This window comes from Falco peregrinus, unplaced genomic scaffold (assembly GCF_023634155.1).
Source record: "Falco peregrinus isolate bFalPer1 unplaced genomic scaffold, bFalPer1.pri scaffold_40, whole genome shotgun sequence".
NCBI classification, from domain to species: Eukaryota; Metazoa; Chordata; class Aves; order Falconiformes; family Falconidae; genus Falco; species Falco peregrinus.
This window is the reverse complement of record NW_026599607.1, coordinates 460741-603628: the sequence shown is the minus strand read 5'-3', so window position 1 is coordinate 603628 and position 142888 is coordinate 460741. Positions and strand designations below refer to the sequence as shown.

The 142888-nt window shown below is 49.3% G+C and overlaps 3 protein-coding genes, 1 long non-coding RNA gene and 2 pseudogenes across 4 annotated transcripts; 4 read left to right on the top strand and 2 right to left on the bottom strand.

The window, feature by feature from the left end:
- Nucleotides 1-42342: 42342 nt before the first annotated feature.
- Nucleotides 42343-58842, top strand: LOC129783387 (olfactory receptor 14J1-like; annotated as a pseudogene).
- Nucleotides 58843-66367: 7525 nt separating this feature from the next.
- LOC129783421 (uncharacterized) lies at nucleotides 66368-67760 on the bottom strand. The gene is made up of 3 exons (XR_008745288.1): nucleotides 67620-67760; nucleotides 66596-67584; nucleotides 66368-66558 (listed from the first exon to the last, which is right to left on the bottom strand). It is a non-coding gene; the product is annotated as an uncharacterized LOC129783421 (long non-coding RNA).
- Nucleotides 67761-74539: 6779 nt separating this feature from the next.
- Nucleotides 74540-75221, bottom strand: LOC129783386 (olfactory receptor 14J1-like; annotated as a pseudogene).
- Nucleotides 75222-79430: 4209 nt separating this feature from the next.
- LOC129783385 (olfactory receptor 14C36-like) lies at nucleotides 79431-80366 on the top strand. The gene has a single exon (XM_055793363.1). It carries the CDS (start codon nucleotides 79431-79433, stop codon nucleotides 80364-80366), a length of 936 nt encoding a protein of 311 aa, XP_055649338.1.
- Nucleotides 80367-108840: 28474 nt separating this feature from the next.
- LOC129783413 (protein NYNRIN-like) lies at nucleotides 108841-110323 on the top strand. Its single transcript, XM_055793392.1, has 2 exons — nucleotides 108841-109758; nucleotides 109795-110323. Exons 1-2 carry the CDS (start codon nucleotides 108973-108975, stop codon nucleotides 109909-109911), a joined length of 903 nt encoding a protein of 300 aa, XP_055649367.1. The 5' UTR covers nucleotides 108841-108972; the 3' UTR covers nucleotides 109912-110323.
- Nucleotides 110324-127833: 17510 nt separating this feature from the next.
- LOC129783384 (olfactory receptor 14C36-like) lies at nucleotides 127834-130335 on the top strand. Its single transcript, XM_055793362.1, has 3 exons — nucleotides 127834-128744; nucleotides 128816-128950; nucleotides 130329-130335. The coding sequence occupies exons 1-3, from the start codon at nucleotides 127837-127839 to the stop codon at nucleotides 130333-130335; spliced, it is 1050 nt and encodes a 349-aa protein (XP_055649337.1). The 5' UTR covers nucleotides 127834-127836.
- Nucleotides 130336-142888: the final 12553 nt, after the last annotated feature.

Here is a 142888-nt window from a genome sequence, read left to right as displayed (position 1 = left end):
TGACACGGACAGCACCAGCCATCTCCCTGCCGCGCACACCCTGGACACTATACGTGCCTACAGGACCTTGTGATGGTCCGTGCCCGACATGCACTCCAGGCTCACCTGGTGCCAAGACTCTGCAGACAAGGGAGAATCCATGTAACCTCTTTTATCTTCCCCTGCTCGGTCAAGGTGGGGTATGGCAGCATCATCCAGAGAGATCTGAGGCAGCAATGAAGCCAGATCTTCCTCGTGCGCTGCTGGGGAGAAAATGGCTGTGCTGGCCTCTCCTTGATGGTCTCCAGACATGGCAGAAGCCATGTGTTCCCCATCCTCACATTCCTCTTGCACGAGAGAGGCTGTGCTGGCCTCTCCTGGAGGCTTTCCAGGCAAGGAAGACTCGCTGTCCTGAGTTGCTGAAGGTGGTCTTGGTGCCATCACCACATGCACGTTTTGTGCTGGGTCCCGCTGTTCTGCCAGCTGCTGACCGAGTCCCTGGATCGCAGCCACAGCCTCGTTCAGGACCCCACTCATTTTACACTGGTCTGTGTCCTGCAGAGCCATGTTGTAGGCTGCGGGGCTGTGTGGGGCAGCCGCCTGGCTCTCTGCCTGTGCTGCTGTGGGCTGCTCACTGAGGAGAGCAGAATCGGGTGCATTCATTGACTCTTGTGCTATGGGAGCTAGATGTGCGCAGTGCCCCTCTTCCTCAGAAGGTGTGGCCAGGGCAGCAGCTGCTGGCTCAACTTCCACGGGTTCCCCTTGCATAGCTGAAATGCTCTGTAGGTTGCCAGCTGCGTCTGCTGCTGCCCCTCTGCCTACACTGCTCAGCCAGCAGGGCCCATCCTGGGGACCAGCGTGGGGGTCCTGGAAGAACTCCAGGAATGAGGGGTTGACCCAGATGCTGTGAATGGTGATGCCCTCTTCTTGGGGCAGCTCATTGTCTTCTCCCCAGTCTTTTTCCTTTGGCAGGGACCCCGGGCTGTTCCGTGGCCTTGCTGCCCTTGCCCAGTTCTTCTTGGGGACACGAGCCGCTGCGCTTGCATGACTGCCTGTCCTGCTGGGCTGGGCTTTCTGATCCTCCGTCTTCACTGACGGCATGGCCACATGCTCCTGAAGAGCCTTGTGGTGCTCCCGCAGCGATTTGCCTTTGCACTTGTTTTTGGTGAGCGTCACCTGTGTTTTGAGATCGCGCTCTTCCGCTTGTCCCTGCTGCCCTGAAGCCACATCCCTCCTGCCCAGGGAAGCTGGCACAGAAACCCTGCCAGCAGCACCAGTGCTTTTACGTGCATGAGGATCAGGCACGTGCTGACCTGCAGGGGCCTTGCCACTGTGGGCCACCCGGACCTCCTCTGATCTTGCCATCTTCGCCGCACCCAGCCTGTGTTCCCGATGCCACTGTGCCGCTGTCTGCTGGCTGGGTCGGTGGCTCCCAGTGCAAACCTTGTCCGGGTCCGTACTCAAAAGGTACCTCTTTGTCTCCTTCCCAGCTGTGGCATTGGCTGCAGGGCTGTGTGGGGCATGCCTCCTGCTCTGCACCCTGGTGGCTTTCCCCTGCTCACCAGGGATGCCCCGAGTAGATGGGACAAGCTGTCGGTGTCTGCTGGTTGCAGTGCTGCTGGCCTTTCCCCTGCCCTGGGCAGAAGCTGCAGAGGCTGCTGCTGGCAGAGGCGGGAGCTTGCAGCAAGTGCTGGCAGCTCCTGGTGCCCGAGCTGCGTGCACCTTCTGTGGTGCTGCTGCCTGCCTTGCTGGCAGACGGGCTGTCTCCTCCCGCCTCACCCTGATGGAGGGCATTGCCACCCTGCACGCCGGGCTGTCCGTCTGCAAGAGAAGGCGAGGAGAGAGGCTGCGTGACTGTGGCCCTTCGCCCGTGCCCCCGTGTCCCAGCTGGAAGAGCCCCTGTGCCGGCTCCCCTGCCAGCCCCCAGGGCAGCACTCGGCCCCACAGGGAGTTGCCGCTCGGCTCCCAGAGCTGGCTGGGGAGCGCACTGCTCCGGCCATGGCCCACAGTGACTCCTGGGAGCATCCCCAGCATGCCCGGGCAGCCTGCAGGCACGGCTTGGGGGGCTCAGCTTGCTAGGTGACCGGGCCCTCCCGTCCCCTCCTGCAGCTCCCGCGTGCCTGTCGGCAGCGCCTGGACTCGGGAAGACGTTTGTCCCGGGCTCCCTCGGGCTCCCTACCTGTGCGCGTCGGCTCCCAGCGGCCTGCGAGCTCTGTGGGCAGGGGAGCGGTGGCAGCCTGTTCCCATGGGGGGACGAAGCCTGTCCCTGGCTCTCCTGCGGCGCTGCCAGCGGCCGCCTGTGGCCCATCTGCGGGCAGGAGGAGGAGAAGTCAAGGACTGGAGGCGGCTGCCTTGGCACAGCGGCCCCCACAGTGGCGGCAAGCCCGGCCCTGGCACTAAGGCAGCTCCGCGTGGCCCTGTCCCACCACCGGCCTCCCCCTCCTGCCCCGTCCCTCACCTGGCGCCGGTTCTGCAGGCCCGGCAGCCTGCTGTTGGGCTGGGGGGGCGCGTTTGCCTCCTCATGCGTGGGCATCTTCGGCGGCGCCTGCCGACGACCGGCCATGGTCACCCAGGGGAGATGCTGCCTCCTGAGGGAGTGGCTCTCCTGGGAGTGGGCACCCCAGGGCTCTGGCTCCTTAAATACCCGCGGGGTCACCGTGGGGACCCGCATCACAATGACCTCTGGGCACGCTGCGCCGCCTGCATCACAAAGCCCTGGTGATGCTGTGGAGCCTGGCGGGGACTGGCTGTGCGCGGCTGTGCCCGGCGTGGGGCAGCCCCTGCTTGCCCCTCACAGAGGCCCCAGCAGGCCCGAGCCCGCACCTCCCACATCCCCCCGGTGCCAGCAGCCTCTGCAGAGCTCAGTCCTGTGTGCGTGCAGCAGCTCTGGCTGCCACCACCCGGGGCCTTGTCCCCAGGCATGGCTCCCACACAGGGCGCCCAGGCCTGGGGACGCTCCGGTGCCCGCTACAGCAACGCAGGGGAGGCCCGCAGGCCCGTGCCCAGAGGCCACTGGCCACGCCGAGCTGCTCCCGGCAGTCGCCATGGGCCGCGGGGTGACCAGCCCTCTCCCCAGCCGGCTCTGGGAGGTCCCTCCCAGGCTGCTCTTCTTCAGTGCCTTTCCTCCAGAGGTGGAGCGTGCACGGGCTCACACCCACAGCCAGGACGAGGGAGCAGGGCTGCCTCCCTGGGGCTGATGCTCTGTGCTCCCTTTCCAGCTGGAATGAAAAGAAAAGCTGCCTTTGTTCCCAGTTACAACACAGAGAAACACCTGTGTCTCATGCACGTGCCTGCACCTTTTCTGACAGAAAATGGCTTTGGGGCACAATGGAAACTCCTGGGGAGAAAAAAAAAACCCAAACCATTAAAATAAACGCTGCTCAGCTGATGTTGGAGACCTTGGTATTAGACACCCAGACTTGTTCTCCTCCACGCAGTTGTCACTCCTGCACCAGGAATTGCTTGCTAGTGGGTGAATCTGACGGCAGCAGCTCCCAGGCAGAGCTGGGAGCAGCCCCTGGGGACATCTTTAGGCTTTACAGCAGTGTTTGCTGCCCCAGCACGGGTCCCCTGCCCCCTGCAGGGGCCAGGCAGGAGGCTGGAGGGAAGAGTCCCACCAACAGCTTTGGCCTCCAGGCTGGAGAACCCTGTCCCAGGCTCAGGCACCGCTGCCTCCGGGCTCCCCTACCCCACCCTGGGGCAATAAGGCAACTCTCTTCCTTCTACAGAACAACACGCAAAGCTTAAGGGGAGGAGGAGATGCCTATTTCCTCCCTAATGCAGGTTTCCCCCAGGCCTAGAGGTTGCCACAGGGCTCTACGGTCAGTGTTCAAAGGTGTCTCAAATGCCAAAAGGAAAGTGGCTTTTCGCAGGCAACAATGCAGTGAGATTTCTGAAGCTGTGTAAAATAACGTGTTCACCTTGCCCATCAAGTGCGTTATCGTGAGGACCTGGCAAGGGCCCTGCTTTTGTACAGCAGCAGAGATGCTGTTGTAGCCACAGGACTCCAAGTTCTGGGGGCGTGAAAGGAACAAACTCAAACATCTCAGAGCTCACCATGACATCAAAATAGCTGGCCGGGAAACCCTTCTTCGAAGCTGCTAGATGAAATGACAGGGCAGAAACGTAGAGGGAGCAAGTTTTCTCAGGAAAGGAAAGAGAAACCCCACTTTTTTTGAAACACAGATTTAGCCCCCTTAATATTTTTTCTTGTTAGATTGTGTCAGCAGTCAGACTGCGAGCACGTGATTGAACTGTTAAAACACCCAGATACTTGAGGATTATTTCCTGTATTAAATCCTCTTACAAGCAGGGCGGTCTGTTGCCCTGCGGGTAGGGTAGTACAGCGGTATGACTGGCATGACAGGCAATTTTCCTTTCCGAGTACAAGGATGCATTTATGAAGGCAACTCTGGGGTGTAAGCGGTGCCGCACAACAAAGCAGCCTGTGAAACCCAGACGTTAGCTGTTAGAAACAGGAAGAGGCAATGGGCCTTTGCTTCAGACTCGGCAAAAGATTTACCAAACCCGAGGCAGGTGACAAAAAGGGAAGAGTTTCCGTGGCGTAACTTTGGTGTGGCAGGTGAGGTTTCCATCCATGTTCCTCATGCCTCCGCCTCGTTTTGTTTGCAGATGCAGCGTTGGATCAAACTGCAAGACCAGTTTTCTTTACTGCACATGCTACTGTAGTGCAAATACCCTGTGGTTTCTCAGGACGCACGCCAATCCCACCCCTAGTGCCTGATGGCTGAGATCCCCACTGGCTCCAGTAGCTGCACTCGGACCCCCTCTCACTCCACTGGCTGCACTGGGACGCACACCAGTAGCTGGCACCACAAGCCAGAGCTGCCTACGGCCTCGCGTTGACTCCAGTAGCTGGCACTCAGTCCACCCGCGCCACGTCCCCCATAGCAGGCACAGAGTCCCTTCAGCTCACAGACAAACAGGACAGGGAGTGAGATTACACAGAGAGGTCATTAAAAGAGGTTTAATGAGAAGCTCTATGAGAAGACAGGACAGACGTCATCTATGCCCTGCCACCAATCACTTGTCTCTGGGGAGACTGTGGTGTCATCAGGTCGCCCGTCACCTGGAACTTCCTCAACGAGATTAGAGGGGATCAATCCCCTTGTGCCGTCGGTCAGCTCTCCCACGTACCAACCGTCTCCATCCACGTCTCCAAAGATGTAAACGTATTGCCCAGCAACTAGCGGAAGCTCCAGCTCAGGCCGCTCGTTGGGACCATCGAAAGGATCATAGCTGTAACGAGCGATGAATGCTCGAAGCTCTGCCGGTTGTTTTCTCATAGCCTCCGGCAGGACGAACTCCTTGTCTGCTCCCAGGTTAGCCTGCTGCGGCTCGGAAACGGTGCTGTTGGATCTTTCTCCTTCCAGCCGTCCCAATTTCTGAAACAGCTGCTGGCAGCATTTCTTTAGCTTCTCAAACCGATCACTCAGTTCCTTCAGCGGGGCTGGAAACGCTCGCAGGGGTTCTCTGTGCTCCCTGTGGGCCAGCTTTGTCTCCTCATGTTCCCTCTCCAGCTGTCGACTCCTTTCTGCCCTGTCCCTCATGGCTGTCAGCTCGCGCTTGGCTGCTTCAGTTGGGTAAAAAGACAGATGGTTGCTTGGATGGCAGAGTCTCGCTCCTCTGCCAGATGCGCTAGCTGCCCTTTCAGGTTGGCATTTTCAGCCTGAACCTGTTCTGTCAAAGCCATCTGCCCACGCAGGCGAGCGTTTTCTTCAGCCAGGTGGGTGTTTTCATTTGTCACCTTGGCGAGCTGCACCTGCAACTCCTCACAAGCTTGCCCGGGGGTGCTCACATCAGAGGATCCCTCTTCATCTGCAGCTGCTCGGGCCTCCAGCCCCTCAGCTGCCTTCTGTGCCAAGTCGTCCCGCTTGTCCCGTGCCAGCAGAGCTCTGCTGGGCTCTCCCATTTCTCCACGCCTCGGATGAGGAAGCAATGGCGGGCACAGTTGCTCAGCGGAGCGCTGGATGGGCAGTGGCCCGCGAGCATTGACCAGGCGATGGATGGTCACCTGCAGCTGCCTGGCTCGCTCTCCCAGCCGCAAGGTGAGGGCAGCTAGTTGAGCATTCTTCTGCTGCAGTCTCCCTGCCTCCTTGCACGCTCTTGGAGAACCGTCCTTTCCCAGGAGGCGGCTCTCCATCTCAAGGGCACTCTGTTGCCTCTCCAGGTCTTTCAGAAGACGCTGCAGGCGTCTGCTCTGCTCCAGGAGATGGCTGTATGCGCTGCCAGGCAGCATCAAGTCCTCCCGCTCCATCACCCGGAGCTGAGCACCTCTCACAGCCTGGCACGTGGCTTGTGGCCCAGCACTGTGGCTTTCTGTTGGTCTTTCCTGCAGGGCCGCCAAGGTGTGGGGCCTGTTTCTGCCAGAGGAACAGGAGCTCTGCGTCCCCTGATGGCCCTGGTGGCCAGGAGAGCCCTCGGGCTGGGCCGTGCAGGGGGAGGCAGGCAGCTCGCGCTTGAACCGCTGCAGGATGGGTTGGGTGGACAGTGCCATCTCCTGCTGCAGCTGGTTCTGGAGGCAGCGGGTGCGGGTGGGCTGGGAGACAGCTGTGGCATTGGCTGCAGGGCTGCGTGGGGCATGGCTCCTGCTCTGCACCCTGGTGGCTTTCCCCTGCTCACCAGGGATGCCCCGAGTAGATGGGACAAGCTGTCGGTGTCTGCTGGTTGCAGTGCTGCTGGCCTTTCCCCTGCCCTGGGCAGAAGCTGCAGAGGCTGCTGCTGGCAGAGGCGGGAGCTTGCAGCAAGTGCTGGCAGCTCCTGGTGCCCGAGCTGCGTGCACCTTCTGTGGTGCTGCTGCCTGCCTTGCTGGCAGACGGGCTGTCTCCTCCCGCCTCACCCTGATGGAGGGCATTGCCACCCTGCACGCCGGGCTGTCCGTCTGCAAGAGAAGGCGAGGAGAGAGGCTGCGTGACTGTGGCCCTTCGCCCGTGCCCCCGTGTCCCAGCTGGAAAAGCCCCTGTGCCGGCTCCCCTGCCAGCCCCCAGGGCAGCACTCGGCCCCACAGGGAGTTCCCGCTCGGCTCCCAGAGCTGGCTGGGGAGCGCACTGCTCCGGCCATGGACCATCCTGTGTTTTAACCATCATTATCTCAAAAACACCAGCCGCCTTCTCAGGGTCGTCTCGGTAATTTCCTGCAGTTGCTTTGCAATGCTTCAACTCTGTTATTGAAAACGGGACCGTCACCGTAATGGGTCCTTCATTTCCCACAGCCTGGCGCAGGGGAGCCTGTATCACTTCCCCTGGTTTGGCCCGCTCCCACCCTGCGGCTGGGCTAAAACCTTCTGCCCCACTAAATCGCTCTCCCTCATCACAGCCACTTCCCTGTGTGAAATGTGTGCATTTGATTCGTGTCGATATAGAACAATGCTAGGACCGCAGGATGAAATGTAACCTTCTGTCTGACAGACCCTTGTATAACCACACGCTTAAGAAAAACAGAGTGATCAATGTCTATAGTTCCTGTATCTTGCAAAGAACATCTGGCTACATACCTCGTTTCTGTATCTTAAAAAGGACATCTGGTTACACACCCTGATATGCAGGCTGAGCTGCTAACAGCAGAGTGTTAAGTAAGAGAAGTTTACAGGGCGCACGCGTAAAATCTAGGGTCATCCTAAGGGTGAGCCGAGGAAGACTGCTGACTTCATCCACCAACCGCCCCACAGGGGTTAAGAAGACCCTCGGAGATAGAAAGAGCATGCGCCACAAAGTACACGCCTGTTCCAAGGACCCATTGACATAAACCGACCCTTTCTTAGAAATAGCTAGGAATATGTCTTAGTTCAGGAAATATAAACCAAAAATAAACTTTGTACAGCGCGCGTCTTGGTGGAGCGGAGGCTCCCGGTGCACCCAGCGCTGTTTGCTTGCCTCTATTTGCAGCGCTGTGTGTTAGATTTCTGACCAAAACAGCGGTGATAACACACTAGATTTTTAGCTAGTGCTGAACAGTGTCAACAACTTCTCTTTCTCACTTGGCCACAACCCACACAGGTAAGTTCAGGGTGGGCAAGAAGTCAGGAGGGTACGCAGCTGCAAGAGAAAAGGTGGAGCGGGGAGCAGGGCAAAAAATCCTGAGATACCTGCAGTGAAAGAGGAATTTTGCTTTTCTGTAAGTCTCTCCTCGCCCTTTTTAAACACATGTAATACTTCTATGCCTGTGCACACACTCATGTAATTAATCAGAATTTGTGCACGTGGCCTCGTTGTTGACTTGGCCAGCATGCTCAAGGCACTCTAAACAAAAAAGAAGTGTTTGTCAACACAAAGCGCATCAGGTAGTGTGGTCACACGGAAGACTAAGAATCTTCATATGCATCAGATTTGCCAAAAAACCCAAAATACAACAAAAACCCCAAACTTGCCTCCAGCTCTCAGGTCAGTTTTTATCAGGAAGTTTTATTTTCAACATTCCTTATATGCATACCTTCCTTCATCCTGAGACGTTTCACTGGACGTGCTATCGTCCGGTACTTGACCATGATTGCCACTGGAAGAGCTCATCTGCTGATGAGCCTTCTGCTTTGAAGGCTGTCTTTTACTTTCCTTTGCACCTTTGGCATTCAGGGCAACTTTAGTGCATTACACGGAAAGAAAGAAAAAAATCACCGAGTGAGTAGGTTTGCAAAAAGTATTTCTGTGAAACAGACATACTTAAGATGATGTCCAGAAACAACTGAGACGACAAATATCTATGATAAAACCACAGACTTGACTGCAAAGATCATGGAAGATGCCCAAGTGCTTAAAAAACCTGCCCCTAGGAGTGAGGGGGACACATGGAATCTGCGCTAGATCCAGGTTAAGCTGGACTATATCCAAATAGCCACGGTACAGAAAGCATCTAGAGCAGAGATTCCTTGAAGGACAGACAGGAAAAAACTCCTGCTTAGGTTTACATAAAAAGATGTGTGCCTTCTTTAGACTTTTGAGACCGGTTCGGTAATATCATCTTCCCCTGACAAAGGGCATATTAACTTAATGAAAACACCAACTGCACGGAGATCACTAAAATCACCTAGAAAAGGGAGTAGTAGCAAACCCCAAGTTCCTACTTTTCTTTTCTAGGTGGCCATTTCCTAAAAAAGTAACGGCTTTTTCCAGTCTGCTTTTCTTTCTGGTTTTGAAGATGCATTTTGCCTCAGTATTAACATGTAAATCACAGGAATTTGGGTGGGTTTTGTTTTCTTTTTTTGTCCCCTTTTCTTTTTTTAGAGCAGGCAACAAAATTGAACCTCCATCGTGAGCTTCGTGTTTTCTAAAAAGAAATTTTCTTCGCTTTTTGAGAAGCAGTGGACTACTCACTAGGGCTTTCACCCCTGGGGAAACTACTTCAACTACTACAGTATTAGAAAACCTAAGACACTTACATAGCACTACAACTAAGAATTAGAGATTATTTCCTTAGCTTACCCTTTCATTGGCATTTTAATCAATTTTGAGCTCTCCCCAGATGAAAAACTCTTTTTGTTTTTTTCTTCTATAGTGTTTTCATTCTCCATTTTCAAACAGGCGTTCTTCCTTAGAGTAATCTTTTGCTTCATTTGCCAATTAGTCATGTTGCCTGGTGGCGTATTTAATTTATCCAGGCATTCCTGTTTTGCCACCGCCTGTGCTCTTGAACATCTTTCTTTGCTTTTTTCTTCTCAACCTATAAAAACAAAGTTAAGCTTCATGTATTTCTTAGTATTCCTAGAAGACAGAAACACCACACCCAAGATGGATTGATTCAGGGTTTACCTTTGAAATAATACAAAATGAAATCTTTTTTTTAATCCATAGAGAAGCATTTTCACAAAATTACACTACAGTGTGTATTATGTCATTGAGAGTTCTTCAAATTCACTCATCATGAGAGACATAACAAAAATACAGCCCTTAGAAAGGAAACAATAGTGTATCTTAAAACATGAACAACAAAAAAGTGAAAGCATTACAGATGGACAGTTAGAAGGACTGCAGCGTTAGTTGTAACACCACCAGAAAAAAATCAAGTGGAACTGTGCTGGGCTACTGCTCCCTGAACAAGGGGAGGAAAGAAAAAAAAGATCCCAAACCCACAAACACAAATGGTTTCACAGGAAAGAGGAACTTTCACAAAAGACAATGAAGACACACCATGCAGATAGCACAGCACATGAATTAATAGTCAAGACCCTGTTCAGAAGCTATTTTCATTCTTTGATTCAGACTCAGAACCGACATATTTATATGGATTTCTTTTTATGGCAATGAAGTGATAACTACTTGCACTGGAACCGAGTGCCACCTGCTGTTAAACTGGAACAATAATGCATTCCGTTTTCCAAAAATGGGGAAAAAGACAACTCTCCACTGCCCTCTTTATTCACCAGTCACCTATTTCCATTAGAACAAAACCCAATTTGTAGGAAGCATCTTCCCTTCGTGACAAATAGCTGAAGTGAACAGGACCATTGATCCGGAGCGAGATTAAAGAATAAAGGAGTAGCAGGTGAACTACCTCTTTTGGCAGCTGTACCTTCTCTTTCTCCAAAGCCAGGACTACTACTTGCAGCATTCCTACCTTACCCTTAAATCTTCCCGTATCTTGTTTTAGTTCTTCTTCAAGATTCCATTTCAGCATGGCACATGATTGCTGAGCATTTGCAAAAAGACTTTCCATTTCTGTTTCTCCTATTTTGTTGTCGATAAAGCAGTCCCTGGGAAAACCGTCACTAAATCCAGAGTCTTTTCCAGGTTCCCTCTCTGTTACAAAAAGTGCATTTTCATCACATGTAGAAACTGGTCTTATTTTAGGAATCATATTAGGAACGTCATCCAAAAGACTTGGGTTTTAAGCTGTATCTCAGGAAGTATTCACAACCTCCCACTGCATTTCTGCTGCTTCCATCTTCATTCTCTTCCATTTCCATAAGAGGCTTTTTTTTTTCTCTCTCTCCATTTGCTAGAGGCACCTTTGTATCATTGATATTATTTGTGCAATCTTCTTCATCCGTACTCCAGGTATCTTCCGTGTTTGCATTTCAGTTATCTTGATCAGAAAGGACACCAAGACTCGGATTACAGTTTCCATTTTGGGTACTTTCCCACCTAGCATAAGTTTAATATCTCCAAATTCACCTTTACTTTCTAAGCTGTTACTTGACTCTGTTGCATGAGATGAAACAACATGAGAACTCTTCAATTCATCGCTGAAGCCATCTTCTGACACTTCTTCCACAAGGGAAGTAGTTTTCCCAGCTTCATTAATTTCACCAAACAGCTGCTTTAGTTCTGCTGTAACGTTTTGAAAACTTGTTTTCAATTCCCTTTTCTCATTTTCAACCCACATTCTTGCATACCTTTCTTCCCAAGGTTTTGAACGTAACTGCTTGTCAGCACTGTGCAATTCCTCATTTTCCGATGTAAAATTTCTGCCTTAGCAGTGGGATTTTCACGTGCTGGTTTTTTCTATCAAGTTGGTAGTTTCTAAAATATATTTATCCTTAAGTAAACAGCTACAGACAGAAAGATTATCAAGAAAAAACAATACAGTTAATCGATGCAATTCCTGTTGCAAACTCATCCTATAATAGAAATAAGGCATTTTGAAAGCCATTTTTATAATAAAAATCAAGGGATACTAAATGAAAGGTTCACTGCGTCACCATCTTCTTAACAAGAGAAGGACTCGGAAACAACAGTTTCTTGGGTTAGATTTGCCTAGGCATTAGCGCTGCTTTTACCTTTTCGCCTGCTCGCTTTCTGTAACTGCCGGCATTTGTCACAGAGCATGTTTATTTTTCACGCTTTATTGCTTTAATACCATTTTTCATTAAAACTGCCAACATTTTTCTCACCCACCCTCCTCCCTCCATCGCGCTCTACTGTCTGGCATTGCACAGTCCCCGGCCGTCTAAGCTAACCCAAGGGGAATGAACATGACAAGCTTCTTACCGTTCACCACACAGAGAACTGGCTAAGGGAGGATTATTTCTTCAGCCAAGCTTCAGAAATAATAAATTCCACTCCAAGGTGCAAAGGAAAGGATTTATTAGGGAAACCTGCCTGCTCCTGCCCTCATCCCAGAAATCAGGAACCCAAGCTTGCAGGAAAACCGCACCACGCCTTAACCCTACCCAGCCCCCTCAAGCCCCTGTCCCCACGCTGTTTCTCAACAGCTCTGACTGCTTCTGCCCCGTGTCACAGTCCTGCCCACACGCTCCCTCCCCACACGCCTCCTCGGCTCGTGGTGCCTTCTGAACAGGGCCTGCAGCCCTGGTGTCCCAGCGGGCTGAGACCCTCACGCTCCTCGCGCTCCCCTCGTCAGCCAGGCCCTGTTCTCCCGCGGCAAAGACCCCTCCGCTCACAAGAGGGAAGGAGCACCTCAGCCAGCCACCACCTGTCTCACCCTCCCCCTTCCCAAGCTCACTGGCCAACTACTACCGCCTTGCAACAGGCTTAAGTCCTGCGCTTTGCCTGCTAGAATTAGGCACGTCCCTCTCTCGTGATGCCCGGCTGTGGGGTGGAAATCATTTGCTACGCTGTCCCTTCGGGTGTTCCAGAGGACGCCAGACCCCGCTGTGCAGCCCTGCCCCGCACGCCCAACACAAGCAGGACGCCTGCCTTATTCCCCTCTAGGATACCCTCTGAGAAACCCTTTTCAAACACTTCACGTGGCCAAACAAGAGCGTATTTTGCAGAGGCTGGGGAAGCCTCAGAAAGGTCACCACATCTCAAGGTGTTCTCTTTGACCTTTGGCTTACAAAGAGGAAGACCGGCATGTTTCATCAAACAGATCAGCCTATTACAGACAAATCTCCCTCTTCACTTGAACGTGCATTTTGCACAGGCAAAAAAACCCGCATTTGCCCGCACTGTTTCTCAGCAGTGCACAAGAGGAAAAACACCGCTCAAAATTTAAGCAAACCAACTGAAACCAAATCAGTGTAACAGCAAGCATCCGGCATAGTGACAAGGATTTTACCCCACCATAAGAAGACTGTATCCAACTTTACTTCAGACTGTAACGCAGCCTTCACCTACAGGACTCTCCCTTCAGCATTATTCACTGACTGGTAAGTTTTCTTAACCTTAGTGTATAGTACAACTTACTGAATCAGACTGCAATCCAAAATACTTGGGTTTACATACCCACACCCCATAATATTCAATGGCGTCCTTCACGTCTTCTTTCTCAGCTGATGATGACGTATGAAAGGTAGATCCTGAGTTCTCACGTGCAGTGAAAAACCACACATTTTTATAACCAGCACGACTTAATACTACTTATTTACACCTAGAGTGCATCTTGAATCATTCTACTTGTGACAAAAATCTTAACACAAAATAAAACATCCCCTCAAATTTGTGCACTCCTAGAGAGAAAATTATCATCATACAGATTGAAGATGCATCTGTGTGAAATCCTTTCTTCCAGGGCATTATACCTTTTAACGTATACGGGAAACTGGCTGAAAATCACTATATATGGTCACAAATAGGCCATTCCTGTTTCTTAAACATGCACAACCTCTCTCTCTCTCATACGTAGATATACACCTCTGTATCTCTGACACACTGTGTGCCACACAGGATTCCTCCAGCAATTTCCGTTTCCCTGTGTGTTGTGCACAGAAAATCACGAACAACAAAGTCACAGGCTTGAAATCTTCAAGACCCCAGCTTTATTCCTTGCCCGACACAAATGTGTCTCTAGACATGGATCTAGACAGAGTATTTCAGTCAAACTGCTGCCCTGACAATAGATGCCTGAGCAGAAGACCCACTGATGTTGCTGGAAAACTGAATTGTACTTCCAGACATTGCGATACGGATCCTGTAGAAGTGATCTTGTAGAAAAGAACAAAAAAAAAAAAATCACTACGAAAAGTTATATAAATGTATTACTGACATGGAACAAGACAAACAGAGCGCAAGTGCTATCGGCTGCTCTCCAGAAGAGTTGCACCCCGGGTTTCTTCTCCCTTCTCTGTCGGTATTTCAGCTGCTGCTCACAGACTGGAGTGACGCTGACACAACATGGCACATCCCAGGGTGACAGCGGGTGGGTTACATGAGAGCGGCTGCCATTGCTTCCCCGCTCCCCCAGCACCCAGCGGTTCTCACAGCGCGCAACAGACGAGCAAAACCCGTTTCAGGCCGGGCTGGGAAGGCGAGGGGCAGGGAGAGGTCACTCACGGACTGACACAAACGCCCACACAGCCCCAGCCCGAGCCCCAGCCCAGCCTTCCCGGCCCTGGCACTTTGCGTTCAGGGGGGCAACTCTCACGGGAACCGGGGGGCTGGTGTCAGTGGCCTCACACAGGGACCATCTGCTTCTGACACGACAAACGGGCTCTTCCCCGTCAGGCTCTCCTCTGCCTCCTGACCCTTGCCCACAGGTTCACAGACAAACCACAGCCGCCCCACTCGGGCTAAGGATCCTCTCACTAGGAAGCACACCCGGGAGGAGGCGGCACACGGGCTTGGGCTCCCAGGCTCCCGGGAGCACAGATAATGCAGATTGAAAACTTGACATCTGGTCGTCTTCAGCTCACCTAGGCTTTTGTGCATCTTCATAGCTCCTCCCAACTCACCTCACACGCCATTTGTCTGACAGCAGAGGAGCAGGTAATCCTGACACTTAATTTCCACCAGTTCAAAGGGAAACAGCTGGTGCTGAAACCCCTTTTATTCCAGGAGTCCTAGCGCTGCAGCTGAAAAGTGCTTATAGGTATAATTTCTAATGATGGGTGTCTTCAACATAGAATGATTGCTTGCCACGTTTTTCTAGCCTCGGTATCTCTGGCAAAATACATGTGCAAATCTTACTGCATAAAGTACCAAGTCCCTCAGCATTTCTAGAGGCCACATTCCTCCTCAGGGCGGGGAAGGGAGAATCACTTCCCTATTTCCCTGCCTGCTGGTTTCAGATGTGGTGCGACACTTCACAGCAGTGCTGGGGGTAAAGCTGGACGGCGTTATGCAAACCTAAATACTCTGCCTGGCTCCAGAAGGCTGCGGGTCTCCCCAGGCTCTTTTACACACGCTCCATCGCTGCTATTGCTTCAGCAGCAGCTTTACCTCCCAACAGAGACTTCCTTAAAAACATGTTCTGACTTTCCTGAACAGTGGATTGTATCTCACAGTTTCATTGATTTGCACAGCAGAATCCTGCAGTTTCCGTTGAAGCTAACAAAGACCGTGTGCTTCCAAACCCAAGCACATCCAGCGCCTCCACCATAACTCTGAATTAGAGCTATTGCCTAAACCACTACATGCTGCACACGCTGCCCGTGCCAGCCCTGGCTAGCCCAGCCCTGTTTTACCGATTCATCCAGGCACTTGCATCAGTGCCTCTGACTTGGTGCATTTACACATGAGAAACCAGGCCTTTCTGACCAACACCCATGCACCGGTTATTTTTTAATTAATGACACATTACTAATAGTCAAAATCACTTGCGCCGCAGATTTTCCCTGAATTTCTTCACAGCATCACCTATGATTGCTGTTGTCAAATACATGACTGCTGCTTTCTTTACCTGCAGGAAGCTTGGCACAACACGTACAATATTGTACAACATACAGCTCCAGCTGACAGTCAGACCAGAATGACCTTCCTGCAGTGCAGGCGGGCTGCATGTCTCCAGTAGCCCCCACAGCCCCAGCCTGCACTGCTTTAGAGACAGCAAAGATCCGCGCTGATGAGAAACGCTCTCACGCACATGGCATTTCACCTTGTCCACGGATTTGAAACATGGGTTGCTTCGCAAAATTTAATTTTATGGTTTCGTTCCAAGGCAAAACAGACTGTCCAACAACTTTTCACTTACACTAAAAACCATAAATATTCACCTTCCATATGAACGGATACATGCCAGGATATGTACTGCTGATGAATTTTTTCACATGTTGCTGGGGAGCAATACCTGCACGTGTTCATCTTTTTGTCCATCTCTTCTGGGATTCCTTCTAGCTGGGTACGTTGCATCTCAGGGTTGTATGGAGGGGATTACCTCCAAGCAGCGGGACAGATCACCCCTGTCGCTCCTAAACTGCCTCTGCTGAGCATCTCGGTGCCTCCCACAGTGGCGGCTTGCTCAGGAAGAGGTGGCCTGTGATGGCTCCTCTCCAGTGCACATGCCCACAGGACCACCGAGCAAAGGACTATCCCACACCATCCTCCCCCTCTCTGAGAAAGAAAGCACGTACCTATCTATGGCTAATCTCCCTTCTGAAGCAGTACAGCTCAGCTGAGACCTCAGACTGCTTTTCTGCAGCACCTGGGATTCTTACCAACACTGTCTCCATGGACTCTACCCGGACTCAGTTTTGTGCAGAGGAGGTGTTTACTGCCGCATGCGCAACAGCAACGGCAAGGGCAGGCAGCGCAGCGATCTCCTGTTACCGAACGTGCTGCTCTGGGACTCCCAAACAGGCGGTCAGTTATAGCCCTGGCAAAGCTCTCCAGCAAAGCCACCCCCGATTTGTACCCACCTCAGCTGTACAAACACGGTGTAAACAGAAGCAGAGCGGCTCTTCATCTCCAGCACTCTATGTCCCTTTCCTTCCCGTGTCACCACCACCTGCAAAAGCGCTCACGGAAATGAGCAAACCCCACCCGCCAGAAAGAGGCAGGGCTTTCAAAGGGAAGGAGGGTATTCAATGGAAGCTGCAGATGTGCCCTGCCTGGAGAAGGCACCACTGGCAACCCCTCCTCTGTGAGAGCTGGGGAGATGCAGAGGGGGAGGAAGGCAGGCGTCGGGGAGGAACTAGAAGCCCTGGTTTGCTACTGCTGCAGTAGCCCTGGCTGTGGGGACAATAGAGCTCGCCATGAAATGACGATCAACCAAAACATTTCAGAGGGGCACAGCAGGGAGCACAAGCTGCTGGGCGTCAGCAAAGGGCTGTGCTCAGCTTCTCTGCGGCAGGTTGCCATAGGCAAGGTGAACACGAAGCACAGTTCTACCTGCCTTGCAGGGGCTTGGCCTGAGCTCCCCCTTTGCAAACCAAGTCACCCTCCCACCACACGGCACAATCTCTGCTTCATGTATGTCCCAGCAACTGGGGTACCACATGCAGAGAAATCTGAGAGGTCCCCCCTGGTCACAGCTCTAGTCATCACTGGTTCCAACAACTTCTGATGCTCAGGGTGTCCCCTGCGCCAGGGGTCCTCCCTCCAGGCGCCCCTCCTCCTCTCCATTTGCCCTGGAGTAGACAACATCACACCCATCCTGGGGAGATTTAAGCCCCAAAGAGCTCAGAACTGCCTGAAGCCAGCACAAAAGCCTATCTTCTCTCTGAGAGTTGCAATGTCCTTACACCCTCCCTGTCCTTCCCGTCTCGATCAGAAACCAAACAGGGGAAGCGGTGCACGCAGATACACAGAGAATACTGAATGGGACACACTGGCTCCTCTTCCAACTCCTTTATTGTCTCAAAGGTGTTTTCATTCTGTTGGAGGAAAAAGAGAGAAATATGTAGAGTCCCCAGGTTTATCCCTGGTAAGCACTTTCACATGTTCATTTAGTAAAGCAGATTAGATTGATTCCTCAGAGCTTTTTTTTTTTTTTTTTTTTTGGGAGGGGGGGGAGGGGATTATAATGAACTCATTCAGTTTTTAAATCAGGCTTAGGAGCCGCGACTCACTGGCTATGAATACATGTACACACATGCGTGTACAGGACAGCACAGAATACTCTATTTACTCATGTTATAAACTGAGACCACAATGGATCATAATCCAATTAAATTTTTTATTAATTACAGCAAGTAGAATACGAGCAAAGACAGCGCTGGACGACAGGGGAGTCTGCGCTTCGCCAACTGCCGTCCTGAGCAGTTCAAACAGTCCCTTTTTATACTTTTTTTACTTTCGTGTTCATGAGGTAGTGGAGGTGTTGACCCTTCACTCATATGTCCTTATATGGCATTGTCTGTCCTGTTTCTGTCGGTTCCTGGACACCTGGCGGTTATCTTATCTTTCACAAGCGGCATCCTGGACACCTGGCGTTATCTTATCTTGCACAAGTGGCATCCTGGACACCTGGCGGTTACCTTATCTTTTGTTGCCTAATCTTTACATTGGGCTTAACATAAATCTTAATAAACAATACCCTAGTCCATAGTTTCTTACAATCCCCCTTTTTTCTTTTTATCCTATTATTGTTTATTAGACGCTGCTTTCATTCTCGGCACTGCGAACAAACCTTTTTCCACAATCCCAACATTTATCATAACACTCACAAGGTAATACCTCACAATTACAATAGGCATAGTTCTCACGTGGCATAACGCATTCGCAACAATCTTCATCCTCATTAATAGATACACTCTTATACTTTGCCCCAGACCTCGTAGTTACAATAAGCAATTTAGCTATGTCAAACCGTTCTTTAATAAAATGTAAAATATAGCGTAATATACAAGGCCCAAATATAAGTCCCAGAATCAACATAATAAGTGGTCCCGCTAAAGCAGACAACAAAGTGGTTAGCCAAGGTGAAATATTAAACCATTTTTCATACCATGACCTGCCCGCCTCACGATTTTTCTTACGTTGATCTAACCTTTTCCGGAGTTCAGACATGGTGTCCTGGACTACTCCCGTATGGTCAGCAAAAGAACAACATTCTTCATTGAGAGCTACACATAACCCTCCTTCCTTTAAGAACAATAGATCTAATCCTCTTCTATTTTGCAGCACTACTTCTGATGAAGACTTTACTGAAGTGGCTAAATTTTGGATAGATTGTTCTATTTTTGCTAAATCCTCATCTACAGCCATCTGCAAACTTTGTAATTCCTGACCTTTTACTAGGGAGGCTATGCCTGTACCTGCTCCAACTCCGCCCGCTATCAGCAGTGTAGCTAGGGTTACCACTGTAATTGGCTCTCGTTTTTGTCTATTCAGGTCTCCTTCAAAGTGGCGTAACACCTCCTCGGAGGTGTGATAGATCAGACGAGGAACAATAATCACCTGTACGCAAATCTGAGATTGATTAAACACGTTTAGGGATAGGCAAGGCGTTACTCCGATGTCTGAACAAACCCATTTAGCTCCTGGTGTCGGGATAGCCCATTTGTCATTTTGGTTCTTGTGTTTCTCTGTATTGGTGTTAGTGACTGTTCGGTTGCACAAAGGCTGATACTTTTCGGGCACTGTACCTATACATTTTCCTTGACCTGTTACTAATTGAATAGTAATTCCTTGCGTATGGTTCCTCTGGTCATTCCATGGGCATTCTCGTGGGTTTGAACCATTAGACCATCGAATCCTTCCTGGTTTTCCAATTGCCTCAAAATATGGTGGTCTAACATTATAACATAACCAGCATTCCTCAGTTAAATTTGGTTTGCTTTCATTGAGGGCACGATAAGAGGCTTGCATGAGATTCCATAAGGGGTCGTTGGATTCTGACAACTCTAGATCCCTGGATAAGGAGAATTCAGTCACAATGTCATTAGCTGTTTCCGAAAGGGAGTCTGGAGAAGGGGTTACGACAATTACGGGGGCAACCTTTTTTTCAAAGAAAGTAGGTGGATTCAGGACCAGGTTTGGTCCTACTGGTAAAGGATCGTGGGGCATCGGTCTCTTCATTATTTGAAAAATTCCTCCTCTGTCTGCACCTGTTTCCCAATATCTAATTCCCCAATATTTCCCTGCCAGCCAAAAGTCCTGAGCAGGATTTTTTATAGTTATATTGATGCCCACACAAGGAATCGGTTTACTTAAGCAATGACCCCACCGGTCTCCGTGTAATTTAGGTCTCTCGCATCCTTCCGGTGACCACTTTATTTCTAGATACTGGTCTCCAGGTGCGGACCACTCAGAGGCCCATGTTTCGCACCCCCAATATGCACAGTAATAATGACCTGGAGAATTACAGTATCCTTTACCAGGGTTTGATGCTGGACATATATAAATTGGTTTACATATATCCGCTTCATCTCTACGATCTTCTTCAGTAACTAGATCATGCAAACCCACATTGAAACTAACTGTGCCCGGTGTAGTTCGTGCTTGGATTGGATTACTTGGATATTTTATGTTTGTTATTGTCCAGTTCATAGGTTCATGAGGGTTTCCATTTGCTTGGGTTATTATCAATAACAAAACTAACGGTATACCAGGAAAAAGGGTGTCTGTCAATTTTGCTAATTTAAGTATATTTTTACCAGTCCTGGGGAAGTTCGGCCATTGTTGCTTTAGTGTCCCATTGTTCTGGTTCTGTTCTCCACAGTTTGTTCCTCCTCTGCCTTGCCCGTCGACTCGGTTGCTTCGAGCCACGGGGTGTACCATCTTCTCGGCAGCAAGGGAATTCTTCAGGAGAACGGCTGCTTCGGGCTTTCTGCCTGTTTACATAGGCTTCCCACTTTGCAGCTTTAACTAATGGGGCAAAGCAAGACACGGTTAGTACTTCCCTTCTGCACTTTATAGCCAAGATTTCAGCTACAAAGGGGACTGGTTCGGTGGAGTGGTAACAATAATATTGAGGGTTTATTCCTTTGGCAAAAATTTCCCACCACTCATGGGATTCTCGAATAATTTCTTGGTTAGACTCTAATTGTTTTAATTTCCACTCAGTAAGAGTTCTTTGGATTTTCCAACACTCTGTGCAAACTCCTATTGGAGGGTATCCACATTCACAGTGTGTCCACCATTTATTCTGGCATACCTTACACCTGAAACAAGCAAATGGATAACAATTGCAGTTCAAATTATTACACCTAATTCATATATCTAGAGTGCATATATTATTTACATCAGCATATCTTCTATACTTGATATTGTGTGGTTGCATAAGTTTAGCAATTTCCTTCGACACACTTTGTACGCTTCCATATATAATAGATAAAAAAAGAAATAATTATAGCAAATATAAACAACAATACACACTTTATACCAAAAGGTAATGCGGCAAAATAATCAAATAAAGTCTCTATCATTACGTTATCTTTTCAGGGTTATCTTGGTGTCACCTGGAGTACTGATTACTTTCCAGTGGGGTCTCGTCACTGGGCCTTTAATGCGACTGGCATGAGTCCATCCACGCTCAGCAGTCCGGACAGCCGTTTCCGTTGTAAGCAGAACAAGATAAGGTCCCTCCCAATTGGGTTTTAGGGTTTCTTCTTTCCACGTTTTAACCAATACCCAGTCCCCAGGTTTAAGATTATGAATTTTTAAGTCCAACGGTGGTCGTTGTACAATCAGTCCATGTTCCCAAAGCTTGTTACGATGTTCTGCTAATTGTGAAACATATTCATTAATCACACGGTCTCGAATTAAAACATTTGTTTGTGGACTTTCAATTCTATAGGACATTCCATACACCATTTCAAACGCTGATATTCCTACATCTGCTCGGGGTCTGGTTCTGAGAATTAATAGTGCCATGGGTAGGCACTTAATCCATGATAATTTGGTTTCTATCATTAATTTAGTCAAAATAGTTTTGATTTCTCCATTCATCCTTTCAACTTTTCCCGAACTTTGTGGATGCCATGGCGTATGGTATTCCCACTTAATACCCAAGCTTTCTGTTAGATCTCTAACAATTTTTGACACAAAGTGTGTTCCTCTGTCCGAGTCGATTACTTCAGGTACTCCATATCGAGGTATAATGTCTTCAAGTTACACTTTAGTAACTTGGTTAGCAGTTGCCTTGGAGGTAGGAAAAGCCTCAACATAATGTGTTAAATGATCCACCATTACTAATAAATATTTGTAACGCCCTGCCCTGGGTAGTTCAGTAAAATCCACTTGTATGTGTGAGAAAGGTCTGTATGCTGGGGAACGTCCTCCAAGAGGCTTTTGTCTCATGTTGTTTCGATTAACCTTTTTACAGGTCTCGCAGGCTGCCGTGACTGTCTTTGCTATGTTATATACGCCTATACAGGCAAACTGTTGATTGAAATGATCAACTAACGCCTGGGTTCCCCAGTGTGTTTTACTATGTATTTTTGAAAATATTTCAAGTGCTATGCCCTTCGGCAAAACTTCTCTCCCATCTGGCAATATGTACTTACCAGCCTGTTCCTTAGCTCCCATTTGTTCTAGTTTTTCCTTTTCTGCAGACTCAAAACTCAAATTTTTACTAACAGGTATTTGTTGTATAGTTAAAATCGTACTATAATTGCCTGCCACTCGTTTTGCTTCTGTATCAGCTGCATTATTTCCCCTAACTTGGTAACTTGTACCTCGCTGGTGTCCCTTTATATGTACAACTGCTATTTTATTTGGCATTTTTAATGCCTCCAGAACTCGCCGAATTAATCCCGGGTGTATCAGTTCTTTTCCCTGTGAGTTAACGAATCCTCTTTCTTCCCATATTTTCCCAAAAGTGTGCACTACTCCGAACGCATAGCGTGAGTCTGTATATATAGTTCCATCCTTTCCCTTCAGTGACACTAATGCTTTCCACAATGCATACAGCTCACAGGCTTGAGCCGACCAGCTGGCACTCAGGGGGCCTGATTCTATTGTCTTAAATTCTCCTTTTTCCAACTTAACGATGGCATATCCGGACAATCGTTTACCTTCCACTATTCGTGATGACCCATCTACAAATAATACTTCTCCACATTGTAGTTCTTCTTCTTCTAAGTCTGGCCTAATGGCGTGTCTGCTGTTCAATTGTTTGAAAACAATTGTGCAATAGTTCATTACCTTCTCCTGGGTACAAAAATTCAGCGGGGTTAACTGCTCCAATAGTTTTCAAAGATAGTTTAGGGGATTCTATAAGTATTCCCTCATACTTTAATAATCGGCTATCTGTAAGCCATTTTTCTGCTTTTTGTTGTAACACTCCCCTGATATTATGAGGCGCATATAAGACAACTTCTCCATTAAAGGTAATGCGATTTGTTTCCTCAAGTAGTAAGGCAGCAGCAACAATGATTTGTAAACAACTCGGCCAACCCCTGCTCACAGGGTCCAACAGCTTTGATAGGTATGCCACCGGTTTCTTTTGTCCGGCCCATTCCTGAGTTAATACTCCGAATGCCGTTCCTTCATATATGTTAACAAATAAATGGAATGGCCGCTTTAAATCTGGGAGGCTTAAAACCGGCGCTTGGCTTAGCTCCCTTTTGAGACTGGCAAACTGCTCTTGATCCTGAGGGGTCCACTTGGGCATTTTGTCTTTAGACAGTTGTTCATATAGGAATTTAACTTTAAAGCTGTAGTTCTCTATCCATTGCCTACAATACCCAAATAGCCCTAATGCCTGCCGAATTTGCCTCTTAGTGACAGGCATAGGTAATTCCTGAATTCCTTTAATGAGCTCTGGATCCAATATCTTCTCGCCGTTAAACAAATAATGCCCCAAGTATTTCACTTTTTCCTCCACAAATTGTAACTTTTCTTGTGATACCCGTAGTCCCTTTTGTGCAAGAAAGTTTAGGAGTCGAATGCTTTCTTTCCTTACATCCTCCTTATTATTCCCTGCTATGAGCAGATCATCTACATACTGTAACAGCACGTTTCCCGTTTGTACTTGGTATTCTTTTAAGAGCTCTTCCAGGGACTGTCCAAACAGATTAGGGGACTCAGTGAACCCTTGGGGGAGCACGGTCCATCTCAATTGCTGTCTACGGCCTGTCTACGGCTTAGCTCAAAAGGGAGCTAAGCCAAGCGCCGGTTTTAAGCCTCCCAGATTTAAAGCGGCCATTCCATTTATTTGTTAACATATATGAAGGAACGGCATTCGGAGTATTAACTCAGGAATGGGCCGGACAAAAGAAACCGGTGGCATACCTATCAAAGCTGTTGGACCCTGTGAGCAGGGGTTGGCCGAGTTGTTTACAAATCATTGTTGCTGCTGCCTTATTACTTGAGGAAACGAATCGCATTACCTTTAATGGAGAAGTTGTCTTATATGCGCCTCATAATATCAGGGGAGTGTTACAACAAAAAGCAGAAAAATGGCTTACAGATAGCCGATTATTAAAGTATGAGGGAATACTTATAGAATCCCCTAAACTATCTTTGAAAACTATTGCAGCAGAATGTCTTCCCATTCAAAGGCAAAATAATCACGGCATTCTTCTGCCAGTGGACAGGCCCAAAAGGCATCCTTTAAATCAGCCACACTATACCAGGAGTTATGGGGTCCTAGCTTGCTTAGCAGTGTGTATGGATTTGCTACTACAGGGAACCGGGTGATAGTTCTTTTGTTTATTTCCCTTAAATCATGTACGAGCCGATATTTCCCATTTGGTTTCTTTACAGGCAGATGGGGGTGTTAAAGGGTGACATACAAGGCTCTAAGATTCCTTGTGCTAACAATCGATCCATTTCTGGTTTTAATCCCCTCCGTCCTTCTAGGGATATGGGATATTGCCTTACCCTCACAGGTATGTGGGGTTCGGAAATTTGGATTTTAATCGGTGGGATTTCCAGTCTACTAATTGTGTCCGGAGAGTACCAGACATCGGGGTTAATTTGTTTTTGATCATCCACGGTCAAAGGATAAGCAGACACTGTTAGCTCTTGATTTTTTACTTTAATTTCTAATTGCAATTCAACAATTAAATCTCGTCCTAACAGATTAAATTCTGCTTCAGGGACGAGCAAGAGTTCACCCATTCCAAATTTATTTTCAGTTTCGAATACCACATTTTTGATTTTGCTTACTTTAAAGGGTTCTCCTTTTGCCCCAATTACTTGTACTTTTTCAGGGGAAACTTTACATCCCTCAGGTATATGCTTAATAGTTGATTTCTCAGCCCCAGTGTCCACTAAAAAGGTGAACTCTTGTTTATGGGGACCTATTTTTAATTTTATCAAGGGCTCATGATGACTCCGGTCCCCTAAGATATAGAGCCCCTGACTCTCCTATTCCGTTTTCAATATTTCCTCATCCCTGATCCTTTCTCTGCAATTCTGTTTTATATGTCCCCTTTTTCCACAGTAAAAACAACATCTCTGTTCCTTCTTTACTACTACGTTCCCTTGTTTCATTCCAGCAGATCTGTGTTCACCAGTTCGCTCTTTGCGATCCTCTCTGACCGCTGCTACCATCATTTTTACTTGTCGCTTGCTGCTCTCTTCTTCCCGCCTTACGTAGACTTTCTGAGCTTCCCTCAGTAATTCATCCAACCCTCTATTCTGCCAGTCTTCTAACTTTTCAATCTTCTTTCTGATATCTTCCCATGATTTTGCCACAAACTGAGTTTTGAGGAGCGCTTGCCCTAAAGGGTCGTCTGGATTTACCCCAGAGTACAGCTGAAGGGCTTTCCTCAGTCGTTCCAGCCACTCAGTAGGGCTTTCATCTTTCTTTTGCATTTCATTAAATGCTTTATTGATATTCTGGCCACGGGGTACTGCTTCCCTAATCCCCTGAATTACTATAGTTCTCAGGTCCTGCATATGAGTTCTATGCACTGGATCCTGATTATCCCAATTAGGTCTTTGGAGTGGCCATTTAATATCTGCTTGGGGTCCCTGGGCATGCTGAGCATCCCACAGTCTCATTCCTGCTCGTCTAATCATATCTCTTTCCTCGGTAGTAAATAATTGACCAAGGATAGATTGCATCTCATCCCAAGTATAAAGGTTTGGTCCCAAAAATTGATTTAATCTTTCTGCCACTCCGAGTGGGTCCTCAATTAAGTTTCCCATCTCGGTTCTTTTAAAATCTCGTAGGTCAGCCGAGTTTAGGGGTACGGAAATATATCCGATCACAGGTTGAGGTCCCCCCATGGGTATTTCCCTTAGGGGGTACATCTGAGCTGCCCCTTTCTGACTTCTAGTTACGTGTCTAGGAAGAGGGGGAGACCCTTGTTCCGACTCTGGTGGGGGAGTGGGCGCTCTGGGGACCTCTGCGGGAGCAGGAGGAGGTATGTAAGGAGGGGGGGTTAGAAGGGTTTCGTCCAACTCTTCCTGCTTTTTCTTTTGTTTAGTTTTCATTTCATTCAGTGGGTAAAGTCTAGCTCCCGGTCTTTCTAGCCACACTTGCGCATATCGACTCTCCTCCGGGTTAAGGGGTTTTTTATTATTAACCCAGAGGTTTAATTGCTGTCTTACCCAATCTTCTTCTGACCCATAGACTGGCCAAAAGACATTTTTAGAAATTTTCTTCCCTCCCCATATCTTAGTACAATATTCTATCATCTTCTGCTTATCTTTCCCTAGAGTTCCAGGGAAATATCTCCAATTGTCTAAGATATATGCCAGAGGGGTATTCTTAGGTACAGTGGGTACCCTTCCCATGGGAGTCGAAGGCTTGCTGCCCTTCGCCCCCATCTTCTGGAATATCCACAAACATACACTCACTCGCTCCCCTTGTTCCTGGCCCAGTCCCTCGCGGGAGATGGGAAACGCAGTACTTAAGAGTCCGCACTCGCTTGGTTCAGTATATCGAACCTCTCACTCGTTATATTCCAGGAAACCCAATCCCGCCCGAACGGCAAACCCGCGAACAAATTCGCAATATACTTACGCGTCCTGCGTCTTCGTCCGGACTCCCGTGCACAGAATTTCTATGGGATTTTACCGGTTTCTCCTTTGCTCATTATTCTAGAATTTAGGTTCGTCGGTAAGGTTGGAGTAAGCTGTTGGTCGCGGGGCCGCGAAATGTCGCGGGGCGCCTCCCCGGAGGACCAAAGCCCACCGTTCCTTATCCGAGTCACGGCACCAGAAATTGTTATAAATTGAGACCACAACGGATCATAATCCAATTAAAATTTTATTAATTATAGCAAGTAGAATATGAGCAAAAACAGCGCTGGACGGCAGGGGAGTCTGCGCTCCGCCAACTGCCGTCCTGAGCAGTTCAAACAGTCCCTTTTTATACATCTTTACTCCCGTGTTCATGAGGTAGTGGAGGTACCCTGCGCATGCTTCAGTTGTTGTTAGGGGGTCGTTTTCTGCCTCCTGGTGGTCGTTGAGGCCGAAGTAAGAAGTCTTCCTCCTTTGTCCCATAGTTGACCCCTCACTCATATGTCCTTATATGGGGTAGTTTGTCCTGTTTCTGTCGGTTCCTGGACATCTGGTGGTTATCTTATCTTGCACAAGCGGTATCTTGTGGCTATTTATATCTTTTGCTGTCTGACCTTTACATTGGGCTTAACATAAATCTTAATAAACAATACCCTAGTCCATAGTTTCTCACACTAGGGAAGATCAGAAACTTATTTCAGACTTAGAAGGGTCATATAATGAAGAGGGATGGGCTTATACCCCACAGGGAAAATTAATTGTTCCCTCATATTTACTGTGGCATTTAATACGGGAAGCACATAGGAAGAGACATTGGGGAATGGAGGCTCTGTATAAGCATCTGATAAAAGATATTGTGGCTAGAAATTTATATACCACAGTGAGACAAGTGACTCAACAGTGTGACCTTTGCCTCCAAACTAATCCAAAGAATACTCCCAAACTAGAAATGGGCCAGATTGGAAAGGGTAATGGGCCTGGACAACAATGGCAGGTTGATTTCACAGAACTTCCAAGAAAAGGGGGGTACCGATATTTGCTGGTATTAACTGATACCTTTTCAGGTTGGCCAGAAGCGTTCCCAACCAGAACTGCCAAGGCTCGGGAGGTAACTAAAATACTAATACAAGAAATAATACCTCGCTTTGGGGCTCCAGCAACCGTATCCTCTGACAGAGGACCACACTTTGTTTCAAAATTAGTGCAACAAACCAGCCACCATTTAGGTATAGATTGGCAACTTCACACCCCATATCGCCCTCAGTCGAGTGGCCAAGTGGAGAAAATGAACCACTTAATCAAACAGCAAATTGTAAAACTGGGACAAGAAGCAAACTTGCCATGGCCTCAGTCTCTCCCTTTAGCCCTTTTGCGTATACGGACAAGACCAAGGGTGAGAGAAGGACTGAGCCCTTTTGAAATTCTGTATGGACGCCCCTATGGAATACAAAAGGGGACATCAATGCAAATTGGGGACGAAATTATGACCTCCTATATGGTGGCATTGAGCAAACAGCTCAATAAAATTGGAAAACATGTAATTGGGACCCGAGGAAGGGGTCTGGATGGGCCTGTACATGATATTCAACCTGGAGATTATGTATATGTAAAGTCTCTTGCAGAAAAAACCTTGAAACCACAGTGGGAAGGACCATACCAAGTACTCCTCACCTCCTTCACAGCAATCAAAATTAAAGAACAGAATGCCTGGATTCATCATACCCGTGTGAAGAAGTCGCCACAAAAGCTTTGGACATGAGAAATTCAAGGGCCATTAAAGCTCAAGCTAAAAAGATAGGATGTGGGTTAAATTTAACATGATTCTGATAATTTTACAGGTGATAGACACAGCGGCCTGGCGAGAGAACTGGTATATACAGGCGATTCAAAACATCACCACGATTTTAAATAAAACAGATTGTTGGATCTGTACCCAAATACCAAGGCATGCTGGTTATGAGATACCGTTAATAGGCATCCCACTGCCAGTTTCCCTAATGAACCGCCAAGATGGCTCCTTTTGGGGAAATACAATCTGGAGCACAGACCCTCAGGTTAAGTGGGGACGGGGACTAAAAATAACTGTTGAAGAGACCAGCATATTAGGGGATAACTGCCTAGTAAGTTCGGGAAAAGGGCTGTTTATGGGAGAACACCTAAATTGTAACAGAAGTCGTACATTAAATATGACAGGTAGAGATTTGGGATTTTTGAAATTAAACTATACCGGTCTCCTGACCCCACAAGGGACAGGGTGGTATTGGTTGTGTGGCACAACGGCTCATAAAGTCTTGCCCATAGGACGGCGAGGAGCATGCACTCTGGGAGGTCTGGTCCCCAATATTACTATCATTGACGGGTTAACGCGACCCCCCATAAGAAAAAAACGAAACGTTGTAAATAACCCCCTCATAAACAGACCAACGAGTTTCCACAGTTTTGCGCGATGGTTCATTCCGTTTTTAGGGGTTAGTGAGTTGGAAAAGGCAATAATAAACATCTCAGCTGTAATAGAAACAGTGGAAAATAGGACAGTTGATGCCCTCCTGGCACTCCAGGAGGAAGTTACTGACTTACGAAAATAGTATCACAGAATCGTATGGCTTTAGATTTGCTATTAGCCTCCCAAGGGGGGGTATGCACTGTGATCAATATAGATTGTTGCATGTATGCCGATCAGAGCGGGCGAATCACCGAGGACCTCCAAGAAATTAGGAAACAAGTAAATATTCTACATAAAGTGACACAAGACAACACTTCTTGGAGTTTTTTTGAATTATGGGAGAAATTGACATCCTGGTTGCCCAATCTAACATGGTTAAAACAATTATTTGTAATGATCATTGTAATTGTCTTTCTATTTTTAATTATTAGTATAGCTGCCCGTTGTGGATTTTGGTGTTTTAAGGGAACTGGAAATTCCTATAGCGAATGGAAGAGAAATCAACTGTGACAAAAATTAGAATCTAATCAATACTTCGAGTCTGAGTACAAGAATTTACTAATTTCTTTGAAAAGGGGGGACTGAGAGAGAGGGGGGGGTAAGAGATAGGGTAGAGTTTAACGATTATGATAGTTTGCTTAGCTGTTTAGGGTAAAGTTGTAAAATTTAACGATTGTAATAGTCTGCTTAGCTGTTTAGGGTAAAAGTTGTAAAGTTTAATGATTATGATAGTCTGTTTAGCTGTTTAGGGTAAAGTTGTAAAGTTTAACGATTATGATAGTCTGCTTAGCTGTTTAGGGTAAAGTTGTAAAGTTTAATGACTATGATAGTCTGTTTAGCTGTTTGCCAAATCTTACACGGTTTGCTTGGGTGCTGTGACAAGGTGTACGGGAGTAAAGGGCTTCATGACCATGTAAGTCCAGCTTTATGACCATATAAGTCCAAAGAAAGATTACAGCCTTGCAAGAACAAGCCAAAGCCGGTTCTGCGGTTTGGACAAAGAGCAGGACGTTACTGAGCCTGCGCCAGGTGTGGGGGCAACTAGCGGTCACGAGGAAGACTCACCTGCCTTCATCCTCAGGACTCCTGACGACCACCACCAGGGGACACTGCGCAAACTCAGTTGAGAGAAAAATATGGAAATGACTCGCAGAGCTAATTTTAATACAAAGTGGGGATAGGTAATGCATATGTATAGGCGTATTACGACATAGTTATGAATATGTAATGAGTTGCCTTATAAAATCACGCAAGTTTTCGCGCCAGGCGCGCACAATTTTTGGCGGGACTACCCCCGTGCTGCCCAGCGCTGATTAAACATACCTACTTTACAATCTTACGGATTGTGGAGTCCGTTTTCCGCGCGTCATAAGGAACCAATCTGTTTAAAGCACGCGACCTCTGATAACATATATAAACTCGTGCTTCTGCACAATAAGTCGGCATTTGCTAGCATCAAACAGCGTCCCGTCTATCCATCGCAGCAAACTGGAGACCCCGATGTGATGGGTTTATGAACCGCCAGGCTGAGCGGCAGGCTGCAAGTCCCACAGAACGTTGAATGAGCTGCTGAAAGGTAGCAGGAACCGGCAAATGAAGTCCCTCTGGAACTGAGAGATGAGCTGTGGGAAACATGGGAATCAAGTGTCTTCCCCTGTGAGGGATGTATATGGACTCATAAAGGGTCTTCTAGTCAGATCCGGGAGCCCATGCCTCAGTCTCCCCAAATGGTGACCCCTATGGTGGTGCTCCCAAGCCTTGGAAGAATAAGGACGGAACTGGTCGATAAAAAAGCCAGCTCGTGGAAGAGGGCTGCGTTCCGGAGGAGACGGCTTGGCTGAACGATCGTCTTGCTGTCTGGACCAGGCGGACAACCTAAACCCCGAGGATAACACCTGTATGCATGGAGACAGGTGAGCAGCCAAGAAACTTTAGAGACTTTGAAAGAATGAAAGTGTTCAGCAGACAATTGTATGATGCTGCCGCAGAGGGGAACTCCGTGTCGGGAATGCATTTAACATCTTGGTGGCAAATTCTGACTACTCTTTGCCAAGTGTGGACTAATTCTACTAGCGGTGCTAAACCAGAGGAAGCTGTAAATTCCACCGACAGCGCGGCTCTTCTCAAGACACCGTCAGCGATGGCGATTCTGTCCACACCTCCTCTGCCCCCAAAGCTTCTGTCACTGACTGCAGCGACCCTCACAACACAGGACCAAGCACGGGAACAGGACAGCTCGGACAATGATTTTATTGACAATGATAAACCTTTTGATCCAGGTCCTATAGATCTGGAAAAGGAGCTAGACCTTTCCACCACCCCCTTGTCTCTCCCGATGCATTGATTGTATTTTGGGGGAGGGTGAAAGGGGGTCTGAGGGATTGGTGGCAGGAATGCAAGTGGGAAACACTTAAGTGATGGGTTTTGGGAGTCACTAGGGCATGTTCAGTATTTTGTCAGACAGATCAACCTGCAGAGTGGCAGCCTGTGCAATACGAGGCTGTTAAAGGGTTAAGCAAAGCAGTGGGGGAAGGGAGGATTCATAATACATTTGCTATGTCCCTTCTTGAAGTGATGGCAGAGCCTTATACACTCACACTGCATGATTGGAAGTTACTGCTTTGTATGGTACTAACTGATACAGTATATGATGTGGTTATCTGATTTTTGTGAGCTATGTGTAGTGGCCTTGACTGAAAACCTTAATCGGGGAATTGCTGTTAACTGTGAGCAGTTGGCTGGAGCAATTAACTGTGCCGATTCTGTGACTCAGGCAAGGTATCCCAGGGACGACTGTTTGCAAATGAAGGAATGGCTATTAAGGCAGTCAGGGTGCGGGAGTCTTGCCACAGTCTTGCAGGGTCCTAGAAAGTCACTAACTTTAATACTAACTTGATTGATTGGCTTCAGAATATTTTGCAGCAAGTCGAACATCAGGAAGCTCAAGGGTTGCTTTTAAAACAACGAGCTGTGATAATGTCAATGAAAACTGTAAACGGGCAACTTTCACAATCGCAACCCCAACATGTGTCAAATGATTGTAACGCAGAACTCACAGCAGACTGTAATTCTCAGGCTGAGTTCTGGAATGCAGCATAACACATTTTTGCTTCTCTAATCTCTTCTGTAAGAATAGTACACGCTCTTAACTTGCTTAGTAAATTAGGCTGCTAGCTTGCTAATCAAAGTAATACCACAAATACTATTTTTTTCCTGGCTTATTTACAGATGTTGATTCTGTCCATCATATGTTGCTACAGAACCGAGTTGCTATTGATTTTTATTATTAGCACAGGGACACAAGTGTGAAGACTTTGATAGGATGTGTTATGTGAATCTGAGTGACCACTCTGAATCAATCCACTAAAGCATACAATACTTAAAAGCCTTAAAACAAAGATCTGCAACAGAGCCAGGGGCGGGAGGCCTTTGGTCTCTTCTCACGGCTGGGAAACTTTGGGCCATGACTCAAAAGTATTACAGGATTTATTATAATTATCTTTAACCACCTTATTGATGTTTGCCTTATGTCTCCCATGCCTTTTTTCCTGTATTCAGTGTTTAGTTGATTGTAACATAAATCAGGTCATGGTCACCCAGCTACACACAACCTTTGCCTTGTCGCAATTAACAAGCAAAAAAGAGGAGGATAGAGAATGTCTGGAGAGAGATGTAGGAGAGGAAGCTGGAGAATATTTGACCTAACAAGAGATGAGAGAACAGCTGGGTATTGTGAAGGAGACTAGGAAAGATAAACATGGTTATCTAGTGTTTAATAGGTGTCTGCACACTTGTAGTGACATATAGCTATGTAACTGCATGAATGATTCCTGCCCTGAGCCTGGTGGCGCATACAGCTGCGGTTTGTGTCCGGGCTCAGATGTAAATAGGGGCTTCTCTGTTATGGTAAAAGTGTTTCTCTTTGCATAAAAAAGGGAGGGAATGAGGGGAATGACCCCAGAGGTATGTTCAGAGAAGGCATGCGATGTTTCGAACTTTTTGACTGAACCAGTTCTTGTTTGGTGTGCCCTTCCACCTATGTATAATGTTAATCCAAAAGAAGCTGATATTGTTTACACTTTGTCGATAATTGTCTTTCTGTAGATACTAATGTAGTAGGAGGCTATGATGGGAACGTGTGGCAGCGGTTCTTCTCTTATCCAGAGTAACAGCAGGGAAAGCATTAAAGAGTTAAATCACCTTGTTTGGTAGGCAGTTCAGAATCTGAGTCAAATTTGCCACTGCTTTTTGGTGTTGGTTCAAGGACATGGCTGTGAGGATTTTGATGGTATGTGCTGCGTGCATTTTAGGCGCCCCACTGCAGCAACATGTTAACAAAATCTGAGAAAATGTCAGCCTTCTTTTGGCATCCATTCACTCAGTTGGCAGTATTGTTTGTTTGCTATTGCCTTGGTTGCTGTCATGTTTGCAAGGGCCCTGCAGAACATGGCAAACCTGGTACTAGCTGTTCAAAAACAAAAAGGGGAAATTGTAAAACTGTACGGAACAAAGACAGTGGGTTATTTTGACATTGATAATATGTCTTAGTTGGTTTTTTATTTGTTCTATTACTTGTGCCTTGTTTTTGCTCGGTTTCAGGGGTTCTTTTGTGCAACAGGAAGGGGGAGATGCAGGAGCGGGCTGGAAACTAGGACCATGCGCGGCAATCAGTTAGCTGAGGGGAACGTGCTCGAGCTTGTCTAGACAACAATTAACATGATGAGGCATGTTTGCAGAGCACAGGGGAGCGGGAGACGGATGGCGCCAAGGAAAGGCAATACCTTGCGGTTAATTGCTGGTAGTTAACCACCAATCAGGGATTGCCTAGTATGCAAGGCTTAGCTTCAAGAACCAATTAGTTTAAAACGTGCAGCCAGCTCAAGACGGTTGTACAAGGCCTTGGCTCGGTAGGTTTGGAATATGTCAAGGGGTGGACGTTCCATAACCACTCTCGGCAACTACCTGCAGTGGTTGAACATCCTCAGTTCAAAAAGTGTTGCCTTGGCTCACATGGAATGCTGCATACATTAATAAGACTCTCAGAGGCTTTTCTTCTCCAGAGTGAACAGCTGTAGATCTCTCACCCTGTCTTCCTGGGAGACATGTTCCAGTCCCTTCAAGAAGCTTGGTGGCCTTTTGCAGGACTTTAGTAGGTCAACAACTCCCTTGCTCTGGGAAGCCCAGCCCTGGACACGGCCCTCCAGATGTGGCCTCAGCAGTGCTGAGAGGAGGGGAAGGGTCACCTCCCCCCATCGGCCAGCGATGCTTTTCCTAATGCAGCCCAGGGGGCCGTTGGCCTTTGCCATGAGGGTGCATCGATGGCTCCTGCTCAGCTGCTTGTCCTCTGGCACCCAAAGGTCCTTCTCTGCAGAGCTGCTCTCTGGCCGGCCTGCCACCAGCAGGATAGCCCCAGGAGGGCTGGATCACGGGCTGGCCTCCCCCAGGGGCTCGCTCAGCACCAGCAGCAGCATCTTGCCCATCCTGGAGATGAGCTTCAGCTCTGGCACAGGCCGCAGGGTGCTACAGAGTCACCTGGGAGAGCAAAGCCCTCTCCTGCCAGGGCTGCGCAGCCCACGCCTGTTGCCCTCTGGCCTCGGGGACTGCAGCCCTTGCTCTCGTGGTGGGAACGTCCTTCATCCTTCTGCTGCCCCCTGCCACCCGCTCCAGCATCCTCTGCTGGGCAGCAAACCCCTCCCACACAAGGGCTCCCATCCCTGGGTACCGGTGTCCGTGTGACAAGCCTGCCCTTGGCCCTGGTGCCACCCCTGAGGTGCTGCAGCCCACATGGGCCCCAGAGCCCACCGCCTGGGGCGCGGGCAGCAGGAGCCCCCTGTGCCACCACAGAGCTGTGACATCAGTGCCGTAAGCGCTGAGGAGGGGCAGGGCAGCTCCCACGCCTTTGGCGGTGGATGGAGACACAAGGTCTGTAGGGGAGACCTACAGGAAAGATGAGGGGAGGGGGACGCTCTGTGTGAGGTCAGGGCAGCTCAGATACATGGAGCTCTTGTATTGGACAGGCAATGAGGTTGGGTGAGAGCTTGAGTGTGGATCAAAGGGGAGAGCAGCCAGGGTGGCAGTGTGGGAGGAATTAGTTGTGGTTTGACACTGGCCAGCACCCAAATGCCCAGCATCTGTTGCTCACTGACCCCTTACATGCCCAGCGTGATGGGGGAGAGGATCAGAGGAAAACTAACAGGTCAGGAAAATAACAGTTCAATAGGAGAAGCAAAAGCTTTGTGTGCAAGGAGAGCAACAGGAGCAATTCGCTCACTCCTTGCCATGGGCAGCAGGGGTTCAGCCATCCCCAGAAAAGCTGCTCTTCAGGACATCTATCAGTGACACGGGAAGACAAATGCCATGATCACAAATGTCCTCTTTTCATCCTCCTTTCCCCGAGCTGTTATTGATGAGCACAACGTCCTGGGATATGCAATATCCCTGTGGTCACTGGGGGTCAGCTGCCCCAGCTCCTTGCATCCCCCCAGTCTCCTTGTAGCGCAGGCAGAGTGTGAGAAAGAGAAGCCTTGGTGATTACTCTGCAGCGGTGGCCAAAACACTGGTGTGTGGTCAGCGCTGCCTTAGGAAGAGATGCAAAGCACAGCACCAGAAGGGCTGCTGTGAAGAAAATGCACTCCATGCCAGCCCGAGCCAGGACAGAGTGACAGGTCATACAGTCAGGGTGAGGCATGAACAATGTCTGCTTGAAATGACCTGAGGAAACCTGTGGATCACAGAGCCTGTCTCTTCTGGGGGAATCTGTCTCCTTGGTGATCACTGCACAGGTAAGCAAGGATGCCAGGAGCCCAGGGGCTTGTGGGTGAGTTCCCCAGACCAACCAGGCCACCCACTCTGATGCTCATCTGCACCTGGGACTCACCAAAGACAACAATCTGCTCAGGGATTTGAAGACCAGTGCCACCTTGCTTCTAGTAGTGTGCAGTTGTGGTGTCCCTGATGGCCAGGCATGTGTGGAAGGAGAGCAGCAGAGCACAGCCCAGGACAGGAGGGAAGGAGAACCTGGCCTGCTGAGGGCACTGGCAGGTGGGATCCCATGGGGGCAGGGCCCTGAGAGCATCCCTAGGCCTTCCTGGCCCTGACCAGCCTCACCTGGGGCCTCCACCCAAAGCTTTGTCCATGGCTCCAGGAGCCCACTGAAGCCAGGCAGGAGATTCAGCCCCAGCCCAACCTGTGCTGTAGGTGTGCGGGTCTCCAGGCACAACCATAGGAACAGCCTGGCCTGTCTATGGACCTTGTTGGTTCGGAATGTCAGCATCACTTCCCAGCTTCATTCTGAATGGGGTTTGCCAATGATTTGAAACCGTGGCCCTCTAAGTCCTGGGGATATTCTGCTGCCTCCCTTCCTTCCTCAACTCCCTCCCACATACACACCTTCCTCGCTGTAATGGCTTGTCTCTGGCCAAAAGCCCAGCAGCCACCCAGCCGCTTCCTCCCCTCTTCCCTCCACAGTCAAGGCCAAAATATTAACACAGCGGTCTACATGTGGTGTTACGAGTGATGATAACGTGGAAAAAATAATTTCCCTCACTGCCTTGTCAAGGCACCTCTTCATACGCTCCAGGGCACGGCTGGCTGCCTCTGCTACCAGGTCATGGGGTGGGATTGTGTTTTGCCTTCTGTCCCCCAGCACCAGCAGGGCCTTTTCTGCACAGACACTGCCCAGCCAGGCAGGTCCCAGGCCCTGCAGCTGCAGGGTGTTAGTCCATGCGAGGGAGGTGCAGGCTCTGCCCTTGGTCCGTCCTGCATCTGTGCAGCTCCTGACAGGGCGGCCACCCCACCTGCCAGGGTTCCCCTCCATGGCATCCCTAGGGCACAGGGATGCTCCTCTCAGTTTGGTGCCACCGACAGACACTGTGAGAGTTGCCTCCACTGGGTCATGTGTACAGCTCTTAAACTGTAATCAGGAGAGTCCCCTGTGCTGCCCACACTGCCCCAGTATGTCCCAGTGGCCTCCAGGTGGGGTGTGAGCCCTTCCCCACTGCTCTCTCAGCCTGACCATCCAGCTGGTGTTTTACTCATCTCTTTCTGTTCGCACCCAGAGTGTCATGGCCTCGCTTGGGCAGAACAACACTGAGGGAGACCATGGCCAGAGTTTTGTAAAGCTGAGGGAAATGACATCCACTGTGGAGCTCCTCACGCACAACTGCAGGCTGTCAGGTTGGCGAGGTAGATGGCAAATCTCATAAGCAGTCATAAGCCATCACAGTGAGAAGAAAATACTCTGCTGAAATGAAAAAGAGAATCAGTAAGTGCTGGGCAGCAAATCCTCAGTAAGAGATGGCTCTGGTCGTACAGGAAACTGAGCGTGGCTTTGGGGAGAATGGTGGGGATGGAGCCCAGGTCGAGGAGGGAGAGGTTATGAGGATGAAGCACATGGGGGTGCGGAGGAGGTGATCGCACAGTACAGTGGTGACGATGAGGCTGTTGGCCATGAGGGCAGCCAGGGAGATGCCCAGGAGAGCCAGAAGTGCAAGACCTGCAGCTCCCGCGTGTCTGCCAATGCCAGGAGGAGGAACTGGGTTAAGGGGTAGCCACTTGGCATCTGGTGCCTCCTGGCACAGAGATTGTCTGAGAGGGAAAAGAGTTAGGCAAGACTTTGCTGAGCAAAACCTAACATATTTCTCAGAGGAACCCCAATGAAAAGGCCTCTCTGCTTTCCCGAAGACCTTTAGTAGATCTCTCATGAGTTGGTTTTTGCTGAGGGTGCTCCAGGGAGTAGGAGACTCTGCTGTGGGCTCTGCAGGAGTCAGTCCTTCCCTACAGCAGTAGCGAAATAGGAACGTGGCGTGATCTAGGATTAAATACACTCAGGGCATCAAAGGGCTTCACAGCATTGCCACCCCGTGTTCACCCAACTATGGAGCGGAGTTGAGGGGATTTTTCTCTGTGTATTTTGTTCCGGTTGCCCCACCACAGCTGAGGAGTGGTTTTGGCACTGCCATTCCTGCTGCACTGCAGGTGCCATCAGGTGGGCCCTGAGAGGCAAAGAGACAGTCCCTTTGTGCGGACTGAGGACAGCCAGTCTGTCCACCCGCCCTGGTTTCAGCTGCCCTGTGCTGGCAGCTCCTTGACCTGCAGGACTGTCACCCCCAGTGCTTCCCAGAGAAGGAACTGGACGCTGCTGAGAGCAGAGGCAGCCAGTTTCCAAGTACCGATCTGCAAACTCCTCATGCTGCCTCATCATACCTGAGAAGGATCTCCGCTCTGCCCCTGCAGCCAGGGACACAGAGGGCACATTGCAGCTGCCTGTGCACAGCTACCCAGCAGCACTCCTGGGGTGTCTTCTCCATGGGGCTCCCTGATCACACAGCGATGCCACCGGAGAGTTGTGCCCTTCTGGAGCGCAGCCTGCAGCCACCCAGCTCCTGAAGGTGGGCTGTCCTGAAGTGAGAGGTGTCTCTTTTGGACTTCTGGGAGCTTAGGTATCAGGAGGCGATTGGGAGACCTTACTGCCATAGGCTAACCTGTATGGCAAGAGCCCTCAGGCTGGTCTCTCAAAGGACAAAGCAGAAAGGGAGAGGAGTGAGAATGATGTGAGAGAACAGCCCTACAGACATCGAGGTGAGTGAAGAAGGAGGGGAGCAGCGAGACAGAGGCTGGGTGGGATCCTGCAAGCCAGTGGTCAAGTAACCGCCCGCTGACAGCCACAGGGCAGCGCAGTGACAATGCACGTTTAGGTGTCTGCAGGTTCTTTGCATCAGCGTTCTAGCACAGCTGCCAGATGGGCCAGCAGCTGTGATGCTCCCCTGGATCTGAAACCCTGCATCATTCGTGTCCACCTTGGTACTAGGAGCAAAGCAATGGTGGAGTCTCATCTCCCAGGGGCAGTGAGGCAGGAGAGCAGCAGAGTGCAGGCCCCAGGTCCCACACTGGCAGGCTGTGGCCTGTGCAGAAGGAGGGAACGCTCCTTCGGGTGCCCTGGAATTGCCTCACCGGTCTAAACCGCGTGGTGGATGCCTGGGCTGTTGGAGGCTGCTGTCCTTGCCGAGCAGCTGTGCTGAGCTCTGCCACCTGCCTTGGCACTTGGTTCCCTCAGGGTCACAGCTCTGTCTGCAACAGGACGGGCTGCAGCTGCCTCTGCGTGGGCCCCTGGCTGAGGGCACTGCTGCACATCTGGGCTGAAGCCCCCCAGCTGTGGCACCAGCCCAGCTCTGCCTGGCCATAAGGCAACCTGGTACCAAGTGTCCCCGAGCCCGGGGGTGCAAAGGCTTTGCTTCAGAGCAGAGACATGGCCTGGGCAAGGGAGAGCTGAGTCTTGAGCCCTCGGACTGTGCAATGAAGTGCTGAAATGGGCTCTGCAGGGCTTACTGAAGCTCTGGGGACATCCTCCCCGCCCTGCCTGCAGAACCACCAGACACACACATGCACACACACTCTTTTAGGAGTACTTGGGTCCTTTACTGCAGTCTTCCTGGTGTCCTCTCTAGTAATGCGTTAACAAAAGTTGATACTCCTGCACAAAACTTTTTCTAGTAAGAGAATTGCCACTGCTGGAAATAAGTGTGTCCCCCCAGGTGAGGCAAGGCCCGTGAGGGATTGCCTCATCCTGCTGCCCAGCAGGTTCCCCTGCAGCCCCAGGGACAGCTGGAGGGAGCCCAGAGGGGCAGAGGAGGGAGGCAGGGAGAGCTCAAAAGCAGCCCTTGGTGGGGGGCTGCTGAGAGCTCCCTGCTGGAGAAATCTGCAGAGCCCTGGAGCCGGTAAGTGTGTGGCTGCAGGGCACTGCCTCTGCAGTTCCTAGCCGGGTCTGCAGCAGCTGGGGCCCCCCCAGCCTGTGGGACCGTGTGGGAGCCTTGTGCTGTGGAGGAGGCCAGTGTGCTGCAGAGCAGGGCTTCCCTGCTGCAGCGTGGGAGGGCCAGGGCATGTGGGCTGCCTTGTGCCAGGGCCGGCTGCAGGGCTGTGAAGGTGGCTGTGCAGGCAGGGGTGCCCAGGGCTGTCCTTGCCAGCAGGGTCCCTGCAGCCCAGGGGGCTGTGTGCTGGGGCAGGGGCTCTGCCGCCTGCCAGGGGCAGCTCTCAGCCTGCCGGGGGGCTCCCGTGCAGCTCTGGGGGCGTATGGACTGAGCCCTGATAGGGAAGGATCTCTCTGCTGTTGAGAGTGTGCCGCAAGGGTGAGCGCTGCTTACAAGTATAGGTTACCCTCAGAATATGTCTGGATGAGACTTTTTGTATCGAAGGTCAGCGCAGGGATTGCTATGATAAATCCAGGGCTCTCCTCAATCTGTGTTTTCAGTTTTCTGTTGTTGGGGGCAGGAGAGGGAAGGCAGAAATGTTAATGGAGAGCTCGAGTTTGAAGATGTCCCTGAGACTGCCAGCTGTAACTCTGAGTGATGAGGAGGTCTGCCAGGAGCCTCCTGAAGTGCCCTCAGCCACTCCTCCGCCTATGAACAGCAGCAGCAGCACCTTTGCTGGAGCCATCAGGGTCGTTCTGAGCTGCCCTTTTCCCCCTGCGGACAGGACCCTGTGCCCAGCCAGTGCCCTTCAGAGAGGCACGTTTGTGCGGGGCCAGTGCTCAGAGGCAGAGATGTGGTCTGTGAGCACTGACAGGGAAAGACCTGGCACAGGGAGATACCTCCCACAAGGAAAGTCTCCTGACATCCAGGATATTGCAAGGACTGATAGGAAACTTCAGACAGAATTGTTGTTGAAGGGAGAATCAGAAAGCTCTCTCTGACCATGTGCAGTGCAGACCCCTTTCTCTGAGGCATCCCCCTGGCCTGCTCTCCCCCCAGCAAAGCCTCTGCCCTCAGGGCTGGGGGTCCCGAGGTGTGAGCCACCCCCTCTGCAGCCAGAGCTCCAGCAGAGCCGCGGTGCAGCTCTGCAGCCACGTGCCCCGGTCCCTCTGCAGAGCACAGGGGCTGAGAGCAGCTGCCCGGCAGTGTTGGTGTGTGGGAGGTGGCGAGCAGAGCTGGGCAAGGGCAACGCTGCCCTCAGTGCCTGGCTCGCTCGCCCTGGACACTCTTACCTAGACCATCAGTGCAATTTTACTTCTTTCTCTGCCGTTTTGGGTTAGTTTTATTCTCTAGCTCTTGCTGTCAGGCTCTCTGGGGATGGGTGTTTCAGCTGCAGAGTCACACTCTGACCTTGTGGGTCCTCTCCTGCAGGTGTGTCCATGGGAACAAGTGTCCCAGCTTTCCTCTCACCCGTGGGGCTGTGGGCAATGCCCTATGTGGGGCTGGGCAAGGGGCTGGTTCTCCCTGAACCTGATGCTCTTGTTAGGGCACTTGGCTACCTCCTTGAAGTTCCCTTCCAAGCAGTGCGTTGCCCTCCAGAATGGAAACCTGTCCCCTCGCACCCATTAGCGATCTGAAAGCCCCACGTAGATGCGTAGAGTTTCTGTGATGGACAAAACGCTGCTGGGGTGGGTGAAATGAGCTGTGTATCCTTTGCTGTGGGTGGGATGCTGAGTTCTGATGAAAGTCTACAACCTTTACTGGTCTGTGGTGGGTCAGACCGTTCTCAGCAGTGCCTTGTGGTATTTCAGGGTAACATGGGAGTGTGGCCACCATTCATCTCAGGAAGGTGCAAGCCCACAGAAACTGGGAACCAGAAGGACAGACCACCTCCCCCCCTCACTGTGCACTCACCCACAGGCAATCCTCTTGCCTCACAGACCTCACTCTGTTCCACCGGAGGGCAGCAAAAATGCTCTGCTTTTCTGACATCTGAAAATACTCAACAGGAGAGATGGGGGGGGAGCTGTGAAAAAAACTAAAGCTCTCTTACAGTGCCTTCACCCTTCCCGTTCCTTAGCACTGGCGCTGCAGAACGCTGACCAGCCCTTCTGCGTTGGCACTGGTTTCAGAGGACAAAGTTAAACACCAGGACTGGTCCCTGCCCCCACCCACTGCTGCAGAGTGGGGCTGGCTGGTCAAGAGCCCGTGGGCAGATGCCCTGCTCTTCATCACCCACACGGCCAGCACCAAGCAGGGCTGCAGCCACACAGCTGCAGGAAGGTCTCCGAGAAAAGAGAGGGATGTCTGTGTGTGACGGGGGGATGGTCTGTGGGAAATGGCTTTGATTGTGCTTGCAGAAGTCTCCCATAAATTATCGCTGTCTTTTTCTCCTGTGACAGGACCATATGCCCAGAGGCAGCAGATGTCCAACAGCAGCTCCATCACCCAGTTCCTCCTCCTGGCATTGGCAGACACGCGGGAGCTGCAGCTCTTGCACTTCTGGCTCTCCCTGGGCATCTACCTGGCCTCCCTCATGGCCAACGGACTCATCATCACTGCTGTAGTATGTGACCACCACCTGCACACCCCCATGTACTTCTTCCTCCTCAACCTCTCCCTCCTCGACCTGGGCTCCATCTCCACCACTCTCCCCAAAGCCATGGCCAACTCCCTCTGGGACACCAGGGACATCTCCTACTCAGGATGTGCTGCACAGCTCTTCCTGATTGTCTTTTTCCTTTCAGCAGAGTGTTCTCTCCTCACCGTCATGGCCTATGACCGCTCCGTGGCCATCTGCCAGCCCCTGCACTACGGGACCCTGCTGGGCAGCAGAGCTTGTGTCCACATGGCAGCAGCTGCCTGGGCCAGTGGGTTTCTCCATGCTGCGCTGCACACGGCCAATACACTGTCACTGCCGCTCTGCCACGGCAATGCCCTGGGACAGGTCTTCTGTGAAATCCCACAGATCCTCAAGCTCTCCTCCTCGCACACCTACCTCAGGGAAGTGGGGCTGCTTCTGTGTGGTGCTTGTGTAGCTTTTGTTTGTTTTGTTTTCATTGTTCTGTCCTACGTTCAGGTCTTCAGGGCTGTGCTGAGGATCCCCTCTGAGCAGGGACGGCACAAAGCCTTTTCCACGTGCCTCCCTCACCTGGCCGTGGTCTCCCTTTCTCAGCACTGGCATGTTTGCCCACCTGAAGCCCCCCTCCATCTCCTCCCCATCCCTGGACCTGGTGGCGTCAGTTCTGTACTCAGTGGTGCCTCCAGCACTGAACCCCCTCATCTACAGCATGAGGAACCAGGAGCTGAAGGACGCACTGAAGAAGCTGATGCAGTCAGGTGTCTCTCAGCAGCAATGAACTGCCCGAATCTCCTCACAAGGCATTTCCTGGTCATCTCTGGAACATCCTGTGCATTTAGCGCTTTTAATGTCACAACTGTGTTTCTCCTGGAATGTTTGCATGCACTCCACTTCCTCAAAGGAATGAACCCAGCCTGCCTGACCCAGAGGCTTTTGTATGTTTGCATCCAGGATGGTGCAGCTGGACTCCTGTGTCACACCTCTGTAATTTAAGGGGCTTGTGTAGTGGAGACATCTATCAACTTCTGAGGAGAGTAAAGCACCAGTGTAGAGCTCAGCTGTGTGAGTGTGCAAAGTTGGGGCAAATAACAGGGTGGAGGCACACGGCAGGGTGTCCTGGTGCAATTCCTTGGGTCACGGTGAAGGAAGCAAGGCAGTAATCGGGTGGGACACAGGGCTCTGCTCGGTGCCATGTTCCCTGGATACCCAGGGGAAGCTGCCCCAGGTGCCCCAAGATGTCCTAAGCATCAGTCGTTTCCTTTGCTTGTTGTACACCCCAGTCGCTACGAGGAACATTTGCTGCATGGTCAGCTCTGTCATCCTTAGTGGCTCAGTGATACCCAACTCCATTGCAACTCTAAATGTAAATGGAGCCACTTTCCTACTGTCACTGGTTACACACAAGTCCCATAGCTCTTGCCACAGTTGGCCACTCAGCCAAGGCTGTGGTCAGACACCTCCAGCCAGATCATGTCCTCACGGCTTTGCTTTGAGAAATAGTGAAGTAAACCACTGACTGAGTTCCCACCAACTGACCTGGGTCCAGCGCTCCAGTCTTTCACTCTAGATGTTATCTCAAATAAACCCCAGTTTCTCAGCCTCTCCTTGTCCATAACATGATCCAGGTCCCAACCATCCTTCTGGCTTCTGCAGGACTTGCTCCGGTCTGTCAGGGTCTTTGTTGTGCGGGGGAGCCCCACTGTGGGCTCAGCAGTCCTGATGTGGTCCTGTGGAGGGTTAAACACAGTCAGCACCCAGCCAGCCCCACAGCTGCTCATCCGCTCCCCTGACTCAACAGGAAAAAAGCAGAAATTATACCAGCAATGTTCATGGGTCATGGCCAAAATGTGTCGTATTAAAATTCAATTTAATTTATTGCCAATTAAAAAATACATGGACTGTGAGAAACCAGGACTGAAACATAAAGACCATTCCCCTGACAGTTTCTCCAAGGGCCAAATTACTCCATTGTTCCCAATTCATCTACACACCAACACCCTGAGAGGTGCAAGGGTGCTGCGATGGAGAGACAGGAAACTGCTTGATGCAAGCAAATGTTGATTTATTGTATACAAGCATGAGTTTATATATGTTACCAGAGGCCGCGTGCTTTAAACAGATTGGTTCCTTAAGCTAAGCATTACATACCAGGCAATCCCTGTTTGGTTAACTACAAACAAAGGACACTTTAAGTAAGTTTTTACACTCATCAATTAACAACAAAGTGTTACTTCCCCTTGGCTCCATCTGTTCCTCATCTCCTTACCTTTTCTCGGCCAGACTCATCCTGTTGGTTGTTATCTATTCACCCTCCTTATCCTCCCAGGGTTTGTGGCCTACAAGCTGGAGCACGTTCCTTTCAGCTAACTGATTGTTACTTATGGTCCTGATTTCCAGGCCCCCTCCTACATCTCCCCCTTCTTGTTTTTGAGCAATCCAAATCCCGTTTGTTTTAAACATGCATTCGATCAAGTTACTCATCACTCCTTGTAAGCGTTGAAACAAACAAGGAACACATAATACTAAAACCAACAATACTGTCAATACCATCAATGCTCCTTTGATTATGGTTTGTAACCAGCCCCCTAACCCAAGGCTTGAAAGCCAGTCAGAAAAAGGATCATGTCCTTCAGTAACATGCTTCATATTCTTGCGCAGTGCTGCTAATTTCTGAGCTATGCTTTTTGAGTGATCAGACAAATTCATACAACACATTCCTTAACGATGTTCACTACAGGCTACTCTCTACTGTTCGTGCTGATTCCTTATCTTCTACAGGTGACATCACATTCCTCCTTTGTTCTGTCTCATCCTAGTTTCTTCTCATACTCCCTCAAAGTTATTTAACTCTTTGCTGCAGGATTTCAGCTGCACATTGTCAAAGCAAGGCCAAAGCTGCACTTTATCTATGTCAAAACAACCCACTGTCTCTGTTCTGTACAATTCTACAATTCCCCCTTTTTGTTTTTGAACAGCTAGTACCAGGTTTGCCATGTTCTGCAGGGCCCTTGCAAACATGACAGCAACCAAGGCAATAGCAAACAAACAATACTGCCAACTGAGTGAATGGATGCCAAAAAGGCTGACATTTTCTCAGATTTTGATAACATGTTGCTGCAATGGGGCGCCTAAAATCCACGCAGCACATACCATCAAAATCCTCACAGCCATGTCCTTGAGCCAACAACAAAAAGCAGTGGCAATTTTGACTCACATTCTGAACTGCCTACCAAACAAGGTGATTTAACTCTTTAATGCTTTCCCTGCTGTTACTCTGGATAAGAGAAGAACCGCTGCGACACGTTCCCATCATAGCCTCCTACTACATTAGCATCTACAGAAAGACAATTATTGACATTCAAAGTGTAAACAATATCAGCTTCTTTTGGATTAACATTATACATAGGTGGAAGGGCACACCAAACAAGAACTGGTTCAGTCAAAAAGTTCGAAACATCGCATGCCTTCTCTGAACATACCTCTGGGGTCATTCCCCTCATTCCCTCTCTTTTTTATGCAAAGAGAAACACTTTCCCATAACAGAGAAGCCCCTATTTACATCTGAGCCCGGACACAAACCGCAGCTGGATGCGCCACCAGGCTCAGGGCAGGAATCATTCATGCAGTTACATAGCTATATATCACTACAAGCATGCAGACACCTATTAAACACTAGATAACCATGTTTATCTTTCCTAGTCTCCTTCACAATACCCAGCTGTTCTCTCATCTCTTGTTAGGTCAAATATTCTCCAGCTTCCTCTCCTATATCTCTCTCCAGACATTCTCTATCCTCCTCTTTTTTGCTTGTTAATTGCGACAAGGCAAAGGTTGTGTGTAGCTGGGTGACCATGACCTGATTTATGTTACAATCGACTAAACACTGAATACAGGAAAAAAAGGTATGGGAGACATAAGGCAAACATCAATATGGTGGTTAAAGATATTTATAATAAATCCTGTAATACTTTTGAGTCATGGCCCAAAGTTTCCCAGCCGTGAGAAGAGACCAAAGGCCTCCCGCCCCTGGCTCTGTTGCAGATCTTTGTTTTAAGGCTTTTGAGTTTTGTATACTTTTGTAAATTAATTCACAGTGGTCACTCAGATTCACGTAACACATCCTACCAAAGTCTTCACACTTGTGTCCCTGTGCTAATAATAAAAATCAATAGCAACTCGGTTCTGTAGCAACACATGATGGACAGAATCAACATCTGTTAATACGCCAGAAAAAAAAAATAGTATTTGTGGTATTACTTTTTTTAGCAAGCTAGCAGCCTAATTTACTAAGCAAGTTAAGAGCGTGTACTATTCTTACAGAAGAGATTAGAGAAGCAAAAATGTGTTATGCTGCATTCCAGAACTCAGCCTGAGAATTACAGTCTGCTGTGAGTTCTGCGTTACAATCATTTGACACATGTTGGGGTTGCGATTGTGAAAGTTGCCCGTTTACAGTTTTCATTGACATTATCACAGCTAGTTGTTTTAAAAGCAACCCTTGAGCTTCCTGATGTTCGACTTGCTGCAAAATATTCTGAAGCCAATCAATCAAGTTAGTATTAAAGTTAGTGACTCTCTAGGACCCTGCAAGACTGTGGCAAGACTCCCGCACCCTGACTGCCTTAATAGCCATTCCTTCATTTGCAAACAGCTGTCCCTGGGATACCTTGCCTGAGTCACAGAATCGGCACAGTTAATTGCTCCAGCCAACTGCTCACAGTTAACAGCAATTCCCCGATTAAGGTTTTCAGTCAAGGCCACTACACACAGCTCACAAAAATCAGATAACCACATCATATACTGTATCAGTTAGTACCATACAAAGCAGTAACTTCCAATCATGCAGTGTGAGTGTATAAGGCTCTGCCATCACTTCAAGAAGGGACATAGCAAATGTATTATGAATCCTCCCTTCCCTCACTGCTTTAACTCTTTAACAGCCTCGTATTGCACAGGCTGCCACTCTGCAGGTTGATCTGTCTGACAAAATACTGAACATGCCCTAGCGACTCCCAAAACCCATCACTTAAGTGTTTCCCACTTGCATTCCTGCCACCAATCCCTCAGACCCCCTTTCACCCTCCCCCAAAATACAATCAATGCATCGGGAGAGACAAGGGGGTGGTGGAAAGGTCTAGCTCCTTTTCCAGATCTATAGGACCTGGATCAAAAGGTTTATCAGTGTCAATAAAATCATTGTCCGAGCTGTCCTGTTCCCGTGCTTGGTCCTGTGTTGTGAGGGTCGCTGCAGTCAGTGACAGAAGCTTTGGGGGCAGAGGAGGTGTGGACAGAATCGCCATCGCTGACGGTGTCTTGAGAAGAGCCGCGCTGTCGGTGGAATTTACAGCTTCCTCTGGTTTAGCACCGCTAGTAGAATTAGTCCACACTTGGCAAAGAGTAGTCAGAATTTGCCACCAAGATGTTAAATGCATTCCCGACACGGAGCTCCCCTCCACGGCAGCATCATACAATTGGCTGCTGTCTGTACACACTTTCATTCTTTCAAAGTCTCTAAAGTTTCTTGGCTGCTCACCTGTCTCGATGCATACAGGTGTTATCCTCGGGGTTTAGGTTGTCCGCCTGGTCCAGACAGCAAGACGATCGTTCAGCCAAGCCGTCTCCTCCGGAACGCAGCCCTCTTCCTCGAGCTGGCTTTTTTCCGTCCTTATTCTTCCAAGGCTTGGGAACACCACCATAGGGGTCACCATTTGAGGAGACTGAGGCACGGACTCCCGGATCTGCCTAGAAGACCCTTTATGAGTCCATATACGTCTCCTCTGGGGACGAAACCTGATTCCCCGTTACGGATTTCCCACTGCTCACCTCTCAACTCCGGAGGGATTTCTGGCCGGCTCCTGCTTCCTTTCAGCAGATCGTTCAAAGTTCTGTGGGATTCACTGCATGTCGCTCAGATAGGCGATTCGAGAGCCCTTCACGTTAGATCCTTAAACGCATCACGTCGGGGTCACCAATTTGCAGCGAATGAAGAGACGGGACGCAGCCTGATGCAAGCAAATGTCAATTCATTGTACAGAAGCACGCGTTTTTATACACTTTCAGAAGCTGCGCGTTTTAAACTAATTGGTTCTTGAAGCTAAGCCTTGCATACTAGGCAATCCCTGATTGGTGGTTAACTACCAGCAATTAACCACAAGGTGTTACCTTTCCTTGGCGCCATCCGTCTCCCGCTCCCCCGTGCTCTGCAAACATGCCTCATCATGTTAATTGTTGTCTAGACAAGCTCGAGCACATTCCCCTCAGCTAACTGATTGCCACGCGTGGTCCTAGTTTCCAGCCCGCTCCTGCAACTCTGAAAGAGATGAAAGCAGAATGACAAACTACCACTTCTGCTTTTGCTGCCCTGTCGGCAGAAGTTGAAGGCGCTAGAGCAAAAGACTCTGCTACTGCTATGACATTCTCGGGATCCTCGCTCCCAAAAGCCAAAAGAAAGGACAGGGATGCATGGTGTGTAGCAGCAGTGCGGCTAAAGCGCCAAGAGCCAAAGGAAATGAATCTGCCACCGCTTGAATCTCCCGGTCCATGTTGGAGAGAGAAATACCCGGAACGCACGCATAACGTCTCGACAGAGGACAGCTTCTATCCACCTCTGCCTCTGTCCACGCCTCCATCACCCCAATCGGCATCTGCAGAACGTCACTGTGGTTTGGAGAATGTACAGCTGCAAGATCTCATGAAAAAATTGGAGCAACTTGAGACATGGATGCTAGAATTGGCACAGCCTGCTCCTATAGCATTGCCACTATCTCCCTTCTCTATTAATCCTTTTTCACAGGGTGGAGGAGGGGAGAGTGGCTCTGGGGAGACATTAGCAGCGGGACCGTTACCACCGCTGGTTCCAATGGGAGGCATGGGGGGTAATTGTAATCCAACACGTCGATGGTGGGGAGTCATTTGGGATGCAATTATAGAGGGGCAATTTGGGCCGATGGCATTTGCTGTGATAGTAACACCACAGGGTAACGAGTGGGAACCTTTAGACTGGAAAGTAATCAAAGAAGCGGAATTAGCAGTAACACAATATGGGTTTAAATCTCCATATACTAACTCAATAATTCAGCATATTTTCACAGCAAATTTATTAACTCCATATGATGTGCGTATGGTTGCACAAGCTTTGTTAACGGCTTCTCAGCAGATACAGTTTTTTCAACGCTGGCAGGCAGCGAGTCATGCTGCTGCGGCCACGCCACGTCAGCAGGGGGATCCGCTGTTTGGAGTGAATGCCCAAATGCTTTACAGGTGCCCGCCCCTTCGCTAACCCTGAGTGGCAAGTGGGATTCCAACCCAAGGTGTTACGATTAATGCAGGAACTAGCTCTGAAAACGATTTTTGCCCTCCATCATGACAAAATAGCACCAGCATTTACGGGGATAGAACAGGGACCTATAGAATCTTACCCAAAATTTATAGACAGACTGCATGCCGCTCTCATGATTAATCCTGATCTGAATGAGGATATGAAAGCAAAGTTTCTTGATATGCTTGCTTATGATAATGCTAATGAGAGAACTAAGAAAGCTTTAAGCCTCCTGCCACGTGGGTCATCAGCTGTCCAGCTGTTGGAGGTGGCAGAAAGAATGATTGATTGATCAGGAAAAAACTGCCTTTATGGCTGCCGCGGTAGGAGCTGCAGTGAAGCCGCTTGTGCAAGGTAAAAATAATAACGGGAGGCAAGCTAGGAGATGTTTTAATTGTGGCAGGATGGGACATATTAAATCACAACGTCATGTTCCAGGCTCACAGCAAAAGAAATGGTGTGTGCAGTGTTGGGAAGATAATCATAACACCAGTGATTGTCGGAAAAAGGGGAACGAGACACGGAGCACGTCTCGCCCTTGTGGTACGACACAAGTCCAGGGTGCTTGGACCGCTGCTCCACCGCCACCTCCGGAAGCACCAGAGTGGACCTGACAAGAGCAGTAGCTATTACTCTTACCGACACCACAGTTCAATTGGTTGATTCAAATCTTGTGGGACCTTTGGGACATGGTGTGAGTGCCTTATTAATCGGATGTTCTTCAGTATCTAGGAAAGGTATTTTTGTAGTCCCACGACCTATTGAAGGACGGATTAAAATAATGGTTTACACACTAACTCCCCCTATAACTATTAAGGAGGGATCAAAAATTGCTCAATTAATTCCTTTTGAAGCAGAAGTGCCTAACGCAGAACAAAAGACAAGGGCTGTAGAAGGTATCGGATCCACCGGTCAGCCTGGTGTTTTGCTAGCCATGCACATCAGTCGGGGAAAACCGGAGGAAGAAACATAACTGAGACACCCTAGTGGACAAGTGTGCAAAATGCAGATGATTATAGACAGTGGAGGTGATGTAACGATTGTACCTTTTCTTAAGTGGTCTAGGCGGTGGCCTCTAATGCCAGCGGGTACCGGCATTGTAGGGGGTGGTGGGACTCAAGCTACCTTTATCAGTAGAGACGTAACTGCATTTATGTTCTCTGATGGTAGGGTAGTAACTACATGTCCCTACATAATGCACCTGCCTGTGGCACTAATTGGAAGAGATCAGCTGAAAAACTGATGATCCAATTTGGATTGATCAGTGGCCGCTAAAGCAAGACCGGCTGCAGATTGTCAATAATTTGGTGCAGGAACAATTAGATGCTGGGCACATCGTGCCTTCAACTAGTCCATGGAACACCCCAGTTTTTACAATCCCAAAGAAGTCTGGGAAATGGCAGCTGTTACATGACTACGAGCAACCAGTGCCGTTATGTGTGATATGGGCGCCTTACAACGCGGGCTACCCTCTCCGGTTATGCTACCGGAGGATTGGGATTTGGTGATTATCGATTCAAAAGACTGTTTCTTTACAATTCCTTTACATCCACAGGATGCTGAAAGGTTTGCTTTTACAGTGCCATCGATAAATAAAGCAGAGCCAGCGAAAAGATATCACTGGGTGGTGTTGCCGCAGGGAATGAAAAACTCACCTACGACGTGCCAATTGTTTGTTGCCTGGGCTTTAGAACCCATTTGTAAGCAGTATCCTCATTTACTTATCTAGCCTTACATGGATGATATTTCGGTTGCAGGAAAACAGCTGGATTCTGAGCCGTTTTCTCAGCTGAATTTTGTGTCAGCTCACGCATAGTCTTGGAAAAAGGGGGTTGAAGATAGCCCCAGAGAAAATTCAGAAGAAAGGGAGGTGGTTGTACCTGGGCTGGATCATTACAAATGGAATGATTCGACCTCAGAAAGGGAAAATTAACACAGCAATAGAAACATTGTCTGATGTGCAAAAATGAACGGGAGATGTCCAGTGGGTTCGTAGTATCTGCGGAATTACGAACGATGATCTGAAACCATTGATGCCGCTCCTGGGAACATCTGCACAGGCTCAGGAGCGCCGCCAATTGAATGAGGATCAGCAACAGGCGTTGCAGGTGATCACTAATAAGATGGTAACAACTTATGCTCACAGTCGACCAGACAACCAAGCTCTTTCGTTGATGATAATTAACTCAGGAGGTGAGCGAGAACACCCATTAGGGATTATTATTATCCAGCTGGGAGAAGGGAAACTGCATTTACGAATTTTGAAATGGGTTTTTCTCCCTTTCCAGCCCAGGAAGACAGTGGTTACGCACCCTGAATTGTTTTCACAGCTTATTATCAAAGGGAGGCAGCGAATTGCAGATATCTCAGGCCTCGAGCCGACTATTACATATGTACCTGTGTCTCAACTTTATTTGGACTGGCCGTTGTCTGCTTCAACAGAATTTCAAATAGCAGCTGCTGATTTTTTGGGAACTCTCACTAACACTTACCCTTCGGACAAACTTTTGCCGTTGTGATCTCATCAGCGCATTGAACATTTGCCTTTGCGATCGGAGGTTCCTTTAAAAGGGATAACTGTTTTTACTGATGCTGGGTGAAAATCTCAGAAAGCTGCAGTCACCTGGAAAGTAGGAGAAACCTGGGAACATAAACTGCTCCCTGGGGTGACCGGAGACTCTTTACAGACTTTAGAACTCCGAGCTGTTACTTGGGCATTTCAGCACTGGTTTCGAGAACCCGTTAATGTAGTATCAGACTCATTATATGTTGTGGGCACGGTACAGCGTTTGGAACATAGTATGGTGAAACCTGTGTGAAATCCTGTATTGTTTACTCTGTTGTTACAATTGTTAACGCTTTTGAACCAGCATCGGGATGAATATTTTATTGTGCATATTCGCAGTCAGCAGAAATACGGAGGTCTCGCGTTAGGTAACGCTCGGGCTGAGCAGCTTGTCGCTCCAGCCTGGACAGGTCCTGTTGTTAAAACCTTTGAACAAGCTAGGTTATCACATGAGTTTTTTCACCAGTCAGCAAAAGTGTTGGCCAGGCAATTTCACATTCCTGTGGCTGATGCTAGGGAAATTGTACAGTCCTGTCCTGATTGTCAGAAGGCAGGAGCTGGCCTTGGTTTGGGGGTGAACCCTCGGGGACTCCGACCCCTACAATTTTGGCAGATGGATGTAACTCGTACCCCAGAGTTTGGCAGGCTTAAATATGGGCATGTTTCAATTGATACCTTTTCCCTAGCGCTCTGAGCAACGGCGCAAGCTGGTGAAACAGCACGGCATGTAATTAAACATGTGCATGCTGCCATTATGGCACTTGGAGTGCCTGCACAAATCAAACCTGATAATGGCCCGGCCTACACTTCTTGGAACTTTACTCTTTTTTGCCAGCTTTGGGGTATATGTCATATCGCAGGCATACCACACTTTCCCACGGGACAGGCCATTGTGGAATGAGTACATCAAACACTGAAAGCGCTTTTGCAAAAACAAAAAGGGGAGAGGTACTGGGTCCGGCAGAGCATCTTGTAAAAGCGATATACGTATTGAACTATTTATGGTTTACAGGTGACAGAAATGAACCGCCAGTAATAATGCATAGTTTGTGTTTGAGATCTGGGGTAAACCAGTGTGGAAATAGTGTTTTTGGCCAATACCGAGATGTCGCTACAGGAGAATGGAAAGGACCTGCGGAACTAAAAATGACGGGGCAAGGAAATGCTTGCGTTTTTACAGATACCAGTGTTAGATGGATTCCGAGACGCTGGGTGAGGCCCTGGCAAGGAGATCTTAAGAATAAAGAAGTACAGGATCCGGCTGAAGTAGAGGATCCGGCTGAAGTAGAGGATCAGGTTTGATTTCTTATGTTTTACAGGGCATGGGTCAATATCAATGGTAGCCTTATGTCCTGAGGCACTTCAACGACACCAGCATCGACTGAACTTGGTCTTGACCCCATGTGAACGCAGCTGCCCAGCTCAGAACAGGTCAAGAAAAACGACACAGCTTGTAGAGAGCGTGGTCTGAACTGTCAGCCTTGGGTTTTCATACATTGCACGTGGTGTGACAAGAAGACTTGGAGAGTTGCACGTGCATGTGATCGAGGTAGTGTGTTTAAATGTCACTCATGTAATGATCGGGTTGTGTTTTGTTCTGAAGCGAGCGAGTTGTCTGACTTTCTAGGTGTGTTAGCATATTGGTAATGTGCTGTTAATATGGAAAGACAAGCGTGAATACTTTGAGAATAACAGTAGTTTTCTTGAGGTTTTAAGCTACATTAAGGACCTTGGGTGAAGGGTTTTTAGCAGAAATTAGTTTCCGGCTATTAAGACGCTTAGCTTTGCAGTGTCTTAATCAGAATAATAAGATAGTTGACAGGATTTGTAGAATTAGAATAAACATTCCTCGAAGCTTGCAGGTGCATTGGAGCGGCTGGGAAAAGGAGGTAAAATGATGGCAACACCTCAGACGTAGAGCACAGCTATGTTGATTTGTTTTCCACCAGGTAGTGAGGGGATTTTTGACGTTTTACCCAGAACGAATATTTGGCTAACATGGGCAAATTCAGCTGGGGTAACAGATTTTTGTCTGAGCTTGCAACAAGCAGATAACCCTTTTTGAACCTGTGTGATTGGTATGCCTTTGCAGGAGAATGAAACCGACTTTGATGGGTATTGGAATCCACGGAGCGTAAACCTGGCTAACAGAGAAAGCGGTTCTTGTTTAAGCCCGAACAGCAGATATGTTTGGCCCTCTATGCGTGGCGCAGCTTGGCAGAAAGCGGTCATTGAAAATTTAAATCAATTACATCAGTTACCTTTACAGGAGTTAGACTTACTGGCTAGCATTGTGCCTGTCCAATATGATAATGTTACTGCAACCGCAATGCCAGGTTGTAAAAGCATGTCACCGCAGCTCCAACCAGTGAATGGTACAGGAGCGATCTGGTTTGTAAACCGCGGCATAGTTGGTTTACAAGGCAAGGGGAGCAGGGCCGGTATGTACGTTATCTAAATGTCACAGGGCATTCCCTTTGGAGTGACTTGAGAGCCGGAAGGTTACATGTAAGCACCACAGGGGGTTTTAAACTTCCTCCAGGAGTGTTTCTGGTTTGGGGAGACAGAGCATGGCCCCGTATTCCCATGCGACCTGTTGGTGTGCCTTGTTACCTTGGACGGTTAACGTTGTTTGCTCCTCACGTGAAAGATTTATTCAATGTCAGTAGGGATCATGGGAGACCTATTTGAACTTTTGATGATACATGTAACGACAATGTACAGCTGCCATCAGTAGCACTGCTATAGCCACATCTATTTTTCTTCCAGGAGGAATGGCAGCCATGAATGCAAAAAATATACGTAGATTAGCATGCTGGGGTCAGAAACAATTTAATTTGACTTCATGAATGGTAAGTGAGCTACTTACTGATGTAGAGGGTGTTAGACATACTACTTTGAAGAATCGAGCTGCCGTAGATTTTTTATTGTTAGCACACGGACATGGCTGTGAAGATTTTGAAAGGGATGTGTTGTTCCAATTTGTCTGATCACTCAAAAAGCATAACTCAGCAATTAGCAACACTGCACGAGAATATGAAGCATGTTACTGAAGGACATGATCCTTTTTCTGACCGGCTCAATAGCCTCGGGCTAAGGGGATGGTTGCAGATTGTAGTTAAAGGAGCATTGGTAGTGGTAATAGTGTTCTTGATTTTGATATTGTTACTTCCTTGTTTGTTTCAATGTTTGCAACGCATAATGAATGGGTTAATTAAACAGATGTCCAGAATGGGGTCTGGATTGCTCAAAAACAAAAAGGGGGATTTCTGGAGTGGCTGGAAGAAAACGGGCAAATTATGAGCAACCCAGACCGAATAACTTGGTTGTAATAACAGGCCGCAGCTCTAACAAGCTGCAGGTGTTGTGAAGGACATGTGCAAGGCCAAGGGAGACAAAGAAACTGTGTATACACAGAGAGATAAGAGAGTTGGACAGAAAGATGATAAAAACAGGATGCCTGCACAAGGGGGGAGCAGCGTGTTGGCACCGCCCTGGGACCAACAACTTGGGAGGTGGGAGCGTGTGAACGAGCAGTTTTAACCGATCACCTTTTACATAACAAAGCGTGCGTAGTGTGTGCATTTTTAGCTGTAGAGTATAAATTGGTGTGAGTCTATTAATAACGTGGCACTAACTTGATCACATTGGTCATATAAGTTGTGCCTGAGCCTACTGCGTCAACAACTACCATCTTCTCAATTCCCCAGGGAGTTTCTTGGTGCTTCCTTTTAACCAATTCACACATAATTTCCTCTGTAAATGTTAGTTGATGCGAAGGAGTCACCCGCCATCCATGATTTGGGGTTGCTTCAGTATATTAGCCAATTAATTGTTTTCTGGTGGATCCTGTGGGCTCTTAGGTCCTAATTTCTGCCGTTTCTCTGGCAGGACTAGCAATATTTGACTTTCAGCTGCTTCTTTCCTTGCTTGATCTGCCACTTGCTGTCCTATATGCACCGACCTGTCTCCAAGGTGCTGCACTTTACAATGCATAATTGCCAGCACCCTGGGTCAGCTGGTCACCTGAAATGATTGTTGGGTCTTTGCCTCATAATTTGACTGGGGATCCTTGAGAGGTTCAGAGTCCTCTTTCTTTCTTTCTTTCCAACAGCCCCATCGGCATGGTCTGTTCCAAAGGCAAATTTCAAATATGTCCATGCATTAAAAAAGCCTTGTCTGTTGGTAATAATCCCAGTGCCCTTAGTGAGGCTGTGAGTTCTGCCTCTTGGGCCCACGTGTCAGATGAGAGGGCTTTGGCTTCTCTTCTCTCTCTGATAGTTACCACCACATGTCCTGCTCTTTGGGTCCCATTTCGCACAAAACTACTACCACCTACAAATAAGTCCCAGTCTCCATTTTCTGTTGGCGTGCCCTTTAATTCCACTCGGCTAGAATATACCTCTGCCATTGTCTTTAAACAATCACGAGTTACTTCTTCTTTTCCACCGAGATCATGTCATTTTTGCCCAGGTGTCAGTTCCTGGGCCTCTTGCATCGGTAATACTGTAGCTGCCACCGTGCGCGGACAGGTTGGCCGTCCTTTACTGACACTGTCCAGCTGTTTGGAAAAGCTCCCCACGGCTCTGCTCCATGGTTCCAGGCTCTGGGCCAACACTCCTAAGGCAACGTGTCACCTTTCATGCACAAAGAGTTCCAATGGGTTTTCTAGATTTGGGAGGCCTTGAGCTGGAGCACTCATTCCAGTCCGTTTCCATTCCGTAAATGCATCTCTGCACTCCTGAGTCCAGACGAGGAGGTTTCCCTTTCCTCCAACACCTTCATATAGAAGTTTGGCAATGAGTCCCAAATTCATTATCCGTAAGTGACACCACCCGGCCATTCCCAGGGATGCTCTGAGCTCTTGTTTTCATTTGGGTTCTGGGATTTGACAAATGTCCCTTTTCCTCCAGCTCCAAGACTCTGCTGGCCGAGGCAAATTGTAAATCCCCAACTGGTTGCTTCTTCTGGGGTGGTCTCTGCCCCCTGAGCCTCTCAGTGACTTTTCACTGAACTCACTCCCAGTCATACACATCTTCCTTGCTGTAATGGGTTCTGTCTCGAGCCATTAAGAAACTTCTTCTCTCCTTCCCTCCCCAGTCAAGATCCAAAAATTAACACAGCAGTCTACATGTGGTGTTATGAGTGATGAGCATGGGAACACGATCACTTCCCTCACTCTCTTGGCAAGGCACTTCTCCGTACGCTCCAGGGCACGGCTGGCTGCCTCTGCTACCAGGTCACGGGCTGGGATTGTGTTTTGCCTTCTGTCCCCCAGCACCAGCAGGGCCTTTTCTGCACAGACACTGCCCAGCCAGGCAGGTCCCAGGCCCTGCAGCTGCAGGGTGTTAGTCCATGCGAGGGAGGTGCAGGCTCTGCCCTTGGTCCGTCCTGCATCTGTGCAGCTCCTGACAGGGCGGCCACCCCACCTGCCAGGGTTCCCCTCCATGGCATCCCTAGGGCACAGGGATGCTCCTCTCAGTTTGGTGCCACCGACAGACACTGTGAGAGTTGCCTCCACTGGGTCATGTGTACAGCTCTTAAACTGTAATCAGGAGAGTCCCCTGTGCTGCCCACACTGCCCCAGTATGTCCCAGTGGCCTCCAGGTGGGGTGTGAGCCCTTCCCCACTGCTCTCTCAGCCTGACCATCCAGCTGGTGTTTTACTCATCTCTTTCTGTTCGCACCCAGAGTGTCATGGACTTGCTTGGGCAGTAGAACGCTGATGAAGACCATGAGAAGAATTTTGTAAAGCTGAGGGAAATGACATCCACTGTGGAGCTCCTCACGCACAACTGCAGGCTGTCAGGTTGGCGAGGCAGGAGTTACCCTTGGGAAATCCACCTGGACAGTTACCCGCTCAGGTGCCAGAAATGTCACCCAAGGCGACTCTAACTGGTGGCACACCCCTCACCATGGGGGTTTGAGCAGCCTGTGGTTCCCCGAGCTGCACTTATGGACTCCTTCCAAGACAGATGCAACACTTAACTTGTCCTTTCTCACAAGTGATCTCTGCCAATTCAAGGAGCTTTCAAAAGCGATACCTCAAGGAAATATTGATTTTATACCTGAACTTCACCATTATTATTAGTTATACTACGCCCTTATTTTCTCTCAACTTTAACATATTTGCACCTGAGCCGGAGACAGTGACGACTTCTGAAGTCATCTTTTCAGCAGACTGTCTCAGCAAAGGCTCTTTCAGTTATTCACCAGTTTGGCAATAAGCTTGGCAATAAGTCCCAAATTCATTATCCCTAAGTGACACCACCCGGCCATTCCCAGGGGTGCTCTGAGCTCTTGTTTTCATTTGGGTTCTGGGATTTGACAAATGGCCCTTTTCCTCCAGCTCCAAGACTCTGCTGGCCCAGGCAAATTGTAAATCCCCAACTGGTTGCTTCTTCTGGGGTGGTCTCTGCCTTTTCCCAGGGTACTTTGTACCCTGCTAGCCCCCAAAGTTTAGGAGGTCCTTGTTATAGAATCTTCTTTACTACTGGTTGCTAGCAGTACGTCACCTACCTATTGCAGCAAGGCGACATTTTCCTACCTCTTTTGCCAGCTTTCCAACTCACTGGCTAATTGATTTCCAAAGACTGTAGGGCTATTTTTAACTCCTTGCAGTCATACAGCCCTGCACAGCTGGGTTTCTCGACCAGTTTCAGGGCTTTCCCATTTGAAACCAACCGATTGGTGACTGGCAGCAGCCAGCACAAGGCAGAAGAACGCATCTTCACATCTCATACAGTAAACCATTCCTCATTCTCCTTCAGGGTGGTCAGGAGGGCATACGGGTGTGCTACTGCCTCATGGACATCTTGCACAGTTGCATTTATAGCTCGTGAATCTTGCACCAGTTTATATTCTTCTGAATTTGGCTTCCTGGCTGGTAATACTGGAGTGTTATGTTCTGATTGGCATTCTCTTAGTAACCCAAAATCTGTGATCTGTTCAATTCATGACTCCAACCCTTTCCTGACTTGTAGTTTACCTGGCTACAGCTTTTGACTTGCTGCTCTGCCATTTGGCTTCCACTGGATGATTACTGGTTCCCCTGCTTGGGGTTGCCCTGGTGTTCCTGAAGCCCATACAAGAGGTATTGCAGCATTTGTAACTGCTTCTGGTATCTGCTGTAGCTCGGCTTCCTTCTGCAACATAAAAACGTGGGCATCCAAATCTTTATTGTCAGGAATATGGTTCCTTTGAGGAAGCTCAGGTGGCACCTCAGGTAGATTTGGTTTCTGTCAACCAGCAACTGAATGCCAGCCCTGCAGTGCGTCACGGTCTGACCCAAGTTCATCCAGCTGGTCCATGAACAGGAAGCCCATCACAGTGGGGGTTCCAATCACCTGGCTACTCCCACACTCCCCTGGTACTTATTCCAACAATCCTTTGCTCAGCCCCGTGAAGATACCATCAAAGAACCAGTGCATGGTTCTCACAGTGTTCCTGGATCACAGCATACCCAAACTGAAGCACATTTTCAGCAGCACCATGTCCTCCTGGAGGTCAGCCTCCCCTCCCCCACAGGCCTTCAGGGGCCTCAGCAGCACTGCAGCTAGCCAAGCCTTCCTCTGCCAGGGCTGCAGAGCCCAGCACTGCTTTTCTGGCCTTGCAGAGGGCAGGGCTTCCTCTGCTGGTGCGCTTAGATTGCCACGGCCACCCACTCCAGTGGGTCTCTGGTCTCCAGCACAGCACGGGCACACGCTGGGTCGGGGCCGCTTGGTACCAGCTTTGCCCGAGAGAAGCCTGAGCTTGGCCCCAGCGCTACGGCTGAGGTGCTGCAGCCCAAAAGCGCACCGATGGCTTGGGACTGGGGCTCAGGCAGGAGGAGCTGGACTTCCACATGCTGTCATCGTGCTGGATATGGATGGAGTAAATCATGATATTGATGAAATAAATCATGACGGGTGGTGGGACAGGCCACAGTGGTGCGGCAGGGGAAGGTGTGGGCTTTTCACGAGGGACAGGCCAGGAAGCTGAGGAGGGGATGCCCTCCGTGTGCAGGCACTTGTTGCACGTGCGGATCTCCTCTACGGGGTGTGCAGCAGGTTGGGTGAGCCCTTGCAGGAGAGTGTCAGCGAGAGGCCGGTTAGTGTGCCGTCCTGGTGGGAGACACAGCACCCGCACTCAGGGTACGGCAGTGGAGAAAGGCTTATCTAAGCAAGCCAAGGAAGTCTGCAGGTCCATGATCCCAGCTCTTATGGGGGACTTCATGACCCTGACGCTTTCTGGAAGGGGAGCACAGCAGGATACACCCTGTCCAGCTGGTGTCGGGGGTCTCTTGAGACAAATTCTTTGCACAGGTGTCAGGCCAGCAAAGGTGACGCTCACCTGAATCTGGTCCTTGCCAAACAGGCAGTGCTGCTGAGGGGTGTGAAAACCAGTGTCAGCCCTGGCTGTAGTGCTCATGAAATAGGGGGAGAAGACTTTAGCCTCTTCAGGGGACTTGTAGCGGTAGTCCCATGGGCAGCAGCACTCAAGGACAGCAGAGCTGTGTACGGCTGGTCATTCAGGAAAGCATTTTCCAAGCAGAACTGTCCATACCGAGGAGCAGGAAATCAAGCAGACATGCCAAGAGATTCTTGGCTAAAGAAGGAATTCCTCAAGAATCTCCAGAGAGAAAAGCAAGCATCCTGGAGGTGGATGCAAGGGCTCAAAGAGGAATTTAGAAATAGGGATGTCTTCAGGGAAGCCAAAGCCTGCTTAGTATGGGGTCTTGCAAGATGTTCAAGGGCATCAAGAGGATCTGTCTCTACTTGCAGAACAGTTTAAGAAATAAACTACGCCCCTGTGTGGCCACTGCTGAGCTTAGTAAGAGCAGGTCTAGATAAATCTGAACATCCTCCAGGTCCTCTTTGCCTTAGTCTTCCCCAGCATCGTGTCCCAAAGCTTTGTGCCTGAAGGCAGGACTCTGGAGGGAACCAGCCAAGTGTGGATGGGGATCATGTCACGAGTCATTTGACCAAATTCAATGCTTCCCACTCCAGGGAGGTGGAGGGGCGGCATCCCAGGGAGCTGTGTGAGCAGGCCGATGTCCCAGTGAGGCCATTCTCCATCCCCACTGGAAGGTCCTAGAGACTGGAGGAACTTCCTCTTGACTGGAAGCACCCATGAATCTCGTGATACCCAAGAAGGACAAATTGAAAGTCCTGCCCCTAAAGTGGACCGAGGCCCTGCGATGACACAGGGCAGGGACTGCCTGGCTGGGCCCTTGGTTTGCATTAGGCAAACTAGGAGCCACCAGGAAAGGTGACCAACAGCCTCCTGGGCTGTATGACCAGGAGCACAGCCACGGCAAGTCATTCCCCCCCTCTGCTTCCCACTTGTTTCACCACATCTAGAGTACTTGTCTAGCACTGGTGCTCCGCAATAGCAGAGAGACACTGGCACGCTGGAGCCATTTCAGTAAAGAATCACAGAGATGGTCAAGGCTGGAGCACGGGCCCTGGTAGATCAGGCTGAGGGAGCTGGGCTGGTCCACCCTGGAGAATGGAGGGCTTTTGTGGGAGGATGTAAGAGCCTTGCGTTGCCTATGGCAAGGTTTCCAAGTACTCACTGTGGTACAAGGCAGGAGCACAGGAAGCAATGAACTGAAGCAAGAGCGCTGTCCTCCTTCTTCACCTTCAGCCTTCAGAGGTAGTGAGAAGAAAAGAAAAAACACCACAAAATGCAACTTAGAAGGTTCAGATTGGGTATGAGGAAAAAGCTGTGTCTGTCTGAGGGTTGCCCTCTGATGCCAGAGGTCACCCAGAGGGAGCCTGGGTCAGCCCATGGCTTTGTGCTTCAAGGAACAAGCAGGGATGAGGGGAGAGACATCAGTGATGGCACAGAAATGCGGGTGTGAGGGCTGGGTGGGAAAGCAAGGAAGAGTCCAACCCCCAGAGTGGAAAGAGGTGCCAGCATGGACAGAACCTTTTTCTTCTCCTATTGTACTGTCTTTGTCCTGCCCTGTGAGTTTTCCTCTGATCCTATGGCCAGAGAGCAGCTCTGCAGAGAAGGACCTTTGGGTGCCAGAGGACAAGCAGCTGAGCAGGAGCCATCGATGCACCCTCATGGCAAAGGCCAACGGCCCCCTGGGCTGCATTAGGAAAAGCATCGCTGGCCGATGGGGCAGGTGACCCTTCCCCTCCTCTCAGCACTGCTGAGGCCACATCTGGAGTGCCGTGTCCAGGGCTGGGCTTCCCAGAGCAAGGGAGTTGTTGACCTACTAAAGCAAGTTCTACAAAGGGCCACCAAGCTGGTGAAGTGACTGGGGCATCTGTCAAAGGAAGAAAGCGTGAGAGACATAGACAGTTCCATTTGCAGAAGAAAAGCCTTGTGAGGGTCACATTAATGTAGATAAAACTCCATCTGAACCCAAGGAACTGATTTTGGACTCTGAGGGTGATCAATCACTGGAAATGATTGCCAGGAGCAGCTGTGGAATGTCCATCCCCGGAGATATTCCAAACGCACCTAGACAAGGTCTTGAACAACCTGCTCAAGCTGAGCTTGCCTCATCTGAGGATTGCACTGGATGATCTCCAGAGGTCTCTTCCAAACTCGATTCTCTGTCGTTCTGGTATCATCAAAGAGTAAAGTAAAGACAGAAAGAAATGTAACACATATACCTTTGACCACAAAGATGGTGGGGTCCATAGAGAGAAAGCAAGCTGGAGCAGAGGAAATGTTTGAGGAGCAAGGAGCAACAGAGATGTTCTGTGCCATCACCCCCTCTTCACTATCGCCCCTATGTAGGAGGGGGCCTGGAAATCAGGACCATAAGTAACAACCAGTTAGCTGAAAGGAACGTGCTCCAGCTTGTAGGCCACAAACCCTGGGAGGATAAGGAGGGTGAATAGATAACAACCAACAGGATGAGTCTGGCCGAGAAAAGGTAAGGAGATGAGGAACAGATGGTGCCAAGGAGAAGTAACACTTTGTTGTTAATTGATGAGTGTAAAAACTTACTTAAAGTGTCCTTTGTTTGTAGTTAACCAAACAGGGATTGCCTGGTATGTAATGCTTAGCTTAAGGAACCAATCTGTTTAAAACGCGCAGCCTCTGATAACATATATAAACTCGTGCTTCTGCACAATAAGTCGGCATTTGCTAGCATCAAACAGCGTCCCGTCTATCCATTGCAGCAAACTGGTGACCCCGACGTGATGGGTTTATGAACCGCCAGGCTGAGCGGCAGGCTGCAAGTCCCACAGAACGTTGAATGAGCTGCTGAAAGGTAGCAGGAACCGGCAAATGAAGTCCCTCTGGAACTGAGAGATGAGCTGTGGAAACATGGGAATCAAGTGTCTTCCCCTGTGAGGGATGTATATGGACTCATAAAGGGTCTTCTAGTCAGATCCGGGAGCCCATGCCTCAGTCTCCCCAAATGGTGACCCCTATGGTGGTGTTCCCAAGCCTTGGAAGAATAAGGACGGAACTGGTCGATAAAAAAGCCAGCTCGTGGAAGAGGGCTGCGTTCCGGAGGAGACGGCTTGGCTGAACGATCGTCTTGCTGGCTGGACCAGGCGGACAACCTAAACCCCGAGGATAACACCTGTATGCATCGAGACAGGTGAGCAGCCAAGAAACTTTAGAGACTTTAAAAGAAATGAAAGTGTTCAGCAGACAATTGTATGATGCTGCCGTGGAGGGGAGCTCCGTGTCGGGAATGCATTTAGCACCTTGGTGGCAAATTCTGACTACTCTTTGCCAAGTGTAGACTAATTCTACTAGCGGTGCCAAACCAGAGGAAGCTGTAAATTCCACCGACAGCGAGACTCTTCTCAACACACCGTCAACGATGACGATTCTGTCCACACCTTCTCTGCCCCAAAAGCTTCCTCCTGTCACTGACTGCAGCGACCCTCACAACACAGGACCAAGCACGGGAACAGGACAACTCGAACAATGATGCCATTGACACTGATAAAGCTTTTGATCCAGGTCCTATAGATCTGGAAAAGGAATTAGACCTTCCCCCCCCACCCCCAACCGCCTCTCCCGATTTATTGACTGTACTTTCGGGGAGGGTGAAAGGGGGTCTGAGGGATTGGTGGCAGGAATGCAAGTGGGAGGTGCTTAAGCGAGGGGTTTTGGAAGTCACTAGGGCATGTTCAGTATTTTGTCAGACAAATCAACCTGCAGAGTGGCAGCCTGTGCAATACGAGGCTGTTAAAGGGTTAAGCAAAGCAGTGGGGGAAGGGAGGATTCATAATACATTTGCTATGTCCCTTCTTGAAGTGATGGCAGAGCCTTATACGCTCACACTGCATGATTGGAAGTTACTGCTTTGTATGGTACTAACTGATACAGTATATGATGTGGTTATCTGATTTTTGTGAGCTGTGAGTAGTGGCCTTGACTGAAAACCTTAATCAGGAATTGCTGTTAACTATGAGCAGTTAGCTGGAGCAATTAACTGTGCCGATTCTGTGACTCAGGCAATGTATCCCAGGGACAACTGTTTGCAAATGAAGGAATGGCTATTAAGGCAGTCAGGGTGCGGGAGTCTGGGCGAGCCTCTAGCGAGTCATTCGCCACAGTCTTGCAGGGTCCTAAAGAGTCATGTACTAACTTGATTGATCGGCTTCAGAATTTTTTGCAGCAAGTGGAACATCAGGAAGCTCAAGGGTTGCTTTTTTAAACAACCAGCTATGATAATGCCAATGAAAATTGTAAATGGCAGCTTTCACGATCACAACGCCAACATGTGTCAGAATGATTATAACGCAGAACTCACAGCTGACTGTAACTCTCAGGTTGTGCTCTGGAATGCAGCATAACACATTTTTTTGCTTCTCTAATCTCTTCTGTAGAATAGTACACACTCTTAACTTGCTTAGTAAATTAGGCTGCCAGCTTGCTAATCAAAGTAATACCACAAATACTATTTTTTTTTTCTTTTTTTTTTTTTTTTGGCTTCTTAACAGATGTTGATTCTCTCCGTCATATCTTGTTACAGAACCGAGTTGCTATTAACTTTTATTATTAAAACAGGGACACGAGTGTGAAGACTTTGATAGGATGTGCTATGTGAATCTGAGTGACCACTCTGAATCAATCCACTAAAGCATACAATACTTAAAAGCCTTAAACAAAAATCTGCAGCAGAGCCAGGGGCGGGATGCCGTTGGTCTCTTCTCGTGGCTGGGAAACTTTGGGCCATGACTCAAAAGTATTACAGGATTTATTATCATTATCTTTAACCACCTTAGTGATGTTTGCCTTATGTCTCCCATGCGTTTTTTCCTGTATTCAGTGTTTAGTTGATTGTAACATAAATCAGGTCATGGTCACCCAGCTACACACAACCTTTGCCTTGTCGCAATTAACAAGCAAAAAAGAGGAGGATAGAGAATGTCTGAAGAGAGATGTAGGAGAGGAAGCTGGAGAATATTTGACCTAACAAGAGATGAGAGAACAGCTGGGTATTGTGAAGGAGACTAGGAAAGATAAACATGGTTATCTAGTGATAAATAGGTGTCTGCATGCATGTAGTGATATACAGCTATGTAACTGCTGAATGATTTCTGCCCTGAGCCTGGTGGTGCATGCAGCTGCGGTTTGTGTCCAGGCTCAGAGATGTAAATAAGGGCTTCTCTGTTATGGGAAAGTGTCTCTGGTTACATAAAAAAAAGAGGGAATGAAGGGAATGACCCCAGAGGCACGTTCAGAGAAAGCATGCTATGTTTTGAACTTTTTGACTGAACCAGTCCTTCTTTGGTGTGCCCTTCCTTGAAACTGACTTGCGGACATTGTTGCAAAAAAGTGAATGTATGTGGGGAATGAAGAATCTTACTGAAAGCCTTGATATTTGGGACAATTGATTACCTTTGTGTAATGTTAATCCAAAAGAAGTTGATATTGTTTGCACTTGGAATGTCGATAGTTGTCTTTCTGTAGATGCTAATGTAGTAGGAGGCTATGATGGGAATGTATTGCAGCGGTTCTTCTCTTATCCAGAGTAACAGCAGGGAAAGCATTAAAGAGTTAAATCACCTTGTTTGGTAGGCAGTTAAGAATCTGAGTCAAATTTGCCACTATGACATACAAAACAGAGCAACTATTGGCTTTTTGTTGTTGGCTCAAGGACATGGCTGTGAGGATTTTGATGGTATGTGCTGAATGGATTTCAGGCGCCCCACTGCAGCAACATGTTAACAAAATCTGAGAAAATGTCAGCCTTCTTTTGGCATCCATTCACTCAGTTGGCAGTATTGTTTGTTTGCTATTGCCTTGGTTGCTGTCATGTTTGCAAGGGCCCCGCAAAACACGGCAAACCTGGTACTAGTGATATGGAGAAATAATGTGAAATGGGGATAATGGACATGGATTGTGATTGTATGTGTCTGCTTAAGGAATGTGGGTACGGTGACTAGTCATGGGTGCGGTGACAACTACAGTTTTGAGGAGACGCCTGCCCCTCTTCCTCTAACAAAGGGGAGACGCCTGCCCTTCTTCCTCTAACAAAGGGGCTATTTAAAAGAGAATAAGAAAAGATGAGAGACATTCAAATGCTATCTAGAGGGAGGGAGTGCTAAGTCTCCTTGCTGGAAAGATTGGGTGGTCACAATCACCTGAAGAAGATCGGGTGGTCACAAGGACATGAATCACCTGAAGAAGATCGGATGGTCACAAGAACATGAATCACCTACAAACCTGCAAGACCACCACATTCCAGGAAACGGACTGATAAGCTAATTAACATACGAAGCGGGGTTTAGGTAACAAATATGTATAGGCGTTAATTGAATATTCATTTGTTCATTGTATAAATGTGAGATGGTTCGTCACTTCGGGTATGCACGCTTGTGGAGGAGCGATCCCCCGTGCATCTGCGCGCAATAAACATACCTACTTTATAACTTTCGAGTTATAGAGTCTAATTCCGCACGTCAGTTTGGCGAGCCAGCCAGGAGGATTTCTGCTCGGCTGAGGGACCAGCTGCGGAGCGGACGCTCCTAGGCGCGCCCCGGGAGATTTCCTCGGAGGAGCCTCCTCTTCTCAGCTGTTCACCCAGGAGCAGAAGAGAAACCCCTGGATCCACGGATAAAACGGTATGTTTAGTAACGGGGCGGCTGGTGAGACGCACGGAGACGTCCGGCGCGCAGCGTAGTCCCCAGGAGGAAAGGTACTTTGGGAGGGGGTTTGCTGACCAAGGGGTGGCCGCTAGTGATCTTGAGGGCAGATCGAGCAAACCCGAGGTTACTGCCATTCCTAAAAGCCCGGAGGCCTCGTGACGGAAAGCGGGGGGCGGGACGGAATAAGGCGGAATCTCACAGGAACAAGAGGGACCTCACAGCAAAAGTAAAAGGGAAACTTTTGCGTAGGAAAAAGAGGAAGCTAAAAACTTCCTTTAGGTTGTTTTAAGAATTGGGGAATTCCTGGAATGTAACAACTGAAATAGCGCTCTGTGTCTTGGTTGTTTTATGTGTTGTCTTGTTATATGTTCAAAACTCGGAGTTATGAAATGTATGTTGAAAAATATTAACATTCTGGTAATTCGTGGCAAATAGCGGAAAACTTAACACTCTGCTTAAGACCAGGAAAAATTGGTTTTTGTTTGTTGTTTGTTTATTGGCAATTGTTCATTGAAATGCATACTTTGTGAACTGTTAGTGTTCCTAAGAGTATGTACATAAGTGCACGGTACCATATAACATACTGCTTGTGTGACTGCGGGCTGCCCGGAGAGTGTGAATGGTGTGATTGAGATGCGCATTTTGATTTTCCGTGTATAGCTTAATTATTTTGACTAAGTGTGAGTGCAAGAGTGCTTGAAACAGGCGTTTGAGTGCAAAACGAGTAAAAAGCTATCCGCGTTTCCAACCTTGGGTGGCTAAGGCGGCCGGAGAAAAACAAAGTAATTAAAATTGCAAAATGGGAAATGGAAGGAGTAAGCCCTGTGAAAAATCGCCTTTGGGTTGTATATTAAAACATTGGAGTGATATTGTAGGACAGGGTGGTACCGAAAATAGAAGGAAATTGGTTAAATATTGTAATCAGTGGTGGCCTTTGTATAAATTGGAGAGCGATGCAAAATGGCCTCAGGAGGGAGGAACGTTAGATTATAACACTCTCCTGCAATTAATGTTGTGTCTGAGAAGAGAAGGAAAATGGGGACGAAGTATCGTATGCAGACATGTTCTTCGTCCTCCAGGACAAACCCGAGTGGCAAAAGGACTGTGGATTAGTACCCCCTCGGGATCCTGTGGTACTAGCACTAGAAAGAGTGCGGGATTAACATCACCTGATCTTTGATTGTGGCTCTAGAAAAGGATAGGAAAAACTGAGACCTAAACTAGAAAGATGTTCTTGTTGAAATTTCTGTGTTTAAAAGCTCAGGTTGCGGTTCCTTCTGTGGAGCAACCAGAATGAAACACGTTGTAAGATATAAAAACTTGTACTAATGTATGTAAAACCTGAGGCGTGCGTGTGTGTGTGGAGAATCAAAGACCTTGTGAAAGTGTTGGGGTGAGTTTGTACAAACCCCCGTACCCCCTCGAAGGTGCGACTGAATCATGCTGGGATGCATGGCAGGATGTTTTCTGTTTGCCTGCAACGGCATGATACGTAATAACAACAGACTTAAAGCAACAAGTAGCAGATTTGCATTCAGGGTAAGAAAGAGTTAAAACAGAAGTGCTGTAGCAGAGGCAGGCTTGTGTAACCTGCAGAGCAGGAAGAGCATCTCCTGCCCCGAACCCTTCTGCTGGTGGGGAGGAGGGGTTGCTATTGCTGACAATTGAGCAGAAGGACCTGACAATGTCACCCCAATTGCTGCAGCATTTGCAGTACAACAGGACCGGTAACGGCCCCTTTAGGGCAGGGAATGGGTATGAGGTGGAATTTTAGTGAATACAAAACCAACTTATTTGTTAAACTTTTTTCAGTAATAAATAAATAAATAAATAAATTTGTTACAGTTGTGGGAGCTGCTGGCCACCAGGAAAACATCCTGAAACCTTTAAAGTACAAACTAAAAAAACAAATAAGAATGCCAAATTCACTAAAATCTTTGTTGGGATGAGATTTATTAGAACATCTAGACGTTTAAAGAAGGGGAAATGAAATTAAAAGTTAAGTATGATCAAGTAATTGAAATATTGAGCTTATCTTTAATTCAGCAGAAAAGAGGAAAAGAGGACCTCCCTGAAGTAAGAGAAATTTTTAACCAGGTGTATCTGAAAATAAATTCCAGGAAAGGTGAAAAATGCTTTACCTGATACAGTAAAATGATAAGGGGGAGGCTTGCCCAGTTCAGATAAAAACAATATCCCTTGGTCAGCAAGGCTGTGGGGATATTGGCAGAAAAAGTGAAATAAAATACACTCTGTAGTAGTTCTACTAATGTAAATCTGTGTGTTTTGCCATGACAGTGACTTGTTATGGGATGTGCAGATGAAACTGCATTGACAACGAAGTACAAGGAATAAGGTTGGTCAGGTGCCTCCTACCATAGTCAAGGGCAAGACTGGGTTGGCCTCTGTGTTTGCCACCAAGAAGAATCTTGAGCTCCGCTGTTGGCTGCAACCCAGTAGGCGTTGAGCGGTGGGAACATGTGCCATGCCAGACCTTGATGTGAGGCATGGCCCACTCTGAGGCACTGATTTGGAAACTGGAAACTGCCTGGCCGACCATGAGGCCAGACGAGTAACAGAGGAGGTAGGAAAGGAGGAATTATCCTTAATACCAGATGATAAAATCCAAACTGTAAGTACAGATCAAGAGCCAAACTATTCTAAAGAAAACTTAAAGGTAATTCAGGACATGAATGATAAAATAAAATTAAGTAAGTGGACTTATTTAAGGGATGGTTGTATAGTGGTACCATCCAATTTAATATGGACCACAGCCCTATTATTAATGAGACGCATTGGGGAGCTGATACTTTATATAAAAGTCTACATCAGAAATTGATAGGGCGAAACTTGTATACTGTAATAAAACAGGTGACTCAGCAATGTGAAATGTGTTTACGCAATAATCCCAATACAGCAAATAAAATAAAACTAGGGAACATTAGCAGAGGGAATGTTCTAGGGCAACATTGACAGATCGATTTCGCAGAACTTCCTAGAAAAGGGGGGTATCGATATTGGTACTAATGGATACCTTTTCAGGTTGGCCAGAAGCCTTCCCGTGCAGAACTGCTAAAGCCCGGGAAGTGACCAAAATACTACTCCAAGAGATAATACCTAGGTTTGGAGTCCCAGCGGTAATGTCCTCGGATAGAGGACCACATTTTGTGTCCAGAATAGTGCAACAGATTAGCCACCATCTAGGAATAGATTGGCAATTACATACCCCATACCGACCACAATCGAGTGGCCAGGTGGAAAAGATGAATCATCTAATCAAACAACAGATTGTCAAGTTAGGCCAAGAAACAAATCTAACTTGGCCCCAGTCTTTGCCATTAGCTCTTACACGAATTCGAACTAGACCGAGAGCAAAAGAGGGGCTTAGCCCATTTGAAATTTTATATGGACGACCCTATGGGGTACAAAAGGGGATGTCTTCACAGATTGGTGAAGAAACAATGACTTCCTATATGGTGGCACTAAACAAACAATTAATAAGAATTGAGAAGCATGTGATGGGAACACGCAGTAGGGGTCTGGATGGACCTGTTCACGATATACAACCAGGAGACTATGTATACGTTAAGTGTTTTGCAGATAAAACCCTGGAACCACAGTGGACCGGACCTTTTCAAGTCCTACTCACCACCTACACTGCAATCAAGGTTGAGGGACAGAATTCTTGGATTCACCATACCCGGATTAAGAAAGCCCCTGCAACTTCTTGGAAAGTAACCCCAGATAAAAAAGAACTGAAACTCAAATTTACTCGGACAAATGGGAACAATGTGGGTGGCAAATTTTATGACAATGCTACGGAGGTAGAAAGAAAACTCCAGTCATGGTGGAATATGGTGAACTTTACCTATGACCCCAACACACACACCATCACAGCTTTTGTGTTAACCATACATAATGCAGTAATAATTACCATACACCCCATTGTAGCCCTTGGAATTAACCATAATGGGGTGCTCCTATACCCTTTTGAACATAGAACGTGGGCCAGAAAGATAGGCGACAAGTGGCAAACAGTAGATTTAGAATCTTGTATTATGCGAGAACAGCAGGGCTTCCTCTGTGAAAGCAATACTATAATGGCTCAGGATACTTGTTTAGATACAGATCAGAAAATATGTCATTTCGAGGCCCGACCAAATGCAAACTTGAAAACAGTAATTATATATGCAGGGAAGGGATGTGCGTGTTTGAGAACTAAGTGTAACACAATAACCATAGATGGGGAGGTAAAAGAGACTGCACAGTATTCAAATTATTGTATTTGTAATTTTACTACTATCACAGGATGCGATTTTAGTTACTCAGCCCCAGTAGTGTCTCATCAATTCTTAAAATCCAATTTTACCCTATCACAGATAATAATTCCTACCCCCATAGGACTAAATATAAGCAGTATAAAAGAACTATTAAAACATGCAGATTTCCAACATATACTGGAAGAAACCAAAGAAAAGGGACATGAAACTCTTCTTATGGTCCATCATGATGTAGAGGGGATCAAGAAAGTTTTAAAAAAGGTAGAACAGGATGGAAACCATAATTGGTGGGATACTCTCTTTGGCTGGTCACCCTCTGCAACAGGAATTCTTAACACTATGGTACACCCCATTGTGATCTTATTGATCAGTTTAGGAATTTCCTTAATACTAACCATTATGTTATATTTGTGGGTTTGGAGAATGTTTAAAAGTAACACTTATGTATGATGCTTTATATCATTCGGGAAGGCTGCTTAAGTAAAAGAATTTACTTAATTTAATAGAAAAGGGGGGATTGATATGGAGAAATAATGTGAAATGGGGATAATGGACATGGATTGTGATTGTATGTGTCTGCTTAAGGAATGTGGGTATGGTGACTAGTCATGGGTGCGGTGACAACTACAGTTTTGAGGAGACGCCTGCCCCTCTTCCTCTAACAAAGGGGAGACGCCTGCCCTTCTTCCTCTAACAAAGGGGCTATTTAAAAGAGAATAAGAAAAGATGAGAGACATTCAAATGCTATCTAGAGGGAGGGAGTGCTAAGTCTCCTTGCTGGAAAGATTGGGTGGTCACAATCACCTGAAGAAGATCGGGTGGTCACAAGGACATGAATCACCTGAAGAAGATCGGATGGTCACAAGAACATGAATCACCTACAAACCTGCAAGACCACCACATTCCAGGAAACGGACTGATAAGCTAATTAACATACGAAGCGGGGTTTAGGTAACAAATATGTATAGGCGTTAATTGAATATTCATTTGTTCATTGTATAAATGTGAGATGGTTCGTCACTTCGGGTATGCACGCTTGTGGAGGAGCGATCCCCCGTGCATCTGCGCGCAATAAACATACCTACTTTATAACTTTCGAGTTATAGAGTCTAATTCCGCACGTCACTAGCTGTTCAAAAACAAAAAGGGGGAATTGTAGAATTGTACAGAACAGAGACAGTGGGTTGTTTTGACATAGATAAAGTGCAGCTTTGGCCTTGCTTTGACAATGTGCAGCTGAAATCCTGCAGCAAAGAGTTAAATAACTTTGAGGGAGTATGAGAAGAAACTAGGATGAGACAGAACAAAGGAGGAATGTGATGTCACCTGTAGAAGATAAGGAATCAGCACGAACAGTAGAGAGTAGCCTGTAGTGAACATCGTTAAGGAATGTGTTGTATGAATTTGTCTGATCACTCAAAAAGCATAGCTCAGAAATTAGCAGCACTGCGCAAGAATATGAAGCATGTTACTGAAGGACATGATCCTTTTTCTGACTGGCTTTCAAGCCTTGGGTTAGGGGGCTGGTTACAAACCATAATCAAAGGAGCATTGATGGTATTGACAGTATTGTTGGTTTTAGTATTATGTGTTCCTTGTTTGTTTCAACGCTTACAAGGAGTGATGAGTAACTTGATCGAATGCATGTTTAAAACAAACGGGATTTGGATTGCTCAAAAACAAGAAGGGGGAGATGTAGGAGGGGGCCTGGAAATCAGGACCATAAGTAACAATCAGTTAGCTGAAAGGAACGTGCTCCAGCTTGTAGGCCACAAACCCTGGGAGGATAAGGAGGGTGAATAGATAACAACCAACAGGATGAGTCTGGCCGAGAAAAGGTAAGGAGATGAGGAACAGATGGAGCCAAGGAGAAGTAACACTTTGTTGTTAATTGATGAGTGTAAAAACTTACTTAAAGTGTCCTTTGTTTGTAGTTAACCAAACAGGGATTGCCTGGTATGTAATGCTTAGCTTAAGGAACCAATCTGTTTAAAGCACGCGGCCTCTGGTAACATATATAAACTCATGCTTGTATACAATAAATCAACATTTGCTTGCATCAAGCAGTTTCCTGTCTCTCCATCGCAGCACCCTTGCACCTCTCAGGGTGTTGGTGTGTAGATGAATTGGGAACAATGGAGTAATTTGGCCCTTGGAGAAACTGTCAGGGGAATGGTCTTTATGTTTCAGTCCTGGTTTCTCACAGTCCATGTATTTTTTAATTGGCAATAAATTAAATTGAATTTTAATACGACACATTTTGGCCATGACCCATGAACATTGCTGGTATAATTTCTGCTTTTTTCCTGTTGAGTCAGGGGAGCGGATGAGCAGCTGTGGGGCTGGCTGGGTGCTGGCTGTGTTTAACCCTCCACAGGACCACATCAGGACTGCTGAGCCCACAGTGGGGCTCCCCCGCACAACAAAGACCCTGACAGACCGGAGCAAGTCCTGCAGAAGCCAGAAGGATGGTTGGGACCTGGATCATGTTATGGACAAGGAGAGGCTGAGAAACTGGGGTTTATTTGAGATAACATCTAGAGTGAAAGACTGGAGCGCTGGACCCAGGTCAGTTGGTGGGAACTCAGTCAGTGGTTTACTTCACTATTTCTCAAAGCAAAGCCGTGAGGACATGATCTGGCTGGAGGTGTCTGACCACAGCCTTGGCTGAGTGGCCAACTGTGGCAAGAGCTATGGGACTTGTGTGTAACCACTGACAGTAGGAAAGTGGCTCCATTTACATTTAGAGTTGCAATGGAGTTGGGTATCACTGAGCCACTAAGGATGACAGAGCTGACCATGCAGCAAATGTTCCTCGTAGCGACTGGGGTGTACAACAAGCAAAGGAAACGACTGATGCTTAGGACATCTTGGGGCACCTGGGGCAGCTTCCCCTGGGTATCCAGGGAACATGGCACCGAGCAGAGCCCTGTGTCCCACCCGATTACTGCCTTGCTTCCTTCACCGTGACCCAAGGAATTGCACCAGGACACCCTGCCGTGTGCCTCCACCCTGTTATTTGCCCCAACTTTGCACACTCACACAGCTGAGCTCTACACTGGTGCTTTACTCTCCTCAGAAGTTGATAGATGTCTCCACTACACAAGCCCCTTAAATTACAGAGATGTGACACAGGAGTCCAGCTGCACCATCCTGGATGCAAACATACAAAAGCCTCTGGGTCAGGCAGGCTGGGTTCATTCCTTTGAGGAAGTGGAGTGCATGCAAACATTCCAGGAGAAACACAGTTGTGACATTAAAAGCGCTAAATGCACAGGATGTTCCAGAGATGACCAGGAAATGCCTTGTGAGGAGATTCGGGCAGTTCATTGCTGCTGAGAGACACCTGACTGCATCAGCTTCTTCAGTGCGTCCTTCAGCTCCTGGTTCCTCATGCTGTAGATGAGGGGGTTCAGTGCTGGAGGCACCACTGAGTACAGAACTGACGCCACCAGGTCCAGGGATGGGGAGGAGATGGAGGGGGGCTTCAGGTGGGCAAACATGCCAGTGCTGAGAAAAGGAGACCACGGCCAGGTGAGGGAGGCACGTGGAAAAGGCTTTGTGCCGTCCCTGCTCAGAGGGGATCCTCAGCACAGCCCTGAAGACCTGAATGTAGGACAGAACAATGAAAACAAAACAAACAAAAGCTACACAAGCACCACACAGAAGCAGCCCCACTTCCCTGAGGTAGGTGTGCGAGGAGGAGAGCTTGAGGATCTGTGGGATTTCACAGAAGACCTGTCCCAGGGCATTGCCGTGGCAGAGCGGCAGTGACAGTGTATTGGCCGTGTGCAGCGCAGCACAGAGAAACCCACTGGCCCAGGCAGCTGCTGCCATGTGGACACAAGCTCTGCTGCCCAGCAGGGTCCTGTAGTGCAGGGGCTGGCAGATGGCCACGTAGCGGTCATAGGCCATGACGGTGAGGAGAGAACACTCTGCTGAAAGGAAAAAGACAATCAGGAAGAGCTGTGCAGCACATCCTGAGTAGGAGATGTCCCTGGTGTCCCAGAGGGAGTTGGCCATGGCTTTGGGGAGAGTGCTGGAGATGGAGCCCAGGTCGAGGAGGGAGAGGTTGAGGAGGAAGAAGTACATGGGGGTGTGCAGGTGGTGGTCACATACTACAGCAGTGATGATGAGGCCGTTGGCCATGAGGGCAGCCAGGTAGATGCCCAGGGAGAGCCAGAAGTGCAAGAGCTGCAGCTCCCGCGTGTCTGCCAATGCCAGGAGGAGGAACTGGGTGATGGAGCTGCTGTTGGACATCTGCTGCCTCTGGGCATATGGTCCTGTCACAGGAGAAAATGTACAGTGATAATTTATGGGAGACTTCTGCAAGCAAAATCAAAGCCATTTCCCACAGACCATCCCCCCGTCACACACAGACATCCCTCTCTTTTCTCGGAGACCTTCCTGCAGCTGTGTGGCTGCAGCCCTGCTTGGTGCTGGCCGTGTGGGTGATGAAGAGCAGGGCATCTGCCCACGGGCTCTTGACCAGCCAGCCCCACTCTGCAGCAGTGGGTGGGGGCAGGGACCAGTCCTGGTGTTTAACTTTGTCCTCTGAAACCAGTGCCAACGCAGAAGGGCTGGTCAGCGTTCTGCAGCGCCAGTGCTAAGGAACGGGAAGGGTGAAGGCATTGTAAGAGAGCTTTAGTTTTTTTCACAGCTCCCCCCCATCTCTCCTGTTGAGTATTTTCAGATGTCAGAAAAGCAGAGCATTTTTGCTGCCCTCCGGTGGAACAGAGTGAGGTCTGTGAGGCAAGAGGATTGCCTGTGGGTGAGTGCCCAGTGAGGGGAGGTGGTCTGTCCGTCTGGTTCCCAGGCAACCTGGTACCAAGTGTCCCCGAGCCCGGGGGTGCAAAGGCTTTGCTTCAGAGCAGAGACATGGCCTGGGCAAGGGAGAGCTGAGTCTTGAGCCCTCGGACTGTGCAATGAAGTGCTGAAATGGGCTCTGCAGGGCTTACTGAAGCTCTGGGGACATCCTCCCCGCCCTGCCTGCAGAACCACCAGACACACACATGCACACACACTCTTTTAGGAGTACTTGGATCCTTTGCTGCAGTCTTCCTGGTGTCCTCTCTAGTAATGCGTTAACAAAAGTTGATACTCCTGCACAAAACTTTTTCTAGTAAGAGAATTGCCACTGCTGGAAATAAGTGTGTCCCCCCAGGTGAGGCAAGGCCCGTGAGGGATTGCCTCATCCTGCTGCCCAGCAGGTTCCCCTGCAGCCCCAGGGACAGCTGGAGGGAGCCCAGAGGGGCAGAGGAGGGAGGCAGGGAGAGCTCAAAAGCAGCCCTTGGTGGGGGGCTGCTGAGAGCTCCCTGCTGGAGAAATCTGCAGAGCCCTGGAGCCGGTAAGTGTGTGGCTGCAGGGCACTGCCTCTGCAGTTCCTAGCCGGGTCTGCAGCAGCTGGGGCCCCCCCAGCCTGTGGGACCGTGTGGGAGCCTTGTGCTGTGGAGGAGGCCAGTGTGCTGCAGAGCAGGGCTTCCCTGCTGCAGCGTGGGAGGGCCAGGGCATGTGGGCTGCCTTGTGCCAGGGCCGGCTGCAGGGCTGTGAAGGTGGCTGTGCAGGCAGGGGTGCCCAGGGCTGTCCTTGCCAGCAGGGTCCCTGCAGCCCAGGGGGCTGTGTGCTGGGGCAGGGGCTCTGCCGCCTGCCAGGGGCAGCTCTCAGCCTGCCGGGGGGCTCCCGTGCGGCTGCGGGGAGAGTGTGTGGGTGCAAGGAGCGAACCCTGTCAGGGCAATGTTCTCGTGCTGTTGCGTGGGTGCTGCACTGGTCAGGGCTGCTCGCAGCTTCTGCTCATGCCCACCTCATTTCCAAGGCGACTTCTCATGAGCACATTCATGGCAGGGGTTTTCTGCTGGAGTCTCTTCTTGCCTGAATCTCTGCTTCCATTTTTATCTTGCTCATCTTGGTAGGAATGGAATCTGAACTGTGTAGGTCAGAGCAGGGGCAGAGACTCTCAGAGCATCACAGTGATGTTTATGAGGAAGGTCAGCAAGTGCCTTCCCTCTGCAGCAGCATCCAGATCAAAGCAGCATCAGCTCTCCTTTTCCCGCAGGCTCTGGGGGAGCTGTTCTTTCAGGCCTGCAGGCAGAGAGTGGCTGCAGGGCAGAGCTGGGCACACAGGGGCTGAGCTGGGCTCTGTGAGCGCTGGCAGGGAAGAGCCGTGGGGCCAGAGAAAGAGCTGCTGGCAGGGACAGCTGCAGGCGTTGAGCGTGGCTGTCCTGCATTGCTCTGGTCTGGGAGGTGCTGTGCAGGGCTTGAGAAGGGAAAGGCATTCCAGTGTGCCCATCTGTCTCTCTCCTGGCTTTGCTCAGATGATTTTGGGATAACTGACCGGCTCGGTTGGAATGGGAGTTTCAGCTGCAGGCTCAGGCACAGACCCTGTGAGTCCTCCTGTGCCGATGTGAGCACAGCAAGGAGGTGTCCCATGTTTCCTCTAATCTGTGAAGCTGTGGGCAATGCAGTGTGTGATGCTGGGGAAGGAGCTGGCTCTCCTTTAACAATCACCATAATCAGGACCCTTGGTCACCTGCTTGGGGTGTCCACCCAACCTGCACGCTGCTTCCAGGGCACACTGTGACCATGGGTGTCCCTGGCTAGAAAGGGGGGTGCTGAGACTTTGAGAAAGGGCGAGCCATTCTGTGCTCTGTAGTGGATCCCTCTGCTCTTCAGCAGTGTCTGCTTGCTTTTTAGGGTAACAAAGTGTCCTGGTTGTGGCTGGGATAGAGTTAATTTTCATCTAAGTGGGAAGGACTTTTGAGAACAATTTTGAAAATGCACTGATATTTTTGGTTGTTTATAGGTGATGCAACATGTTCATGCTCAGTATATGAACTTGGTGGGGTTTGCTGGGGTCTGCCAGTCGATGCTGGGGACTGGCTGGGCATCAGTCAGTGGGTGATGAGCAGCTGTATTGTGTATCACTGTCTTCCCTGCTTCCTTTCTTCCTTTCTTCCTTTCTTTCTTTCTTCATTTCTTTCTCTCTTTCTCTCTTTGCTTCTTTCCTTCCTCCTTGTTTCTTTCCTTCTTTGTTTCTTTCTTCCATTCTTCCCTCCTTCCTTCCTTCCCTCCTTCCCTCCTTCCCTCCTTCCCTCCTTCCCTCCTTCCCTCCTTCCCTCCTTCCCTCCTTCCCTCCTTCCTTCCTTCCCTCCTTCCCTCCTTCCCTCCTTCCCTCCTTCCCTCCTTCCTTCCTTCCCTCCTTCCTTCCTTCCCTCCTTCCCTCCTTCCCTCCTTCCTTCCTTCCTTCCCTCCTTCCTTCCTTCCCTCCTTCCTTTCCTTCCTTTCCTTCCTTTCCTTCCTTTCCTTCCTTTCTTGTTGGATTTTATTACCCCCGACTACCTCCCTCTCATTATAACTGTCATTCTCATTATTGTTATTGTAATTTCATTTTTATTCTACTGCATTTATGATTTTTTTCTCGTCTCAAACTTCAAGATTTACATTCCTTTCTGATTCCTCTCCTCATACCTATGGGGGAGGGGGGAGTAAGTGAGCATCCCTGTGGTACATAATTTCCAGCCAGGGTTAAACCAGGACACATGTCAGTGTAATTGGACTCTATCACAGAAAGCTGCAAGTGCAGGGCAGCTGAGAAGGAGCTGGAGGGACTCACCAGAGTCCCTGCCTCTGCCCTCAGGCACAGACAGTGCCCTTGCCTCTCAGCACTCACTCTGCTCTCCCTGAGCACAGCACAAAGCCCTCCTGACCTGACTCTGGCCATGGCCGTTGCTCAGCACGGGCAGAGCCGATGCTGACAGGCCCTTCTGCGCTGGGAGCAGTTTGGGCTGAGCCAGTGCAAGGCCAGGACTGGCCCCTGCCCCCACGGTTCCCATGAAGCCCCTGCTGCAGAGCAGGGCTCACTGCTGGGCAGCCAGCGGGCACAGCCCCTGCTCCTCACAGCACACTCGGCCAGCACTCAGCACAGCTCCAGCCACAGCTCGGAAGGGAGCTCTCCTAGGAACGGCAGAGGGGGGGACATGGGGCAGCGGGGGCGCATCTAGGAGAAACGGCTTTCACTTTGCTCAAAGAAGTCTCTCCTAAATTGTCCCTGCCTTTTGTCCTTCAACAGGTCCCTGTGTTCAGAAACAGAAGATGTCTAACAGCAGCTCCATCACCCAGTTCCTCCTCCTGGCATTGGCAGACACGCGAGAGCTGCAGCTCTTGCACTTCTGGCTCTTCCTGGGCATCTACCTGGCTGCCGTCCTGGGCAACGGACTCATCATCACCACCGTAGTGTGTGACAAACATCTCCACACCCCCATGTACTTCTTCCTACTCAACCTCTCCCTCCTTGACCTGGGCTCCATCTCCACCACTCTCCCCAAAGCCATGGCCAACTCCCTCTGGGACACCAGGGACATCTCCTACTCAGGATGTGCTGCACAGCTCTTCCTGATTGTCTTTTTCCTTTCAGCAGAGTGTTCTCTCCTCACCGTCATGGCCTATGACCGCTACGTGGCCATCTGCCAGCCCCTGCACTACGGGACCCTGCTGGGCAGCAGAGCTTGTGTCCACATGGCAGCTGTTGTCTGGGGTAGTGATGTTCTCCATGCTGCGCTGCACACGGCCAATACTTTCTCACTGCCGCTCTGCCAAGGCAATGCCCTGGGACAGTTCTTCTGCGAAATCCCACAGATCCTCAAGCTCTCCTGCTCACACACCTACCTCAGGGAAGTGGGGCTTCTAGTGATTAGTTCCTGTTTAGCCTGTGGATGTTTTGTTTTCATTGTTCTGTCCTACGTTCAGATCTTCAGGGCTGTGCTGAGGATCCCCTCTGAGCAGGGACGGCACAAAGCCTTTTCCACGTGCCTCCCTCACCTGGCCGTGGTCTCCCTCTTTCTCAGCACTGGCATGTTTGCCCACCTGAAGCCCCCCTCCGTCTCCTCCAAATCTCTGGACTTGGCGGTCTCAGTCCTGTACTCGGTGGTGCCTCCAGCACTGAACCCCCTCATCTACAGCATGAGGAACCAGGAGCTGAAGGACGCACTGAAGAAGCTGATGCAGTCAGGTGTCTCTCAGCGGCAATGAACTGACTGTGGCTCTTTACAAGGTATTTTCAAGTCACGTATAGGACATCATGTGTGTTTAACATTCCATCTATGACAATCATGGTTTTACTTCAATGTATTTCCTCACTCCCCTTCCCCAAAAGCACGAACCCAGCCTCCCTGACCCAGAGGCCTTTGTACATGCGCCAGGGAGGATGGTACATATATACTCCTGTGTCACATCTCAGTAATAAAAGGGTGGGTTTTTTCAATGCCTATATCTGGAGGTTGGTCTCTTCTTCCAAAGCTGAGCTCAGGAACAGGCTGCAGGAATTGCCCCCAGAAGACCATGCTGCTGGGCTTGGGTTCCCCATGGCTCAGGGGAGGAGGGCATGGGGCAACGCGTTAGGGCATGGGCCTGTGTTGAGCCTTGGCGTGTGGGGGCCCAGTGCCCATGGGAATGGTGGGTGACCAAGAGGGATGTGCCTGGGACCATCTCCCTGGGCTTTCAGGCACCGCTGCCCTGCACAGCAGCACCGCCTGCTCAGGGCCATGCCTGAGACCACATCCCTGGGCAAGAGCAGGTGTCTCTGTGGATGCCCCAGCTGGGGCAGGCTGCTGTGTCCCTGGTGCAGCAGGAGGTGCCTGGGGAGCCCCCAGGCCAGCAGCCTGGTGCTGGGGACAGGGACTGGCCCCGAGGGGCTGCCAGGAGTGGGCAAGCAGGGTCCCTGTGAGAGAGGAGCAGCAGACAGAGGGAGGCAATGGCCTCTGTGTCCTCATGCCATGGCTGGTGCCAGCCCTGGGGCTGACTGGCAGGAGGAGACCCCTCTCTGCCCACCAGCATCTCCTGTGCCCTTGTGATGGTCTATGGCCATGGGGTGAGTGCCCAGAGCTCTGCAGCCCCCTTTGGGTGGGCACTTGCATGGGGCCAGCCCCGCGTGGGCTGCTGTGTCTGCCTGGGCTGGGGAGAGGGCAGGGGAGGTGGGCAGAGCTGTGGGGGGGGCTGGGCTGGGAAGGGCCAGGGAGAGGGAAACACCAGTGAGAGCTCAGCTGTGTGGGTGTGCAGGGTGGGGGCACACAGCAGGGTGTCCTGGTGCAGACCCAGGGGTCATGGTGAAGCAAGCAAGGCACCAAAGGAGCGGGACTGAGGGGCCAGATCTGTGCCGTGTTCCCTGCACACCCTCAGAAAGCTGCAGAAGGGAAATTTTCCCCACAAATTCCCAAACACTGCTCATTTCCAAGCCTGGTCATATACCCCAGCCCTCATTAGGGACCACTGCTGCATGGTCACCTCTGTCCTCCTCCGTTGCCCAGTGATACACAACTCCATCACCATTTCTAAATATAAAGGGAGCCACTTTCCTACTGACACTTGTTACACACAAGTCCCATAGCTCTTGCCACAGTTGGTCTCTCAGGGAAGGCCATTGTCAGACACCTCCAACAAGATCATGTTCTCATGGCATGGTGTTCTAACAAATATTGATTGAGATCCCACCAGCTGGCCTGGGTCCAGCGCTCCAGTCTTTCACTCAGAACCATTTCTCAAATAATACTCTTGCTCTCTCAGCCTCTCTTTGTCCATAATGTGTCCCAGGTCCTAACCATCCTTCTGGCCTCTGCAGGACTTGCTGTGATGTGTCAGGGTCTTTCATCTGCTGGGAGCCCCATTGTGGGCTCAGCAGTCCTGATGTGGTCCTGTGGTGGGTTAACCTGAGCCAGTGGTGAGACAAACATCACTTGTTGTCAGCTGCACTGACTCAACAGGACAAAGGGAGAAGTTAAACCAGCAATGCTCATGGGTCAAGATAAAGACAAAGAGATCTCTTAATGATTCTTTTCATGGCCAAAGAAGTGTCGTCTTTTCCACATGCCACACAAAGATGTGTGGCAAAGATTAATTTATTGCCAATTAAAAAAGTGTTTGGATTGTGAAATACTATGCAGGAGAAACAATGGCAGAGAAAACCTGGCTTTTCTGGGGGAATCCGTCTCCTTGGTGTCCACTGGATATGTAAGCAAGGATGCCAGAAGTCCAGGGGCTTGTGGGCAAGTTCCCCAGACTAAACAGTTTGCCCACTCTGATGTTCACCTGCACCTGGAGTCCCTAAAGAGGACAAGCTGCTCAGGGATGTGAAGAGCAGTGCCAGTCTTGGTTGTAGTGACTATGAAATTGTGGAGTCTCTGATGCCCAGGTAAGTGGGGAAGGAGAGCAGCAGAGCAAAGCCCTGAGGCAGAAGGGAAGGAGAACCTGGCCTGCTGAGGGCACTGGCAGGTGGGATCCCATGGGGGCAGGGCCCTGAGAGCATCCCTAGGCCTTCCTGGCCCTGACCAGCCTCACCTGGGGCCTCCACACAAAGCTTTGTCCATGGCTTCGGGGGGCCACTGAAGCCAGGCAAGAGATTCAGCCCCACCATGATCTATGCCGTAGGTGTGCAGGTCACCTTAGAGAGGCGTGTGGGTCTCCTTAGGGTCACAACAACAGGCACAGCTTTGCCTGCCCATGGACCTTGTTGGTTCGGAATGTCAGCATCACTTCCCAGCTTCATTCTGAATGGGGTAGCAAATGATATGAAACCGTGGCCCTCCAAGTCCTGGGGACTTTCTGTTGCCTCCCTTCCTTCCTCAACTCCCTCCGAATTATACACATCTTCCTTGCTGTCAAGGCTTGTCTCTGGCCAAAAGCCCAGCAGCCACCCAGCCGCTCCCTCCCCGCTTCCCTCCACAGTCAGGGCCCAAAAATGAACACAGTCACGGACAGGGGGTCTAACGAGGGATGAGCGTGGGGACACAATCACTTCCCTCACTGCCTTGTCAAGGCACCTCTTCATACGCTCCAGGGCCCTGCTGGCTGCCTCTGCTACCAGGTCACGGGCTGGGATTGTGTTTTGCCTTCTGTCCCCCAGCACCAGCAGGGCCTTTTCTGCACAGACACTGCCCAGCCAGGCAGGTCCCAGGCCCTGCAGCTGCAGGGTGTTAGTCCATGCGAGGGAGGTGCAGGCTCTGCCCTTGGTCCGTCCTGCATCTGTGCAGCTCCTGCCAGGGCGGCCACCCCACCTGCCAGGGTTCCCCTCCATGGCATCCCTAGGGCACAGGGATGCTCCTCTCAGTTTGGTGCCACCGACAGACACTGTGAGAGTTGCCTCCACTGGGTCATGTGTACAGCTCTTAAACTGTAATCAGGAGAGTCCCCTGTGCTGCCCACACTGCCCCAGTATGTCCCAGTGGCCTCCAGGTGGGGTGTGAGCCCTTCCCCACTGCTCTCTCAGCCTGACCATCCAGCTGGTGTTTTACTCATCTCTTTCTGTTTGCACCCAGAGTGTCATGGACTTGCTTGGGCAGTAGAACGCTGATGAAGACCATGAGAAGAATTTTGTAAAGCTGAGGGAAATGACATCCACTGTGGAGCTCCTCACGCACAACTGCAGGCTGTCAGGTTGGTGAGGCAGGAGTTACCCTTGGAAAATCCACCTGGACAGTTACCCGCTCAGGTGCCAGAAATGTCACCCAAGGCGACTCTAACTGGTGGCACACCCCTCACCATGGGGGTTTGAGCAGCCTGTGGTTCCCCGAGCTGCACTTCTGGACTCCTTCCAAGACAGATGCAACACTTACTTGTCCTTTCTCACAAGTGATCTCTGCCAATTCAAGGAGCTTTCAAAAGCGATACCTCAAGGAAATATTGATTTTATACCTGAACTTCACCATTATTATTAGTTATACCACGCCCTTATTTTCTCTCATCTTTAACATATTTGCACCTGAGCAGGAGACAGTGACGGCTTCTGAAGTCATCTTTTCAGCAGACTGTCTCAGCAAAGGCTCTTTCAGTTATTCACCTGTTTTCTCCTCCCTTTACTCTTTGGTCTTTTCGGTACCTCTCACCTGTGCTGCTGTTTTTACTTCAGGAAGGAAAAGCTTGCATGTCTTCCTGCAGCCGAACTGTCTCCTTACCCAACTCTCCCCTTGTGTTTAGATCTATATTTCTGTATCTAGCACCTAAAAGATTTCTCATGAGAGTGTCCCTTGCGGAAAGGCACCTCATCAGAGACAGCTTGGACTCGGCATATGCTTGTGGAGGGTGTTGGCTATTTATGCCACTTGATCATTCTTCACATTGCTTGCAGATTTGAATAATTCTTCTGTACCGGTGTGCAGCCAGTGCTCTAAGGCAAATTGGTGGGGATGGTGCAGAGGAGCTGCAGCACCCACCTGCAGAATTGAGGGGAGAGGTCTGACGTAAGGAGAAGGGATGTGAGTCCCAGGGGACAATGAGAAAAAGGGTGGTCATGGGGACAGTCAGAGCAAGGTTGTCCATCCGGTGTCAGACCTCAAAGAACTGCGTTTCCTACCAGTCCAGAACTGCTGAGGAGATCCTCTGCATCATTATCACTTGGAGATTGCTGCTAGAACCTCCTCTCTAACCTAAAAAGTAGCAAAATATAACCTATGAAATAAAAAATACTTATTTTGAAGTGCACTTTGAAATCCTCTCTCTTACCTACATGAATGGAACAGATTCAATTAGCTGCACAGGTCTTCAAGACTTGAAGGAAATGAGAAAAGCAAATACCTCATTAGGGCCTTGGGGGCTCCTGCCATGAACCTGAGCTGCTGAGAGCAGACTGAACCAACCACTCAAGGAATGTAAGTCAGAAGCAGCACTGAAAATACCTTCAAACATTGATGGGTCCCGCTGAGGGCCATTGCTGACAAAGCGTCCCCATGGACTCGTTAGAGTAGCTAATTAGAAGCCAGAACTGCAGGTAGCCAAAGGTACTGTGTCGGTGGCTGTAATGCTGCAAAACACATTTAGATTTTTTTATGAAGCAGAAAGACCAAGCCCTGACCCCCAGGCTCTTGGAGGGCAGAACATAAGAGCCTCCAAATCGAGTTCTATGTCACAGGCCTTGGTGGGAGAGGCAGCTGCCATTGCCAGGGGGACAGAGGCCTCAGCCCCCAGTTGGGCCATTCAGCCTCGCTGCAGCCCTGGGCCATCTCCACTGCAAGTTGCCCTACACTGTCCATGTGGCACCTCTTTCCACTCTGGGGGTTGGCATCTTCCTTGCTTTCCCACCCAGCCCTCACACCTGCATTTTCCTGACTTTTCTGAAGTTTCTCCCCTCATCCCTGCTTCTTCCTTGAGACTTAAAGCCATGGGACAATCCAGGCTGCCTCTGGGTGAACTCTGGCATCAGAGGGCAACCCTCCGAGGGACATTTCTTTTTCCTCACATCCAATCTTACCCTTCCAAGCAGCACTTTGCGGAGGTTTTCTCTTCCTGTCGCTATCAGGAATCACTCCCTTATCTCTTTACACCCCCCTTCAAGCAGGTGCATGCTATTACTGTGGTGCCCTGAGGCTCCACTTTGCCAGTATCAAGAAGCCCAGGACCTTCAGTCTCTCTCCACAGGCACCAAACTCAATCCAGGCAGGTATCCTCCACAGCCTCTCCACTTTTCCCCCATTCCTCCAGAATGAGAAACCTCAAAGCCCAGGCACAGATAACCTGGATGTGGCCACAACAGTGCTGTGTCAAGGGGGATGATGCTGAGTCAAGGGGGATGATGAATCCCTTGTCTGGGTGGCCACCTATGGTGAAAACCTCCAAAGAATCACCAAAGGAGGACAGTCAATGGCCAGGGAGGAAAGGGAAAGGAGAGGTGAGCTGCTTGCATGGGAGGATACAGGGGTGGTCAAGGAGGAGCAATTGTGCGTGGGAAAGGAGGGAAAAGTTGGGAAAGGGTGAAGAATAGGAGTCCATAGGAACCAGCCAAGCAGCCCTGCATCTGAGCAGCAAAGCTTGGAGTGGGAAAAGAACATCGCAGGTCATCTGACCAACTTTCTGATTGGCTTCAACAGCCGCTGGAAACCTGAGTGATTTCCCTGCCATCATGAAGGCAAGATCCATGGTGGATGGAGATCCAGAGTCATTCATGCTGGAAGGGACCTCCGGAGGTGTCCAGGCCTACATGCTGCTCAGAGAACGATCAGTTACGGGGTTGAAGCAAGTAGCTCAGGCTTTCCTTCAAGTGGGGCTTGAAAAGCTCCAAGGATGGACATGGCACAAGCTCTGTGGGACATCTGCTCCACTGCTTGACTGTTCTTCATGGGGAAGGACATTGTCTTCCCTTGCTTCAGCTGATGCCCATTGGCCCTCATCCTCCCATCATGCACAACAGGCAAGAACCTGGCTGCCTTTTCTTGCTGATATGGCCCAAGAAGATCTGGGAAGGCTGCTATTAGGTGTCCCCAAAGCCTCCTCTTCTCCTGGCTTTGCACCTTTCAAATAAGGCCCATGGCATCCTGGGCTGCATTAGGAAGAGCACTGCCCAAGGGTTGGTGGAGGTGATCTTTCCTCTCTACTCAGCCCTGCTACAGTTTGTCTTGTTGACTTGCTCTTGATTTCTACTTTACCAGTGTCACCCATACTTGACAGAAAGGTGCTGTCCACATTTTTCACCATTCCTGCCTTGTCTTTTGTTCAAAACAAGTCCAGCAAAGCATTTGTGCCATGTTGGTCAGGGATCATTGCTGCGATGGAGAGACGGGACGCAGGGTGATACAAGCAAATGTCAATTTATTGTACAGAAGCACGAGTTTATATACACTTTCAGAAGCTGCGCGTTTTAAAAAGATTGGTTCTTGAAGCTGCACGTTTTAAACAGTTGGTTCCTGAAGCTGCGCGTTTTAAACAGATTGGTTCCTGAAGCTAAGCCTTGCATACTAGGCAATCCCCGATTGGTGGTTAACTACCAGCAATTAACAGCAAGGTGTTACCCTTCCTTCACGGCATCCGTCCCCCACTCCCCTGTGCTCTCTCAGCATGGCTCATCATGTTAGTTTTTGTGTCTATTCACACTCCTTGTCTTCCCAGGGTTAGTGACCTACAAGCTCGAGCACATTCCCTTCAGCTAACTGATTGCCACGCATGGTCCTGATTTCCAGCCCGCTCCTGCAGATCATCTTCCAGTTTCCCTTCAACCAAGGCCTTCAAGTAAAGGTCCCTTTCTCTAGCGGTCTAAAGGAGATGTCGTTCTCCTTCTAACCTTCATCAGGAGGTTGAGAGAATCTGAGCAGAAGCCCTTTGCACATGGAGGAGTTAGTGATGAGTGCCACAGAAAACCTGAGCAGGCCTGTGCTGTGCTCCACGTACCTCTTGGCCTTCAGGCTGAGCTGTGCTGAGTGTGTCCCTGGGTTGCAGAACAAGCCATATTGGAAGAAGAAATCTGCAGGAAGCTGCTGGTGAATGGCCAACCGCACGCCCTTACCTTTGTCTGAGGCTGCAGTTACCAACTCCCAAGTGAACATCTCCTCTTAGAACACGAGAAGTGATGACTAGAATGGGTTTCCCTGGCAGAAAACACTTCAAGAGCTGACAGGAGTGGTGTGGGATAACCCTTCTGCAGGCAGGATCTGCACAACTTGCTGCACCACTCTCCCAACGCTGTACACTCCGTGTTCCCGGCCTCGGAAGGGACGGCATACAGCTGAGACGATTGTCTCTGTGTGTAGAGAGTTGGCTCTAGCCAAGGCCAATTGAAATGACACTTTGTCTCAGAGTCCAAGTGCCTTTCTTACTGCAGCCATAACCAGCTGGGCTGCTGATGGCCAATCCCCCAAGGAAACTGGAGACTCCAGGGACCTCAAACTCGCCTTCATGGCCACGTGCCTCCTATGAGCTTCTCAGATGTAATGGGTGTCATAATGATAGCCCAATCATCAGCCTGCTTGTGGCCTCGGTTACTCCTTGGTCAGCGGTTCCTGAATTGGAGAAGGCAGTGATAAAGAGATGCACAGCAATGGAAGAGATGGCCAAGGACCCTGCAGGTGCCATGAAGGCTTTGCAGGAAGAAGTGTGAGAAATAGCCCCTATAGCTGTGCAAAATGGAATGGCGTTAGATATGAAGGTGGTGTCTGAAGGCAGAGTCTGTGCTGTTCTTAATACCAGTTGTTGCATATACGTAGATCAAAGTGGGAGAAATTCTACAGATATATGTGTAAAAAAAATTTGGACACATCCTATTATTTGTCGTGAGTTCCAGAAAGTTTGCACCTTCTATGAAATTGAAGACATTTGGAATAGCCTGACGTCCTGGTTTCCTGATTTACAGCTATGGATTAAGAAGTTCATCTCCAGATACCTTTCTCCTCCTTCTCTTTGATCGCTCCAATCCATTTTACCTATGTAGCTTGTGCTTTAAGGTTCAGAGAGGAAAATTTGGACTGTCTTTCAGTAGTGTCTCTAATATTCCCTATGGGCAACTCTTCAGTAGTGGCAATAGACCTCATGGGGATTTGCTTGAACTAACAATTATACAGCTGAGAAATGTATTTTTTATTTATTAATTTCTATCCCACTCCCCCCCACACACACACACGATAATTAATCCCTCTTTTATTCCTGCTTACACCCTGTTCTCTAAGAAAAGCAGGCAATAATTACTGCCAAGAATTTGCTATATTCAGCTGCAGAGTTGGTTGAAGATCTGATGTAAAGTGATGTAAGTCTCATGGGGCTGAAGACAAAAATATTGAGGCTGGAGAGCTGGGGAGCAAGGCTGTCCGCGCAGTGATTAGCTCCAGGGACTGCTTTTCCTACTTGTCCGCACCTCCTCAGGAGACACTGTGCATCAATAGTAATTGGAAAAGCCTTCTATCCTTTCCCCAAAGTGCTCATTACCTGCCTTTCTCTTTCACTGTACAGCTGAAACTTATCTCATTAAGTGTAGGAGCCAAACTTGAAGACCAGATGTCCCTGATGGAGGAGACAGGGCTCGTCAGGGCGTTCTCCCTCGTCATGAGCCCAGGGTGTCTGTGGTGCTCTGGACTTCAGGTGTTCAGAGGAGCCTGAAGAAACCTCTCAAGATCACCAAGTCCGGAGCAAAGCCCACAGTCCCTGGAAGCGTTAATGGGCCCCACTGAGGGCCATGGCTGAGAAAGCCGCCCCATGGCCTTGTTAGAGCCCGTCCTTGGGGGCTGTGAGTGCAGGAAGGCAAAGGCGCTGTGCAGGCAGCTCTGCTGCTGAGCAAAGCCTTGGCTTGCTTGATGAAGCAGAAAGGCCAAGCCGTGACCTGCAGCCTGTGGGGAGGTTGGTGCTGTCCCTCACAGAGGGCTCAGGGCTCTTCCTGGGGACCATGGAAGGTGGGCATCCAATGCCCAGTGAAGGACAGCAATGGCACAGCGACTTCCAGCTTCCCCATGGGGCTGCAAGGAGGCAACGATGCCCCCGTGCCGTGAGGACATCATGTCTTGACATGACCCTCAGAGGCAGAGACAGCTGCCACAGCCAAGGGGACACAGACCTGGGTTCTACTGGTGCCTTCCAGCCTTGACAGCACCCTTTGCCCTCTCCACCACAGGCTGTCCTACATGGTTGGAGCCCTGCCCCTGTTGCCCTGCAGGCTGTAGGCACCATCTCGCTGCCCTGCCTTGCTCTCACCCCAACATTGCCATACCTTCGCTGAGGTACCTCCACTCTCACCGGCTGTTCCTTGAAACACAAACCATGGGCTGATCCAGGCTCCCTCTGGCTGAGCTCTGGCACCGCAGCAGGACCCTTGCAGTGACGGTTCTTCCTCCCGATAGCCACTCTCCATTTGCAACATTACACTTTGTGAAATCTTTTCCCCTCTCCTCTTTCTTCCCACTACCCAGAAAGGCTTTACCACCTCAGGAACTGCCTTCCAAGCAGGGAACATAACTCAATAGCTATTTTTGGTGGTCTTTCCCCTCAAAAAAGTGAAGTCACCTCCACATGGTCTTCTAAACCACATGGCTGCTGCTGGCCTTTTAGCTTCTCCCAGAGACGTGACCAAGCCACATGCCTGCTGCTGTCCTCTCATGTCCACAGGCAAAATGGACATGACAGCCTGTACCCCAGCCCTTCTCCTGGATGGGGCCTATGGGGTCCCTTGGCAGAGGGACTGTCCCAGCCACGTTCCTGATGCTGGCCTGTCACCTCCAGAGACAGAACTGACCTCACAGGCCCCTTCACAGCCAGGCATGTCCTCCTGCATGAGGAGTTCCTGAGAATCAGCTGTCCTCCTCATAACACACCCCTCTGTCACCCTCATTCTAACCCATGACCTGGCCACAGAAAAGCAGCCTTGTTTCTTTCAGATTTTTCAAATGCATTTCCCACAAGCCATTTGAGTGGAGAAACATTCTTCACATGAACTTCCGCAGTTGTGTTGACATACACATGATATATGATCTTTCATATATATGGCTTTTTTTTCCAGGTTGGACTGACCGCTGGAGATCATCGAATCCAGCCCTCCAACTGAGGCAGGGTCAGCTAGAGCAACTTGCTCAGTAACTGGTCTAGGTAGGCTTGCGATATCATAGAGGCATAGGAACAGAGAATCATTTAGGTTGAAAAAGACCTTAATGATAATCAAATCCAACCGTTACCACAGGACGGCCAATCCCATCACTAAATCATGTCCCGAAGCACTGCATCTATGTATTTTGAAACACCTCCAGGGCTGGTGATTCCCCCAGCTCCCTGGACAGCCTGTTCCAATGCCTGACCATCCTTGCAGTGAAGATGTTTTTCCTCATATCCAATCTAAAGCTCTCTTGGTGTAAATTGAGGCATATTCCTCTTGTTCTGTCGCTTCTTACCTGGGAGAAGAGACCTACCCCACCTTTCAGGTCTACAACCCAACCTTTCAAGTCTACAACATCCTTTCAGGCAGAAAGATCCCCCCTGTGGTTCCTCTTCTCCACACTGTACAACCTAAGTCCCCTCAGGTGCTCTTCAACAGTGCAGGGCTCCAGACCCTTCACCACCTTTGTTGCCCTTCTCTGGACATACTAAAACACCTCAACATTACTGCTGAAGTGAGGGGCCCCAAATGGAAACACAGTGTTCAAGGTGTGGCTTCAGCAGTGCCGAGTACAGGGGGTCCATCACTGCCCTGGTCCTGCTGGCCACACTGTTTCTGATAGCAGACACGATGATATGGGCCTTCTTGGCCACCCGGGCACACTGCTGGCTCATGCTCAACCATCTGTCAACCCGCACCCTCAGGGTACTTCCCCACCAGGCTGCCTTCCAGCCACTCTGGCCCAAGCCTGTAGCGTTGTGGGGGGCTGTTGTGACCCACGTACAGAACTGGCACTTCTCTTGGTTGAACTTCATACAACTGGACTCATCCAAATGATCCAACCCGTGCAGATCCCTCTGCAGAGGTTTACTGCCTTCATGGAGATCAAGACTGCCACCCAATTTGGTGTTGTATGCAAACTCACTGCGGGTGCACTCAAGCCAGATCATTAATAAAGTTCTGAAGCAGGACTGGCCCCAACACTGAGCCCTGGGGAACACCACTCCTTATGGGCCGTCGTCACCCGAATTCACTCCATTTACTCCCCCTCTTGGGGCTTGGCTGTCCAGCCAGCTCGAACCCAGCGTGGAGAACACCCACCGAAGCCATGAGCAGCCAGTTTCTCCAGGAGAATGCAGTGGGAGATGCAGCCAAAAGGCTTTCCTAAGGTCCAGTTAGACAGCATCCACAGCCTTTCCCTCATCCACTAGGCAGGTCACCTTGTCCCAGCAGGAGATCAGATTCCTCACAAAGGACCTGCCTTTCATACATCCATGCTGGCTGGTCCTGACCTCCTGGTTATCCCGAACCTCCCTCCTACCCTTCTTGTAGGTGGGCAGCACGTGACTAACATTCAGCCTTCTTGGACCTCCCCAGTTAGCCAGCACTGTTGAAAGTCATCGCTGTGGTGAGGCAATAGAGAAACAGACCAATGATTTTCAGAGTGTCCCTGCCTCACGGGATGTCCATGGTCAAGGACACAATCAAAAGCACAGAGGGGCTGAGCTGGGCTCTGTGAGCACTGGCAGGGAAGAGCCCTGGGGCCAGAGAAAGAGCAGCTGGCAGGGACAGCTGCAGGCAGCAGAGCCCTGGGCAGGGAGGGGGGGAGATGCTGAGGGGGACCCTGATGCAGGGCAGATAGGGGCACCTCCTGGCCATGGTCTGCCGTGCAGGTGCCTTCCCTGAGCAACACACCTCTGCTCTCCTCTCCCACCCAGCACAGCCTTTAGACCGTTGGTTCCATGTGTTTCAACAGCTCCTGGTCCAGCAGAGCAGCAGGAGGGATGAAGTGCATCTCTCCTGCTGCCACGGTGCCATTTCTCGCTGAGCACAGCCTGAGGGTGACTGCCCTGCACTGCTGCTGTGTGGGAGGTGGTGTGCCGGGCTGGGGAAGGGGAAGGAGTTCCCGAGTGTCCCTTTGTCTCTCTCCTGGCCTTGCTCAGATGCTATTGGCATTGCAGACAGGCTCTCTGGCAAGAGGGGTTTCAGCTGCCGGCTCAGGCGCAGAGCTTGTGGGTCCTCCTGTGCAGGCATGTCCTCAGCAAGGAGGTGTCCCAGCTTTCCCCAAACCTGTGATGCTGTGGGCAATGCAGTCTGTGAGGCTGGGGAAGGAGCTGAGTCTCCTGCAAGAACTTGCCATGGTCAAGACACTTGACCACCTACTTCGGGTGTCCACCCAAGCTGTATGTGCCTGCCAGGGCACACAGTGAGCCCTGGGTGTCCTTGGATAGCAGTGTGGTGCTGAGCCTTCGGTAAGGGATGAGGCATTCTGTTCTCTGCAGTGGATCCCTCTGCTCTCAGCAGTGCCATTTCTCGCTGCTTGTCAGGGTAACATGGCAGTGTGATCACTCTCCATCTAAGAAAGGAGCAATTGCCGGGCAGCTGGGAAGGAGAGGGATGGAGAGAGCAGAGTGCCTGCCTCTGCCCTCAGGCACAGACAGTGCCCTTGCCTCTCAGCACTCACTCTGCTCTCCCTGAGCACAGCACAAACCCCTCCTGACCTGACTCTGGCCATGGCCGTTGCTCAGCACGGGCAGAGCCGATGCTGACAGGCCCTTCTGCGCTGGGAGCAGTTTGGGCTGAGCCAGTGCAAGGCCAGGACTGGCCCCTGCCCCCACGGTTCCCATGAAGCCCCTGCTGCAGAGCAGGGCTCACTGCTGGGCAGCCAGCGGGCACAGCCCCTGCTCCTCACAGCACACTCGGCCAGCACTCAGCACAGCTCCAGCCACGGCTCGGAAGGGAGCTCTCCTAGGAACGGCAGAGGGGGGGACATGGGGCAGCGGGGGCGCATCTAGGAGAAACGGCTTTCACTTTGCTCACAGAATTATCCTCTGACTTCTTGCTATCTTTCCTCCTTGAGCAGGTTCCCATGCCCAGAGGCAGCAGATGTCCAACAGCAGCTCCATCACCCAGTTCCTCCTCCTGGCATTGGCAGACACGCGGGAGCTGCAGCTCTTGCACTTCTGGCTCTCCCTGGGCATCTACCTGGCTGCCCTCATGGCCAACGGCCTCATCATCACTGCTGTAGTATGTGACCACCACCTGCACACCCCCATGTACTTCTTCCTCCTCAACCTCTCCCTCCTCGACCTGGGCTCCATCTCCACCACTCTCCCCAAAGCCATGGCCAACTCCCTCTGGGACACCAGGGACATCTCCTACTCAGGATGTGCTGCACAGCTCTTCCTGATTGTCTTTTTCCTTTCAGCGGAGTGTTCTCTCCTCACCGTCATGGCCTATGACCGCTACGTGGCCATCTGCCAGCCCCTGCACTACGGGACCCTGCTGGGCAGCAGAGCTTGTGTCCACATGGCAGCAGCTGCCTGGGCCAGTGGGTTTCTCCATGCTGCGCTGCACACGGCCAATACACTGTCACTGCCGCTCTGCCAAGGCAATGCCCTGGGACAGTTCTTCTGTGAAATCCCACAGATCCTCAAGCTCTCCTGCTCGCACACCTACCTCAGGGAAGTGGGGCTAATTGTGGCTGGTGCCTCTTTATTCTTTGGGTGTTTTGTTTTCGTTGTTCTGTCTTACAGGAAGACCCTGGGAGGATAAGGAGGGTGAATAGATAACAACCAACAGAATGAGTCTGGCCGAGAAAAGATAAGAAGATGAGGAACAGATGGTGCCAAGGGGAAGTAACACTTTGCTGTTAATTGATCAGTGTAAAAATTTACTTAAAGTGTCCTTTGTTTGTAGTTAACTAAACAGGGATTGCCTGGCATGTAATGCTTAGCTTAAGTGAGAGAGAGGGGGGGGGTAAGAGATAGGGTAGAGTTTAACGATTATGATAGTTTGCTTAGCTGTTTAGGGTAAAGTTGTAAGATTTAACGATTGTAATAGTCTGCTTAGCTGTTTAGGGTAAAGTTGTAAAGTTTAATGACTATGATAGTCTGTTTAGCTGTTTGCCAAATCTTACACGGTTTGCTTGGGTGCTGTGACAAGGTGTACGGGAGTAAAGGGCTTCATGACCATGTAAGTCCAGCTTTATGACCATATAAGTCCAAAGAAAGATTACAGCCTTGCAAGAACAAGCCAAAGCCGGTTCTGCGGTTTGGACAAAGAGCAGGACGTTACTGAGCCTGCGCCAGGTGTGGGGGCAACTAGCGGTCACGAGGAAGACTCACCTGCCTTCATCCTCAGGACCCCTGACGACCACCACCAGGGGACACTGCGCAAACTCAGTTGAGAGAAAAATATGGAAATGACTCGCAGAGCTAATTTTAATACAAAGCGGGGATAGGTAATGCATATGTATAGGCGTATTACAACATAGTTATGAATATGTAATGAGTTGCCTTATAAAATCACGCAAGTTTTCGCGCCAGGCGCGCACGATTTTTGGCGGGACTACCCCCGTGCTGCCCAGCGCTGATTAAACATACCTACTTTACAATCTTACAGATTGTGGAGTCCGTTTTCCGCGCGTCAGTTTTGGCGAGCCAGCCAGGAGGATCTCCACTCGGCTGCGGGACCGACTGCGGAGCGGACGCTCCTAGGCGCGCCCCGAGCGTTTTGCTCGGAGGAGTCTCCGCTGCCGGCCGATCACCACGGGAGTGGACAACAGCCTCTTGGAGCTGCGGATTTAACGGTATGTTTAACAAAGGGACTTGAGCGTACGCATATTCGGACTGCTGATAAATCGCGCAGAGACGTCTGGCGTGCAGCATAGTGCCCGTTGGTTAGGTACCTATTGGGTTTGGGACTGTAACTGAGAAACTCGCTGGCCGATAGAGCGGCGGGTAGCGATCTCGGGGATAGATCGACTGAGTTTAAGGTAACTGCTGTATCCTGTTGTTGGGAGCCAGGACAAACAGGAGAGGGGTAAGCGGGCCTCTTGTAATTCACAAGATATTTGCAGCTGCTAAAAGGTTGTTAACTGGAGCGATGCTGTGTTAAATTTCTCTTGGTATTGATTTTGGTTATGGCAATAAGACATTTGGAATAGACTATCGATTTGAATTTGTCGAACCATAGTGTTTGTGTAAAGTGATGTGTGTGTGATTTTCTCTGAGTGCATGGACGTCCGTGAGAGTGGAATTGAGTGAGAATAAGTGAGAGTGTGGCTGATAGGCGTAGAAAGAGAGAATTTAAAAGTCAGTTTGAATCCCTTAAGAGTATATTGAAAATGGGTAACACCCAAGGAGGGATACTGAAAAAGAGTCCTCTGGGTTGTATACTCGCCCATTGGAAGGATATTGTAGGGAAGGGAAGCACAGAAAGCAAAAAGACCCTCATTAAATATTGTAATCAGTGGTGGCCATTGTATAAGTTAGAGGGCGAAGTTAAGTGGCCGTTTAATGGAACATTGGATTATAATACTTTGTTACAGCTTATGCTGTTCTTGAGAAGAGAAGGGAAATGGGATGAAGTATCATATGCAGATATGTTTTTCACTCTGCGAAACCATCCGGAGTGGCAAAGGGACTGTGGGATAATACCCCCACAGGACCCTATGGTACTCGCATTGGAGCGGGAAAATAAGGAGGGTAGAAGTAAATTGAAAAGATGCTGTTCTTCCTGCAGCATTGGGCAGAGGTGTACAAAGGCAGACAAGGTTCACCAAGCCCCAGAACAGGACTTAGATGACTTGTTTAAACCTCCCCCCCGGGCACGGGACAAGGATGCGGATTCGGAAGGAGCTTTTAATCCTCCTGATAGCCCTGTATCTTCCCACACTCGGCAGAAGTCTGCCCTGACTATTTTACAAGCACCCCTCCAAGAGGCGGTGGGGCCAGACGGTGGAACAATGCTAATTAAAGTGCCTTTCTCCACTGCTGATTTGGGAGAGTGGAGAAAGATTGCAAAGGATTATAGAAGAGACCCGATAAGTGTAACCAGGCAGTTCCAATTTATCGTGAAACAACACAATCCCGATTGGAATGATATACAATTATTATTGGAATATTTGACTGAAACTGAAAAACAGCTAGTTTTGAAAACAGCAGGAAATCTGGCTGAAGACTATTATAAAATTACAGGAGGGGATGTTAAGGAATATTTCCCCCTCCAAGACCCAAAGTGGGATGCTAATAGATCGGCACATATGCAAAGATTACGGGAATATCAGGAATGGATTGTGAAGGGAATGGAGAAAGCAATTACCAAAACTATAAACTGGTCAGCTTTATATGCAGTTAAGCAAACTCCTTCTGAGTCCCTGTCTGAGTTCCTGGATAGGCTGAGGGATGTGATGCGCCGTAACACGCCGCTGGACCCTGGGTCTGAGGTAGGGATCCAGCAATTAATTTCTTTATTCCTGGGTCAATCTACAGGGGACATAAGGTGAAAACTTCAAAAGCTGCGTTCTACAGAAGGTAGAAACTTAGAGATATTGTTGGATGAAGCGTGGAGGGTGTTTAGTAATAGAGAGGAAGAATATCGGCGGGGACAAAGGAAATTGATAGCTGCCATTCAAGAAAAAGGGGAACGGAGAGGTGGTAGGCGAGATTCGTCTCGATTGGAAAGGGATCAGTGTGCTATGTGCAGGGGCTTTGGTCATTGGAAAAGGGAATGTCCTAGAAACAAGGAAGGGGGTCGAAAAACCTCGGCGAACGTGAAGATAGCCAATGTGATAGAAGACTGACGGGAACCTGGGGAATCTACCCTAGCGGATCCACTGGTTATAATTAAGCTAGGGGAAAAGCAGCAGCAAGTGGAGTTTTTGATAGATACAGGAGCGACATATTCGGTTTTAAATCAAGCCTTAATGCCTTTAGGAGATGATTACGTTGTAGTCCAGGGAGCAACTGGCCAAAGTGAAAAGGCGTATTTTTGCAAACCTTTAAAGTATAAATTGGGAAAGCAATGGGGTATCCACAAGTTTTTATATATGCCCAACTCCCCAAAGGCACTTTTGGGGAGAGATTTGTTGGAACAATTAAGAGCAAAGATCACGTTTGAAAAAGGGGAAATTACTTTGGAGGTAAAGGATCAACGATATACACAGGCATTAAGTCTAGTCCTAACTAGTCTCCCCTCAGAAGGGAAAATCAATGAGGAAATTCTGAACCAAGTGTATCCGGGAGTCTGGGCTACTGATGTGCCTGGAAGAGCGAAAAATGCTCCACCTGTTGAAGTTAAGATAAAGGAAGGTCAACGACCGGTAAGAATTAAACAATATCCTCTAAAGAAAGAGGACAGGGAAGGAATCCGGCCGGTGATAGAAAAATTTTTGCAGCTCGGACTATTAAAGGAATGTGAGTCTGAATTCAATACTCCTATATTACCTATTCGGAAGTCCGATGGGTCATATAGGGTGGTTCAAGACTTGCGTGCAGTGAACAGGATTACTGAGGATCTCTACCCAGTCGTGGCAAACCCGTATACCCTACTGACTGCATTGGCACCTGAATTAATCTGGTTTACTGTTCTAGATTTAAAGGATGCTTTCTTTTGCCTCCCTCTCCACGAAGCCAGTCAAAAGTTGTTTGCATTCCAGTGGGAAAATCCTAAAAGTGGTCGAAGGACCCAGCTCACTTGGACGGTGTTGCCGCAAGGATTTAAGAATAGTCCTACCATTTTTGGCAATCAGCTTGCGAGAGACCTGGAATCCTGGGAAGCCCCATCCGAGAAAGGAAAATTGTTGCAGTACTTGGATGACATCCTGATTGCTACCAACACAGAGGAAGATTGTATGGAGTGGACGGTGAGTCTGTTGAATTTCTTAGGGCTTCAAGGATATAGGGTGTCCAAGAAGAAGGCCCAGGTAATGCAGCGTAAAGTGAATTATTTGGGCTACGAGATCAGTGCGGGACAAAGAACTTTGGGACAGGCCCGCAAAGAGGTGATATGCCAAACTAAAAAACCCCAGATGGTAAAGGAATTGCGAACCTTTCTGGGAATGACAGGGTGGTGTCGATTGTGGATCTACAATTATGGACTGCTTGTTAAACCATTATATGCACTGACAGCGACTGAACAGAAACACCTCGAATGGGATAAAAGAGGCTGAACAAGCTTTTGAACAACTACAGAAGGCCCTGATGTCAGCCCCGGCCTTAGGACTCCTGGATGTGGGTAAGCCGTTTCTCCTTTTTTCTCACGAGAAACAGGGCACTGCCCTAGGAATATTGGCACAGGAGCTAGGTCCGTACCGTCGGGCAGTTGGCTACCTCTCTAAACAGTTAGACGTGACTGCAAAGGGCTGGCCTGGATGCCTAAGGGCAGTTGCGGCTGTGATACTAAATATACAGGAAGCCCGAAAATTCACCCTGGGCCAGAAAATGACCGTTTTTGTGTCCCATACAGTGTCGGCAGTATTGGAAGCAAAGGGTGGACACCGGCTATCTCCACAAAGGTTCCTGCGATATCAAGCTGTAATAGTGGAACAGGATGATGTGGAAATCGTGGTTACTAACATTGCCAACCCAGCTTCTTTTCTCAGCGGAAACACAGGAGAACCAGTGCATCATGACTGCTTAGAAACTATTGAAGCGGCATACGCAAGTCGCCCAGACTTAAAGGATAGCCCCATAGAATACGGGGAAAACTGGTTCACAGACGGGAGCTGCTATGTCCTGAATGGCAATCGGCACGCAGGATACGCCATCACCACCAGTCAAGAGGTAATAGAGTCAGGACCTTTGTCCATGAACACCTCCGCACAAAAGGCAGAAATAATTGCCCTAACTCGAGCCCTGGAACTGGCTCAGAGCAAAACTGTAAACATTTACACAGACTCAAAATATGCCTTTGGAGTTGTACACGCACATGGAGCAATTTGGAAAGAAAGAGGTTTATTGAACTCCCAAGGGAAAAATATCAAACATGCAGAAGAAATTCTGAAGTTACTAGAAGCTGTCCAACTCCCTGAGAAAGTGGCAATTATGCATATTAAGGCACACCAGAAAGCGAGCTCAGATTTGGAAAAAGGGAATGAACTGGCGGACAGAGAGGCAAAAAAAGTGGCCAAAACGAAAATAAAAGTAGCAGGGGCTTTAATCCCCGATAGACATATTTCCCTACAAGATAAACCAAAATACACTAGTGTTATAAATTGAGACCACAACGGATCATAATCCAATTAAAATTTTATTAATTATAGCAAGTAGAATATGAGCAAAAACAGCGCTGGACGGCAGGAGAGTCTGCGCTCCGCCAACTGCCATCCTGAGCAGTTCAAACAGTCCCTTTTTATACATCTTTACTCCCGTGTTCATGAGGTAGTGGAGGTACCCTGCGCATGCTTCAGTTGTTGTTAGGGGGTCGTTTTCTGCCTCCTGGTGGTCGTTGAGGCCGAAGTAAGAAGTCTTCCTCCTTTGTCCCATAGTTGACCCCTCACTCATATGTCCTTATATGGGGTAGTTTGTCCTGTTTCTGTCGGTTCCTAGACATCTGGTGGTTATCTTATCTTGCACAAGCGGTATCTTGTGGCTATTTATATCTTTTGCTGTCTGACCTTTACATTGGGCTTAACATAAATCTTAATAAACAATGCCCTAGTCCATAGTTTCTCACACTGTCTGACCTTTACATTGGGCTTAACATAAATCTTAATAAACAATACCCTAGTTCACAGTTCCTCACAATCCCCCCTATTCTTTTTATCCTATTATTGTTTATTAGACGCTACTTTCATTCTCGGCACTGCAAGCAAACCTTTTTCCACAATCCCAACATTTATCATAACACTCACAAGGTAATATCTCACAATTACAATAGGCATAGTTCTCACGTGGCATAACGCATTCACAACAATCTTCATCCTCTTTAATAGATACACTCTTATACTTTGCCCCAGACCTCGTAGTTACAATAAGCAATTTAGCTATGTCAAACCGTTCTTTAATAAAATGTAAAATATAGCGTAATATACAAGGCCCAAATATAAGTCCCAGAATCAACATAATAAGTGGTCCTGCTAAAGCAGACAACAAAGTGGTTAGCCAAGGTGAGATATTAAACCAGTTTTCATACCATGACCTGCCGGCCTCACGATTTTTCTTACGTTGATCTAACCTTTTCCGGAGTTCAGACATGGTGTCCTGGACTACTCCCGTATGGTCAGCAAAAGAACAACATTCTTCATTGAGAGCTACACATAACCCTCCTTCCTTTAAGGACAATAGATCTAATCCTCTTCTATTTTGCAGCACTACTTCTGATGAAGACTTTACTGAAGTGGCTAAATTTTGGATAGATTGTTCTATTTTTGCTAAATCCTCATCTACAGCCATCTGCAAACTTTGTAATTCCTGACCTTTTACTAGGGAGGCTATGCCTGTACCTGCTCCAACTCCGCCCGCTATCAGCAGTGTAGCTAGGGTTACCACTGTAATTGGCTCTCGTTTTTGTCTATTCAGGTCTCCTTCAAAGTGGCGTAACACCTCCTCGGAGGTGTGATAGATCAGACGAGGAACAATAATCACCTGTACGCAAAACTGAGATTGATTAAACACGTTTAGGGATAGGCAAGGCGTTACTCCGATGTCTGAACAAACCCATTTAGCTCCTGGTGTCGGGATAGCCCATTTGTCATTTTGGTTCTTGTGTTTCTCTATATTGGTGTTAGTGACTGTTCGGTTGCACAAAGGCTGATACTTTTCGGGCACTGTACCTATACATTTTCCTTGACCTGTTACTAATTGAATAGTAATTCCTTGCGTATGGTTCCTCTGGTCATTCCATGGGCATTCTCGTGGGTTTGAACCATTAGACCATCGAATCCTTCCTGGTTTTCCAATTGCCTCAAAATATGGTGGTCTAACATTATAACATAACCAGCATTCCTCAGTTAAATTTGGTTTGCTTTCATTGAGGGCACGATAAGAGGCTTGCATGAGATTCCATAAGGGGTCGTTGGATTCTGACAACTCTAGATCCCTGGATAAGGAGAATTCAGTCACAGTGTCATTAGCTGTTTCCAAAAGGGAGTCTGGAGAAGGGGTTACGACAATTACGGGGACAACCTTTTTTTCAAAGAAAGTAGGTGGATTCAGGACCAGGTTTGGTCCTACTGGTAAAGGATCGTGGGGCATCGGTCTCTTCATTATTTGAAAAATTCCTCCTCTGTCTGCACCTGTTTCCCAATATCTAATTCCCCAATATTTCCCTGCCAGCCAAAAGTCCTGAGCAGGATTTTTTATAGTTATATTGATGCCCGCACAAGGAATCGGTTTACTTAAGCAATGACCCCACCGGTCTCCGTGTAATTTAGGTCTCTCGCATCCTTCCGGTGACCACTTTATTTCTAGATACTGGTCTCCAGGTGCGGACCACTCAGAGGCCCATGTTTCGCACCCCCAATATGCACAGTAATAATGACCTGGAGAATTACAGTATCCTTTACCAGGGTTTGATGCTGGACATATATAAATTGGTTTACATATATCCGCTTCATCTCTACGATCTTCTTCAGTAACTAGATCATGCAAACCCACATTGAAACTAACTGTGCCCGGTGTAGTTCGTGCTTGGATTGGATTACTTGGATATTTTATGTTTGTTATTGTCCAGTTCATAGGTTCATGAGGGTTTCCATTTGCTTGGGTTATTATCAATAACAAAACTAACGGTATACCAGGAAAAAGGGTGTCTGTCAATTTTGCTAATTTAAGTATATTTTTACCAGTCCTGGGGAAGTTCGGCCATTGTTGCTTTAGTGTCCCATTGTTCTGGTTCTTTTCTCCACAGTTTGTTCCTCCTCTGCCTTGCCCGTCGACTCGGTTGCTTCGAGCCACGGGGTGTACCATCTTCTCGGCAGCAAGGGAATTCTTCAGGAGAACAGCTGCTTCGGGCTTTCTGCCTGTTTACATAGGCTTCCCACTTTGCAGCTTTAACTAATGGGGCAAAGCAAGACACGGTTAGTACTTCCCTTCTGCACTTTATAGCCAAGATTTCAGCTACAAAGGGGACTGGTTCGGTGGAGTGGTAACAATAATATTGAGGGTTTATTCCTTTGGCAAAAATTTCCCACCACTCATGGGATTCTCGAATAATTTCTTGGTTAGACTCTAATTGTTTTAATTTCCACTCAGTAAGAGTTCTTTGGATTTTCCAACACTCTGTGCAAACTCCTGTCGGAGGGTATCCGAATTCACAGTGTGTCCACCATTTATCCTGGCATACCTTACATTTAAAACAAGCAAATGGATAATAATTGCAGTTCAAATTACTACACCTAATTCGTATATCCAAAATGCATATATCATTAACATCAGCATATTTTCTATATTCAATATTGTGTGGCTGCATGAGCTTAGCAATTACACTTCTTACACTTCCATATATAATAGATAAAAAGCGAGATAACTATAGCAAATATAAACAACAATACACACTTTATACCAAAAGGTAATGCGGCAAAATAATCAAATAAAGTCTCTATCATTACGTTATCTTTTCAGGGTTATCTTGGTGTCACCTGGAGTACTGATTACTTTCCAGTGGGGTCTCGTCACTGGGCCTTTAATGCGACTGGCATGAGTCCATCCACGCTCAGCAGTCCGGACAGCCGTTTCTGTTGTAAGCAGAACAAGATAAGGTCCCTCCCAATTGGGTTTTAGGGTTTCTTCTTTCCACGTTTTAACCAATACCCAGTCCCCAGGTTTAAGATTATGAATTTTTAAGTCCAACGGTGGTCGTTGTACAATCAGTCCATGTTCCCAAAGCTTGTTACGATGTTCTGCTAATTGTGAAACATATTCATTAATCACACGGTCTCGAATTAAAACATTTGTTTGTGGACTTTCAATTCTATAGGACATTCCATACACCATTTCAAACGCTGATATTCCTACATCTGCTCGGGGTCTGGTTCTGAGAATTAATAGTGCCATGGGTAGGCACTTAATCCATGATAATTTGGTTTCTATCATTAATTTAGTCAAAATAGTTTTGATTTCTCCATTCATCCTTTCAACTTTTCCCGAACTTTGTGGATGCCATGGCGTATGGTATTCCCACTTAATACCCAAGCTTTCTGTTAGATCTCTAACAATTTTTGACACAAAGTGTGTTCCTCTGTCCGAGTCGATTACTTCAGGTACTCCATATCGAGGTATAATGTCTTCAAGTTACACTTTAGTAACTTGGTTAGCAGTTGCCTTGGAGGTAGGAAAAGCCTCAACATAATGTGTTAAATGATCCACCATTACTAATAAATATTTGTAACGCCCTGCCCTGGGTAGTTCAGTAAAATCCACTTGTATGTGTGAGAAAGGTCTGTATGCTGGGGAACGTCCTCCAAGAGGCTTTTGTCTCATGTTGTTTCGATTAACCTTTTTACAGGTCTCGCAGGCTGCCGTGACTGTCTTTGCTATGTTATATACGCCTATACAGGCAAACTGTTGATTGAAATGATCAACTAACGCCTGGGTTCCCCAGTGTGTTTTACTATGTATTTTTGAAAATATTTCAAGTGCTATGCCCTTCGGCAAAACTTCTCTCCCATCTGGCAATATGTACTTACCAGCCTGTTCCTTAGCTCCCATTTGTTCTAGTTTTTCCTTTTCTGCAGACTCAAAACTCAAATTTTTACTAACAGGTATTTGTTGTATAGTTAAAATCGTACTATAATTGCCTGCCACTCGTTTTGCTTCTGTATCAGCTGCATTATTTCCCCTAACTTGGTAACTTGTACCTCGCTGGTGTCCCTTTATATGTACAACTGCTATTTTATTTGGCATTTTTAATGCCTCCAGAACTCGCCGAATTAATTCGGGTGTATCAGTTCTTTTCCCTGTGAGTTAACGAATCCTCTTTCTTCCCATATTTTCCCAAAAGTGTGCACTACTCCGAACGCATAGCGTGAGTCTGTATATATAGTTCCATCCTTTCCCTTCAGTGACACTAATGCTTTCCACAATGCATACAGCTCACAGGCTTGAGCCGACCAGCTGGCACTCAGGGGGCCTGATTCTATTGTCTTAAATTCTCCTTTTTCCAACTTAACGATGGCATATCCGGACAATCGTTTACCTTCCACTATTCGTGATGACCCATCTATAAATAATACTTCTCCACATTGTAGTTCTTCTTCTTCTAAGTCTGGCCTAATGGCGTGTCTGCTGTTCAATTGTTTGAAAACAATTGCGCAATAGTTCATTACCTTCTCCTGGGTACAAAAATTCAGCGGGGTTAACTGCTCCAATAGTTTTCAAAGATAGTTTAGGGGATTCTATAAGTATTCCCTCATACTTTAATAATCGGCTATCTGTAAGCCATTTTTCTGCTTTTTGTTGTAACACTCCCCTGATATTATGAGGCGCATATAAGACAACTTCTCCATTAAAGGTAATGCGATTTGTTTCCTCAAGTAATAAGGCAGCAGCAACAATGATTTGTAAACAACTCGGCCAACCCCTGCTCACAGGGTCCAACAGCTTTGATAGGTATGCCACCGGTTTCTTTTGTCCGGCCCATTCCTGAGTTAATACTCCGAATGCCGTTCCTTCATATATGTTAACAAATAAATGGAATGGCCGCTTTAAATCTGGGAGGCTTAAAACCGGCGCTTGGCTTAGCTCCCTTTTGAGACTGGCAAACTGCTCTTGATCCTGAGGGGTCCACTTGGGCATTTTGTCTTTAGACAGTTGTTCATATAAGAATTTAACTTTAAAGCTGTAGTTCTCTATCCATTGCCTACAATACCCAAATAGCCCTAATGCCTGCCGAATTTGCCTCTTAGTGACAGGCATAGGTAATTCCTGAATTCCTTTAATGCGCTCTGGATCCAATATCTTCTCGCCGTTAAACAAATAATGCCCCAAGTATTTCACTTTTTCCTCCACAAATTGTAACTTTTCTTGTGATACCCGTAGTCCCTTTTGTGCAAGAAAGTTTAGGAGTCGAATGCTTTCTTTCCTTACATCCTCCTTATTATTCCCTGCTATGAGCAGATCATCTACATACTGTAACAGCACGTTTCCCGTTTGTACTTGGTATTCTTTTAAGAGCTCTTCCAGGGCCTGTCCAAACAGATTAGGGGACTCAGTGAACCCTTGGGGGAGCACGGTCCATCTCAATTGCTGTCTACGGCCTGTCTCTATGTCTTCCCATTCAAAGGCAAAATAATCACGGCATTCTTCTGCCAGTGGACAGGCCCAAAAGGCATCCTTTAAATCAGCCACACTATACCAGGAGTTATGGGGTCCTAGCTTGCTTAGCAGTGTGTATGGATTTGCTACTACAGGGAACCGGGTGATAGTTCTTTTGTTTATTTCCCTTAAATCATGTACGAGCCAATATTTCCCATTTGGTTTCTTTACAGGCAGAATGGGGGTGTTAAAGGGTGACATACAAGGCTCTAAGATTCCTTGTGCTAACAATCGATCGATTTCTGGTTTTAATCCCCTCCGTCCTTCTAGGGATATGGGATATTGCCTTACCCTCACAGGTATGTGGGGTTCAGAAATTTGGATTTTAATCGGTGGGATTTCCAGTCTACTAATTGTGTCCGGAGAGTACCAGACATCGGGGTTAATTTGTTTTTGATCATCCACGGTCAAAGGATAAGCAGACACTGTTAGCTCTTGATTTTTTACTTTAATTTCTAATTGCAATTCAACAATTAAATCTCGTCCTAACAGATTAAATTCTGCTTCAGGGACGAGCAAGAGTTCACCCATTCCAAATTTATTTTCAGTTTCGAATACCACATTTTTGATTTTGCTTACTTTAAAGGGTTCTCCTTTTGCCCCAATTACTTGTACTTTTTCAGGGGAAACTTTACATCCCTCAGGTATATGCTTAATAGTTGATTTCTCAGCCCCAGTGTCCACTAAAAAGGTGAACTCTTGTTTATGGGGACCTATTTTTAATTTTATCAAGGGCTCATGATGACTCCGGTCCCCTAAGATATAGAGCCCCTGACTCTCCTATTCCGTTTTCAATATTTCCTCATCCCTGATCCTTTCTCTGCAATTCTGTTTTATATGTCCCCTTTTTCCACAGTAAAAACAACATCTCTGTTCCTTCTTTACTACTACGTTCCCTTGTTTCATTCCAGCAGATCTGTGTTCACCAGTTCGCTCTTTGCGATCCTCTCTGACCGCTGCTACCATCATTTTTACTTGTCGCTTGCTGCTCTCTTCTTCCCGCCTTACGTAGACTTTCTGAGCTTCCCTCAGTAATTCATCCAACCCTCTATTCTGCCAGTCTTCTAACTTTTCAATCTTCTTTCTGATATCTTCCCATGATTTTGCCACAAACTGAGTTTTGAGGAGCGCTTGCCCTAAAGGGTCGTCTGGATTTACCCCAGAGTACAGCTGAAGGGCTTTCCTCAGTCGTTCCAGCCACTCAGTAGGGCTTTCATCTTTCTTTTGCATTTCATTAAATGCTTTATTGATATTCTGGCCACGGGGTACTGCTTCCCTAATCCCCTGAATTACTATAGTTCTCAGGTCCTGCATATGAGTTCTATGCACTGGATCCTGATTATCCCAATTAGGTCTTTGGAGTGGCCATTTAATATCTGCTTGGGGTCCCTGGGCATGCTGAGCATCCCACAGTCTCATTCCTGCTCGTCTAATCATATCTCTTTCCTCGGTAGTAAATAATTGACCAAGGATAGATTGCATCTCATCCCAAGTATAAAGGTTTGGTCCCAAAAATTGATTTAATCTTTCTGCCACTCCGAGTGGGTCCTCAATTAAGTTTCCCATCTCGGTTCTTTTAAAATCTCGTAGGTCAGCCGAGTTTAGGGGTACGGAAATATATCCGATCACAGGTTGAGGTCCCCCCATGGGTATTTCCCTTAGGGGGTACATCTGAGCTGCCCCTTTCTGACTTCTAGTTACGTGTCTAGGAAGAGGGGGAGACCCTTGTTCCGACTCTGGTGGGGGAGTGGGCGCTCTGGGGACCTCTGCGGGAGCAGGAGGAGGTATGTAAGGAGGGGGGGTTAGAAGGGTTTCGTCCAACTCTTCCTGCTTTTTCTTTTGTTTAGTTTTCATTTCATTCAGTGGGTAAAGTCTAGCTCCCGGTCTTTCTAGCCACACTTGCGCATATCGACTCTCCTCCGGGTTAAGGGGTTTTTTATTATTAACCCAGAGGTTTAATTGCTGTCTTACCCAATCTTCTTCTGACCCATAGACTGGCCAAAAGACATTTTTAGAAATTTTCTTCCCTCCCCATATCTTAGTACAATATTCTATCATCTTCTGCTTATCTTTCCCTAGAGTTCCAGGGAAATATCTCCAATTGTCTAAGATATATGCCAGAGGGGTATTCTTAGGTACAGTGGGTACCCTTCCCATGGGAGTCGAAGGCTTGCTGCCCTTCGCCCCCATCTTCTGGAATATCCACAAACATACACTCACTCGCTCCCCTTGTTCCTGGCCCAGTCCCTCGCGGGAGATGGGAAACGCAGTACTTAAGAGTCCGCACTCGCTTGGTTCAGTATATCGAACCTCTCACTCGTTATATTCCAGGAAACCCAATCCCGCCCGAACGGCAAACCCGCGAACAAATTCGCAATATACTTACGCGTCCTGCGTCTTCGTCCGGACTCCCGTGCACAGAATTTTATGGGATTTTACCGGTTTCTCCTTTGCTCATTATTCTAGAATTTAGGTTTGTCGGTAAGGTTGGAGTAAGCTGTTGGTCGCGGGGGCCGCGAAATGTCGCGGGGCGCCTCCCCGGAGGACCAAAGCCCACCGTTCCTTATCCGAGTCACGGCACCAGAAATTGTTATAAATTGAGACCACAACGGATCATAATCCAATTAAAATTTTATTAATTATAGCAAGTAGAATATGAGCAAAACCAGCGCTGGATGGCAGGGGAGTCTGCGCTCCGCCAACTGCCGTCCTGAGCAGTTCAAACAGTCCCTTTTTATACATCTTTACTCCCGTGTTCATGAGGTAGTGGAGGTACCCTGCGCATGCTTCAGTTGTTGTTAGGGGGTCGTTTTCTGCCTCCTGGTGGTCGTTGAGGCCGAAGTAAGAAGTCTTCCTCCTTTGTCCCATAGTTGACCCCTCACTCATATGTCCTTATATGGGGTAGTTTGTCCTGTTTCTGTCAGTTCCTGGACATCTGGTGGTTATCTTATCTTGCACAAGCGGTATCTTGTGGCTATTTATATCTTTTGCTGTCTGACCTTTACATTGGGTTTAACATAAATCTTAATAAACAATACCCTAGTCCATAGTTTCTCACACTGTCTGACCTTTACATTGGGCTTAACATAAATCTTAATAAACAATGCCCTAGTCCATAGTTTCTCACACTAGGGAAGATCAGAAACTTATTTCAGACTTAGAAGGGTCATATAATGAAGAGGGATGGGCTTATACCCCACAGGGAAAATTAATTGTTCCCTCATATTTACTGTGGCATTTAATACGGGAAGCACATAGGAAGAGACATTGGGGAATGGAGGCTCTGTATAAGCATCTGATAAAAGATATTGTGGCTAGAAATTTATATACCACAGTGAGACAAGTGGCTCAACAGTGTGACCTTTGCCTCCAAACTAATCCAAAGAATACTCCCAAACTAGAAATGGGCCAGATTGGAAAGGGTAATGGGCCTGGACAACAATGGCAGGTTGATTTCACGGAACTTCCAAGAAAAGGGGGGCACCGATATTTGCTGGTATTAACTGATACCTTTTCAGGTTGGCCAGAAGCGTTCCCAACCAGAACTGCCAAGGCTCGGGAGGTAACTAAAATACTAATACAAGAAATAATACCTCGCTTTGGGGTTCCAGCAACCGTATCCTCTGACAGAGGACCACACTTTGTTTCAAAATTAGTGCAACAAACCAGCCACCATTTAGGTATAGATTGGCAACTTCACACCCCATATCGCCCTCAGTCGAGTGGCCAAGTGGAGAAAATGAACCACTTAATCAAACAGCAAATTGTAAAACTGGGACAAGAAGCAAACTTGCCATGGCCTCAGTCTCTCCCTTTAGCCCTTTTGCGTATACGGACAAGACCAAGGGTGAGAGAAGGACTGAGCCCTTTTGAAATTCTGTATGGACGCCCCTATGGAATACAAAAGGGGACATCAATGCAAATTGGGGACGAAATTATGACCTCCTATATGGTGGCATTGAGCAAACAGCTCAATAAAATTGGAAAACATGTAATTGGGACCCGAGGAAGGGGTCTGGATGGGCCTGTACATGATATTCAACCTGGAGATTATGTATATGTAAAGTCTCTTGCAGAAAAACCCTTGAAACCACAGTGGGAAGGACCATACCAAGTACTCCTCACCTCCTTCACAGCAATCAAAATTAAAGAACAGAATGCCTGGATTCATCATACCCGTGTGAAGAAGTCGCCACAAAAGCTTTGGACATGAGAAATTCAAGGGCCATTAAAGCTCAAGCTAAAAAGATAGGATGTGGGTTAAATTTAACATGATTCTGATAATTTTACAGGTGATAGACACAGCGGCCTGGCGAGAGAACTGGTATATACAGGCGATTCAAAACATCACCACAATTTTAAATAAAACAGATTGTTGGATCTGTACCCAAATACCAAGGCATGCTGGTTATGAGATACCGTTAATAGGCATCCCACTGCCAGTTTCCCTAATGAACCGCCAAGATGGCTCCTTTTGGGGAAATACAATCTGGAGCACAGACCCTCAGGTTAAGTGGGGACGGGGACTAAAAATAACTGTTGAAGAGACCAGCATATTAGGGGATAACTGCCTAGTAAGTTCGGGGAAAGGGCTGTTTATGGGAGAACACCTAAATTGTAACAGAAGTCGTACATTAAATATGACAGTTAGAGATCTGGGATTTTTGAAATTAAACTATACCGGTCTCCTGACCCCACAAGGGACAGGGTGGTATTGGTTGTGTGGCACAACGGCTCATAAAGTCTTGCCCATAGGACGGCGAGGAGCATGCACTCTGGGAGGTCTGGTCCCCAATATTACTATCATTGACGGGTTAACGCGACCCCCCATAAGAAAAAAACGAAACGTTGTAAATAACCCCCTCATAAACAGACCAACGAGTTTCCACAGTTTTGCGCGATGGTTCATTCCGTTTTTAGGGGTTAGTGAGTTGGAAAAGGCAATAATAAACATCTCAGCTGTAATAGAAACAGTGGAAAATAGGACAGTTGATGCCCTCCTGGCACTCCAGGAGGAAGTTACTGACTTACGAAAATAGTATCACAGAATCGTATGGCTTTAGATTTGCTATTAGCCTCCCAAGGGGGGGTATGCACTGTGATCAATATAGATTGTTGCATGTATGCCGATCAGAGCGGGCGAATCACCGAGGACCTCCAAGAAATTAGGAAACAAGTAAATATTCTACATAAAGTGACACAAGACAACACTTCTTGGAGTTTTTTTGAATTATGGGAGAAATTGACATCCTGGTTGCCCAATCTAACATGGTTAAAACAATTATTTGTAATGATCATTGTAATTGTCTTTCTATTTTTAATTATTAGTATAGCTGCCCGTTGTGGATTTTGGTGTTTTAAGGGAACTGGAAATTCCTATAGCGAATGGAAGAGAAATCAACTGTGACAAAAATTAGAATCTAATCAATACTTCGAGTCTGAGTACAAGAATTTACTAATTTCTTTGAAAAGGGGGGACTGAGAGAGAGGGGGGGGTAAGAGATAGGGTAGAGTTTAACGATTATGATAGTTTGCTTAGCTGTTTAGGGTAAAGTTGTAAAATTTAACGATTGTAATAGTCTGCTTAGCTGTTTAGGGTAAAAGTTGTAAAGTTTAACGATTATGATAGTCTGCTTAGCTGTTTAGGGTAAAGTTGTAAAGTTTAATGACTATGATAGTCTGTTTTGCTGTTTGCCAAATCTTACACGGTTTGCTTGGGTGCTGTGACAAGGTGTACGGGAGTAAAGGGCTTCGTGACCATGTAAGTCCAGCTTTATGACCATATAAGTCCAAAGAAAGATTACAGCCTTGCAAGAACAAGCCAAAGCCGGTTCTGCGGTTTGGACAAAGAGCAGGACGTTACTGAGCCTGCGCCAGGTGTGGGGGCAACTAGCGGTCACGAGGAAGACTCACCTGCCTTCATCCTCAGGACCCCTGATGACCACCACCAGGGGACACTGCGCAAACTCAGTTGAGAGAAAAATATGGAAATGACTCGCAGAGCTAATTTTAATACAAAGCGGGGATAGGTAATGCATATGTATAGGCGTATTACAACATAGTTATGAATATGTAATGAGTTGCCTTATAAAATCGCGCAAGTTTTCGCGCCAGGCGCGCACGATTTTTGGCGGGACTACCCCCGTGCTGCCCAGCGCTGATTAAACATACCTACTTTACAATCTTACGGATTGTGGAGTCCGTTTTCCGCACGTCATAAGGAACCAATCTGTTTAAAGCACGCGACCTCTGATAACATAAATAAACTCGTGCTTCTGCACAATAAGTCAGCATTTGCTAGCATCAAACAGCGTCCTGTCTATCCATCGCAGCAAACTGGAGACCCCGACGTGATGGGTTTATGAACCGCCAGGCTGAGCGGCAGGCTGCAAGTCCCACAGAACGTTGAATGAGCTGCTGAAAGGTAGCAGGAACCGGCAAATGAAGTCCCTCTGGAACTGAGAGATGAGCTGTGGGAAACATGGGAATCAAGTGTCTTCCCCTGTGAGGGATGTATATGGACTCATAAAGGGTCTTCTAGTCAGATCCGGGAGCCCATGCCTCAGTCTCCCCAAATGGTGACCCCTATGGTGGTGCTCCCAAGCCTTGGAAGAATAAGGACGGAACTGGTCGATAAAAAAGCCAGCTCGTGGAAGAGGGCTGCGTTCCGGAGGAGACAGCTTGGCTGAACGATCGTCTTGCTGTCTGGACCAGGCAGACAACCTAAACCCCGAGGATAACGCCTGTATTCATCGAGACAGGTGAGCAGCCAAGAAACTTTAGAGACTTTGAAAGAATGAAAGTGTGTACAGACAGCAGCCAATTGTATGATGCTGCCGTGGAGGGGAGCTCCGTGTCGGGAATGCATTTAACATCTTGGTGGCAAATTCTGACTACTCTTTGCCAAGTGTGGACTAATTCTACTAGCGGTGCTAAACCAGAGGAAGCTGTAAATTCCACCGACAGCGCGGCTCTTCTCAAGACACCGTCAGCGATGGCGATTCTGTCCACACCTCCTCTGCCCCCAAAGCTTCTGTCACTGACTGCAGCGACCCTCACAACACAGGACCAAGCACGGGAACAGGACAACTCGGACAATGATTTTATTGACAATGATAAACCTTTTGATCCAGGTCCTATAGATCTGGAAAAGGAGCTAGACCTTTCCACCACCCCCTTGTCTCTCCTGATGCATTGACTGTATTTTTGGGGAGGGTGAAAGGGGGTCTGAGGGATTGGTGGCAGGAATGCAAGTGGGAAACACTTAAGTGATGGGTTTTGGGAGTCGCTATGGCATGTTCAGTATTTTGTCAGACAGATCAACCTCGAGAGTGGCAGCCTGTGCAATACGAGGCTGTTAAAGGGTTAAGCAAAGCAGTGCGGGAAGGGAGGATTCATAATACATTTGCTATGTCCCTTCTTGAAGTGATGGCAGAGCCTTATACACTCACACTGCATGATTGGAAGTTACTGCTTTGTATGGTACTAACTGATACAGTATATGATGTGGTTATCTGATTTTTGTGAGCTGTGTGTAGTGGCCTTGACTGAAAACCTTAATCGGGGAATTGCTGTTAACTATGAGCAGTTAGCTGGAGCAATTAACTGTGCCGATTCTGTGACTCAGGCAAGGTATCCCAGGGACAACTGTTTGCAAATGAAGGAATGGCTATTAAGGCAGTCAGGGTGCAGGAGTCTTGCCACAGTCTTGCAGGGTCCTAGAAAGTCACTAACTTTAATACTAACTTGATTGATTGGCTTCAGAATATTTTGCAACAAGTCGAACATCAGGAAGCTCAAGGGTTGCTTTTAAAACAACGAGCTGTGATAATGTCAATGAAAACTGTAAACGGGCAACTTTCACAATCGCAACCCCAACATGTGTCAAATGATTGTAACGCAGAACTCACAGCAGACCGTAATTCTCAGGCTGAGTTCTGGAATGCAGCATAACACATTTTTGCTTCTCTAATCTCTTCTGTAAGAATAGTACACGCTTTTAACTTGCTTAGTAAATTAGGCTGCTAGCTTGCTAAAAAAAGTAATACCACAAATACTATTTTTTTCCTGGCTTATTAACAGATGTTGATTCTGTCCATCATGTGTTGCTACAGAACCGAGTTGCTATTGATTTTTATTATTAGCACAGGGACACAAGTGTGAAGACTTTGATAGGATGTGTTATGTGAATCTGAGTGACCACTGTGAATTAATTTACAAAAGTATACAAAACTCAAAAGCCTTAAAACAAAGATCTGCAACAGAGCCAGGGGCGGGAGGCCTTTGGTCTCTTCTCACGGCTGGGAAACTTTGGGCCATGACTCAAAAGTATTACAGGATTTATTATCATTATCTTTAACCACCTTATTGATGTTTGCCTTACATCTCACATACCTTTTTTTCCTGTATTCAGTGTTTAGTCGATTGTAACATAAATCAGGTCATGGTCACCCAGCTACACACACCCTTTGCCTTGTCGCAATTAACAAGCAAAAAAGAGGAGGATAGAGAATGTCTGAAGAGAGATGTAGGAGAGGAAACTGGAGAATATTTGACCTAACAAGAGATGAGAGAACAGCTGGGTATTGTGAAGGAGACTAGGAAAGATAAACATGGTTATCTAGTGTTTAATAGGTGTCTGCATGCTTGTAGTGATATATAGCTATGTAACTGCATGAATGATTCCTGCCCTGAGCCTGGTGGCGCATACAGCTGCGGTTTGTGTCCGGGCTCAGAGATGTAAATAGGGGCTTCTCTGTTATGGGAAAGTGTTTCTCTTTGCATAAAAAAGAGAGGGAATGAAGGGAATGACCCCAGAGGTATGTTCAGAGAAGGCATGCGATGTTTCGAACTTTTTGACTGAACCAGTTCTTGTTTGGTGTGCCCTTCCACCTATGTATAATGTTAATCCAAAAGAAGCTGATATTGTTTACACTTTGTCGATAATTGTCTTTCTGTAGATACTAATGTAGTAGGAGGCTATGATGGGAACGTGTTGCAGCGGTTCTTCTCTTATCCAGAGTAACAGCAGGGAAAGCATTAAAGAGTTAAATCACCTTGTTTGGTAGGCAGTTCAGAATGTGAGTCAAAATTGCCACTGCTTTTTGGTGTTGGTTCAAGGACATGGCTGTGAGGATTTTGATGGTATGTGCTGCGTGCATTTTAGGCGCCCCATTGCAGCAACATGTTAACAAAATCTGAGAAAATGTCAGCCTTTTTGGCATCCATTCACTCAGTTGGCAGTATTGTTTGTTTGCTATTGCCTTGGTTGCTGTCATGTTTGCAAGGGCCCTGCAGAACATGGCAAACCTGGTACTAGCTGTTCAAAAGCAAAAAGGGGGAATTGTAAAACTGTACGGAACAAAGACAGTGGGTTATTTTGACATTGATAATGTGTCTTAGTTGGTTTTTTATTTGTTCTATTACTTGTGCCTTGTTTTTGCTCGGTTTCAGGGGTTCTTTTGTGCAACAGGAAGGGGGAGATGCAGGAGCGGGCTGGAAACTAGGACCATGCGTGGCAATCAGTTAGCTGAGGGGAATGTGCTCGAGCTTGTCTAGACAACAATTAACATGATGAGGCATGTTTACAGAGCACAGGGGAGCGGGAGACGGATGGCGCCAAGGATGGCGCCAAGGAAAGGTAACACCTTGCGGTTAATTGCTGGTAGTTAACCACCAATCAGGGATTGCCTAGTATGCAAGGCTTAGCTTCAAGAACCAATTAGTTTAAAACGTGCAGCCAGCTCAAGCCGGTTGTACAAGGCCTTGGCTCGGTAGGTTTGGAATATGTCAAGGGGTGGACGTTCCATAACCACTCTCGGCAACTACCTGCTGTGGTTGAACATCCTCAGTTCAAAAAGTGTTGCCTTGGCTCACATGGAATGCTGCATACATTAATAAGACTCTCAGAGGCTTTTCTTCTCCAGAGTGAACAGCTGTAGATCTCTCACCCTGTCTTCCTGGGAGACATGTTCCAGTCCCTTCAAGAAGCTTGGTGGCCTTTTGCAGGACTTTAGTAGGTCAACAACTCCCTTGCTCTGGGAAGCCCAGCCCTGGACACGGCCCTCCAGATGTGGCCTCAGCAGTGCTGAGAGGAGGGGAAGGGTCACCTCCCCCCATCGGCCAGCGATGCTTTTCCTAATGCAGCCCAGGGGGCCGTTGGCCTTTGCCATGAGGGTGCATCGATGGCTCCTGCTCAGCTGCTTGTCCTCTGGCACCCAAAGGTCCTTCTCTGCAGAGCTGCTCTCTGGCCGGCCTGCCACCAGCAGGATAGCCCCAGGAGGGCTGGATCACGGGCTGGCCTCCCCCAGGGGCTCGCTCAGCACCAGCAGCAGCATCTTGCCCATCCTGGAGATGAGCTTCAGCTCTGGCACAGGCCGCAGGGTGCTACAGAGTCACCTGGGAGAGCAAAGCCCTCTCCTGCCAGGGCTGCGCAGCCCAGGCCTGTTGCCCTCTGGCCTCGGGGACTGCAGCCCTTGCTCTCGTGGTGGGAACGTCCTTCATCCTTCTGCTGCCCCCTGCCACCCGCTCCAGCATCCTCTGCTGGGCAGCAAACCCCTCCCACACAAGGGCTCCCATCCCTGGGTACCGGTGTCCGTGTGACAAGCCTGCCCTTGGCCCTGGTGCCACCCCTGAGGTGCTGCAGCCCACATGGGCCCCAGAGCCCACCGCCTGGGGCGCGGGCAGCAGGAGCCCCCTGTGCCACCACAGAGCTGTGACATCAGTGCCGTAAGCGCTGAGGAGGGGCAGGGCAGCTCCCACGCCTTTGGCGGTGGATGGAGACACAAGGTCTGTAGGGGAGACCTACAGGAAAGATGAGGGGAGGGGGACGCTCTGTGCGATTTCAGGGCAGCTCAGATACATGGAGCTCTTGTATTGGACAGGCAATGAGGTTGGGTGAGAGCTTGAGTGTGGATCAAAGGGGAGAGCAGCCAGGGTGGCACTGAGGGAGGAATTAGTTGTGGTTTTGCCCAGTCCAGCACCCAAATCCTTTTATATGCAATATCCCTGTGGTCACTGGGGGTCAGCTGCCCCAGCTCCTTGCGTCCCCCCAGTCTCCTTGTAGCGCAGGCAGAGTGTGAGAAAGAGAAGCCTTGGTGATTACTCTGCAGCGGTGGCCAAAACACTGGTGTGTGGTCAGCGCTGCCTTAGGAAGAGATGCAAAGCACAGCACCAGAAGGGCTGCTCTGAAGAAAATGCACTCCATGCCAGCCCGAGCCAGGACAGAGTGACAGGTCATACAGTCAGGGTGAGGCATGAACAATGTCTGCTTGAAATGACCTGAGGAAACCTGTGGATCACAGAGCCTGTCTCTTCTGGGGGAATCCGTCTCCTTGGTGATCACTGCACAGGTAAGCAAGGATGCCAGGAGCCCAGGGGCTTGTGGGTGAGTTCCCCAGACCAACCAGGCCACCCACACTGATGCTCATCTGCACCTGGGACTCCCCAAAGAGGACAAGATGCTCAGGGATGTGAATAGCAGTGCCAGTCTTGGTTGTAGTCACTGTGAAGTTGTGGTGTCCCTGATGGCCAGGCATGTGTGGAAGGAGAGCAGCAGAGCACAGCCCAGGACAGGAGGGAAGGAGAACCTGGCCTGCTGAGGGCACTGGCAGGTGGGATCCCATGGGGGCAGGGCCCTGAGAGCATCCCTAGGCCTTCCTGGCCCTGACCAGCCTCACCTGGGGCCTCCACCCAAAGCTTTGTCCATGGCTTCGGGGGGCCATTGAAGCCAGGCAAGAGATTCAGCCCCAGCATGATCTATGCCGTAGGTGTGCAGGTCACCTTAGAGAGGTGTGTGGGTCTCCTTAGGGTCACAACAACAGGCACAGCTTTGCCTGCCCATGGACCTTGTTGGTTCGGAATGTCAGCATCACTTCCCAGCATATTCTGAATGGGGTTTGCCAAAGATATGAAACCGTGGCCCTCCAAGTCCTGGGGACTTTCTGTTGCCTCCCTTCCTTCCTCAACTCCCTCCGAATTATACACATCTTCCTTGCTGTCAAGGCTTGTCTCTGGCCAAAAGCCCAGCAGCCACCCAGCCGCTCCCTCCCCGCTTCCCTCCACAGTCAGGGCCCAAAAATGAACACAGTCACGGACAGGGGGTCTAACGAGGGATGAGCGTGGGGACACAATCACTTCCCTCACTCTCTTGGCAAGGCACCTCTTCATACGCTCCAGGGCACTCTGGCTGCCTCTGCTACCAGGTCACGGGCTGGGATTGTGTTTTGCCTTCTGTCCCCCAGCACCAGCAGGGCCTTTTCTGCACAGACACTGCCCAGCCAGGCAGGTCCCAGGCCCTGCAGCTGCAGGGTGTTAGTCCATGCGAGGGAGGTGCAGGCTCTGCCCTTGGTCCGTCCTGCATCTGTGCAGCTCCTGCCAGGGCGGCCACCCCACCTGCCAGGGTTCCCCTCCATGGCATCCCTAGGGCACAGGGATGGTCCTGAAAATGTAGTGCCATCAACAGACGTTGTGGCAGTTGCTGTACAGGGCACAGGAGAGTCCCCTGTGCTGCCCACACTGCCCCAGTATGTCCCAGTGGCCTCCAGGTGGGGTGTGAGCCCTTCCCCACTGCTCTCTCAGCCTGACCATCCAGCTGGTGTTTTACTCATCTCTTTCTGTTCGCACCCAGAGTGTCATGGCCTCACTCGGGCAGAACACTGAGGGAGACCATGACAACAGTTTTGCTGAAGCTGAGGGAAATGACATCCACTGTGGAGCTCCTCACGCACAACTGCAGGCTGTCAGGTTGGTGAGGCAGGAGTTACCCTTGGGAAATCCACCTGGACAGTTACCCGCTCAGGTGCCAGAAATGTCACTCAAGGGGACTCTAACTGGTGGCACACCCCTCACCACCCTTCACACCACTCATGGAGCTGCACTTCTGGACTCCTTCCAAGACAGTTGCAACATTTACTTGTCCTTTCTCACATGTGACCTCTGCCAATTCAAGGAGCTTTCAAAAGCGATACTTCAAGGAAATATTGATTTTATACCAGAACTTCACCATTATTACTATAATTATACCACCTGTCCTTACATTTCCCATCTTTAACATATTTGCACCTGAGCAGGAGACAGTGACGACTTCTAAGTCATCTTTTCAGCAGACTGTCTCAGCAAAGGCTCTTTCAGTTATTCACCTGTTTTCTCCTCCCTTTACTCTTTGGTCTTTTCGGTACCTCTCACCTGTGCTGCTGTTTTTACTTCAGGAAGGAAAAGCTTGCATGTCTTCCTGCAGCCGAACTGTCTCCTTACCCAACTCTCCCCTTGTGTTTAGATCTATATTTCTGTATCTAGCACCTAAAAGATTTCTCATGAGAGTGTCCCTTGCGGAAAGGCACCTCATCAGAGACAGCTTGGACTCGGCATATGCTTGTGGAGGGTGTTGGCTTATTTATGCCACTTGATCATTCTTCACATTGCTTGCAGATTTGAATAATTCTTCTGTACCGGTGTGCAGCCAGTGCTCTAAGGCAAATTGGTGGGGATGGTGCAGAGGAGCTGCAGCACCCACCTGCAGAATTGAGGGGAGAAGTCTGACGTAAGGAGAAGGGATGTGAGTCCCAGGGGACAATGAGAAAAAGGGTGGTCTTGGGGACAGTCAGAGCAAGGTTGTCCATCCGGTGTCAGACCTCAAGGGACTGCGTTTCCTACCAGTCCAGAACTGCTGAGGAGATCCTCTGCATCATTATCACTTGGAGATTGCTGCTAGAACCTCCCCTCTAGCCTAAAAAGTAGCAAAATATAACCTATGAAATAAATAAAGGAATTATCATCTGGTGCGCTTCAAAGTCTTCCCTTTTAACTACACCATGAAAAAGCTCATTTTAGCTACACAGGTCTTCAACATCTGAAGGAAATTATAAAACTGTAAATAACTTCTTTAAGGCACTTGGGGCTCCTTCCATGAACCTGAGCTACTGAGAGAAGACTGAACCAACCACTCAAGGAATGCAAGTCAGAAGAAACACTCAAAATGCCATGAAGCATGAATGGGTCCCGCTGAGGGCCATTGCTGACAAAGCGTCCCCATGGACTCGTTAGAGTAGCTAATTAGAGGCCAGAACTGCAGGTAGGCAAAGGTACTGTGTCGGTGGCTGTAATGCTGCAAAACACATTTGGATTTTTTTATGAAGCAGAAAGACCAAGCCCTGACCCCCAGGCTCTTGGAGGGCAGAACATAAGACCCTCCAAATCGAGTTCTATGTCACAGGCCTTGGTGGGAGAGGCAACTGCCATTGCCAGGGGGACAGAGGCCTCAGCCCCCTGTGGGGCCATTCAGCCTTGCTGCAGCCCTGGGCCATCTCCACTGCAAGTTGCCCTACACTGTCCATGTGGCACCTCTTTCCACTCTGGGGGTTGGCATCTTCCTTGCTTTCCCACCCAGCCCTCACACCCGCATTTCTCTGCCTTTTCTGAAGTTTCTCCCCTCATCCCTGCTTCTTCCTTGAGACTTAAAGCCATGGGACAAGCCAGGCTGCCTCTGGGTGAACTCTGGCATCAGAGGGCAAACCTCAGAGAATACCTCAGTTGTTGTGTATAATTAGGTCAAAGTGGGAGAATTTCTAGAGATATAAAAGAAATTTGGAAGCATCCTAATATTTGTCATGAGTCCCAGGAAGTTCACACCTTCTAAGAAATTGAAGAGATTTGGAATATGCTGACGTCCTGGTTTCCTGATTTACAGCTATGGGTTAAGAAGTTCATCTCCAGATACCTTTCTCCTCTTCCTCTGTGATTACTCCAATCCATTCTACCTATGTAGCTTCTGCTTTAAGGTTCAGAGTGGAAAAATTGGACTGTCTTTCAGTAGTGTCTCTAATATTCCCTATGGGCAACTCTTCAGTTGTGGCAATAGACCTCATGGGGATTTGCCAAGTGAAGGACAGCAATGGCACAGCAACTTCCAGCTTCCCCATGGGGCTGCAAGGAGGCAACGATGCCCCCGTGCCGTGAGGACATCATGTCTTGTCATGACCCTCAGAGGCAGAGACAGCTGCCACAGCCAAGGGGACACAGACCTGGGTTCTACTGGTGCCTTCCAGCCTTGACAGCACCCTTTGCCCTCTCCACCACAGGCTGTCCTACATGGTTGGAGCCCTGCCCCTGTTGCCCTGCAGGCTGTAGGCACCATCTCACTGCCCTGCCTTGCTCTCACCCCAACATTGCCATACCTTCGCTGAGGTACCTCCACTCTCACCGGCTGTTCCTTGAAACACAAACCATGGGCTGATCCAGGCTCCCTCTGGCTGAGCTCTGGCACCGCAGCAGGACCCTTGCAGTGACAGTTCTTCCTCCCGATAGCCACTCTCCATTTGCAACATTACACTTTGTGAAATCTTTTCCCCTCTCCTCTTTCTTCCCACTACCCAGAAAGGCTTTACCACCTCAGGAACTGCCTTCCAAGCAGGGAACATAACTCAATAGCTATTTTTGGTGGTCTTTCCCCTCAAAAAAGTGAAGTCACCTCCACATGGTCTTCTAAACCACATGGCTGCTGCTGGCCTTTCAGCTTCTCCCAGAGACGTGACCAAGCCACATGCCTGCTGCTGTCCTCTCATGTCCACAGGCAAAATGGACATGACAGCCTGTACCCCAGCCCTTGTCCTGGATGGGGCCTATGGGGTCCCTTGGCAGAGGGACTGTCCCAGCCACGTTCCTGATGCTGGCCTGTCACCTCCAGAGACAGAACTGACCTCACAGGCCCCTTCACAGCCAGGCATGTCCTCCTGCATGAGGAGTTCCTGAGAATCAGCTGTCCTCCTCATAACACACCCCTCTGTCACCCTCATTCTAACCCATGACCTGGCCACAGAAAAGCAGCCTTGTTTCTTTCAGATTTTTCAAATGCATTTCCCACAAGCCATTTGAGTGGAGAAATATTCTTCACATGAACTTCTGTAGTTGAGTTGACATTCTTTATATATGCTCTTATAGCTCTATGGCTTTTTTTTCCAGGGTAGACTGACCTCTGGAGATCATTGTATCCAGCCCTCCAACTGAAGCAGGGTGACCTAGACCAGCTTGCTCAGCAACGTGTCTAGGTAGGCCTGCAATAAATCACGGAAGCATAGGAACAGAATCATTGAGGTTGGAAAAGACCTTAAAGACCATCAACTTCAACCATTACCTCAGGACAGCCAATTCCATCACTAAATCACGTCCCGAAGCACTGTGTCTGTGTATTTCTGAAAGACCTCCAGGGCTGGTGATTCCACCAGCTCCCTGGGCAGCCTGTTCCAATGCCTGACCATCCTTGCAGTGAGGATGTTTTTCCTCATATGCAATCTAAACCTCTCCTGGTATAACTAGAGGCTATTTCCTCTTGTTCTGTCACTTGTTATGTGGCAGAAGAGACCTACCCCCACTCATCTACAACCTCCTTTAGGTAACTCTAGAGAGCAGTAAGATCTCTCCTGAGTCTCCTCTTCTCCAGAGTAAAACCACTTTTCAAAAGAAAACCGTCTTTTCAGACACTCATCAACAGACCAGGGCTCCAAACCCTTCACCAGCTTTGTTGCCCTTCTTGGACATGATCCTCAGCGTTTCTCTTGCAGTGAGGGGCCCAAAATGGAAACACAGTGTTCAAGGTGTGGCTTCAGCAGTGCCGAGTACAGGGCGTCCATCACTGCCCTGGTCCTGCTGGCCACACTGTTTCTGATAGCAGACACGATGATATGGGCCTTCTTGGCCACCCGGGCACACTGCTGGCTCATGCTCAACCATCTGTCAACCCGCACCCTCAGGGTACTTCCCCACCAGGCTGCCTTCCAGCCACTCTGGCCCAAGCCTGTAGCGTTGTGGGGGGCTGTTGTGACCCACGTACAGAACTGGCACTTCTCCTGGTTGAACTTCATACAACTGGACTCATCCAAATGATCCAACCCGTGCAGATCCCTCTGCAGAGGTTTACTGCCCTCATGGAGATCAAGACTGCCACCCAATTTGGTGTTGTATGCAAACTCACTGCGGGTGCACTCAAGCCAGATCATTAATAAAGTTCTGAAGCAGGACTGGCCCCAACACTGAGCCCTGGGGAACACCACTCCTTATGGGCCGTCGTCACCCGAATTCACTCCATTTACTCCCCCTCTTGGGGCTTGGCTGTCCAGCCAGCTCGAGCCCAGCGTGGAGAACACCCACCGAAGCCATGAGCAGCCAGTTTCTCCAGGAGAATCCAGTGGGAGATGCAGCCAAAAGGCTTTCCTAAGGTCCAGTTAGACAGCATCCACAGCCTTTCCCTCATCCACTAGGCAGGTCACCTTGTCCCAGCAGGAGATCAGATTCCTCACAAAGGACCTGCCTTTCATACATCCATGCTGGCTGGTCCTGACCTCCTGGTTTTCCTGCACCTCCTGTGTGGTGGCGCTCAGGATGATCAGCTCCACAACCTTCCCTGGCACTAAGATCAGGTTGACAGGCCTGTAGTTATCCCCATCCTCCCTCCTGCCCTTCTTGTAGGTGGGCAGCACGTGACTAACATTCAGCCTTCTTGGGCCTCCCCAGTTAGCCAGCACTGTTGAAAGTCACCCCTGTGGTGAGGCAATAGAGAAACAGACCAATGATTTTCAAAGTGTCCCTGCCTCACGGGATGTCCATTGTCAAGGACACAATCAAAAGCACCTTGTCCTTTCTGGGTATAAGGTTCACCGGAACCACATGTCCACTGGGGCTACAGAGGCATCACTGGCAGCAATGCCTTCTCCTGCAGCACTGCACAGTCCAGCCCTGCGTGTCTCTGGTCCCAAGGACAGCATGGATTGCTCTCCTTAGGGACATCTCATTTCACCTTCACAGTGACCTCTGCCCACCACCCCAGAATGCTCTGCAGCAAAATATTTTGCTTGCGTGTGACCTTGGACACTTGGTACCCATTATTATTTTTGTTGTTACATGTCTGAGCTTGGCCCTGGTGACACAGGTGTGCTTCAGGGTAACTGCTCTGAAATAACCTAAATCAGGGAGAGGAAAGGGAAAAGTCTTATTTAAGCAGCGTGAGGAAGCCTTAGGATCAATAACCTCACATCATATTGGGGAATTTAGAGATCCTGTGGGTTTACATGGCAAGGGTTTGGGAGTGGTTTGGAGGTGTTTGTAGGCTGGCAAAGGTAAGAAGAGATCCAGAGCTGACTCCATGGCCATAACAGCCACTTTCATTTGACTCCAAAATGGACCAGCCCCTGCCCAAACCTGAGCCAATAAGCAATTCTAGTGGCACCTCTGTGATACCCTATGGCAGAAAGGACAAAACAGAAAGGGAGAGGAGTGAGAATGATGTGAGAGAACAGCCCTACAGACATCGAGGTGAGTGAAGAAGGAGGGGAGCAGCGAGACAGAGGCTTGGTGGGATCCTGCAAGCCAGTGGTCAAGTAACCGCCCGCTGACAGCCACAGGGCAGCGCAGTGACAATGCACGTTTAGGTGTCTGCAGGTTCTTTGCATCAGCGTTCTAGCACAGCTGCCAGATGGGCCAGCAGCTGTGATGCTCCCCTGGATCTGAAACCCTGCATCATTCGTGTCCACCTTGGTACTAGAAGCAAAGAAATGGTGGAGTCTCATCTCCCAGGGGAGTGAGGCAGGAGAGCAGCAGAGTGCAGGCCCCAGGTCCCACACTGGCAGGCTGTGGCCTGTGCAGAAGGAGGGAACGCTCCTTCGGGTGCCCTGGAATTGCCTCACCGGTCTAAACCGCGTGGTGGATGCCTGGGCTGTTGGAGGCTGCTGTCCTTGCCGAGCAGCTGTGCTGAGCTCTGCCACCTGCCTTGGCACTTGGTTCCCTCAGGGTCACAGCTCTGTCTGCAACAGGACGGGCTGCAGCTGCCTCTGCGTGGGCCCCTGGCTGAGGGCACTGCTGCACATCTGGGCTGAAGCCCCCCAGCTGTGGCACCAGCCCAGCTCTGCCTGGCCATAAGGCAACCTGGTACCAAGTGTCCCCGAGCCCGGGGGTGCAAAGGCTTTGCTTCAGAGCAGAGACATGGCCTGGGCAAGGGAGAGCTGAGTCTTGAGCCCTCGGACTGTGCAGTGAAGTGCTGAAATGGGCTCTGCAGGGCTTACTGAAGCTCTGGGGACATCCTCCCCGCCCTGCCTGCAGAACCACCAGACACACACATACACACACGCTCTTTTAGGAGTACTTGGATCCTTTGCTGCAGTCTTCCTGGTGTCCTCTCTAGTAATGGGTTAACAAAAGTTGATACTCCTGCACAAAACTTTTTCTAGTAAGAGAATTGCCACAGCTGGAAATAAGTGTGTCCCCCCAGGTGAGGCAAGGCCCGTGAGGGATTGCCTCATCCTGCTGCCCAGCAGGTTCCCCTGCAGCCCCAGGGACAGCTGGAGGGAGCCCAGAGGGGCAGAGGAGGGAGGCAGGGAGAGCTCAAAAGCAGCCCTTGGTGGGAGGCTGCTGAGAGCTCCCTGCTGGAGAAATCTGCAGAGCCCTGGAGCCGGTAAGTGTGTGGCTGCAGGGCAATGCCTCTGCAGTTCCCAGCCGGGTCTGCAGCAGCTGGGGCCCCCCAGCCTGTGGGACCGTGTGGGAGACTTGTGCTGTGGAGGAGGCCAGTGTGCTGCAGAGCAGGGCTTCCCTGCTGCAGCGTGGGAGGGCCAGGGCATGTGGGCTGCCTTGTGCCAGGGCCGGCTGCAGGGCTGTGAAGGTGGCTGTGCAGGCAGGGGTGCCCAGGGCTGTCCTTGCCAGCAGGGTCCCTGCAGCCCAGGGGGCTGTGTGCTGGGGCAGGGGCTCTGCCGCCTGCCAGGGGCAGCTCTCAGCCTGCCGGGGAGCTCCCGTGCGGCTGCGGGGAGAATCTGTAGGTGGAAGGAGCGAACCCTGTCAGGGCAATGTTCTCGTGCTGTTGCGTGGGTGCTGCACTGGTCAGGGCTGCTCGCAGCTTCTGCTCATGCCCACCTCATTTCCAAGGCGACTTCTCATGAGCACATTCACGGCAGGGGTTTTCTGCTGGAGTCTCTTCTTGCCTGAATCTCTGCTTCCATTTTTATCTTGCTCATCTTGGTAGGAATGGAATCTGAACTGTGTAGGTCAGAGCAGGGGCAGAGACTCTCAGAGCATCACAGTGATGTTTATGAGGAAGGTCAGCAAGTGCCTTCCCTCTGCAGCAGCATCCAGATCAAAGCAGCATCAGCTCTCCTTTTCCCTCAGGCTCTGGGGGAGCTGTTCTTTCAGGCCTGCAGGCAGAGAGCGGCTGCAGGGCAGAGCTGGGCACACAGGGGCTGAGCTGGGCTCTGTGAGCGCTGGCAGGGAAGAGCCGTGGGGCCAGAGAAAGAGCTGCTGGCAGGGACAGCTGCAGGCGTTGAGCGTGGCTGTCCTGCACTGCTCTGGTCTGGGAGGTGCTGTGCAGGGCTTGAGAAGGGAAAGGCATTCCAGTGTGCCCATCTGTCTCTCTCCTGGCTTTGCTCAGATGATTTTGGGATAACTGACCGGCTCGGTTGGAATGGGAGTTTCAGCTGCAGGCTCAGGCACAGACCCTGTGAGTCCTCCTGTGCCGATGTGAGCACAGCAAGGAGGTGTCCCAGGTTTCCTCCAATCTGTGAAGCTGTGGGCAATGCAGTGTGTGATGCTGGGGAAGGAGCTGGCTCTCCTTTAACAATTACCGTAATCAGGACCCTTGGTCACCTGCTTGGGGTGTCCACCCAAGCTGCACGCTGCTTCCAGGGCACACTGTGACCATGGGTGTCCCTGGCTAGAAAGGGGGGTGCTGAGACTTTGAGAAAGGGCGAGCCATTCTGTGCTCTGTAGTGGATCCCTCTGCTCTTCAGCAGTGTCTGCTTGCTTTTTAGGGTAACAAAGTGTCCTGGTTGTGGCTGGGATAGAGTTAATTTTCATCTAAGTGGGAAGGACTTTTGAGAACAATTTTGAAAATGCACTGATATTTTTGGTTGTTTATAGGTGATGCAACATGTTCATGCTCAGTATATAAACTTGGTGGGGTTTGCTGGGGTCTGCCAGTCGATGCTGGGGACTGGCTGGGCATCAGTCAGTGGGTGATGAGCAGCTGTATTGTGTATCACTGTCTTCCCTTCTTCCTTTCTTCCTTCCTTCCTTTCTTTCTTTCTTCATTTCTTTCTTTCTTTCTCTCTTTGCTTCTTTCCTTCCTCCTTGTTTCTTTCCTTCTTTGTTTCTTTCTTCCTTCCTTCCCTCCTTCCTTCCTTCCCTCCTTCCTTCCTTCCCTCCTTCCTTCCTTCCCTCCTTCCTTCCTTCCTTCCTTCCCTCCTTCCCTCCTTCCTTCCTTCCCTCCTTCCTTCCTTCCCTCCTTCCTTCCTTCCCTCCTTCCTTCCTTCCCTCCTTCCTTCCTTCCCTTCTTCCTTTCTTCCTTCCTTCCTTTCTTCCTTTCTTCCTTCCTTTCTTCTTTCTTTCTTGTTGGATTTTATTACCCCCGACTACCTCCCTCTCATTATAACTGTCATTCTCATTATTGTTATTGTAATTTCATTTTTATTCTACTGCATTTATGATTTTTTTCTCGTCTCAAACTTCAAGATTTACATTCCTTTCTGATTCCTCTCCTCATACCTATGGGGGAGGGGGGAGTAAGTGAGCATCCCTGTGGTACATAATTTCCAGCCAGGGTTAAACCAGGACACATGTCAGTGTAATTGGACTCTATCACAGAAAGCTGCAAGTGCGGGGCAGCTGAGAAGGAGCTGGAGGGACTCACCAGATTCCCTGCCTCTGCCCTCAGGCACAGACAGTGCCCTTGCCTCTCAGCACTCACTCTGCTCTCCCTGAGCACAGCACAAAGCCCTCCTGACCTGACTCTGGCCATGGCCGTTGCTCAGCACGGGCAGAGCCGATGCTGACAGGCCCTTCTGCGCTGGGAGCAGTTTGGGCTGAGCCAGTGCAAGGCCAGGACTGGCCCCTGCCCCCACGGTTCCCATGAAGCCCCTGCTGCAGAGCAGGGCTCACTGCTGGGCAGCCAGCGGGCACAGCCCCTGCTCCTCACAGCACACTCGGCCAGCACTCAGCACAGCTCCAGCCACGGCTCGGAAGGGAGCTCTCCTAGGAACGGCAGAGGGGGGGGACATGGGGCACGGGGGGTGCATCTAGGAGAAACGGCTTTCACTTGGCTCAAAGAAGTCTCTCCTAAATTGTCCCTGCCTTTTGTCCTTCAACAGGTCCCTGTGTTCAGAAACAGAAGATGTCTAACAGCAGCTCCATCACCCAGTTCCTCCTCCTGGCATTGGCAGACACGCGGGAGCTGCAGCTCTTGCACTTCTGGCTCTTCCTGGGCATCTACCTGGCTGCCGTCCTGGGCAACGGACTCATCATCACCACCGTAGTGTGTGACAAACATCTCCACACCCCCATGTACTTCTTCCTCCTCAACCTGTCCCTTCTTGACCTGGGCTCCATTTCTACCATTGTCCCCAAAGCCATGGCCAATTCCCTGTGGGAAACCAGGGCCATCTCCTATGCAGGATGTGCTGCCCAAGCTTTTCTCTTTTTATTTTTCATTTCAACTGAGTATTTTCTCCTCACTGTCATGGCCTATGACCGCTACGTGGCCATCTGCCAGCCCCTGCACTACGGGACCCTGCTGGGCAGCAGAGCTTGTGTCCACATGGCAGCTGTTGTCTGGGGTAGTGATGTTCTCTATGCTGCGCTGCACACGGCCAATACTTTTTCACTGCCACTCTGCCACGGCAATGCCCTGGGACAGTTCTTCTGTGAAATCCCACAGATCCTCAAGCTCTCCTGCTCACACACCTACCTCAGGGAAGTGGGGCTTATTGTGGTTAGTGCCTTCATAGCATTTGGCTGTTTTGTTTCCATCATGCTGTCCTACGTTCAGATCTTCAGGGCTGTGCTGAGGATCCCCTCTGAGCAGGGACGGCACAAAGCCTTTTCCACGTGCCTCCCTCACCTGGCCGTGGTCTCCCTCTTTCTCAGCACTGGCACATTTGCCTACCTGAAACCCCCCTCCGTCTCCTCCAAATCTCTGGACTTGGCGGTCTCAGTCCTGTACTCAGTGGTGCCTCCAGCAGTGAACCCCCTCATCTACAGCATGAGGAACCAGAAGCTGAAGGACGCACTGAAGAAGCTGATGCAGTCAGGTGTCTCTCAGCGGCAATGAACTGACTGTGGCTCTTTACAAGGTATTTTCAAGTCACGTATAGGACATCATGTGTGTTTAACATTCCATCTATGACAATCATGGTTTTACTTCAATGTATTTCCTCACTCCACTTCCCCAAAAGCACGAACCCAGCCTCCCTGACCCAGAGGCCTTTGTACATGCGCCAGGGAGGATGGTACATATATACTCCTGTGTCACATCTCAGTAATAAAAGGGTGGGTTTTTTCAATGCCTATATCTGGAGGTTGGTCTCTTCTTCCAAAGCTGAGCTCAGGAACAGGCTGCAGGAATTGCCCCCAGAAGACCATGCTGCTGGGCTTGGGTTCCCCATGGCTCAGGGGAGGAGGGCATGGGGCAAGGCGTTAGGGCATGGGCCTGTGTTGAGCCTTGGCGTGTGGGGGCCCAGTGCCCATGGGAATGGTGGGTGACCAAGAGGGATGTGCCTGGGACCATCTCCCTGGGCTTTCAGGCACCGCTGCCCTGCACAGCAGCACCGCCTGCTCAGGGCCATGCCTGAGACCACATCCCTGGGCAAGAGCAGGTGTCTCTGTGGATGCCCCAGCTGGGGCAGGCTGCTGTGTCCCTGGTGCAGCAGGAGGTGCCTGGGGAGCCCCCAGGCCAGCAGCCTGGTGCTGGGGACAGGGACTGGCCCCGAGGGGCTGCCAGGAGTGGGCAAGCAGGGTCCCTGTGAGAGAGGAGCAGCAGACAGAGGGAGGCAATGGCCTCTGTGTCCTCATGCCATGGCTGGTGCCAGCCCTGGGGCTGACTGGCAGGAGGAGACCCCTCTCTGCCCACCAGCATCTGCTGTGCCCTTGTGATGGTCTATGGCCATGGGGTGAGTGCCCAGAGCTCTGCAGCCCCCTTTGGGTGGGCACTTGCATGGGGCCAGCCCCGCGTGGGCTGCTGTGTCTGCCTGGGCTGGGGAGAGGGCAGGGGAGGTGGGCAGAGCTGGGGGGGGGGCAGGGCTGGGAAGGGCCAGGGAGAGGGAAACACCAGTGAGAGCTCAGCTGTGTGGGTGTGCAGGGTGGGGGCACACAGCAGGGTGTCCTGGTGCAGACCCAGGGGTCATGGTGAAGCAAGCAAGGCACCAAAGGAGCGGGGCTGAGGGGCCAGATCTGTGCCGTGTTCCCTGCACACCCTCAGAAAGCTGCAGAAGGGAAATTTTCCCCACAAATTCCCAAACACTGCTCATTTCCAAGCCTGGTCATATACCCCAGCCCTCATTAGGGACCACTGCTGCATGGTCACCTCTGTCCTCCTCCGTTGCCCAGTGATACACAACTCCATCACCATTTCTAAATATAAAGGGAGCCACTTTCCTACTGACACTTGTTACACACAAGTCCCATAGCTCTTGCCACATTGGTCTCTCAGTGAAGGCCATTGTCAGACACCTCCAACAAGATCATGTTCTCATGGCATGGTGTTCTAACAAATATTGATTGAGATCCCACCAGCTGGCCTGGGTCCAGCGCTCCAGTCTTTCACTCAGAACCATTTCTCAAATAATACTCTTGCTCTCTCAGCCTCCCTTTGCCCATAATGTGTCCCAGGTCCTAACCATCCTTCTGGCCTCTGCAGGACTTGCTGTGATGTGTCAGGGTCTTTCATCTGCTGGGAGCCCCATTGTGGGCTCAGCAGTCCTGATGTGGTCCTGTGGTGGGTTAACCTTGACCAATGGTGAGACAAACATTCAGCTGCTCATTCGCTGCACTGACTCAACAGGACAAAGGAAGAAAATAAACCAGCAATGCTCATGGGTCAAGATAAAGACAAAGAAATCTCTTAATGATTCTTTTCATGTCCAGAGATGTGTTGCCTTGGCAAAGATTAATTTATTGCCAATTAAAAAAATGTTTGGATTGTGAGATACTATGGCAGGAGAAACAATGGGTGAGATAGTCTGGTTTATTCTGGGGGAATCAGTCTCCTTGGTGTTCACAGGACAGGTAAGCAAGGATGCCAAGAGTGCAGGGGCTTGTGGGCAAGTTCCTCAGACCAAACAGGTTGCCCACTCTGATGCTCACCTGGACCTGGGTCTCCACAAAGAGGACAAGATGCTCAGGGATGTGAATAGCAGTGCCAGTCTTGATTGTAGTGATTATGAAATTGTGGTGTCCTTGATGCCCAGGTAAGTGAGGAAAAGGAGCAGCAGAGCACAGCCCAGGGCAGGAGGGAAGGAGAACCTGGCCTGCTGAGGGCACTGGCAGGTGGGATCCCATGGGGGCAGGGCCCTGAGAGCATCCCTAGGCCTTCCTGGCCCTGACCAGCCTCACCTGGGGCCTCCACACAAAGCTTTGTCCATGGCTTCGGGGGGCCACTGAAGCCAGGCAAGAGATTCAGCCCCAGCATGATCTATGCCGTAGGTGTGCAGGTCACCTTAGAGAGGCGTGTGGGTCTCCTTAGGGTCACAACAACAGGCACAGCTTTGCCTGCCCATGGACCTTGTTGGTTCGGAATGTCAGCATCACTTCCCAGCATATTCTGAATGGGGTTTGCCAAAGATATGAAACCGTGGCCCTCCAAGTCCTGGGGACTTTCTGTTGCCTCCCTTCCTTCCTCAACTCCCTCCGAATTATACACATCTTCCTTGCTGTCAAGGCTTGTCTCTGGCCAAAAGCCCAGCAGCCACCCAGCCGCTCCCTCCCCCCTTCCCTCCACAGTCAGGGCCCAAAAATGAACACAGTCACGGACAGGGGGTCTAACGAGGGATGAGCGTGGGGACACAATCACTTCCCTCACTCTCTTGGCAAGGCACTTCTTCGTACGCTCCAGGGCACTGCTGGCTGCCTCTGCTACCAGGTCACGGGGTGGGATTGTGTTTTGCCTTCTGTCCCCCAGCACCAGCAGGGCCTTTTCTGCACAGACACTGCCCAGCCAGGCAGGTCCCAGGCCCTGCAGCTGCAGGGTGTTAGTCCATGCAAGGGAGGTGCAGGCTCTGCCCTTGGTCCGTCCTGCATCTGTGCAGCTCCTGCCAGGGCGGCCACCCCACCTGCCAGGGTTCCCCTCCATGGCATCCCTAGGGCACAGGGATGCTCCTCTCAGTTTGGTGCCACCGACAGACACTGTGAGAGTTGCCTCCACTGGATTATCTTTACAGTTCTTAAACTGTAATCAGGAGAGTCCCCTGTGCTGCCCACACTGCCCCAGTATGTCCCAGTGGCCTCCAGGTGGGGTGTGAGCCCTTCCCCACTGCTCTCTCAGCCTGACCATCCAGCTGGTGTTCATCTCTTTCTGTTCGCACCCAGAGTGTCATGGCCTCACTTGGGCAGAACAACACTGAGGGAGACCATGGCCAGAGTTTTGTAAAGCTGAGGGAAATGACATCCACTGTGGAGCTCCTCGCACAACTGCAGGCTGTCAGGTTGGCGAGGTAGATGGCAAATCTCATAAGCAGTCATAAGCCATCACAGTGAGAAGAAAATACTCTGCTGAAATGAAAAAGAGTATCAGTAAGTGCTGGGCAGCAAATCCTCAGTAAGAGATGGCTCTGGTCGTACAGGAAACTGAGCGTGGCTTTGGGGAGAATGGTGGGGATGGAGCCCAGGTCGAGGAGGGAGAGGTTATGAGGATGAAGCACATGGGGGTGCGGAGGAGGTGATCGCACAGTACAGTGGTGATGATGAGGCTGTTGGCCATGAGGGCAGCCAGGGAGATGCCCAGGAGAGCCAGAAGTGCAAGACCTGCAGCTCCCGCGTGTCTGCCAATGCCAGGAGGAGGAACTGGGTTAAGGGGTAGCCACTTGGCATCTGGTGCCTCCTGGCACAGAGATTGTCTGAGAGGGAAAAGAGTTAGGCAAGACTTTGCTGAGCAAAACCTAACATATTTCTCAGAGGAACCCCAATGAAAAGGCCTCTCTGCTTTCCCGAAGACCTTTAGTAGATCTCTCATGAGTTGGTTTTTGCTGAGGGTGCTCCAGGGAGTAGGAGACTCTGCTGTGGGCTCTGCAGGAGTCAGTCCTTCCCTACAGCAGTAGCGAAATAGGAACGTGGCGTGATCTAGGATTAAATACACTCAGGGCATAAAAGGGCTTCACAGCATTGCCACCCCCGTGTTCACCCAACTATGGAGCGGAGTTGAGGGGATTTTTCTCTGTGTATTTTGTTCCGGTTGCCCCACCACAGCTGAGGAGTGGTATTGGCACTGCCATTCCTGCTGCACTGCAGGTGCCATCAGGTGGGCCCTGAGAGGCAAAGAGACAGTCCCTTTGTGCGGACTGAGGACAGCCAGTCTGTCCACCCGCCCTGGTTTCAGCTGCCCTGTGCTGGCAGCTCCTTGACCTGCAGGACTGTCACCCCCAGTGCTTCCCAGAGAAGGAACTGGACGCTGCTGAGAGCAGAGGCAGCCAGTTTCCAAGTACCGATCTGCAAACTCCTCATGCTGCCTCATCATACCTGAGAAGGATCTCCGCTCTGCCCCTGCAGCCAGGGACACAGAGGGCACATTGCAGCTGCCTGTGCACAGCTACCCAGCAGCACTCCTGGGGTGTCTTCTCCATGGGGCTCCCTGATCACACAGCGATGCCACCGGAGAGTTGTGCCCTTCTGGAGCGCAGCCTGCAGCCACCCAGCTCCTGAAGGTGGGCTGTCCTGAAGTGAGAGGTGTCTCTTTTGGACTTCTGGGAGCTTAGGTATCAGGAGGCGATTGGGAGACCTTACTGCCATAGGCTAACCTGTATGGCAAGACCCCTCAGGCTGGTCTCTCAAAGGACAAAGCAGAAAGGGAGGGGAGTGAGAATGATGTGAGAGAACAGCCCTACAGACATCGAGGTGAGTGAAGAAGGAGGGGAGCAGCGAGACAGAGGCTTGGTGGGATCCTGCAAGCCAGTGGTCAAGTAACCGCCCGCTGACAGCCACAGGGCAGCGCAGTGACAATGCACGTTTAGGTGTCTGCAGGTTCTTTGCATCAGCGTTCTAGCACAGCTGCCAGATGGGCCAGCAGCTGTGATGCTCCCCTGGATCTGAAACCCTGCATCATTCGAGTCCACCTTGGTACTAGAAGCAAAGAAATGGTGGAGTCTCATCTCCCAGGGGAGTGAGGCAGGAGAGCAGCAGAGTGCAGGCCCCAGGTCACACACTGGCAGGCTGTGGCCTGTGCAGAAGGAGGGAACGCTCCTTCGGGTGCCCTGGAATTGCCTCACCGGTCTAAACCGCGTGGTGGATGCCTGGGCTGTTGGAGGCTGCTGTCCTTGCCGAGCAGCTGTGCTGAGCTCTGCCACCTGCCTTGGCACTTGGTTCCCTCAGGGTCACAGCTCTGTCTGCAACAGGACGGGCTGCAGCTGCCTCTGCGTGGGCCCCTGGCTGAGGGCACTGCTGCACATCTGGGCTGAAGCCCCCCAGCTGTGGCACCAGCCCAGCTCTGCCTGGCCATGAGGCAACCTGGTACCAAGTGTCCCCGAGCCCGGGGGTGCAAAGGCTTTGCTTCAGAGCAGAGACATTGCCTGGGCAAGGGAGAGCTGAGTCTTGAGCCCTCGGACTGTGCAGTGAAGTGCTGAAATGGGCTCTGCAGGGCTTACTGAAGCACTGAAGACATCCTCCCTGCCCCTGCCTGCAGAACCACCAGACACACACATGCACACACGCTCTTTTAGGAGTACTTGGATCCTTTGCTGCAGTCTTCCTGGTGTCCTCTCTAGTAATGCGTTAACAAAAGTTGATACTCCTGCACAAAACTTTTTCTATTAAGAGAATTGCCACTGCTGGAAATAAGTGTGTCCCCCCAGGTGAGGCAAGGCCCATGAGGGATTGCCTCATCCTGCTGCCCAGCAGGTTCCCCTGCAGCCCCAGGGACAGCTGGAGGGAGCCCAGAGGGGCAGAGGAGGGAGGCAGGGAGAGCTCAAAAGCAGCCCTTGGTGGGAGGCTGCTGAGAGCTCCCTGCTGGAGAAATCTGCAGAGCCCTGGAGCCGGTAAGTGTGTGGCTGCAGGGCAATGCCTCTGCAGTTCCCAGCCGGGTCTGCAGCAGCTGGGGCCCCCCCAGCCTGTGGGACCGTGTGGGAGCCTTGTGCTGTGGAGGAGGCCAGTGTGCTGCAGAGCAGGGCTTCCCTGCTGCAGCGTGGGAGGGCCAGGGCATGTGGGCTGCCTTGTGCCAGGGCCGGCTGCAGGGCTGTGAAGGTGGCTGTGCAGGCAGGGGTGCCCAGGGCTGTCCTTGCCAGCAGGGTCCCTGCAGCCCAGGGGGCTGTGTGCTGGGGCAGGGGCTCTGCCGCCTGCCAGGGGCAGCTCTCAGCCTGCTGGGGGCTCCCGTGCAGCTCTGGGGGCGTATGGACTGAGCCCTGATATGGAAGGATCTCTCTGCTGTTGAGAGTGTGCCGCAAGGGTGAGCGCTGCTTACAAGTATAGGTTACCCTCAGAATATGTCTGGATGAGACTTTTTGTATCGAAGGTCAGCGCAGGGATTGCTATGATAAATCCAGGGCTCTCCTCAATCTGTGTTTTCAGTTTTCTGTTGTTGGGGGCAGGAGAGGGAAGGCGGAAATGTTAATGGAGAGCTCGAGTTTGAAGATGTCCCTGAGACTGCCAGCTGTAACTGAGTGATGAGGAGGTCTGCCAGGAGCCTCCTGAAGTGCCCTCAGCCACTCCTCCGCCTATGAACAGCAGCAGCAGCACCTTTGCTGGAGCCATCAGGGTCGTTCTGAGCTGCCCTTTTCCCCCTGCGGACAGGACCCTGTGCCCAGCCAGTGCCCTTCAGAGAGGCACGTTTGTGCGGGGCCAGTGCTCAGAGGCAGAGATGTGGTCTGTGAGCACTGACAGGGAAAGACCTGGCACAGGGAGATACCTCCCACAAGGAAAGTCTCCTGACATCCAGGATATTGCAAGGACTGATAGGAAACTTCAGACAGAATTGTTGTGGAAGGGAGAATCAGAAAGCTCTCTCTGACCATGTGCAGTGCAGACCCCTTTCTCTGAGGCATCCCCCTGGCCTGCTCTCCCCCCAGCAAAGCCTCTGCCCTCAGGGCTGGGGGGTCCCGAGGCGTGAGCCACCCCCTCTGCAGCCAGAGCTCCAGCAGAGCCGCGGTGCAGCTCTGCAGCCACGTGCCCCGGTCCCTCTGCAGAGCACAGGGGCTGAGAGCAGCTGCCCGGCAGTGTTGGTGTGTGGGAGGTGGCGAGCAGAGCTGGGCAAGGGCAACGCTGCCCTCAGTGCCTGGCTCGCTCGCCCTGGACACTCTTACCTAGACCATCAGTGCAATTTTACTTCTTTCTCTGCCGTTTTGGGTTAGTTTTATTCTCTAGCTCTTGCTGTCAGGCTCTCTGGGGATGGGTGTTTCAGCTGCAGAGTCACACTCTGACCTTGTGGGTCCTCTCCTGCAGGTGTGTCCATGGGAACAAGTGTCCCAGCTTTCCTCTCACCCGTGGGGCTGTGGGCAATGCCCTATGTGGGGCTGGGCAAGGGGCTGGTTCTCCCTGAACCTGATGCTCTTGTTAGGGCACTTGGCTACCTCCTTGAAGTTCCCTTCCAAGCAGTGCGTTGCCCTCCAGAATGGAAACCTGTCCCCTCGCACCCATTAGCGATCTGAAAGCCCCACGTAGATGCGTAGAGTTTCTGTGATGGACAAAACGCTGCTGGGGTGGGTGAAATGAGCTGTGTATCCTTTGCTGTGGGTGGGATGCTGAGTTCTGATGAAAGTCTACAACCTTTACTGGTCTGTGGTGGGTCAGACCGTTCTCAGCAGTGCCTTGTGGTATTTCAGGGTAACATGGGAGTGTGGCCACCATTCATCTCAGGAAGGTGCAGGAAGGAGTCACAGAATCGGCACAGTTAATTGCTCCAGCCAACTGCTCATAGTTAACAGCAATTCCTGATTAAGGTTTTCAGTCAAGGCCACTACACATACCTCACAAAAATCAGATAACCACATCATATACTGTATCAGTTAGTACCATACAAAGCAGTAACTTCCAATCATGCAGTGTGAGTGTATAAGGCTCTGCCATCACTTCAAGAAGGGACATAGCAAATGTATTATGAATCCTCCCTTCCCCCACTGCTTTGCTTAACCCTTTAACAGCCTCGTATTGCACAGGCTGCCACTCTGCAGGTTGATTTGTCTGACAAAATACTGAACATGCCCTAGCCACTCCCAAAACCCATCACTTAAGTGTTTCCCACTTGCATTCCTGCCACCAGTCCCTCAGACCCCCTTTCACCCTCCCCCAAAATACAATCAATGCATCAGGAGAGACAAGGGGGTGGGGGAAAGGTCTAGCTCCTTTTCCAGATCTGTAGGACCTGGATCAAAAGGTTTATCATTGTCAATAAAATCATTGTCCGAGCTGTCCTGTTCCCGTGCTTGGTCCTGTGTTGTGAGGGTCGCTGCAGTCAGTGACAGAAGCTTTGGGGGCAGAGGAGGTGTGGACAGAATCGCCATCGCTGACGGTGTCTTGAGAAGAGCCGCGCTGTCGGTGGAATTTACAGCTTCCTCTGGTTTAGCACCGCTAGTAGAATTAGTCCACACTTGGCAAAGAGTAGTCAGAATTTGCCACCAAGATGTTAAATGCATTCCCGACACGGAGTTCCCCTCTGCGGCAGCATCATACAATTGTCTGCTGACCGCTTTAATTTCTTTCAAATTCTCTAAAGTTTCTTGGCTGCTCACCTGTCTCGATGCATACAGGTGTTATCCTCGGGGTTTAGGTTGTCCGCCTGGTCCAGACAGCAAGACGATCGTTCAGCCAAGCCGTCTCCTCCGGAACGCAGCCCTCTTCCACGAGCTGGCTTTTTTCCGTCCTTATTCTTCCAAGGCTTGGGAGCACCACCATAGGGGTCACCATTTGAGGAGACTGAGGCATGGGCTCCCGGATCTGACTAGAAGACCCTTTATGAGTCCATATACATCCCTCACAGGGGAAGACACTTGATTCCTATGTTTCCCACAGCTCATCTCTCAGTTCCAGAGGGACTTCATTTGCCGGTTCCCGCTTCCTTTCAGCAGCTCATTCAACGTTCTGTGGGACTTGCAGCCTGCCGCTCAGCCTGGCGGTTCATAAACCCATCACATCGGGGTCTCCAGTTTGCTGCAATGGATAGACGGGACGCTGTTTGATGCTAGCAAATGCCGACTTATTGTGCAGAAGCACGAGTTTATATATGTTATCAGAGGTCGCGTGCTTTAAACAGATTGGTTCCTTATGACGCGCGGAAAACGGACTCCACAATCCGTAAGATTGTAAAGTAGGTATGTTTAATCAGCGCTGGGCAGCACGGGGGTAGTCCCGCCAAAAATCGTGCGCGCCTGGCGCGAAAACTTGCGCGATTTTATAAGGCAACTCATTACATATTCATAACTATGTCGTAATACGCCTATACATATGCATTACCTATCCCCACTTTGTATTAAAATTAGCTCTGCGAGTCATTTCCATATTTTTCTCTCAACTGAGTTTGCGCAGTGTCCCCTGGTGGTGGTCGTCAGGAGTCCTGAGGATGAAGGCAGGTGAGTCTTCCTCGTGACCGCTAGTTGCCCCCACACCTGGCGCAGGCTCAGTAACGTCCTGCTCTTTGTCCAAACCGCAGAACCGGCTTTGGCTTGTTCTTGCAAGGCTGTAATCTTTCTTTGGACTTATATGGTCATAAAGCTGGACTTACATGGTCATGAAGCCCTTTACTCCCGTACACCTTGTCACAGCACCCAAGCAAACCGTGTAAGATTTGGCAAACAGCTAAACAGACTATCATAGTCATTAAACTTTACAACTTTACCCTAAACAGCTGAGCAGACTATCATAATCGTTAAATTTTACAACTTTACCCTAAACAGCTAAACAAACTATCATAATCGTTAAACTCTACCCTATCTCTTACCCCCCCCTCTCTCTCAGTCCCCCCTTTTCAAAGAAATTAGTAAATTCTTGTACTCAGACTTGAAGTATTGATTAGATTCTAATTTTTGTCACAGTTGATTTCTCTTCCATTCGCTATAGGAATTTCCAGTTCCCTTAAAACACCAATATCCACAACGGGCAGCTATACTAATAATTAAAAATAGAAAGACAATTACAATGATCATTACAAATAATTGTTTTAACCATGTTAGATTGGGCAACCAGGATGTCAATTTCTCCCATAATTCAAAAAAACTCCAAGAAGTGTTGTCTTGTGTCACTTTATGTAGAATATTTACTTGTTTCCTAATTTCTTGGAGGTCCTCGGTGATTCGCCCGCTCTGATCGGCATACATGCAACAATCTATATTGATCACAGTGCATACCCCCCCTTGGGAGGCTAATAGCAAATCTAAAGCCATACGATTCTGTGATACTATTTTCGTAAGTCAGTAACTTCCTCCTGGAGTGCCAGGAGGGCATCAACTGTCCTATTTTCCACTGTTTCTATTACAGCTGAGATGTTTATTATTGCCTTTTCCAACTCACTAACCCCTAAAAACGGAATGAACCATCGCGCAAAACTGTGGAAACTCGTTGGTCTGTTTATGAGGGGGTTATTTACAACGTTTCGTTTTTTTCTTATGGGGGGTCGCGTTAACCCGTCAATGATAGTAATATTGGGGACCAGACCTCCCAGAGTGCATGCTCCTCGCCGTCCTATGGGCAAGACTTTATGAGCCGTTGTGCCACACAACCAATACCACCCTGTCCCTTGTGGGGTCAGGAGACCGGTATAGTTTAATTTCAAAAATCCCAGATCTCTAACTGTCATATTTAATGTACGACTTCTGTTACAATTTAGGTGTTCTCCCATAAACAGCCCTTTCCCCGAACTTACTAGGCAGTTATCCCCTAATATGCTGGTCTCTTCAACAGTTATTTTTAGTCCCCGTCCCCACTTAACCTGAGGGTCTGTGCTCCAGATTGTATTTCCCCAAAAGGAGCCATCTTGGCGGTTCATTAGGGAAACTGGCAGTGGGATGCCTATTAACGGTATCTCATAACCAGCATGCCTTGGTATTTGGGTACAGATCCAACAATCTGTTTTATTTAAAATTGTGGTGATGTTTTGAATCGCCTGTATATACCAGTTCTCTCGCCAGGCCGCTGTGTCTATCACCTGTAAAATTATCAGAATCATGTTAAATTTAACCCACATCCTATCTTTTTAGCTTGAGCTTTAATGGCCCTTGAATTTCTCATGTCCAAAGCTTTTGTGGCGACTTCTTCACACGGGTATGATGAATCCAGGCATTCTGTTCTTTAATTTTGATTGCTGTGAAGGAGGTGAGGAGTACTTGGTATGGTCCTTCCCACTGTGGTTTCAAGGTTTTTTCTGCAAGAGACTTTACATATACATAATCTCCAGGTTGAATATCATGTACAGGCCCATCCAGACCCCTTCCTCGGGTCCCAATTACATGTTTTCCAATTTTATTGAGCTGTTTGCTCAATGCCACCATATAGGAGGTCATAATTTCGTCCCCAGTTTGCATTGATGTCCCCTTTTGTATTCCATAGGGGCGTCCATACAGAATTTCAAAAGGGCTCAGTCCTTCTCTCACCCTTGGTCTTGTCCGTATACGCAAAAGGGCTAAAGGGAGAGACTGAGGCCATGGCAAGTTTGCTTCTTGTCCCAGTTTTACAATTTGCTGTTTGATTAAGTGGTTCATTTTCTCCACTTGGCCACTCGACTGAGGGCGATATGGGGTGTGAAGTTGCCAATCTATACCTAAATGGTGGCTGGTTTGTTGCACTAATTTTGAAACAAAGTGTGGTCCTCTGTCAGAGGATACGGTTGCTGGAACCCCAAAGCGAGGTATTATTTCTTGTATTAGTATTTTAGTTACCTCCCGAGCCTTGGCAGTTCTGGTTGGGAACGCTTCTGGCCAACCTGAAAAGGTATCAGTTAATACCAGCAAATATCGGTGCCCCCCTTTTCTTGGAAGTTCCGTGAAATCAACCTGCCATTGTTGTCCAGGCCCATTACCCTTTCCAATCTGGCCCATTTCTAGTTTGGGAGTATTCTTTGGATTAGTTTGGAGGCAAAGGTCACACTGTTGAGTCACTTGTCTCACTGTGGTATATAAATTTCTCGCCACAATATCTTTTATCAGATGCTTATACAGAGCCTCCATTCCCCAATGTCTCTTCCTATGTGCTTCCCGTATTAAATGCCACAGTAAATATGAGGGAACAATTAATTTTCCCTGTGGGGTATAAGCCCATCCCTCTTCATTATATGACCCTTCTAAGTCTGAAATAAGTTTCTGATCTTCCCTAGTGTGAGAAACTATGGACTAGGGTATTGTTTATTAAGATTTATGTTAAACCCAATGTAAAGGTCAGACAGCAAAAGATATAAATAGCCACAAGATACCGCTTGTGCAAGATAAGATAACCACCAGATGTCCAGGAACCGACAGAAACAGGACAAACTACCCCATATAAGGACATATGAGTGAGGGGTCAACTATGGGACAAAGGAGGAAGACTTCTTACTTCGGCCTCAACGACCACCAGGAGGCAGAAAACGACCCCCTAACAACAACTGAAGCATGCGCAGGGTACCTCCACTACCTCATGAACACGGGAGTAAAGATGTATAAAAAGGGACTGTTTGAACTGCTCAGGACGGCAGTTGGCGGAGCGCAGACTCCCCTGCCGTCCAGCGCTGGTTTTGCTCATATTCTACTTGCTATAATTAATAAAATTTTAATTGGATTATGATCCGTTGTGGTCTCAATTTATAACAATTTCTGGTGCCGTGACTCGGATAAGGAACGGTGGGCTTTGGTCCTCCGGGGAGGCGCCCCGCGACATTTCGCGGCCCCGCGACCAACAGCTTACTCCAACCTTACCGACGAACCTAAATTCTAGAATAATGAGCAAAGGAGAAACCGGTAAAATCCCATAAAAATTCTGTGCACGGGAGTCCGGACGAAGACGCAGGACGCGTAAGTATATTGCGAATTTGTTCGCGGGTTTGCCGTTCGGGCGGGATTGGGTTTCCTGGAATATAACGAGTGAGAGGTTCGATATACTGAACCAAGCGAGTGCGGACTCTTAAGTACTGCGTTTCCTATCTCCCGCGAGGGACTGGGCCAGGAACAAGGGGAGCGAGTGAGTGTATGTTTGTGGATATTCCAGAAGATGGGGGCGAAGGGCAGCAAGCCTTCGACTCCCATGGGAAGGGTACCCACTGTACCTAAGAATACCCCTCTGGCATATATCTTAGACAATTGGAGATATTTCCCTGGAACTCTAGGGAAAGATAAGCAGAAGATGATAGAATATTGTACTAAGATATGGGGAGGGAAGAAAATTTCTAAAAATGTCTTTTGGCCAGTCTATGGGTCAGAAGAAGATTGGGTAAGACAGCAATTAAACCTCTGGGTTAATAATAAAAAACCCCTTAACCCGGAGGAGAGTCGATATGCGCAAGTGTGGCTAGAAAGACCGGGAGCTAGACTTTACCCACTGAATGAAATGAAAACTAAACAAAAGAAAAAGCAGGAAGAGTTGGACGAAACCCTTCTAACCCCCCCTCCTTACATTCCTCCTCCTGCTCCCGCAGAGGTCCCCAGAGCGCCCACTCCCCCACCAGAGTCGGAACAAGGGTCTCCCCCTCTTCCTAGACGCGTAACTAGAAGTCAGAAAGGGGCAGCTCAGATGTACCCCCTAAGGGAAATACCCATGGGGGGACCTCAACCTGTGATCGGATATATTTCCGTACCCCTAAACTCGGCTGACCTACGAGATTTTAAAAGAACCGAGATGGGAAACTTAATTGAGGACCCACTCGGAGTGGCAGAAAGATTAAATCAATTTTTGGGACCAAACCTTTATACTTGGGATGAGATGCAATCTATCCTTGGTCAATTATTTACTACCGAGGAAAGAGATATGATTAGACGAGCAGGAATGAGACTGTGGGATGCTCAGCATGCCCAGGGACCCCAAGCAGATATTAAATGGCCACTCCAAAGACCTAATTGGGATAATCAGGATCCAGTGCATAGAACTCATATGCAGGACCTGAGAACTATAGTAATTCAGGGGATTAGGGAAGCAGTACCCCGTGGCCAGAATATCAATAAAGCATTTAATGAAATGCAAAAGAAAGATGAAAGCCCTACTGAGTGGCTGGAACGACTGAGGAAAGCCCTTCAGCTGTACTCTGGGGTAAATCCAGACGACCCTTTAGGGCAAGCGCTCCTCAAAACTCAGTTTGT

Coding starts and splice junctions, on each gene's coding strand:
- LOC129783384 (XM_055793362.1), top strand. CDS start 127,837: ATGTCTAACAGCAGCTCCATCACCCAGTTCCTCCTCCTGGCATTGGCA. Junction 128,745..128,815: donor GACGCACTGAAGAAGCTGAT/GCAGTCAGGTGT, acceptor AGTCACGTATAG/GACATCATGTGTGTTTAACA.
- LOC129783385 (XM_055793363.1), top strand. CDS start 79,431: ATGTCTAACAGCAGCTCCATCACCCAGTTCCTCCTCCTGGCATTGGCA.
- LOC129783413 (XM_055793392.1), top strand. CDS start 108,973: ATGGAGGCTCTGTATAAGCATCTGATAAAAGATATTGTGGCTAGAAAT. Junction 109,759..109,794: donor AACCTGGAGATTATGTATAT/GTAAAGTCTCTT, acceptor TTGAAACCACAG/TGGGAAGGACCATACCAAGT.